The following is a 144179-nucleotide window of genomic DNA, read 5'->3' as shown; positions in this document are numbered from 1 at the left end:
CTTTGAAGTCCCTTGGCAGAAAGTCTAACAACTGTTGTGCTAAGCACAGGGAACAAGCCAAAGGCAATGTTTGTTATAACTGTCAAAGCTGAGATTATAACAAATTATGAGTCACAGAGCTAGTAACGGTTAGTCAATTGATAAATATTTGTTTAAGCATTGAGGCAGTTGTTGAGGAAGGAAGGAAGGAAGGAAGGAAGGAAGGAAGGAAGGAAGGAAGGAAGGAAGGAAGGAAGGAAGGAAGGAAGGAAGGAAGGAAGGAAGGAAGGAAGGAAAATACTATATGCTAAGCCCTTTACAAACAGTATCTCATTTTATTGTTACAACAACCCTGGGAAGTAGTTGCTATAATTTTACAGTTGAGGAAAACTGAGGCAGACATAGGTTAAGTGACTTGCCCAGGGTCACACAGCTAGTGTCTGAAACCAGATCCTGACTCAAAACCCAGCATCTTCTTCACCATACCACTTAGAAATCAGTGCTGGAGCACAATTTGGGGGCTACTAAGTATTAGACTACTTTTCCTTCTGGGGTTACTTGTGCTGGTCGACTGAGTTAACAAGGCCAAAGTCGTTGGTTCTCAGCCTACATGAGTCAGCTGGTTTTGTCCTATCCCAAAGCTACAGCACATATGGTTAACTCTGGTCACATCCTCTGCTTAGAAGAGCCAGTCAGCAAAAATGGACATCACACTTGGAGAAGAAAACCCAGAATCAGGATGACAAGTCAGTATGAGACTTCTGGATGGCTTCTTATATAAATCTGCTCTGTCTCTCATAATTTGTTATAATCTCAACTTCGACAGTTATAACAAACATTGCCTTTGGCTTGTTCCCTGTGCTTAGAACAACGGTTGTTAGACTTTCTGCCAAGGGACTTCAAAGCATTTCAAAAAGGCTTTTTCAGTCTCATACTTAGGTTTTCCCTGTATCACAGGCTTTGTCATCTAGGAAAGCCATTTGATTATGGATAAGACTAAAAACCCATCTTCCCCACCCCCTCACACTGCACACACATATACTAAAAGAAAATATGATACACTGTCATCAACCACTTGGTGGGTTGGATTCTCTTGAACCAAAGTCTTTTCCCAAGGCAGCTTCAACCACATTGAAGAGTTCAAAAGAGTAAGAAACAAATAAGGTGATGTTTTCTGCCCTTTTCATAGTTCAACTATATGTTAAAGTTCTTTCCAGCTGTAAGTCCCTTAAGGGCATAGGAACATAGAGACATAGATTTAAATTTGCAAATGACCTTACAGGTCATCTAGTCCAACCCCTCATTTTTTAATTGAGGAAACTAAGGCCCAGAGACACGCCATGGCTGGAAAGTGTCAGAGGCAGGATGTGAATACAAGTCTGCCAGGCTCCAAGTCCCTAATCTTTATCCACTAAAATACGTTATCTCTCAAGAGGGATACTGTCTTAGACATTTTTTTGTTTTTGCATCTCTTCCAGTGCTTAGCACAATCTATCAGAGTAGCACGTCTTAAGAAATGGTTGTTGACATGACTAATATGGAAATATTTTGCATGACTGCACATGCATAACCCATATCAAATTGCATGCTTTCTCAATGAGAGGGGAGGAGATGGAAGGTGGGACAGAATTTGGAACTCAACATTTTCAAAAAACAAATGTTAAAAATTGTTTTTACATGTAATTGGGAAAAATAAAAGATTTTTTAAAAAGAAATGGTTGTTGGTTGCCTAACTGAATGAGTGAATGATGCCTGTTGTTACTGTACTGTAGTCTGCTGCTTGCCTTTGAAGTGTTGAGTGAAGTCCATAAGCATTTATTAAGTGTCTATTATGTAGCAAGCACTACACTAAGAATTGGGGACAGAAAGAAAGAGAAGCAAAAAAGGAGACCCTGCTCCCAAGAAGCTCAATCTAGCGTGCAAGCAATTATGGACAAAATTCTTCTCCCTCTCCCTCTCCTTTTTCTCTCCCTCACTTCTCCCAAATAAATAGATATATGGAGATTATATATATAGCTTTATATGTGGTAAATCAGAGATAATCAGCAGAGGGAAAGCACTAGCATTAAGAGGGATCAGGAGAGGCTTCTTATAAACAATAGGGCTTTAGCTGAGACTTGAAGGGGAAGATGAGGTGGGAGAGAGTTCCAGGAATAGGGGAGAGTCAGTGAAAATGCACCATCAGCAGATTCCTTAAGTAAAGAATTGCAAAGAGGTCAGTAGATGTAAGTAATAACTCAAAACCAGTCCTTTAGAAATAGGCTCCTCACCCCAAAGATATTGTCAAACCAAGATTCTAGTTTATCTTAGTCTTGGACCTCCATTCTCATCTAAATTCATCAAGTTAGTACTAAGAGAAGGAAGACCTGAACAATCTAACCCTGGATATGTTCTATGGGTAGAGCAGATTATCAACTGAGATTACAGTTGTGGCTCCATAGGATGAATGATACAAAATTCAAATACTGGACTTTCACTGTAGTAACTGGTTTTGCCATAAGAAATTGAAAACACGACTTTTGATGTCTCTGGAATAAAATCTCTAAAACTTTTCTAGGAGGCAGAATAACACAGTGAAAGGAACATAAGTCTGGGAGTGAGAAAACTTGAGTTCAAGATCTGGCAGTGCCATTTATTTACTCTATGATCTTAGGCAATTCATTCCATCTCCTTAGCTTCAGTTTCCTCATCTGCAAAATGAGAAAAGTAGACTAGAAATTTTCTAAGATGTCTTCTGACTTTAAAGTCTTATCAATATACACAGAGATCAGGCAGGCTGAGCTGAAAGTGGGTGGTGTTAATATCCATATATCATATCTCAAAGACTGTTCAACAATTAAGTGTTGGAACTTCAAAGCAAGCGATTTTTAATAAGCTTCTATTTCACAGTTTCTGTCTACCAAGAACACTTTACCTCTAGGATTAAATAAATGTCACAGAAATAAAACAAACCTTTGAAAAAGCACATATTTAGAAGAGAGAAAGTCTTTTGATAAAGCATTAACAATAATCACCATAATTACATAACAAGTAATGTTTTGAACTGGAAGATTACTTTGTGAGAAACTCATTATATCATTTGATCCTCAATATGACTCTTTTGTGCAGATAGAATTAGTATCCCCATTTTATGGATGAAGAAACTTAAGCTTTGGAAAGGTTGTAATTTGCCCAAAGTTATAAGGCTATTCAAAGGTGGAACTGGGCTCAAACTCAGGTCTTTTGAATTATTTCAGAGTTCTTTCCACTGTACCAGGCTGCCTCTCATAAATTTTGTTTCTGCTCATATTTCATACCCATACCCATATTCTGAAAACACTTTTTCTGTCTTTAACCACACCATTGAGCCATATCATACTCTTCTCTTTTCTGAATCTGGTAGGATATTTATTCTTTACTCACTTGGTTGGGTGGTAGGCTAGGAGGGAAAAGTGCTATATGTGGACATATAGCATGAAAATGGCTGGAGAACATCAGGCTACAAATTGTAAAGACTCACCCATCCAAAGCCAAAAGATAAAGAGCTGTTCAATGAAGGGCCTGTCTAAAGGTAGAACCTAGAAGTACAAAATCATGATTTAAAGATGACCAGAGGACAGTAACGAGGGAGCGAGGGTTCAGGTTAGAAATAGTGAGGGCTCACCAAAGAGTTAGAGGAGCTCAAAATAGTGAGTTGATGCATTGGCCAAAGGAGAGGCTCACATCTACTCTTTACCCACCCTTCTAATTCCCCCATAAGGCAAAGAAAATCTCAGGGACTTTATGAAGCAAGTTACCCTATTTGTAGCAGAGAAAGGAGCAATTTTGATCCCAGCTAAAATGAAGAAGAGAAATCACAGATCCTTCCTTCTCCTAAGAACCTTACTAAATGAAGTCTCAGAGTAAATTTCCTGGATCCAATATTAATAACCAAGGGGAATTATAGGAATTGAAAGGAATTTCATCACTGATCAAATAGAAGGAAATGTCAAAGAGAATTGAAGCTCATAGTTCCAAAGACAGACAACCTGGATATTTCTACTGACTGGTTTAGTTGCAGCTGTGAATCTGACTCACAAAAGAGCTCAAATAACCTGGAGGCTATGGACTAGGGGCACAAAAAAAGAGCTATGGCTTCTACCTCACCGGGAAATGACACTAGCATCTATAATTCATTAGAGGAACAAGCAGATTGAAGAACCTTAGTAGAGTACTAATAGAAAAGAGTCAGATAGATGACATGACCAACCAGCTCATAATTTAGAACAGAAAACAGCTCAGAAATTATGTTAATAACTATGTAGGAAAATTACTTTGGATGGAACCAAGATGGTGGAGGAGAGGGAGCATTCTAGCCTAACCCTCCCAATATTCTCCTCTAAACAACTAAAATAATACATCAAATTCTGGAACAGCATTACCAAGAAAACGTCAGAGTAAGGCATTTTTCCATCCCAGGACAACTTAAGAAGTTGGAGGGGGAAGTCTAAAGTGGGTTCTGTCTAGGATTAAAGCAGCAACACCAGCTGTGGACTTTGAAGACAGTGGTGGCAACAGCGATAGTAGCAGTATTGGAAGGTCTTACCACCCAGGGATGGAAAGGAGATTGAACACTTGGTCAGAAAGAAATTATATGAGACCTGGTGCTGGTACTGGGCATAGAATTGAGTTCCATTTGGCAATTCCATTGCCCATCACCCAGTTCTGGGTTGCAACTCTGGGGCAGAGAAAAACACTTGCAGTTACAAGGGATCAAGGGCCCTAGTCACAGTTCCAGGGAGGAGAAAGAACAAGAGCCCTAGTTCCTAGTCACAGTTTCAGAGAGGAGAGGAATTCTAGCATTTGTGGTCCCAAAAGACCAGGGACTCTTCCTGGTTAAGGACCAGAACATAGATCAGGAGAGCAGTTACAACACCTCTCCCCAGATTATATCACCTTGTAAGCACTGAAAACTAACAGACACCCAGAACTAACTATGAAAACAACAGGGCAAAAAAACCTAAAGCTTGGAACAGTGAACCCCTGCCCTATACACACACACATACACACACACACACACACACACACACACACACACACACACACACACACATACACGTGAGCAAAACCTAAATCTAACATAAAGTTCAAAGTCAAGAAATAGGCTGGAAAAAATGAGAGAACAAAAAAAAACCTAACCATAAAAACCATCTATGATGACAGGAAAGCTCAAGACAAAAACTCAGAAAACAACAACATGAAAATATCTGTAAGCAAAATTTCAAAGAAAAATGCAGATTGGACCCAAATCCAACAAGAATTCTGAGGAGAGGTAAGGAGAAAAAAATCTTTAAATCAAATAAGAACAATAGAGGAAAAAATTGGGAAAAGAAATGAAAACAAAGCAAAAAAAATATGAAAAGAGAATTAACAAGTTGGTAATAAGAGGCACAAAAATACTGAAGAAACCTACTCCTTTAAAAGCAAAATTAGTCAAATGATAAAAGACACACAAAACCTCACTGAAGAAAATAATTCTTAGGGGTGGAGCCAAGATGGCGGAGTAGAAAGACACATATGCAGGCTCTCCCCACATAGCCCATAAAATACTTGTAGAGAGGGACTCTCAACAAATTTTGGAGCAGTAGAAGTGGAGGACAACAGAGTGGAGGAGATTTCCAGCCCAGGGCGACCGGAAAGGCCCACGGGAAACATCTGTTACACCGTGGAGCCCAGCCTAGCATGGCTCTGGGAGGAGGACATCTCGGAGGTGGAATCTCCAGTGACAGCAGCAGCGGGTTCCCAGATCCTTCAACCCACAGGTGCTGAAGGTCAGTGACAGGGTTTTTTCAGCTGGCCAGGAAGGGAGAAGGGCCTTCCTGTAGCTCTGGCCTCAGGCAGCAGCCACAGAGGCCACATCAGGCAGGAAGCAGCAGTTCCCACCCCAGCGCCTACAGCAGCCACATCCATTGTTGGATCGTAAAAACCGTGGGGGCACAGAGAAGCTGAATATTGCCTCATCCCTGTATAGAGGCCCTGAGGGAGCTGATCTTTATCTCACACTGAATGGCAGCAGAACTGGAGGCCAGGTGGCTGTGGAGAGGAAACTGCTAAGATTCTGGGCACAAAAGTCTCACCTACTCCCAGACCAGTGTACATGCTTGATTGTGCCACCTTGGAGGAACTGAAATCTTACAGATTGCCAGAGTATACCCTACTCTTGACAAAGAACCCAAAAGTCAAGTAACTGGTTGGGAAAATGCCCAAAAGGGGGGAAAAAATAAGACTATAGAAGGGTACTTTCTTGGTGAACAGATATCTTCTCCCATCCTTTCAGATGAGGAAGAACAATGCTTACCATCAGGGAAAGACATAAAAGTCAAGGCTTCTGTATCCCAAACATCCAAAATAAATATTCAATGGTCTCAGGCCATGGAAGAGCTCAAAAAGGATTTTGAAAATCAAGTAAGAGAGGTGGAAGAAAACGGGGAAGAGAAATGAGAGAGATGCAAGAAAAGCATGAAAAATGGGTCAACACTAAAGAAGACCCAAAAAATGCTGAAGAAAATAATAGCTTTAAAAATAGGCTAACTCAATTGGCAAAAGAGATTCAAAAAGCTAATGAGGAGGAGAATGCTGTAAAAAGCAGAATTAGCCAAATGGAAAAGGAGGTTCAAAAGCTCACTGAAGAAAATAGTTCTTTCAAAATTAGAATGGAACAGATGGAGGCTAATGACTTTATAAGAAACCAAGAAATCACAAAACAAAACCAAAAGAATGAAAAAATGGAAGATAATGTGTTGGAAAAACAACTGACCTGGAAAATAGATCCAGGAGAGACAATTTAAAAATTATGGGACTACCTGAAAGCCATGATCAAAAAAAGAGCCTAGATATCATATTTCATGAAATTGTCAAGGAAAACTGCCCTGATATTCTAAAACCAGGGGGCAAAATAAACATTGAAAGAATCCACTGATCACCTTCTGAAAGAGATCCAAAAAAAGAAACTTCTAGGAACATTGTGGCCAAATTCCAGAGTTCCCAGGTCAAGGAGAAAATATTGCAAGCAGCTAGAAAGAAACAATTCAAGTACTGTGGAAATACAGTCAGGATAACACAAGATCTAGCAGCTTCTACATTAAGGGATCGAAGGGTGTGGAATATGATATTCCAGAAGTCAAAGGAACTAGGACTAAAACCAAGAATCACCTACCCAGCAAAACTGAGTATAATACTTCAGGGGGAAAAATAGTCTTTCAATGAAATAGAAGACTTTCAAGCACTCTTGATGAAAAGACCAGAGCTAAAAAGAAAATTTGACTTTCAAGAATCAAGAGAAGCATGAAAAGGTAAACAGCAAAGAGAAATCCTAAGGGACTTACTAAAGTTGAACTGTTTACATTCCTACATAGAAAGACAATATTTGTAACTCTTGAAACTTTTTTCAGTATCTGGGTAGTTGGTGGGATTACACACACACACACACACACACACACACACACACACACACAGCACAGCACAGCACAGCACAGAGTAAAGTGAATAGGATGGGATCATATCTTTAAAAAAGGAAATTAAGGGATGAGAGAGAAATATATTGGGAGGAGAAAGGGAGAAATGGAATGAGGTAAATTATCTCTCATAAAAGAGGCAAGTAAGAGACTTTTTAGTAGAGGGAAAAAGCAGGGAGGTGAGAGAAAAAACATGAAGCTTACTGTCATCACATTCGACTAAAGGAAGAAATAAAATGCACACTCATTTTGGTATGAAAACCTATCTTACAATACAGGAAAATGGAGGAGAAGAGGATAAGCAGGGTGGGGGGGATGATGGAAAGGAGGGCAATGGGAGGAGGGAGCAATTAGAAGTCAACACTCTTGGGGAGGGACAGGGTCAAAAGAGAGAGGCAGAAAAAACAGGGGGCAGAATAGGATGGAGAGAAATATAGTTAGTCTTACACAACATGACTATTATGGAAGTCATTTGTAAAACTACACAGAAGTTGGAACTCAAAGTTTTAGGAACAACTGTTGAGTATTGCTCTTGCATACAACTAGGAAATGAGAAATACAGGTAATGGGGTATAGAAAGTTATCTGGCCCTTCAGGACAAAAGAGAAGATGGGGATAAGGGAAGGGAGGGATGTTAGAAGGGAGGGTAGATTGGTGATAGGGGTAATTAGAATGCTCGGCGTTTTGGGGTGGGGCGAGGGGAGAAATGGGCAGAAAAATTGGAACCCAAAAATTTTGTGGAAATGAATGTTGAAAACTTAAATAAATTTAATTAAAAAAACAAAAAAAAGAAAATTATTCTTTAAAAATTATAATTGGTCAATTGGAAGCTAATTATTTAATGAGACATCAAGAAACAATAAAACAAAAATGAAAAAATAAAACTATCTCAACAGAAAAACAAGTGACCTTTACCTAGATTAGGGAGGGATAACTTTAGAATTATCTGAGTACCTGAAAACTGTGATAAAAAAAGAGCCTATATATTATATTTCAAGAAATTATAATGCAAAAATGCCCAGGTATCTTAGAACCTGAAAGTAAAATAGAAATTGAAAGAATCCATAGATTGTGTCCTAAAAAAGATCCCAAAATAAAAACTCCTAGACATATTATAGCCAAATTCCAGAGCTTTCAAATCAAGATGAAAATACTGAAAAGAGTCAAAAAGTATTCAAATATCATGGAGCCATAATCAGGATCTCACAAGATTTAACAGCTACCACATTAAAGAAACAGAGGGCTTGGAATAGGATATTCCAGAGGGCAAAGGAGCTTGGATTACAAGCCAAGAATAAACTATGCAGAATAATTGAATATAATCTTAGAGGGGATAAAAATGAATTTTTAATAAAATAGAGAACTTTCAGTGATGAAAAGACCACAGCTGAAGACAAGAGTTGACATTCAAACCCAAAACTTAAGAGGCATAAAAAGATAAACATGCGTGAGAAACTGTTTATATTAAACTGCATATATTCCCAAATGAGAAGATGATACATATAACACCCAAGAACTTGATCATCATTAGGGCAGTTAGAAAGAATCTACTTAGAAGGCATGGGTGTGAATCTGTTACTTGGGGATGATCTCAAAGGAAAAATGGAGGACTGAGAAAGAGGAACATACTGAGAGAGAGGGGAAGGGAAGGGAAGAACAAAAAGTAGACAAATAAGGGAGAGTTTGTATTCTTACATATATTCAAAAGTAATAAACAGTTTTTTCTCCTACATGTCCTATATACTCATCTACCTGCAGTCAGGGGACTGGACCAAATGATAGAGAGATAGTCCTTCCAGGTCTTAATTCTATCACTCCTTTCTTTTGTGTAAACTTCTCTTTGCTCCCTCCTCTCTGTGGTTCTTCATCATCTTGACAATTTAAAACTGTATCCCAATTAGCTAAAACAAAATTTGTCATAGTTTTCCATTAACTTGAGCTCTCTACAGGACAGGGTCAATGTGAATCTGATATAAATATAAATTAGTCGAATAGGCAATTAAAAAGTGCTTGGCACAGTATCAAGATGCATTGTGTCGTACAACCAAAGAAACAGCTAATGCAACATGCCAGGCCTCCACGGATCATCGCAGCTCTTCAACAAGTGCCTGGGATTTAAAATATTTTTATCAAACTCAGAGGCAATATATACATAATGGACAGAATTCTGAACTTAAAGAAAGGAAAACCTGGGTTCAGACACTTACTAGCTGTGTAATTTTGAGTAAATCACTTTACCTGTATGAGGCAAAATGAGGAAAGTAGACCACATGACTTCAAAGGTTGCTTTCAGATCTCAATGTATGATGTAATGATCAGGCAACTGAATCACTCAGATTGACCCAAACAACCATAGGAAATTCTTTCTTCTATTAGACTTGGAATATTCACCTTTGGACTTTGGTGACTTTCTTCCTGTGAGTTTAAAGGACTACTGTATGTATGTTATATTTTTGTACCTTCCCAAAGTCTTCCTCTGATACCTCAACTTGTAAAGGAGATGATGTTGGTTTTGAAAGCTATCCCAGCAGCATGGGAACCCAGCAGGTTTTCTTATGATGGAAAAACACCAGGATCAGTATCCAGCAGCTGATTATATCTGCTTTCTGAGGACCAGTCTAGCTATAAAAGGAGACAGCACCATTGGGCTGGCCACATGGGGTTGAATTCTTTAGCCATCAAAATCTTAAATGGCCTCCAGTCTTTCTTGGCCCTTTCTGCTTCAAAAATGACAGCACAAGGTGATAAACACTGTGTCACAAAATCTGCTGTGCACAGTACAAAGCACAAGATTAAAACTCCACCAAAGTAACTGAGTTGAATGGAGAGGTAACTTGCATGTAGCATAGCCCAGATAGAAACTCAGGACTTCTGAATCAAAATCCAGTGTTTTTCCTTACTATACTTCAGTCCCTTCCTTTCAATCACAAGTTGGACTCCAGTAAGGATTAGAATTAGTCACCTCAACTGTTCTGTCAAACACACAAACAATACTCTCAGACTCTCTGTCCTGGGCATTTAACAGCCCAAACTATTTCTTCAAAGTTGGGGGAAAACATGAAGCTTACAATGGTGGTCAGTATAGTGAGCTGTATTCAAGGTGATATGTTTATATACCTGATACAGCTCCTGTTATTGCCACAATGAGGCATTTATTCAGGCATGGACTTCAGTCATTAACCTTTCATGTCAAGTAAGCAATCCTCAACTTACCTTTTCCTTCTCTGTGTTATTCATGGTCTGTTGAAAGTGAAAGCTTGAGAGGAGTCCTCAAGGACAGAAGTACTCTGTTCGGTCCAGTTACACAACTATAGCAGAGGCATCTATGCATAAAGAAACAGCTTGAAACAAGGTCCTGGGGAATTGAAATATCCCTCGCTTTCAGTTATTTATGACTACTTAAAAATAGTCTTCCTTGGGATTTTTTTTTCTCCATGTCTTCTTCTCATTTTCCATCACCTTTTATGAATTTCAGCTTTTTGACCTAAAGCAGAGATTACAGCTTTTCGGTATTGCTTTGCTAATTTGCTGAGAAGGGGAAGCCACCTCTCTAGTGGTGAGGGACACCCCCAAGTCACCTTGGGGTGGGAAGGTGGGAGGTGGAGCTGAGGATAAAGAGCAGACTCTGTGGGTAGGACAACCCCTGGTCATTATCCTTACCTGCAGAGAACTTCGAATGAAGAAGGGCTTTAAAGTGAGGTTCGGTGTGGTACTATGGAAAGAGTACTACAGTTGTAGTCAAAAGACCTGTGCTTGCTATTTATTAGAAAAGGGCAAATTAAAACAACTCTGAGGTACCACCTCACACCTACGAGAAATGACAAATGCTGGAGGAGGTGAGGGAAAATAGGTGCACCAATGAACTGCTGGTGGAGTAGTGAACTGGTCCAATCATTCTGGAGAATAATCTAGAATTATGTCCAAAGGGCTATAAATCTATATATACCCTTTGACCCACCAATACCACTACTAGTTCTATATCTCAAAGAGATCAAAGGAAAAGGAAAAGGACTGACATGTACAAAAATATCTATAGCAGCTCTATTTGTGATGGCGAAGAATCGGAAATTAAGGGGATGCCCATCAATTGGGGAATGGCCGAACAAGTGTGGCATATGATTGTGATGGAGTACTATTGGTCTATAAGAAATGACCAGGGGGTGGTAGCTTCAGAAAAACATGGCAAGACTTATATGAACTGATGCAAAGTAAAGTGAGAAGAACCAGGAAATCACTGTATACAGTAACAGCAATGTTGTAATGATGATCAGCTGTGAAAGACATAGTTACTCTAATCTATACAATAATCTAAGACAACTATAAAGGGCTCATGAAGGAAAAATGCTCTCCACCTCCAGAGAGAAAACTGATGCTCCCCAAATGCAACTTGAAATATAATTTTCTCACTTTATTTTTCTTGCTTTTTAAAAAAATATATAGCTATATGAAAATATGTTCTGTATGATTTCATATGTATAATTGATATATTGCTTGTCTTCTCAGTGAGTAAAGGTGGGGGTGGAAGGTAGAGAAAGAATTTGGAACTCAGAATTTAAAAAGAAAAGAATGTTAAAATAAATACCCTGAAAGAGAGAGAGAGAGAGAGAGAGAGAGAGAATGTGTGTATGTGCTGTGTTTGAATCTCAGTTCTGCCATGAAGAATAATGGATGCATAGTGATAAAAGCAGTGGTTTTAGGGTGAGCGTTCAAATCCTGCCTCAGACATTTAATTGCTCTAAACTTCAGGTTCCTCATCCATAAAATACGATCTTATCTGGCTTGTTTAACAGAGCTTTTTGAGTATTGATTGAGATAATATATGTGTGTTTATAAACTTTAAACTACTCTATTAACATAAGCTTATTATTATAATTACTTATTAGCTGTCACCTTGGGCAATTCATTTAACTTTCCAGGTCTCAACTTTCCTGTCTTTAACTCTGGGCAAGTAATTTCTTGTCTCTGAATCGTACTCAGTTTTCCCATCTATAAAACGGGTGTGATGAACTACAGGACTTCAAGGGACTCTTCAAGTTCTAAATCTTTTGATCCTGTATAAGGCAAAAAGAGACTTTTTCTCTTGTACTGTGAACCATGTCCGGAAAATCTGCAGATGACTTAAAACATAAGATCAGGAAAATCCTGGAATCCCCTCATGTGTATGCTGTGGCACTTTTTCTGCTTATTTTCAAGAAAAACAGCTATACAAAATTGCCAGAGTGAAATAGGTAGCTGCTGAAGCAGATTAGGGCGCCAACATCACCAAGGTGTAAATGTATCTAGAATTATAGAGGTGATTAAAGAGCACCTAATTCAAGTCCCTCTTTTTATACATACGGGGTGAAATGACTTACCCAAAGTCATCACAGTTAAGTGGCAGTGTTCAAAACAGGCATAATATTCCTTAACTCCTGTTCCAGTGCTTTTGGCCATAGCCATAAGGATAATGATATTGTGATAGTGAAGACTTCTCAGGGATATAAGTCTGAAGTAGATCTGACCCTGGGCCTAAGTTTCAATTTCTTGGGAATCAAGTGACAGGGGGGAGCTCGAAACTGTGAAACCACTTTACCATCTCTCTCTCCTTGTTTGCTCAATTTCATTTCCTCATTCCTTGTATCTGGGGCAAATTTCCAAAAATAAGTTGCTTGCTCAGGTTCTTGACCAAAAGGGTAAGGGGAGTGGGTTTGTAGTTTCTGGTTATATAACCATGCTTCTGCTTTTGTACTGTGCCTCCCTTCTCTAAACTGCCTAGTGAAGGTGACACCTGCTTCTTGCCAGAACCGAATAAAGGACTTTCTGTTTGTACTTTGAGACACCTCTGAGTAGTCAATTTGAGTAGGGGTCTCACCACCCCACACGATGATGATGATGGCAATAATAGTAATAGTAATTTTAAAAGCATTTATATAGCATTTTAAGGCTTATAAAAACTTATCAAATATTTTTTAATTCTCACAACACATGAGGTAGAATACTATCATTATTTTGCAGATGAGGAAACCTATGAAGACAAAGGTTAAGTATGAAAACAGAGGTTAAGCGACTTGTGTGGGATCTAAAATTGCCCAACTTGCAATAAAAGAAACTGAGGTCTCAGAGCTCTGAGCCAAGGGCACTTTACTAAAGGGTCCACGGCCCCCTCTAATAAAATGGACCTCAGATCTTCCTCACAATCTGAGATACCCCCTTCCTCCATAACCTGAGTTTTATAGTGCTTGATACCAAGATAATACAGATGAAGCAAAATGAAAATATAGACTCTCATTGGTTGATAGAACTAGCCCTTCACCCTCCACAAAATACACTCTACACAAAATACAGAATCCCATTGGTTGACAAACAGATTAATGAACAGACCTTGACAGACCTATCGACCTTTCAGGAGGTCCTACCAAACCAATGAGCAGCCCCATGGGCTGGGCAGATGTCAAAACATCTATAACAGGCTGATGGACTGATAGCCAGGCCACAGGCCAGCAAATAGGGCCACTTGTTGGTCAAGTGCTCATGGCCATCTCCCCATGTTGGGCAATAGAGGGATGACAAGGGATGGAGGAGGGGCAACACAGATAGCTGGGGGACTTTTTATGTAATTGAGTCTCCTCCACCATGTTGGGCTTGCAGGGTGGAGGTCTTCTAGTGAGCTTTCTGTGATTAAGCAAATGAACTTACAATCTGCAGATCACAGCACTGAGGTCTACTATCAGAACTTATAATCACTGCCCCTATGGAATCATATCAAACTGATTAATATTGATTAGAATAAAATAGGGGTCCAATTAATCATCTATCATACTTGGCCAGGGTTACACAACTAATAGGTGTCTGAGGCTGGATTTGAACTTGGGTATTCCTGACTCCAGGTCCAGTACTCTATTCACTTCACTACTTAGCTGTCTCTGTAGTAAAAAGAGAGAAAAATTAATTAATGCAGATTGCTGAACAGTTGTTAACATTTCATAGTAGATTGAAATTATGACCAATAGGTAGGAAAATCCATTAATAATCCTTAAATCACTTTCAGTACTCAAATTTCCTTGAACCTCACAAAGTGAGAGCATTTTCCATTTCTTTCACATGAGGATAGGAAGCTGAAAAGACAGAAGATGAAAAAATCAAGAGAGGGTCAAGGAAATAGCATCCATAGTTTCAAAACCTAATTGAACAAGCATCTGGTTATGAATTTCCTTCCCAAATGAAAAACAGTAGCCTGCAAGCATCTGAGAAATAACTACATGGAACTGACATTTCCAATGTCTTTGCATCTGTTAACCTTCTGAGCAAACTCACTTGGTCTCATATGACCATGAGGCTACTCAAGAGGTCATCTAGTTCAGCTTCTTGCCTCTGAGCATGATGGTACTTAAATCAAATTCAATAAATAGCGAGGTGATGATCCTATTAAAGTACATTTCCAAAGAAGGATCACAGAACCCCTCACAAATGTCTCTCTCCTTCCTTTTCTTGCTTTCTTTCCATCCACAACTAGGTATTTAGTATCTAGCATGTGCAAGGCGCTGCTCTGGTGTTGAGGGACATACACAGGGTTGGAGTCAGTTCTCAAGCCAATTGTTAAATGTTCAGTATGAGAATTTACAACTTAGAAATTAACAGTCACTACAAATCAGGGCTTGATCTATTGCTTTATGGATTGACTAAACTTAAGGAAAATGCTAATAATGCAGGTTAAACTTAAAAGCATGTTTGCATTTTTTTTCTGGAGAGCCCAGTTTTGAAAATATTTACCAGTGTTTTGCTCTACGCTCAATGCTCTTAGTAGAAGGATTGTAGTAGAAGGTTCAGGAAATGAAGTCATCAACAGACTGGAAGCGTGGTGACTGGAAGATTAATAGTAATAGCAATATTAATTGGCATTTCTACAGAGCTTTAAGGCTTACAAAGTGCGTTAGGTCCATAATCTCACTTGAGCCTCTCAGCGTCCCATACAAGTTGAATGAGATACGGTTCCTGCCCTCCCAAATCCTATAGTCTAATGGAGGGGTGGGAGGGAGAGCTCAGAAATGTACATAAATAACTATAGTACAAGATAAAACGGGCAGCTGGGTGGCACAGAGCATTAGGCCTGGAGTCAGGAAGATCTAAGTTCAAATCCTGGCCTCAGATACTTAGTTCTATGAACCTGAACAAATCACTTAACCCTGTTTGCCTCAGTTTCTTCATCTGTAAAATGAGCTGGATAAGGAAATGGCAGACTATTCCAGTATTCTTGCCAAGAAAACCCCAAATGGGGTCACAAAGGGAGGCACAACTGAACAACAAAAAGAAAGAAGAGCTACCACCAGCAATGTTTCTTTGTGCAGGTATTTAAACCATTCCCAAACAACCTTTAATAATAAGCAATTTTGCTTCTCATCAAATAGAAATATGGCAGGAGCAATGAACAGAATGTGTTTGGAGAATGATGACTTACCCAGTTTGGCTGGAGTGTGTGTGTGTGTGTGTGTGTGTGTGTGTGTGTGTGTCTGATAGAGAGAGACAGAGAGAAAGAGAGAAACAGAGAGAGAGACAGACAGAGACACAGACAGAGACAGAGAGGCACAGAGAGACAGAGGAAGAGAGAGGAAAGAGAAGTGATCTTTCCAGTATCTCTCTACCTTTGCCACTTGGCACCTGCTCTACAGCTTATAGTCTCAGAGAGTCACCTGGGTGACTTAGAGGTTACATAATATGTCCAGGGTCACAATCAAAATGTGTTAGATGCAGGAATTGGGCCCAGGTCTTCCTGACTCCAGGCTCTATCCTGGCTCTACCCATTATGCCAAGCTGCCTCTCCAAGAAAGGAATACCTGGCGAAGTCAATGAAGTCCCAAAAATCACAGAAACTCAGAGTTGTAAAAAATCTCACCAACCATCATCTAACTTATAACAGAAAGGAATCCTCACCATAACACCTCACAAGTAGTCATACAACTTTAGAGTCAGACGTGGAGTCAGAAAGACATGAGTTCTAATGCAGCCTCGAAAACAACAAATAAGCTAGGTGAATAACCAGAACGCGTGGTGCTCAGTTATATGCCAACAAAACTGAGAACATAAAAATAGAGGATTATCTTCAAAAATACTGAAACTTTCCAAAGACCAATACTGTATTTGCAGAAAAAGAAATAAAACTAGCTGTACAGGAACTGCCAAAGCAAAAACTCCTGGTTGTGATGAACTCACAGGAAAATGTTATCAAATGGTTAAGGAATAATTAGTACCAACTCCCCACAAATTATTCTCCGAAAGTGAGAAAGTGCCCTACCAGAATCCTTTTCTGAAACAAGGATAGGTCTAATACCGAAACCAATGAAAGATAAACCACAGAAGAAAAATTATAAGCCAACGTCATTAGTGAACATTAACTCCAAAATATTAAATAAAATCCTGTCACATTGTAGTGATTTAAGAAATTATCTGCATCTCAAACACCCCAAACAACAGAAATACAAGAGGAGTAAATAAATACAGGCAGCGACAGCAACTGAGTGATGATGGAAAGACCAGAGAGAAATTTCTTTCTTAAACGTGCACAAGGAGATAGAGTGGGAAGGTGGAAATCTGGGAGAGGCAACAGCGAAAATGTGGACAAGGGGTGAACAGAACCTGGTGACACCTCACCTATAGGTGAACGCTTCTTTTGTGGGAGCGTATTACAATATGGGAGGGGACATGAAAGGGGAGGAGGAGAGCAGGAAGATAGAGAGTAGTGAGTGATGCCCTGGGATCAAATCAAAGGCTGGCAAAGAGGAGAATGTGACCTCTCTGGTCTCAGAAACTGAGAAGAGGAAGAAAGTGAGGAAGGGAAAGAGGGAAGAGGAGGGAAAGATTGAAGAGGGGAGGAAAGGAAGGAGCCTTAACTTGAGAGGTGGAAGGCAGTTCCACTAATGAATGCTCCTATGGGTAAAGGGAGATGAAGACTGGGGGTGCTGGTATTTTAAAAATCTACTTGTCCTGGGTTGGGGGAGTTGGAACCCTTGGGGGCAAATGGTACCTGGGGAAGTGGGAGAGCATGGAACCAAGAAGGAGACTTCCAGGCAAATCTAGAAAAACAGGTCAAGAGGGCTTAGTCTGCAATGAGGGAGAAGAGCTCTATCATAGGGTAGTGCCCTCTCTGCCACCTGCGATAACTGGCATTGTTCTGAGAGTGCTCATTGTTGCGTCATTCCTGCTCAAAGAGGAGCAAAATGACGTTGCAACGTTGGGGCCAATGGACAGTGTGTCAGGGTATGGCTGACCAAACCAATATGAGCTCGGAGGGCTCTACCACACATAAAATAGTTGAATGGTAAAATAATAAAATGATAAAATTGTAAAAATTAATCAATAGTAAAATAATGAAATAGTTAAATGGTAAGGGTGATGCTTTTGACTCATAAGCAAATTGGATTTAAGTGAGGTAGAGTTGCACCAAGTCTTCCAGCCCCACTGGAGCCCAATGGCAAGACAAAAGTCAAGATGACTGTTGATGGCTTTGGATGCAATAGATGACCTTAGCATCTTTGTTGTCCGAGCAAGTTCTAAATGCTCCACAGCCCCTGCTTCTGCTGTCTTCGTGGCCCATGGAGACAAAATGTTTGAATCTGCCTGTTCCACTAGAGAAGTCTTCACATGCTTGGGGTAGACACCCCCCCAACTCTCCAATGGGTTTAGAGTTCTTCACCTATCCTTAATCTGGTTTAACCCATATGCCAAATGGGCTGTGGCCATTGGATGTGCTGCAGCTTTCTGGAGCCACAGGTAAGAGCTGATGGCAGGTGAACACCAAAGATGAATGAGCAGCCCTGAAAGGGCTCAGCAACCCTCACACCAGAGGTACTAGCCTTCCCTTAAACATCCCATACACCTTTAGGGTAATTTTCCAGGAACAGCAGGTTGTCTAGAATCAAAATGGCCCAAGTCAGAAATGAAGTATGTCAAAGTTTCTCTGCCAATAAGAAGAGTGAGTGACCACTGAAGTTTGAACCTGGGTGAGAAGGGCAGACCTGATCTATTTTGACTGATACCATTCTGATTCTGGGATTTTTAAGACTGAACCTATAAACAACTTCCCTCTTGGTAATTAAAAATATTTTTGCAATATTTTTTTTATTTCCCATTTTCTTCCATCTGGCCCCTCCGCCAGTCTTCGATGAAACACTATTCTCCAGGATTTAAGTGAGAATCTAACCTATTGATATTTTGTTTAGATGTTAAAGACCTTGTAGATTTTTTAATAGCCACCAATAAGGTTGAAGCTACAAAACTTTTTAAAGAACAGAGGTATTATATATTCTGTAGCTCCCTACAGGAAGATCAGCTCTGAATACTTGAAAATATAAACTAACACAAGCATACCTACTAATCATGGGTGGAATCATTGACTTGAAATTTGTCAAAGTGAAATTTCTACTTAAAGAACCTTAAAGGGTTCTAATTCTGATCCTACATCCCACCAACTCATCATAGAAGTATTCATGAAAGAGCACTATCCCCATCCTTCTTGAACATTGCCAATGACTTACTACCTAATGAAGCAGACCAGGCTGTAGTTATTTATATATCAACTAGGTAGTTTACAATATAGTATATATAATATAGTATTAAACAATATAGCATATATAATAATTTTTTTATTTTTTTAAGTTTTAATGAAAAAAATTCAATATTCAAGAATAAAAATATTGATGTTCAATAGGAAACTGTATGTGGTTGTTAGAATTTTTTTTAATATGAAAATGAAGAGAGTCTTCATTTCTTGATCCTGGTTCTTCCCTCTGGAGCAATAAGAGAGAATTCTAGTTCTTCTACATGAGAGCCCTTCAAATATTTGAATATAGTTTAAGGATGGGAAGATGTTTAAGGATCTCCCTGTGTATCTGATCTTTGAAGTTCCTTGATTTCTGATGAACTGTGAGTATTTGTGATGTCCATCAGATATCAAGTATGATCTGCTATCTATCATATGGCAGTAGAGAGCTATAGGTATAATGCTTAACGAGTATAATATATAATGACTGTGGAATGGAGAGCTGGCATGAATGTTCATCACTCTGTGACAAACTGGTAGGGCATGACAAAATGTGAAGCAAGTTCTTGCTAGTGCGGATTGAGATGAACTCCATAGGCACCATGCCACATTCATTTCACTCACTCTTTATTAAAACACAAGGCTGGACAATCTGCAGCACTGTAAAACTGTGGGGAACACAATCACTACCACTCACGAGATGAAGTTTAAGGATACCTGAAGGTTACATGATAGATATGTTGACAGAAAGCAACAATTTCTTTCTTAGAAGCTTAATTTCCATTCCTAGGAAGGAAATCTCAAGTTATATGGTAAGTAAATTATAAAGCATGATTTAATTTACAGAAATCTGTTTCACAAACAAATTTCAAGGATGTAACTTTTTCTTCCAAATTTATTTATTTGTTTTTAATTTTCAACAATCACTTCTATAAGTTTTAAATTTTCTCCCTTTACCTCCTTCTTCCCTTTCCAAGATGACATGCAGTCTTATATGGGCTCTACACATATATTCTTATTAAACACATTTTCACATAAGTTATGTTGCATAGAAGAACTTAAACTAATAGGAGAAAGCACAAGTAAAACTAAACAAAACCAAACATAACAAAAAAGGAAACGGTCTGCTTCATTCTGCATTCCAACTCCATAATTCTTTCTCTGGATGTGGATGGCATTTTGCATCATGAACCCTTGGGAAATGTTTTAGGTCCTTGCCTTGCTGTGGAGGACTAAGTCTATCAAAAACAGTCCTCACACACTGTGGCTGTTACTGTGTACAATGTTCTCCTGATTCTGCTCACTTCACTCTGCATCAGTTCATATAAGTCTATCCAGGAATTTCTGAAGTCCGACTGTTCATCATTTCTTATAGCACAATAGTATTCCATTACATTCATATACCACAACTTGCTCAGCCATTCCCCAATTGATGGGCATTCTCTCAATTTCCAGTTCTGGGCCACCACAAAAAAAGCTCCTATAAATATTTTTGTACATGTGGGAAGGATATAACTTTTATTAAGCATTATACTTATACATTTTCTTCAGCCTTATCTTAACTATCAAATGGAAATGCTTATAAAGTGTTTTTAAACTATAAATCCTGAACAAAAATGTGAATTCTTCCTACCACAAAGCTATATAGAGAGATCTTATATTCTTTTCTAGCCTATGTTCTACCCATAATGTTCTTTTCCTTAAAGTTTCATCATTGAGGCTCTTAGCTTCCAAGGGTAAAGTTTTCTCCAGCATTGATCAGGGGTTTGCGGGGTGGAGGTGCTACAAATTTTAATGCCTGGAGTTGACCTAAACCCACTCTTTAAGAATATTTGTTCAATTCCTAGGGTTGTTTTCTACTCTCAAGTGCTCAATGAATTGTCTTTTGGTTTTTCACATTTTTTTTTGCCCAAGGAATATAATTCACTATAATGTATTTCTGAGTCCTATATCCTTTTCACATTTAAATAATCTCAGTTCTCAGATTCCCTTCAAATTCCCTTGGGGGTTTCTTTAAAAGGATGGCCCCTTTTAAATCGTCCCTACTACAATATGAAATAGGGACCTTTTTTAAATGAGTCACAGATAGAGTCAGAAGGGCGGAGCCACTCTGTTGAATCCTTTGGTCACGTAGCTGGAGAAGTGACAAGAGATTTTTACCTAAGCATTTTCATGGCAACAAATGAAAGAGGGAATGGGGTAGGGGGAGGGGGCAGTGTGGAGAGAGATACAGAATTAGAAATATCCAATCCTAGGTGTAGATATTCACTATCTACCACTCATTGAATGTATTTTCTGATAGACTACATTTTCTTTGTTCAGTTTCATCTCACTATTTCTATTTATTCTGTCACATTGGAAAATGGGAATCCATAGGATAAGGCACAAGAGGACAGAGCCTAGGACGGATACCTTGTAAGCATTAAGAATATGAAGAATAATGAGAGAGAAGAAAGACACTAGATTATTGTAGAAGTCCTGAATTAGAGAATTAAGATCAAGAATAAAGAGAGAAAAGATAATGAAGAGTAAAAGAAATTCTTTTTTGAAATGTGTACAAAAATGAAATTTAAAAAAACTAATGAATAAGTCTATTTGAAGAAGAGAGGAAGGAGGGATCTACCTGACTTAACTGAGAAAAAATAAGAAGTAGAAACATATAACCAGATAAAAGGAGAAGAAAGGAGTTAACAAATAAAATCCTAAAGAGAAAAAGATAAATGAGAAGAGAACATCAGGGCTAAGGAGGAAGAAAGTCAATTAGCAATGTCACCTTTAAAAAAATAATAAAGTAACAGAGGAAACATGCTGCCTTGTTTACAGCAGAAAAGAAGCAAACACAATTTTAGAGCTAGATGGAGAAAAATATAAATCTCATTTAGCTTTAAATGTGAATGGATTAAACACTACAATAAAATGGAAAAGAATGACAGATTAGATTTTTTTTCAAAACTCTTCAAGCTCTTGCTAATACAAGAAATACATCTTAAAAAAAGAAATGAAAACACAAAATAAAACTAAAGGGATTGGGATAAATTTACTAGGTATCAAGTTAATCTATAAAGGCTAGTTGCCATCATGTTGTCAGATAAAACAAATAACAACAAATAAAAAAGGCTAAACAAGGAAAATATATTATGCTGAAAGGAACCATAAATAACAAACTGATATCAGTAACAAACTTAAATGCTCCAAATGTTGTAGCTTCCAAATTCATGAAGAAAACATTATCTCCCATAGAGACACAATAGTGACTGGAGATTTCGGTATCCTTCCAGCAATTTTGGACAAATATAACAGAGAGCTAAAGGAGAGAGAAAATATGGAGCGGAATAAATTTCTGAAGGAAAAAAACTAGAATTAAAAAACATATTGTATCTTCTAAGTGAAACAGCAAAGAAATATACATATTTCTCAGTTCCACATGGAACTTTTACAAAAACGGACCATGAACTAGGGTACAAATTATAGAAACAATTAATAGCTATGTGTAAGGAATGAATAATAGTGAAACAATATACCAAAATTTCTAGAATGCACCTTAATCAGTCCTCGGGGGGAAATCGTCTTTATATATAAACAAAATAGAAAGAGAGAAGATTAATGAACTATGCATTGTTTAAAATTAGAGAATCAACAAATAAACACAAAATAAACAAAATAAGAGGAAAGAGTAAAAATTAGAGGGGAAGTAGATAAACTGGAAACAAAAAACTATAGATATGATAAAACTAAAAGCTGTTTCTTTAAAAAAAAAAAACAAATAAGATTGCTAAATCCTTAGCCAATCTGATTAAAAAGAAGAGAACAAAAAATCAAATCAATAAATTAGCAAATTAGCAAGGCAAAATCAAAGCAAAACCAGAAGAAATAAAAAGAATAATCAGAACATATGATACAGTTATATGCTAGTAACACTGAAAACACAAAAGAAATAGAATATCTTCAAAAATAGAAAATATCCAAACTACCAGAGAGATTTTAAATAATCCAATCTCAGAAAAAAGAAACAGATCTAGCAGTAAAGAACTACCGAAAGGTTAAAAAAAAAACAAAAACCTCTGGACCTGATGAATTCACAGGAGGATTCTATCAAATGTTTAAAGAACAGTTATTACCCATTCTCAAATTAATCTCAAAAATTGAAAAAAAATTCTACCAGAATTCTTTGGTGAGATAAATATAGTTAATACTTAAACCAAAGAGAGCTAAAACATGGAAAGAAAACTATAGGCCAATATCATTAATGAGTATTGACTTAAGTTTTTTTAAAAAAATCTTATCAAACAGATTACAGTGATTGATCCAAGAAATCATTCATTATGATCAGATGGGATTTATACCAGAGATGTGAGAATGGCGCAACATTAGGAAAACAATCGATATGATTTAATCATATTGAAAACCAAATTATCCAAAACCACATGATCATCGCAATAGATGAAGAAAAAAAGCTTTGAGAAAGTAGATGACTCTCTTATGCTAAAAACCCCACCAAGTATAAGCATAGAGGGACCTTTTTAATATCATAAAAAGAATCTATCTAAAACCAAAAGCAAAGACAATATGCAATGGAGATACGTTAAAACTTTTTTCCAATAAATGTAAGAGTGAAGCAAGGATGCCCGCTCTGCCCATTATTATTGTTTATAGTTCTGGATATGCTAGCAATAGCAATAAGATGAGAAAGGAATTAAAGAAATAAAGATAAGTAAGGAGAAAATAAAACTAATACTGTTTGTTGATGACAAGATAGTTTACTTGGAAAACTCCAGGAATCAGCCAAGAAACTAACTGAGACAATGAATAGCGTCTGCAAGTTACAAAAGAAATCCTCAAAAGTCAATGACATTTCTATATAACAGAACACAAGAAGCAATAATAAAAAGGGAAATACCATTCAAAATAACTACAAAATGCATAAACTAACTGGGGACCAGCTTCCCAAAGTATGCAAAAAAAACTTGTATAGATTCAATTATAAAGCACTCCTTAAAGAATTAAAGAATGAGCTACATGACCAAAGGAATATCCAGGGCTCATGGCTAGGCTATGCCAATAAGATAAAAATAATAATGCTGCCAAATTAATTTACACTTTTAAAACTACACCAATCAAATTACCAAAAGAATACTTCACAGAGCATGATAAAATAGCAACAAAATTCTTTTGGACAAACAAAAGATCCAGAATATCCAGGGAAATTATAAAAAGAATTAAGAATGAAAGGGCAACAACACTTCCAGACCTCAAACTATATTAGAAAGCAGCAGTCACCAAAATCATCTGGTTATTGATTAAAAACGGAGAGATAGATCAACAGAAAAGACTAGACAAGGGAGACTCAGAAACAATAGATCTCAATAACCCAGTGTCTGATTAAGTGGAAAACAGACTATGTAGGGGAAAATTTCCCAACTGATAAAAATTACTGGGAAAACTGGAAAGCAGTCTGGCAGAAATTAAGCTTATACCACCATCTTACACCACACTTTAAAATATATTTAAATGGATTGTGTTAAAGATCATTTTTAAGAAATTAGAAAAGAAACAGACCATATACCTCTTATAACTATGAATGAGATGTATTCCTTTTTTTAATGAATGAAAAAACAATTATTAAGTGCTTACTATATTCAAAGTACTGTACTAAGTGTTGGGAACACAATTAGAAAAACAGAAGAGTCCTTGGTCTTAAGAGATCACATTCTAACGGGGTAGACAACAGATATTCAAAGTTTTAGTCAAAAGTCAAATGGAAAGGTTAAGCTTTGTGGTTCTTAAGGTACAGTGGCAAAACTTCTGGCAATGCATCTCCTTCAATGTCATCCTTTTCCTCCCCTTACCCCCCATACCTTGCATCTCCCTGTTTTATGTCCTATCTTCCTCCATTAGAATGTAATCTCCTTTAGGGTTGGGACTTTGTTTATTATTTTTAAAATTTATTATTTTTAATTTATGGAATAAAACAAATATTTACATAACATAGCATAATTTTAAAAAAAAGATGATTGTATGTGAAACAGTAATCCATTATGTACAACTTGCTATTCCTTATAAATATACAACAAAGTTATCGTGCAAAATTTTTTTTCCTTTTTTTCTTCCCTTCCCCACCACACCCAAGAAATGGCTACCATTAGACACAAATAGGTATAGGGGTGTGTGTGTGTGTGTGTGTGTGTGTGTGTGTGTGTGTGTGTGTGTGTAAAATTATTCTACACATACTTCTAGTTATCAGTTCTTTCTCTGGATGCAGGTAGTATCTTTCTTCACATGCCCTTTAAAGTCAATTGGGTATCTGTAATAGTCAAAATGACTTAAAAGTCATTTTTAATACAATATTGCTGTTACTGTATACAATGTTCTCTTGATTTTGCTTTTCATAATTTTGTGCAAGTCTTTCCATGTTTTTCTAAGATTATCAAACTCATCATTTCTTCTAGCACAGTAGTATTCCATCACAATCACATACTACAACTTGTTCAGTCATTCCCTAATTGATGAACATCCCTGCAATTTTTAGTTCTTTGCTACTACAAGGAGAGTTTAAAAAAAAAAAAGTTTTAAACATGCAGATTCTTTGCCTTTTTCCCTAATCATCTTTGAAAATAGACCTAGTAGTGGTATTGTTAGGTCAAAGGGTATAGGCAGTTTAACTCTTTTAACATAATTCCAGATTGCTCTCCAAAATGGTTGGATCAGTTCACAATTCCACCAACAATGAATTAGTGTCTCAATTTTTATGGATCCCCTCCAATATTTGTCACTTTCCCCTTCAATCATTTTAGTCAATCTGATAGGTATAAAATGATATCTCAAGGTTGTTTTAATTTGCATTTCTGTAATCAATAATGATTTAGATCATTTTATATGACTACAAATTGTTTTGATTTCTTCACTGGAAAACTGCCAGTTCATGTCCTTTGACCGTTTATTAATTGGAGAATGACTTGCATTCTTATAGATTTAACAAAATTCTTAATATATTTTAAATATGAGACCTTTATCTGAGAAACTATCTATAAACATTTTCCCCAGTTTTCTGCTTTCCTTCTGATCTTGGCTACATTTATTTGTACAAAAACTTTTTTTAATTTAATGTAATCAAAATTATCTATTTTATACCTAATTTTCCTCTCTATCTCTTGTTTATTCATACAGTGCTCACTTATTCATAAGTCTGATAAGTAATATGTTCCATGTTCTTCAAATTTTCTTGTAATATCTTTCTTTATATCTAGGCCAAGAGATGTATTCTTTACCAAACGAGAGAGAAGTAATTACAAAAGATAAAATAGCTAACTTTGATTACTTGAAACTGAAAAGGTTCTCCCTAGACAACATCAATGCATCTAGGATAAGAAGGGAAGTGGTCAAATGGTGAAAAAAAATCTTTGTATGAAATTTCTCTGGGTTTGGTATCCAGGATATGTTAACAATTAAAAAATATATATGAGATTACTATCCATTCCCCAACCGATCAATTATCAAAGGAGGTGAACAAACAGTTCTTAAAAGAACTGCTAAGTATTGACAGCCACATGAAAAAACACTCCAAATCACTGATAATAAGAGAAATGAACAACAAAATAACTGAGATTTCATCTCACATTCTGCAAATAAAGTACCTACAATATCCATATCCATGGAACCAGACTCCATTGCTATCTTATACCCCAAGAAAGCCATTGACAAGAAAAAAGTCCATACATTCTCCAAAATATTTGTAGCAGTACTTTTTTTGTGGTAGCTAAGAATTGGAAACAAAGTAGATGTCCAACGACTGGGAAATAACAACAAATTGTGGTACATGAATGTGTTAGTTTTTTTCCGTGTTCAGTTTCATTTAATAACTGGCATCTCCCTGCAGAGGAGGAAGCAGGCAGCTAGGTGGTATATTCACTTGAAAATTTTGCCCTGATTGAAAGCTCTGCCCACATACTAGAAGGCCCCTACCAGGAAAAGTACCCTGGACCATCATCTGCGCCTCCTCACTGCCAGCATCAAGCTTACACTACCTTTAGTACTCATAATCTACCTTCCAATAGGAAATTAGTAGGAAGGCAAGTTCCTGACTCCAAAAAACCCAGACTCCAGAAATGATGCTGCTATTGTTGGTGCCAAAAACGATGATGCTGGCAAAGACATTCTTCCTCAGCTTGTCCAGGCACTGGAACATTCCAACGATGAGGTTGTAGCTCATGAAGATCTGGTTGAGTTCCTGGGGGAAGCAATTCTCGGCATACCATAGGGACCAGCCATCAAGGTTGAAGTGTCCTCAGAAATATGACAGGGTCACTGTGAGGGTGTTCTTGTTGAAATATTTTCCCTTAACCTCATCCAACACAAACATACTTTTGGGTGGGTGGGCAAAGGGATCCTTGGCCTTGGGCTCTGCAGCCAGAGCCTGGTCACACTCATCCATTTCCACCTCTGGGCTGGGAGCTGCGGCCACCTTCTTCTCCTTCTGCTCAGCCCGGGTCTTCTGTTTCTCTTCTCACTGTCCTTTCTCTTTTCTTGGGGTCTCTACTTAGGCTGATTCTTGGCAAACTTTTTAGTGTCAAATGGTGCCATCTTCTCACAGAGTTTCACCTCTCCCAATACCACCAGAACTGGGGCAGGTGAGGAATCAGAGGTTGATTTTGGGAAAGGTCTGCCAGAAACAGGGCTCTAGGACCTGCTTATAGAGCCCCAAGAGGGTACACAGAATTGTGATGTCGGCCAGGGGCACTCATTTGCCCACTTGAAAAGTTCAAGTATTCAGGTGGGTGTCCAAGAGCCCCAGAACTTGCCTCACTGTCTCTTTTGCATTCTCTGTGGTCCATTTGTTGTGGTACTTGATGCCAAGGGTGACTGGTACTGGTTGGAGGAACAACGTCACATTGTCAGCAAAGCTCACCCATTGGATCACCTGGGCAACTGCCTCTGGAGTAGAACCTCAAAGCTATTCATTGCTCACATAGTATACAATGGCATTGCTTTCAAACACACAGAACCCACCATCACCCTCAAATACTGGAACCTTGCCAGCAGGAATATTTCAGAGGAATTTGGGAGTATGGCTTGTCTGAACAAAGTGGAAACATGGAGATACAGACAGCATGTGGCTCTAGGCTGCATGGTACTGTGCAGCAAGGAGGACCTTGAAGGCCTGACAGTTTTCAGGGTCAGTATACCAGACAGTACAGGGTCCCAGCTGCCATGGTGATTCCACTGAGAAAGGGTGGGGACCTTGGTGCTGCAATAAAGTAAGTGAAGGGGTCAGGGTGGGAGGGTGAGGAGAGGAGGAGAACTATTGTAAGAAATGATAGGTGTGAGGATCTATACAAACTGATGCAGAGTGAAGAAGGTAGAGCCAAGAAAGCAGTAGACAGTAACAATGTCCGTGGGAAGGACACACCAAAATCTTAAAAGTAAGTGTAACAAAATTATACAGATCAAGTGGGGCTTGAATGAAGAAATATAAGAAGACGCCCTCCGTCTGCACCTTCATGTAGGTGAGAAGTCCACAGGTGTTACATGTTCCACATGTTTTCAGACTTTCTCAATGGATCAATCAGTTTGTGCTGACTTTTTTTTTCTCTCTAAAAAACGGTATTCTTTGTCATAATATTGCTCTTGGGGAAGGGGCAAGGAAAAGATACACAAGATATGGAAAAGTAAAAAACTAGAAAACATTCAATTAAAAATTATTTTTAAAAAAGAAATGCATTATGGCCAACTGGGATTTATACCTGAGATGCAAGAATGGTTCAACATTAAGAAAACAACATAATTAAGCCAATTAAAAACCAAAATATTCAAAACCCTAGGATCCTCTCAATAGATTCAGAAAAAAAAACCTTTGATAAAGTGCAGCATTCTTTTACCCTAAAAAACCCTAAATGTAGGCATAGATACCAACAGCACATATCATACACAATGGGGTTTTACTGGAACCTTTCCCAATACATACAGGAGTGAAGCAAGGATGTCCACTTTCCCCACTAATATTTGGTTGTGAGAAAGAATTCATTTGAACCCTAATCTATTCCAATCGGTATTAATCAGTTTGCCATAATTCCATAGAGGCAGTGATTATAAGTTCTGTATATTAGGTCCCAGGGCTGTGATCTGCAGATGGTAAATTCACTTGCTTTATAACAGGAAGCTCACTAGCGGCCCTCCACCCTTGCTGTTTCTTGGTATGATGATAGAGGTGACTCACTTACATGGAAATCCCACCAACTTATATTTTGTACCTCGGGTCCACTCTCTTAGCCAATATGAGCAAGTGACCACCTTGTGGCCACCTAGTCAGTGGAGATTTCTTCATGCTTCACCCAACCCGAGGCCCCAAATTTCCCACCCCTCCGCTGCTGACAAACCATTTCTAGCTGATGTGTCATTTTTAGCCCCTTTTGAGTGGTCAGAGATCAAATCTGATATCAAGCCTTATAAAAATGAAGCCCTGAAAGAAGAGGGCATTTCCGATCATGAGGAAGATCTGTAGTCTATTTTGTCAGAGACCATGAACCCCTTAATAAAGTGCCACTGGCTCAGAGCCCTGCCTCAACCTTTAATTGCAGGTTGGACAGTTTTAATCCCTGCAGGTCTGGAAATGCCAGCACTAAAATGAGAAAGAAACTAAAGACATAAAGATAGATTACAAAGACGATGGCACTATCCCTATTTGCTGATGGTATGATGGTATAGCTGGAAAATCGGACAATCAGCAAAGATACCAAATGAGACAACAGCTTCAGCAAAATTGCAGGCTACAAAATAAATCCTCAGGAATCAAAAGCATTTCTATATAATAATAATAAAACCCAAGAAGGAAAAATAGAAATGAAAATCCTATTCCAACTAATTACAAAATTCATAAAATATATGGGGACCAAATTAACCCAATCTCAAGTTCTTGGTAACTAGGTCTTAGAGAGTTATGATTGCTATTTCCTTGAACAAGTATGATTCTCAAAATCTGAAGGAACTTCAGAAGTTATCTAGTTGAAGCCAGATCATTACAATACATTCAACAAGTGATCACTTAGCCTTCACTTAAACACTTTCAGTGACAGGAACTAGTTCTCCCCTCCCCAAATAACTCATTCCATTTTTTTTGACAGTTCTAATTGTTAATTTTTTTCAGTCAGAAAAATCTGCCCCTCTCACCTTGAGAGTAAAAGAAAAATAAAATTCATGTTATAAGCACATATAGTCAAACAGAATTGATCTCGGCATTGGTACGTCCAATGTGCATCTGAATCTGCCATCCATCAGAAAGTGAGAAGCATGTTTCAGTATGAGTCTTCTGGATTGTGGTTGACCATTGTGTTGATCAGAATCCCTAAGCCATTTAAATTGCTTCTCTTTACAATATTGTTGTCATTTTATAAATTGTTCTGGTTTTGCTCGTTTTACTCAGTATCAGTTCATTCCCAGTTCTTCTAAAATCATCCTCTTACAGTACAGTAGTATTCAATCACGCCCTGCCTTAGCGTGTTCACTCATTCTTCAGATTCCAATGGTCTCCTCAAAGTTATTTTTGTACATCTTAGTGTTGGTTTTGCCTAGGATTAATGCCTCTCTTAAGTTACCCTTCCTGTAATTCCCCCTTTCCCCTGTCCCTCATATTTCCCAGAATGAAATATGTATGCACTCAACTCCATGTGTATTCTTCTATCCTTTGACCAGTTAAGAGATTCACATCGCTTGGTTCCCTTATTCCCTTCCTCCTTATTTGTATAGACTTCTACTTTCATACTCCTAATTATTATAAATTTTCCCTAACTTTCCTTTCCCTTTCTTTCCTTAGTTATTTCTCTTCCCCTTCATTTTCACTCATTTTCAAATCATTAGTACAGAAAGAAGTACTCCCAGCTCTTCTAATTCAACTCATTCAATGGTTTCTAATGACACAGTTCAGAGGGAGCATATTTCCTCATATTAGAATGTAAGCAGATTATCCTTGTTCAGTTGCTTATGATTGATCCTGTATGTTTGTTTTGTTTCTCTGCACTTCGAAGTTTACACGCAGCTCTGTTGTTTTCATCATGAATGTTTGGAAGTCCTCTATTTCATTAAAAAATTCATTTTTCCCCTATAAGATTGTACTGTTTTGCTGGATAAGTTATTTTTGGTTGCAAGCCTTTGCCTTTTGAAATAAAGTATTCCAATCTCTCCACTCTTTTATAGTGGTAGCTACTAAAACATATGTGATTCTAACTGGCTCTTCAGTACTTAAATTCATGCTTTCTGTCTGCTTGCAGCACTTTTTCTTTGACCTGTATTTGGACCCTTGGAGTTTTCATTTCAGGGTTTCTTTCAGGAGAATAGTGTATTCTATTTCTACTTTGGCCTCTGGTTCTAAGAGATTTGGGTTGTCTTTGATAATTTCTTGAAAACTTTTTTTGGGGGGAGAGGGCATGAAGGGGGGAGAAAATGGCTTTCAATTATTCCAGTGACTTTTACAGTTTCTATCCTTGACCTGTTTCCCAGGTCAGTTGGTTTTGCAATGAGATAGCTCACATTTTCTTCTATGTTCTAAGTCTTTTGACTTTTTAAAAATTATTTCTTATAGACCATTCTAATTGCTAAAAAGTTTTTCCATGAAAATGTGAGCTCCTTGAGAGCCAGTAAAACGGTTTTGCCCTTTTTTGTAACCCATCATTAACACAGCATCTGGAACACAGTAAACAATTAAATTCTTGTCAACTTATACTGCCAAAATCTGCCTCCCCATCACTTCCACTCATCATACAGCTAGGAGGTGTAGGGCATAGTGCTAGACTTGAGTAAGACCCAAGTTCAAAACCTACCTTAGACACTAGCTCTGTGGCCGAGGGCATTTAACCTCTCAACCTGTTTTCATCTGTAAAAATGAAGACTAAAATAGTACCTATCTTACAAGGCTGTGATGACAATTAATTGAAATAATATTTGTGAAGTATTTTGCAACCCTCAAAGTGCATTAGAAAAGCTAGATATTATCAGTTCTTGTTCTGCCTTCTTGGGCAAAGCAGAATAAAATTAATCTCTTTCACATAACTTTATAGTTGAAGATTTCTATCGTGTCCTTACTGTCTTCTTTTCTCCAAGCTAAACAGTTCCTTCAATCAATTCTAATATGGCAAGTTTCAAGAGCCCTTCATTTTCCAGGGTCATACAGCCCAAGACCTGGTCCAGCTTGTCAACATCCCTTCCTGAATAAGCCAGACATAGTCTGACCAAGGCTAAAAACACATCATGACTTATGTCTCCCTCTTCTAGACACTTAGCTTCTATTAACAAATGCTGACAACTGAACTAGCTCTTGGCTGACTGTTTTACAAACTCATCAACAGCTTCATGAATAGTTTGCACTTGAAGTTCTGAACCCAAGTATTGTCTCTATTAAATTTCATTGTTTGCTTCGGCCTGTTTCTCCGGATCTGTTTAGCTTCCAATTATGTTATCCCATGGATTACATTCATTCCTTCTGTCTGTTATGCACAGATTAGGTAAGCAAGCCTGTTCCATATCTTTATCCAAGTCAGTAATTAAGACATTGACCAAGACAGTGCCAAAGGCAGAACCTTATGGCATCCCATTAGAGACTTCCTTCTAGGTTGTCGTAATAACCATTCTTTAGATGAGGTCATTCAATCATTTCTCTGAATCCAACGAGTCCACAATTTCTATGTTGGGCACAAGAATATTAAAGGCTGAACTACTAGATACACTTTGATACAGTGTCTGATCAAGAAATATTTGTTGAAAAAATGAGCAAAGTTATCATCTCGTTTTTAATGTTCAACAACTTCCACGGATGTAGAGAATTTTCTTCTTTTGGATAAACGAATTCTAAGTTGAGAAACAAGGGAATTAGAGAAAAATAATCTTGCTTTCTTTTCTAATCAAAAGTAAACAGTATGGTGCAAATTAGCTTCATAACCTAGTATTTCAAGTTTTATATACTGTCTGAAGTAGTGTGTACACGTTTTTCAAAATTCACATTTATAAAAAAAGGAGTAAAAAACTCATTTTTGCTTAGAGTATTAAATATATTTATTGACAAAAGAAAATATTCAGAATATATCTTTATGCTTTGGACAATGAAACAATATATGTATCGGGTGATGGGTGGTAAATACATGGCAAAGGTATCACTCAAATCATCCACTGTCTTTAAGAAAAAGCAGTATGCACATGTTTTGTTAAATAAAAGAACCAAGTCATACTTCATTTTCTGATGCAGCTACAAAATTGATCATATATTCTCTTGTACACACACACACACACGGTAGCCACGAAGACCTAGGTTTAAGGTCTACCTCTTGCACATGCTGGATGTGATCCCCTCAGAACCTCTCTAAGGCAACTCTCTAAGATTAGAGGTTACAGAGAAGGTGTTCGCCTACATTGGTAGAGGAGTATTTCCTCATTTATTTTAGTTCCCCATGTCAGTAAAATCACAAGTTCTATCCACATCCTGATTATTTTGGAAAGACAGATTAGATTAGTGTTTTCAACATAAAGGGAACTAAGAAAACAGTCTCTGTCAATGCAGATGGGCAGCTTCTCTGCAAACTACAGTCTCAGACCATCACCTAGGGGGCAACTTGCCCAAGATCACACAGCCAACAGAGATCAGTCAGACTGGAGTCCAGGTCTTCCTGGTTTTGGGGCCACTTCTCCATCTACTTTGCAATAACAATAACAACAACCTTTAGTGTTTTTAAGATTTAGAGAGCTTCACATACACTATCTCATTTGAATCTAACAATAATCCTGTGAGGTGTTACTAATATCCTCATCTTACACACGAAAACTGAGTACAGACATATTTTTTAAAATATATTGTTGCTTTAAAATTTACACCAACTTCTAAAAATGAAAACTCTGAATTGCAAAGAGGTATTACAGTATATTCAGCAATAATTATATACTTTTGTAGGGAAAAAACTGACTTAAATTTGAATGTAACAAATCAGATCCATCCAAATTTGACACGTGCCACATACCAATATTCTGATGTCATTAATTTTATTAGGTAAAAGTTTTTAGGTTCTATTTTTAAAAATCAATTAAATTTAAAGTTACAGTAACTAAATCCCACAGCATATAGTTTTTCATTATTAGTTTTAAAACATCATCATATGAAACTGAGAAGCTGTTTATTTCTGTGAAAATAAAGGCTTAAGTAACATTCTCCAGAATGTCTGGTTTACATAGAGGATTCTTTCTTACAGAATTCAAAACATGTAATTTCTAAATCATTGATTTATTCCTGGATGGTCACTTGCTCCAACCCTTCTTGAGGAAACTGAGGTCGAGAGAAATCAAGTGGCTTGCCCAGAGTTAGAGTTTGCATGTGGCAGATGAATGATTTATCAAACAACATGAAATACATGACTCCATTTATCCTCACAACACACCTATGAGAGAAGTAGGTTTCACACATTGTCATCTGTTTTAAATGATGTACCTGAGGCCTGGAGAGGTCACTCAAGAAAAGCTCAAAATGCACTTAGATTCACCGAATAAGGATATTCACTAATATATTTTTAAGAGTCTGGTTGACAATAAAACCCAGTGTATTTTTTAATAAATCAAAGGTATTGAATTTTTATTGCACCATTATATCAAAACTGTATGAACTTTTAGGGTCCCTAATTTGTATTCTTCAGTTAAAATCCATAGGAAAACTCTATAATTCTATTACATCCTGAAAAGTCCAAAGTTGGTGTTCTCAGTTGGAGCATTGAGGGCTGCACTAATGCTGAGACCAAGGACTAGTCTGGTATCGGCTGGGTCAATAATCGCATCATCCCACAGCCTGAAAGAGAAGAAAACAGACATCACCAATAAGAACACCACCAAAGCTATTACTGGTACATAAAGGTAAAGTGCCCTCGCTTCCCAACATCACCTCACGGGCATGGTGTACTCCCCTCTCTATATAATCAGTTCTAATTAAAACATCAAAAATTTGAACCATATTTCTAAGAGAACATTTCCTTTTTTTAGGAATTAAATGTTCTATTAATACAAACCAACTAGACTTGCTTAATAACAACTTAACATTAAATTCATTTCAATGCATAAAGTATCATAATACCCCCTATATCTGCATGAGGATTCTCTATCCATTCATTCTCTTTTGTCTTTACTCATATAAATGTAGCTAAGTATATTCTGTGTTCTGTGATTTTTTAAAATCTGCATAATTTCATAAAGATTCTTCCAGAGTTCTATGCAATCTGTATACTTGGCCACTTTAATTACTTTACAGAATTCCATTACATTAACGTACCACAGTTTTCTTAACCACTCCCTAATGTTCAGTGGAAGTTATAAAATTAGTCTTATGCTTTGAAACATAATTCCTGTTAGGAATTTTTTCAGCCTTCTGTTCAAAATTCATCATAGCAGCATTATATGAAATTGAGGGAAAAAAGAAGGAAGCTACCAATTTCTGGAATCTTCTACAGATAGATAAAGAAAGAAATACATGTTAAGTATCTCATCCCAAACCACCAAAGAAGTTAATACCAAGAATGAGGCACAGAAACTATTCACTACAACAGTTCTCACAATCTTTGGCCAAAGCCTTCGTTTCCCAAAAGGGAGCTAACTGCGGGTAATATAGGTGGCTGCATTCGTGCTCGTCTGAGCTTGCTGAGGCCACAGAGAAACAAGACTGGCAAACACGTTTAGGCAAACACTACTCTGAGAAGCTGTCTATCATCAGGCACTATGCTGCTACTGTTTGGAGTAGAGGTTCTTAGCAGATCCATGCTAGGGGAGAAAAAAAAACACTTTATATTTAAGTGACAACTCATAGGAATAACTGGAGTTTGAATAGATCAGCAGAATTTTTTCCCTCAAAATGAAAACCTTCCTCTTTTAAAAGCTTATTATTCTCACAAGTTTTAGGGGCCTTAGCTTATCAATTCCACAAGAGAAATGCTTCTAGACAAAAATATTTTAAAACAAACATTTTTATGGGTTGCTTACGAAAAACTCATACTAAATGAATAGTTGACTACAGGTCAACAAGGCTAAATCTAAAGGCCAAAGATCAGGTTATGGAATTGGTACCTAAAAGCAGCAGTTCAAGAAGATACAAGGGGGAATCTCTGAGGATTTACTGTAATCTATCCATATTTTTGCTCACTTGGTATTGCTGTTATACTCTATAACTTTTAAGCACACACACAAATTTTGTTTTTTAAATCTACTTGGGGTAGAGTGGGCTTTCATTCTCCACCTCTCTCCCTTTTCCTAACTGATGGGACATGCTTACTTATCACTACTAAGGGGCAGTGAACCAAATATAACATAAGAAAAGTAAGAATAAATAAAAGAATGACAAAAGGAAAGCAATAATGCATTGTTTCACCTCAGACTTCAGCCAGTAAAAGAACATTAAAAAGTGATGGAAAACGAAGCTTAGAGCAAAACTTCTTATTTCATGCAGTTAAAGATAATGATTGAAATTCTAGAAAGTGAAACTTTTATTTAAAAAGGAAATACATTCAACATTAAACAGTTCAATCTACCAGGGAAGGGAAAAGAAAAAAGACATCAAGATTAGATTTTTAGACAAATGCGTAAGTACATATAATAGATATGAATATTTACCATTTAACAAACATTTATTAAACACTTACCATGTGAGACGAGAGCATGTGCATATATAGACATATGTTTCATACATAGTATGTATCTAAAAAATATCTGTTGAATGAATAATTGAATAGAATGCTTTTCCAGTTGTGCTGGATGTATTCTTTAGGTGTATGCAATATATTTTTTATGTGCATGTATATGTACATATGCATATATGAATGATGTACAGAACCTAAGACAATGCCCTTTATATAGCTGTTCATTTCTCAGCTGTGTCCAACTCTTCCTGATCCCATTTGGGATTCTTGGCGAACATACTAGAGAGGTTTGCCATTTCCTTCTCCACATCATTTTAAAGATGAGGAATTGAGGTAAAAAGGGTTAAGTGACTTGCCCAAGGTCACACAACTAGTAAGTGTCAGAGGTCAGATTTGAACTCAGGGATTCCAAACCTGGCAGTGTATTCAGCTGCCCTGCCCTTCACATAACAGACAATAAATATTTCCAGATAATGCTGCATACCAAACACTTGAAAAGAGAAACTACAGGGACTGGGAGAGAAGGTCTGACGGAGATTTGTGTTGATGAACAAAATAACCAATGAACATCAAACTTAGTGCCACAGCAATCTACAGCTACTGATTAAAGATGGATCGTAACTGTGACTCTGATGCTAGTGCTAGGTCCTAATGTTAACGCCTTTACTGAGGCTACCTCCAATTTATGCTACATACACCTTGCATGTACATAGCTGTTTACATACTGTCTCTCCCATTAGACTGTGAGATCCTTGAGGGCAGAGGCCGTTTTTGCCTCTCTTTGTAGTTTCATGTTTCCAGTACAATGCTGAGTACTTAATAAGTGCCTGTTGACTATTAATTGACACTGGCTAAAGTGAAAATCTGCCAGAATAGTAACCACTATTGGAAGATGATCTCTGTTTTGTTTATTGAAGGCCTTAGGACTAGACTCATACTTCAATTCTTATCAAAGTAATCTTTAGATTCTATGCCAGAGCATAATCTTAGCCTTTTAGGTTCTATTCCCTTAATTGGGTTTGTTTAAATTAAATAATACAGGCAGTTTGTACAGAAAAATACTCATCCGTTCATACATGCATTCCATAGAACTGCACCTCACATATATGTACAGTGTGAGGTACCATGAAAATGATTAAATAGGTTCATATGCCCTTTAATTACAAGATAATTTAAACAGTTGGTCCTTCACAAAATTCTTAATACTATAGAGAAAGCTTTACATAATTTTTGACACTATTTTTAAAGGACTTTTTTTAAAAATGCAATTTGCTTTTCCTTACCAACCTCTAAGGTCTCTAGCACCAAGAAGGGAAAATATTGCTTTTTAAAGGTTATTAGCTGGTGACAGTTTTCCTCTTGTTTAAACAAACTTCCTTCAGTATCAGACCACAGCATCAATTATTAATCCACCTATTACAGTTCTATTGACAGAAGATAAATCAAATCTAGGCTCATAAAACATTCACACGTGGGAGTTCTGAAGTAACAACAGCAAAGAGAAGGAAACGTCCTATGTAATTGGTTAGAATGGAATTGATCAACCTCCCCCTTTGAAACAAGTAAATTAAAATGGCACAAAGAGAACAGAGCTGGTTAATGGTGTACATTAATAAACGCTGCTCCAGGTAAGAATTCCTAATAAGATACTTGTTTGATTAGAAAAACAGTGAAGGAGAAGACAACTGGCATCCCACTTGAATAGCCCAATGGAATTGAGAACTAAGCACGTTATGACAATAGGTTAGCAAAGTTTTCAGAAAGATCAGGACCAACCCATCAGGACCACATCCCTGGTCAAACCGACGTCTAAACAGGACAGGGAAATAATAAGCTCAGGCCTCAGAAGCCTTGACGTAGAAAAACTTTTTAATCTTAGAAAGCCTATCCAAGCACTCTTCCCTCTCACATCCTAATTCACCAGGTCATGAGCACCTAGTGATGCCTGACACAATCACAGATTGACTCATCTTTTGGGTGTCCATTTCTCTGGAAATCTGGAAAAAAGATCCTTTTTGTGGCAAGAAGGGTTAAGTGACTTAAGTGATTTTTTTTTTAATTCCCCTCTTCTGGATGAAAGCCATTTAAAAAAAATAAAGATTCATCTATCTTTAAGAATTATAGTCAGCAATTCCAAAGAACTTATGATGAAAAATACTATCCATCTCCAGAGAAAGAACTAATGGAGTCTGAATGCAGATCTATCTAAGCAAAATTTTTTTACTTTATCATTCCTGGCTTTTTGGTCTGTGTTTTCTTTTGCAACATGGCTAATATGGAAATGTTCTGCATGGCTGCACATGTATAATCTATATCAAAATTGCTTGCCTTCTCAAGGAGAGGACAGAAAGAGAGGGAGGGAGAGAATATAAAACTCAAAATTTTTTTAAATGAATGTTAAAAAATTTTTGTTTACATCTAATTGAGAAAAATAAAATTAAATATAAAAAGAAAAAGAATTAGAATCATGCTTAGATTCTTTTGAAGTAATCTTTATGTTCTGTTCTAAAAAACTCCTAATTTCAAAGGGGACTACTCCAAGAGAGGGGACAAGTAAGAGAAATGCAAATTAGGCAATGTTTCCTCACAGAAACACATCTCAACTGTACCCATCAATCCACCCACAATCATCTGTCTAAATTACTTGTAGGTGGCTATACAATATGCATTTTATCTTAAGTCAGGGTCCCATGTTCCTTCTCTGCTGCAGTGACCAGTACAAGGGAGAATAAAAAGGCTTATTCATGTAGGACGAAGAAAGAGTAATATGTGATTTCTTAAATTCCAGATAATATTCTTTCCTAAAAGGGATTTTCAATCTATGCTTGTTGTTTACTGGTGATAAATCAAGAAGAAAAACAAGCTTTTTCACCAAAATCATCTAATTTCTACATTACATTTATTTTCCTTTTACCCTATCAAAAAAACTTTGTAAGTCTCTACAAGTACCTAGCTTAAAGAATAATCTAATTTTAAAAGATGCAAAAAGTTGTTTTCATTTTCCATCTGCCCAAGGGATAAATACAAGACACTGAGCTTAGGGCATTCTTCATAATATTTGGAATCAGACTTTCCGAGAGCTATTCAGCAAAGAGGAGGCCTAACATAATAAGATCCTTGATTTTAGACTGGAAGAGACAAGGATAATTTATTGCCTCATTAAAAGATGTAAGAAACAAATAGAAAACACTGCTGCAATTCAGGAGGTAATTAAATGACAAATAGACATTGACTGCAACCAATAACCTCCTGAATTTACCTGCACAGTTGTTAACAAATTTCAATAAAGCACTCGACCAAGCTTTTTGTGCAAAGTGTGACCAAACAAAACTGAAGTCAATAAGGTATATAAAAAGAATTCAAAGTTTTATTTAATATTTTACTTTTCTCAATTACATGTAAAAAGAGTTTTTAGCATTTTAAAAAATTCTGAATTCCAAATTCTTCCTTCCTTCTCCCTTCCCCCTTCTGAGAAGGCAAGCAATTTGATATAGCTTATACATATGCAGTCATGCAAAATGAATTTCCTTATTAGTTATGTTGTGAAAGAAAACACAGATTAAAAAGAAAAGAAAAAGAAAGTTTAAAAAAAGTATGATTTGATCTGCACTCAGACTCCATCAGAATTTTTCATCATAAGTCCTTCAGAATTGTCTTGGATCATTGTTTTACTGAGAATAGCTTATTCAGAGTTGATCACTGTACAACATTTCTGTTCCTGTGTACAATGTTCTCCTGGTTCCACTCACTTCACTCTGTATCAGTTCATGTTAAGTCTTTCCAGATTTTTCCAAGAACATCCTGTTCATCATTTCTTATAGCACAACAGTATTCCATTAAAATCATATATCACGAGTTTTTCAACCATTACCCAATTGATGGGCATCCCTTCAATTTCCAATTCTTTGCCACCGCTAAAAAACCTGCTATGAGTATCTTTGTACATACAAGTCCTTTTCCTTTTCGGTTTTTTATTGCTTTGGGATACAGACCTAGTAGTGGTGTTGGTGGGTCAAAAGATATGCACAGTTTTATAACCCTTTGAATATAGACCCAAATTATTCTCCAGAATGACTGAATCAGTTCACAACTGCACCAATAATGCATTAGCATCTCAATTTTTCCATATCCTCTCCAACATTTGTCATTTTCCTTTTCTGTTATATTATACAATCTAGTGTGGAGTGGTACCTCAGAGTTGTTTTAATCTGCATTTCTCTAATCAATAGTGATTTAGAGCATTTTTCACATAACTATAGACAGCTGTGAATACTTCATCTGAAAAGTGCCTGTTTATATTCTTTGACCATTTATCAACTGGGGAATGATATATTCTTAAAATTTGACTCAGTTCTCTATATTTGAGAAATAAGACCTTTATAAGAGAAAATTGTGGTAAACATTTTTTCAGTTATGATTACTGTGCATTTACCTCCATCTATTTTCCCCGTTTATCCTACTTTCTCCTTTCACTATGTCCATCTTTAAGTGTTTTCCTTCTGACACCACCTCCCCAAATCCACCCTCCCTTTTACTAGTCATATTCCCCTTCCCCTCCTATTTTCCTGTAGGGTAAGAAAGATTTCTAGAAGATGGCAGAGTAGAAAGACACACATATGCTAGCTCTGAACCCACAGCCCATAAAATATCTGTAAAGAAGAACTCCCAACAAATTCTGGAGCAGCAGAAGCCACAGAACAACGGAGCAGATGAGATTTCTGTTCCAGAGAGACCTGAAAGCAGACACCAAAGGTCCCTTGTGCACCGGACCCAGAGCAGAGCCCAGTCCTGACTTGGCAGCACGGCACCGAGAGGAGCCGGTCCGAACAGGCTTCAGGGACAGAATCTCCAGCGGCCACACGGGTCCCTCCACCCGTAGGTAACAAGGGTTGGTGAGAGTCTTTTTGGCTGGTAAGAGGGGAGTGGGGTGTCCCCGTGGCTCGGCCCCCTCGGGAGGCAGCGGCGAGGTGGCAGCGGACAGGGTCTCCCCAAGCAGGCAGGAGCCCAGATCCATTGTTGAAGGTCTCTGCATAAACCCCCTGAGGGAACTGAGTCCCGAGAGGCTGACCTGCCCCCTGCACCTGAACTTAATCTCACACTGAATAGCAGCCCTGCCCCCGCTGAAAGCCCTGAGGCTGGGAAGCAGCATTTGAATCTCAGACCCCAAGCTCTGGCTGGGAGGATCTGGAGGCAAGGTGGGGGTGGAAAAAAAATTCAGAAGGCAAATGACTGGCTGGGAAAATCCCCAGAAAAGGGAAAAAAAATAACACCATAGAAGGTTACTTTCTTGGTGAACAGATATTTCCTCCCTTCTTTTCTGATGAGGAAGAACAATGCTTACCATCAGGCAAAGACACAGAAGTCAAGGCTCCTGTATCCCATACATCCAAAATAAATATACCATGGGCTCAGGCCATGGAAGAACTCAAAAAGGATTTTGAAAATCAAGTTAGAGAGGTGGAGGAAAAACTGAGAAGAGAAATGAGAGAGATGAAAGAAAAGCATGAAAAGCAGGTCAATACCTTGTTAAAGGAGACCCAAAAAAATGCTGAAGAAAATAACACCTTGAAAAATAGGCAAACTCAATTGGCAAAAGAGGTTCAAAAAGCCAATGAGAAGAATGCTTTAAAAAGCAGAATTAGCCAAATGGAAAAGGAAGTTCAAAAACTCACTGAAGAAAATAGTTCTTTCAAAATTAGAATGGAACAGATAGAGGCTAATGACTTTATGAGAAACCAAGAAATCATAAAACAAAACCAAAAGAATGAAAAAATGGAAGATAATGTGAAATATCTCATTGGAAAAACAACTGACCTGGAAAATAGATCCAGGAGAGACAATTTAAAAATTATGGGACTACCTGAAAGCCATGATCAAAAAAAGAGCCTACACATCATCTTTCATGAAATTATCAAGGAAAACTGCCCTGAGATTCTAGAACCAGAGGGCAAAATAAGTATTCAAGGAATCCACCGATCACCACCTGAAAGAGATCCAAAAAGAGAAACTCCTAGGAACATTGTGGCCAAATTCCAGAGTTCTCTGGTCAAGAAGAAAATATTGCAAGCAGCTAGAAAGAAACAATTCAAGTATTGTGGAAATGCAATCAGGATAACACAAGATCTAGCAGCTTCTACATTAAGGGATCTAAGGGCATGAAATATGATATTCCAAAAGTCAAAGGAACTAGGACTAAAACCAAGAATCATCTACCCAGCAAAACTGAGTATAATACTTCAGGGGAAAAAATGGTCTTTCAATGAAATTGGGGACTTTCAAGCATTCTTGATGAAAAGACCAGAGCTGAAAAGGAAATTTGACTTTCAAACACAAGAATGAAGAGAAGCATGAAAAGGTAAACAGCAAAGAGAAGTCATAAGGGACTTTACTAAAGCTGAACTGTTTACATTCCTACATGGAAAGACAATATTTGTAACTCTTGAAACTTTTCAGTATCTGGGTAGCTGGTGGGATTACATACACATACACACACACACACACACACACACACACACACACACACGCACACACACACACAGAGACAGAAAGCACAGAGCGAATGAAATATGATGGGATCATATCTTAAAAAAAAATGAAATTAAGTGGTGAGAGAGAAATATATTGGGAGGAGAAAGGGAGAAATGGAATGGGGCAAATTATCTCTCATAAAAGAGGCAAGCAAAAGACTTTTTAGTGGAGGGGAAAAGAGGGGAGGTGAGAGAAAAACATGAAGTTTACTCTCATCACATTCCACTAAAGGAAGGAATAAAATGCACACTCATTTTGGTATGAAAACCTATCTTACAATACAGGAAAGTGGGGGAGAAGGGGATAAGCAGGCTGGGGGGGATGATGGAAGGGAGGGCAATGGGAGGAGGGAGCAATTTGAAGTCAGAGGGACAGGATCAAAAGAGAGAATAGAAGCAATGGGGGGCAGGATAGGATGGAGGGAAATATAGTTAGTCTTACACAACACAACTATTACGGAAGTCATTTGCAAAACTACACAGATATGCCTTCCAAAGGGAATGGGTGGGGAGGGAGGGATGAAGAGAAGTTGGAACTCAAAGTATTCATTAGGAACAACTGTCGAGTACCGTTCTTGCTACTAGGAAATAAGAAATACAGGTAAAGGGGTATAGAAGTTTATCTGGCCCTATAGAACAAAAGAGAAGATGGGGACAAGGGAAGAGAGGGATGACAGAAGAGAGGGCAGATTGGTGATAGGGGCAATTAGAATGCTCGGTGTTTTGGGGTGGGGGGAGGGGACAAATGGGGAGAAAATTTGGAACCCAAAATTTTGTGAAAATGAATGTTAAAAGTTAAATAAATTAATAAAAAAAACCAATTAAATATATTTACCAATAAAAAAAAAGATTTCTATACTCAAATGAATGTGTATGTTATTCCCTCTTTCAGCCAATTTCAAGGAAATTAAGGTTCAAGCCTCCTCCCACCTCCCTCTCCACTGTAAAAGCTCTTTCATAGCTTTTATGTGAGATAATTTACCCCATTCTGCCTCCTCCTTCCCCCTTCTTCTATTGCATTCCTCTTTCTCATCCCTTAATTTTACTTTTTATAGATATCATCCCATCATATTCAACTCACACTTGTGATCTTTTATATATATGTATATATATATATATATATATGTACGTATGTATGTATGTATATTACAAATATGTATGTATTTGCTTTCTAATTGCCCTAATAATGATAAAATTCTTAAGGGTTACAAGTATTATCTTTCCATGAAGGAATATAAACAGTTTAATCTTATGGGATCCCTCATGATTTCTCTTTCATTTTACTTTTTTATGCATCTCTTGAGTCTTATAGTTAAGTCAAATGTTCTAGTCCACTCTGGTCTTTTTATCAGGAATGCTTGAAAGTTCTTTATTTCATTGAATATCCATTTTTCCCCTGAAGGATTATACTCAGTTTCGCTGGATAGATGATTCTTAGTTGTAAGAATCTAATTCCTTTGACCTAACCTAGGAGTTTTCATTTTTAGGATTTCTTTCAGGAAGTGATTTTTGGATTTTTTCAATTTCTATTGTATCTTCTGGTTCTAGGATATCAGGGCAGTTTTCCTCAATAATTTCTTGAAAGATGATATCTAGGTTCTTTTTTTTTTAATCACAGCTTTCAGATAGTCCAGTAATTTTTAAATTATCTCTCTTTGATTTATTTTCCATGTCAGTTGTTTTTTCCAATGAGATAGTTCACATTTTCTTCTATTTTTTATTCTTTTGATTTTGTTTATTGTTTCTTGATGTCTCACAGAGTCATTAACTTCCACTTGCCCCATTCTAATTTTTAAGGAATTATATTCTTCACAAGCTTTTGTACTTCCTTTTACATCTGGTCAAATTTGCTTTTTAAGGAGTTCTTTCTTCAGTGAATTTCTATATATTTTTTCCATTTGGTCAATTCTGCTTTGTAAAGAGTTCTCTTCAGTGTATTTTTGTGCCTCTTTTACCATTTGGTCAATTCTGTTTTTTAAGGTGTTACTTTCTTCAGTATTTTTTAATGCCTCCTTTACCAAGTTGTTGATTTGTTTCCTGACTTTCTTGTATCACTCTCATTTCTTTTCCCAGTATTTCCTTTACTTTTCTTATTTGATTTTTGAAATAATTTCTGAGTTCTTCCAGGAATTCTTTTGGGGCCTGAGACCAATTCACTTTTTTTTCAGGCTTTGAATATAGCAGTTTTGACTTTGCTGTGTTCTTCTAAGTTTGTTTTCTGATCTTCCCAGTCATCATAGTAACTTTCAATAGGGGTTTTTTATTGTTTTTTTTGTTTGTTTTTGCTCAATTTTCCAAACTATTTCTTGACTTTTAACTTGACGTTACAGTTGAGCTTTGCAAACCAGGAGAACACTGCACACAGTAACAGCAATAGAGACCAACTCTGGTACAATTCTAATCCAATTCCAAAGAACTCATGATGGAAAATACTGTTCACATCCAGAGAAAGAACTATGTGGTCTGAATGTAGATCACAGCAAACTATTTTCACCTTTTTGTTGCTTTTTTTTTCTTTCTCATGGTTTTCCCTTTTGTTCTGATTCTTCTTTCACAAAACGACTAAGGTGAAAATATGTTTATTATGATTGTACATGTAAAACCTACATCAGTTTGCTTGCCTCATGGGGAGAGGGGGAAAAAGGAGGGAGAAAAAAGTAGTTTGGAAATCAAAATCTTAAAAGTGAATAGTGTTAACTTTCTTTACATGCAATTGGAAAAAAATAAAAACTTTTTTAAAAAATTTTAAACCAAGTTGGGTTCTGCTCCCAGGGTAAGGGGGGACTGTCCCAAGTTTCAGGGGTTTTTTGTTACTGTTTTCCAAGCTAGCTCTTGGGGTATGTAAGATTTCAGTTCTTCCAAGGTGGTATGATCTAAGAAGAGTGTGTGTACCACTCTGTTGGCCTATGCTCTGGTCTGTGAGCAACCAGAAGTACTCTTTTTCTACCTTGGAATTGTGATCAAGGACCCTGCTCCCCTGCAGCTACAAGTTCTAGTGTGCCAGTATGCCTCCTCACCTTGGGACTGAGACCCAGGACTGCAACGCAGATCTGTGCATAGGCAATGCAACAGAGTCCTACAACTAGTGCCAACAAAGGAACCTCTGTAATCTCCTTCTAACCTTTTGTTTAACTCCCTTAATATCTGTGGGCTGAGAGCTCCAGAAGCCACTGCTGCCAATCCCCCAAGAACTGCTGCTATTTTGCCAGAGCACTGCCTGCACTGGACTGTGTCCCACTCTCACCATGGTGAGAGAGAACTTTCCTGCCAACCCTCTACATTCTCTTGGGCTGGAAAGTCTTTCACCTCATCCTTTTGTAGGTTCTGCTGCTCCAGAATTCATTTTGAGACCTTATTTTAAGACTGTTTGGAGGAGAATCTGGGAAAGTTTGGGCAAGTCCTTGCCTTTTCTCAGCTACCCTGGCTCTGCCCAACCAAGAACTCCAAATTTTAAGAAAGAAAAAAATTCAAATAATATGCTCCCTCGTTCTTTATACAAAGAGCAAGAGTCAAGGACTAGAATCACATACTTCCTGATTCTCAGCAGAGCCCAGTAACTAAAGGCTAGTCTTCTTTGCTGCTGGCCATGATCCAGTTGCTAACTCAGCTATGGCAAAGGAGGGCGATGTGTGCTAAGCAACCCAGAGATATCTGGGAAGGAAAGGGAGGCTTTGAAAACTAAGAGAGATATTTCCATCATAATTCATTCACATTATACAGAAGATCAAGGTTTGAGAGCTGGAGAGGAATTCAGGGCAGAGAAGTAAACTCAGATCCAAAGACATTATTAAGTAACCAGGCCAGGGTCATATAAATAGCAAGTAGTGGAGCAAGCAGTAGAATGCAGGTACCCTGACTTCAAAAGGTCAGCATTCTCCCCACCACACTATCCTCAGACTGAAAGAATACACATTCCATATTACAGGTGAGGTCTGAAAAAGGAGCTAGGAGATTGGAGGCGGGGGGTAGTTGTCCTCAGACAGGTTTTAGATATCATGGTCAAGTTATATTTTCCATGATTGCTAAGATCTATGAAGCTGCTACAATAGCCAGTTATGAGCAAATACCTTGCACTGGAGTAGTAAGGACTTCCTTCTTTTTCAAACCTCTTCAAGATAGGCTCCTTTAAAGCAGCTTCTTCTTCACTGGAGAGCTGAAAGAAAAAGGAACTCAGGTCCAATCGATCAATTACAGTACAGGGTAAGAGGTCTCTGTTGAAAAACTCTCAAGAACAAAAGGGCTGCACATGACAAGGAAAGCAAGTTACTGCGCATTAACCCCTCTTATCATCGAACTTCTCAATACTCTAATGAAATCACACATCTAATTATAAAAAAAAAAATCAACTATCTGACAACTTCATCTGTCATAATATGGCCAAGGGCTAGGAAGTGCCTCACAGTGTAACAAAAACTTAGATTTACATAACACGACAGAGCTTTTTTAAAATGAATTAAATATAATCTCGTGTGAACCTGCAAGTACACAGGATCACTAAAGTTCCATGATAAGAATGATAAAAATTGACCCTTTTCACTCATTACTTTGATAAATGATTTCACTATGTTTACCAAAGGAATGACTATATCTTTGTACACTACAATTACTATAATAATTAAAAGAACTACATGACTTCCTAAAAATTAACAGTTTTCCCAGTCTCTTAGGAACCGAATGCAAACAGACACAACCATGACCTCTTTCCACCCAAGGGCTTGTTCACCATAATTTTCCACCCAAGAAATTAATCCTTGAAGTGCCCACTATGTATAAACCAGCTTGCAGGCACAAGGGATGAAAGGCTGAAACTGGAGAAGAAAACTTGAGCTCGAATCTGGCTTCCTATGTTTACTAGCTGTGTAATCCTGGCTAACTCACTTAACCTCTATTTGTCCCACTTTCCTCAACACTAAATGGAATAATAACAGTACCTCATTCCCAGGGTTGCACCCATCAAATCTTAAAGCATTCTTTAAGCGCTACCTGTTACCATTGTGAAACATGGACAGTCTACACTCAGCATGGCATGCCCACATAAGAAAAGGTGCTGTGCTCTTTGAGCCAAGCAGAATTGAGACAGCACAAAGTAAAGGCAGGATGCACAAATTAGGGATATCCATCCCAAATGTTCATAGGGACTATCCGTGCCCAACCTGTGGTAGAGCATTCCAAGCTCATGTTGGTCTGATTAGCCACAGTCGGATACACTGAAATTTCACTTTACAATGGTGATGTCATTGTGGTCCTCTTCGAAGACGAAGGACAACCACCAACCAAACAACCTGTTACCATTATAAGGAATTGTGGTTGAGGCTGGGGATAGAAAAACAAAAGAGGCCCTGTCCTCAAGGAGCTTACATGCTACCAGGGCACACAGCAAACTAATAATAGATAAGAAAAATATAATTTTAAGCCAAAAATCGCTAATGGGGGAAGGGCCTCAAAAGATCCAAGTGAAGTGGGAGTGCATTCCAGACATGAGGAATAGTCTGTGCAAAAGGAAGAGAGCAGGCCATGGGAAGCCAGGCTGGGGGTGGAGAAGGGGCTAGTCTGGTGGGACAAAGGCATGAGCAGAGAAAAATAACATGGAATAAGTCTGGAAAAGTAGACTAGAGCCAGATGGTAAAAGGCTTTAAAAGCCAAGTTGCAGTATTTGTATTTTATACTAGAAGAAGAGGTATACTGATAAATGTTTAGTTAACTCCAAAAATAATTGTGTATGTCTGCATACGCACGTGTGCACACACACACACACTCATGCATGCACGCATGCACATACAGGTGCACAAGTTTACTATAAATTTTACTGGTACAAAAGATGTCTATCACACAATTTACAAATAATAGTAAAATACAGAATACTCTTCATTGCAAGCTCCAACTAGCTAAATAATTCTCACAGAATGTTTTTTTTGGTTTTCACCAAATTCTTGTACCCCATACCCAGCCTGTGGTTGCAAATCAACCACAATTTGACCAAAGGAGTTACATCATAATCTGCTGACTCTTTTTCCAATAAATTTATTATCATTAAATCTGATAGATGATTTACTGTTAAACTATTTCTCACCCTCATACAAATTACATTTATTAAACTAAAGCCTCTTCAGTATTCCTGAATGCAATAATGCTAATTACTCTTTCAGCTTTTTGTACAACTGCAGATATTAGAATATTGTTTGATTCTATATTATGTACAGAAACCTGAAAACTGTCCAAATCAAGTCTGTTTTAAAATTTCACTTCAACAATACAATTTTTTTTCACCAACTATTCACGGTGAAGTTAGTTCTTCATAAGTCAAAGTAGGTGGTTCTAACAAATCAAAATAATTTTAAATGCTTTTATGATTTTTGTCTGATAAAAGACATAAGTTCAATGTGATAAATTATGTTTCCAGTAACATATTCCTAGAAGGAACATTAAATATATTATTTTCACTAAATGGAATGTCTTTAAACTTATCTGATTTAATCAAATATTCAAATTCAGATGCATGTTCTCTAGTACAAGTTTTTAAATTTCCCAGAGTTCTTATGGAACGTTTCAGTAGTTTCTGAATATTAGTTGATCTTAATTGCAACACTGTTGAAAGTAATGAAAATTCTTCAAGAATGTCAATCACTAAAGCAAGGTCTTGCAAAATATTAACGTTAGCTAATCTCTTCAAAACCAGAAAAATCAGAAGAACAAGAAAAATGCCGAAATAATGAAGCACATGCGTGCCATACAGCAGGAGCCACTCCTAAACTGCATGAAATCCATCTTGGTCCCAGGAGTCTATCCTTTCTATTAACTCCAATTTCAAGCTCTTTAGCTAAAGTTTTGAGCTCAGTTTGATTTCTGCATCAGATTAGTAACAAGCAGAATAAATTTTATTCAGAAAAATTGTTACAAATATTAATATTTGAGATACTGGAACACCAAGGGATATTTGTAATCAATGATTTAAATAGCGCCCAATGATTCCATTAGGAAAATTTCCTAAGAACTACATAGCTATTCCAGATTTTCTTCACTCCCACTGCATTAGCACCATCAGGAGAAAATACAAGTAAGTTCATTATCAAAAAGTGAAAAAGCTACAGTCATTTAAAGTAGACAATAATGTACTGAAAATATACTCTCTGCTGGGGGTATCATAAATTCTTTGAAAACAAATAACATTACCATTGTAGAGCTGCCTGCACTGCACACTGGCCACATTTAACAATTGGCTCCCTAAATCCCTGAAAAATTAACGACTGTCTTTCAAGCCAGCTCTAGCACGAGCCCCTGAAGATCAGTGTGCACAAGGGAGGACCATGAGCAGACCTCAGCTCTGGAAAACTGTTTGAAAGACACATTAGAGAAGGAAATAGTAGAAGAGAAGATTCCAATAGACGACTGCAGAAGTCCAGGCAAGAGAGAACAGAGGCCTAACTAGAGGCACAGCCCGCGTAAACCAAAAGAAGGAGACAGACAGATTGCAGAAACGTCAGAGGTTCAGTCCAGTCATTTTCAGTCCTGTCTCACTCACTGTGACCCCATGCGGGGTTTTCTTGACAAAGATCCTGGAGTGGTTTGTCATTTCCTTCTCCAGTTCATTTCATAGGTGAAAAAACTAAGACAAACAAGGGTTACACCACTAGTAGGTATCTGGGGTCACATCTGAACTCAAGAAAATGAGTGTTCCTGACTCCAGGCCCAGCTGCCCTTGTCATACCGGTAACTATCATGTAATAAATTCCTGTAACAGCTGCCAAATATTTATTTTCAGATAAGAAGAAACATTCAACTTGAGCATACTGAATTAGGATATAGTTCACCTACAATAAAAGCAGACTCCTCTTACTTGTCATGTCCCAGAAAATGTTTTAAATAGGAACATAAATCCAGAAATGAAAAGGACCGCAGAGGTCATCCAAGCTAATTCCTCTCCTCTTACAGATGAGGAAACTGAGGCCCAAGGTCAAACAGGTCATCAATTCATTCCTGATGATGAAACGTACTATCCGCCTCCTGACAGAGAAGGAATGGGATCAGGGTGCAGAATGAAAAATGCACTTTTTGACACAGCAAATGCGTGGACTTATTTGCTTGACTGTGCATTTTTGTTACAAATATTAAGTGTTTCCTTTTATTTTTTAATAGGGGTGGAATTAGGAGGAGAAAGAGCAACTAATGATAGTGTTTCTTCCCCCACAAAAAAAAATGAGGAAGAAAAAGTCATTGAACCATTTTTAAGTGTACAAAATAGGGCAGAGGGAAGTTCAAAGAAAAATGAGATCATTCGTTCTTCAATTTACTTCTTCAGAAGTTGTATGTAAACGCTTTCTATTCTACTTTGTATATGAAAATGTTTTTTAAAAGAGTGTTTTTCTGTTCTTCTGGTTTTTTATTGCTTTTAATTTACACATAAAGGACTTTGGTACTAAAACATTTGAGGATGGATAGAAGTTTGCCACAGACTACAAGTTAGAAAAAATAGTCTCCAGCAAATGAGCTCTTGGATCATTCTTCAAAAACAATCTTTTCTCTAATATTACTGAACCATGGATTCACTATTTGGATGAATCGGAAACCACAGAAACTTGGACTTGAGCCTCCTTAGGGGTTTCTGGCTCTTGGATAAAGTGATCATAAAAGTGACTGATGGATGTGTTCGTGGAGGGGAGGGGAAAGGGGAAAGGGGAATGGATTAGGGGGAGGAGGACTGGGAAGAGGAAGAGATACAAGAGCTAAATCAATTCATATGGAGGGAAACAACTTTCTGACAGAGAAGTTCCAGAAACATCCATCAGTCACCCATGTTACATTTTATTACAAAACTCAATGCTTTAAACGTCGTAAGTAATAAAATTTACTAAAAAAACAAAAAACCTCCAGTAGACCCTAATAGAGAAATAAAAATAAGAAGCAATTCCAAAACCTTTCCTTTCACTCGCTGTCAGTAAGCTTCCATCGCTGTTTCCAGCCACCTTTACGTAGGCTTTCAAACTTAATAAAATCTTCAGTGTTCACCATGAACTACAGAACCCGCCTACTCTTCACATCCTTGAAAATATTTTAAAGCAAAATGAAACAATGCCAATTAAATTCATTTAAATCTCACGAAATGCAAATTACTAAAATAAAATTAAAACTCCATTTTGCTTCATGCCCTAATTTTCTGAAGTCTTCTTAGAAAGTCTAAAAATCTGGCACCTCAACATTGCCACTGGATGTGGCCTAGAGCAAGTGAAAAATAAAAAGCATATTTACCTCCTTCCCTTCTCTCGCTTTTCCGTCTCTTGCTACCGTGGCTAAAACATTTGCAGCCTGTTCTCCTCCCATCACTGAGATGCGAGCATTTGGCCACATGTACAGAAACCTTGGGCTGAAAGGAAAAAAGTAGTTAAACATAAACAATGTAGAACAAAAAGATCTCCTGTTTCCTAAAAATGGTAGCTTAATTTATTCTTTTCCATCAAATATAATGAAAGTCTTAGTTGACTTTTTTGTTACTTACCAACCCCATAAATTATATTTATACATGTTATCAGCTAGAAATCTTTAAATTCTTCCTCTTTTATTTCCTTCCCAATAATCTAGTAAATACTTCTACTTTCAAGTAAAAGGCAAGAGACATTACATTTGGATTCACAAATCAAACTTTACAATTTGAATTTCATTACATCAGAACCAAAGGTCTGAAAAGAACAAAAATTACTCTTAGAAACATTCTCTAAGAAGCATGAAAACAATTAATTAAAAAGGAACCCTACGGTACATGCCTCAGGAAACTCCCACATAATATTCAGCTTCACTCCTAACATAAGACGACACAGACTGCAGGCTTGGCTTTGTGTTAAAAACCGATCTGAACAAAAGGGCACACGGCAGACAAATGGGAAGAAGTCGTCTGTTTCTCTATTTGCCCACTTACGAATATGATCTGCCACACATTGCAAAATTTCCAGCTCCATGAGATCCTCCAATGATGACAGTAATTTTGGGTACACTGGCACAGGCTACAGCAGTCACCATCTTGGCTCCATCTTTTGCGATTCCTCCAGCTTCATATTCTTTGCCAACCATAAATCCTTAAGGAAAAGAACAGAAACAGAACCTGGGGATGATGGAATTAATGAACAAAGTAAGACCACATAATTCAATAAGCATTAATTAAGCACCTACAACATGACAGGCACTGAGCTAAGAACTGTGAGTACAGAGAGGTGGGGAAAGGGAAGTAACAGGAGATAAACTATGTACCCAGGTCAGTAAACGGTGCTTTCCAGGAATGAGAGACAGCTGTGCAAAAGCATGGAGAGGAGAGATGGATACTGAGTATAGGAAGCAGAGAGCAGGGTATTTTGGCTGGCACATATATTACACAAAGGGCAGTAATATGCGTTAAATTTAGAGAGGTAGGCTGGAGCCAGATTGTGGAGGGTTTTAAAAATAAGGCTCAACAAATCTATATTTTATCTCACAGGATAAAGTGAAGATGTTTGAGCCTGGTAGTGGCGTGGTCCCACTTGAACCCAAGGCAAATTATTTTGGCAGTATGGATGGAGGAATGACTTCTTGCTCCTGAACCGCCATAACAAAGGTAACGACAACAAGGAAGAAGAACCAAAAGACCATTCGCTTCACAGCGAACAACAAATCTGAACAACTACAGATTCCATCTGGTTGACAACATACTTTCAGGACAATATATCTGATTCATCATTCATAAAACCTAAATCCTGTCTAATCTCCTTAACTGAGCTGGAGAGGCTAGCTTGGAAAGTCTCATTCATTGCCTAATTCTCCCGGAGGGAAAAAAGAGAGATGGAAAAAGAGGCCAAATTCTCAGCATGCTCCTCTTTCTCTCCCATAGTTCATAGACCCTCAGGGCCATCACTCCTACTGGAGCATCTCCATGATCATCCATGTTTTCTAGAAGGCTTTTCTCTCCAGTGAGAGAATTTATTACTCTGTTAGGATACTACAGGATTCCCCTTCATAAGCAGAATCCACACCACCTGATTCTGAGCAGCTTTCTGATGGCAATGAAGCAGTTCAGGTTTCTCCTTTCTTACCCTCAATATTCTGAACATATAAATCTAATCATTATCTCTAAATCTATACAAAATCTTCTTGGTTCCACATTAGTCTGAATTTCCACCTGGAATTCACCCATATGTGAGGGAAGGAAAAAAACTGAGAATCAATCTCAACATCCTCACACGGTTTCCTACAGCCAAATTGTTCAAATACAAATACATCAAAAACACAAATACATCAACACCTTAATTTACTGGCACTCAAACAATTAGCACCCTTGTATGAGAGAATATCTAATGACAGAAGATTTAGGCTGAAAGAATAGATATTAAGGAATGGGTGTCAACCTTGGGGGCTCACGTGTCCCTGGGGATCCATGTAACCTATGTTTTCCAACATTTTTGGTACTGACTTGGATTAAGTCAGAGATAACTGAATGACAATCAAATCTGCAGATAACCAAAGTTGTGAGGGACTGCTAATATGATGGACGAAACAGGAGGGATCCAAAATTAGATTTAGAATGTTTATAAATATGAGATTAATCTAACATGACTAAATTTAACAGGGACAAATACAGAGTCCCAAATTTTGGTTAAAGAAAACCAACTCAAGATGCATAAAAGAGTCAAGAGTTCTAGTGGACCGTAAGCTCAATGATGTAATATGTCAGTCATAAAAGCAAATGTTTCTTTGGACTTCCTAACAGAGGCACCATGCCTGGAATAAAGCAAGAAGAGCCCTACTGAACTTTGTCTTGAACAGAAGACACTTGGAGCACTCTTCTTTGCGTAGGGCACCATACTTCAAGAAGAGAATCAGAAAAGAGGGTAATCACGATAGTGAGAGGCCTGATGTCCAAGTATATAAGAACCATTTTAAAAGAATATGAATGTCTGGCCCCATTTATTAAAGATTTAATAAAAGAGCTAAATTTTCTAGTTTCAAACACCAAATGGGATATCATTATATTATTCCATGCCAACATAACATTACTGAACTTCATATTCAAAAATTATGGTCCTCTTGGAAGAGTAAAATGGATTTCTAATTTTTTTTGTAATAAACTTAAAGCAATTCATTCATGTGACATATAAAGTGATATTCAAATAACCTAGGAAAGTACTTTCCTTTAAAAAAAATTGTCAGGACAATCACGTTTTCATCTTGATGACGACAGCACAATATAGTTGTTTGAGCAAAAATATTATGCCAGGTCAGTCTAGGGTTTCTAGCATTCACTAATAGAATTTTAAAATGCAGGCTGTACTTTCAAATATGCCCTCTTAAAACTTTGATGAAATAAAAATGAATGTTTTATAGAGACATACAAAGTCAACATTTTCAGTGAGTGACTCAAAGTGAAACTGAAAATAGTATGCCACTTTTTATTCCTATATAAAACTCAAGGAAAAATATGGTGACATCAGAGACACCCTCATTGTTTTATTATTAGCATTTAAGGAATATCAAGACCACTCAAGTATTATTCACTACAACACAATAGATATGTAGATATCTATAGATAGATAGGTCAGGAAAGAATAATTATTTTCCTCACAGTATTTAAACAGTTTCCACTAGACAAAAATGTTGTATTCTAAAAGCTCATAAGTTGTTACCTGTTCAAAACATGGAATTTCCTTTCCAATGGAAATAAGGTTAAATAGTTCCTAGATAAAAAGCCTCTTTAAGAAATAATGTCTTTTTTACTAAGGTGAAAATATATTTAATAGGAATATATGTGTAGAACCTATATAAAATTGTATGCTGTCTCAGAGAGAGAGTGAAGAGGTAGGGGGGAAGGAGGGAGAGGGAGGGGAAAAAAATTTGAGATATATGGAAGTGATTGTAGAATACTGAAAACAAATAAAATTATTTTAAAATTTTTTTTAAATAATGTATTTTCCCAAAGAGATAAAAAAAGAAAAAGGGTTCATATGTGCAAAAATATTTATAAACAGATCTTTTTGTGGTGGCAAAAAATTGGAAACTGAGAGGATGAAAACTGGGGAATGGCTGAACAAATAAGTTGAGGTATATGATTGTGATGGAATATTATTGTACTTTAAGAATGATAAATGGGATGGTTTCAGAAAATCCTGGGAAAAATTACATGAACTGATGCAAAAAGAAATGAGCAGAACCAAGAAAACACTGTACACAGGAAAGCAACACTGTAATGACAATCAACTGTGAAAGTAAAGTACTCTGATCAATACAATGATTCAAGACAATTCCAAAAGACTCATGAGGAAAAAAAGCTATGAACTCTGAGTGCAAATTAAAGCAATTTTCCTATTATCTTTATCTTTCTTGCTTTTTTGAGAACATAGTTAATAAAGAAGTGTATTTTGCACGACTTCACACATATAATGGGTATCATACTGCTTGCCTTCTCAATGGGTAAGGAGGGGCTAAAGAGAAGGACAGAATTTGGAACTCAAAATTTTAAAATGAATGTTTAAAAAGCTAAATGAAGACAAAAAATTTAAAAAAAATAACAGTGTAGCTGAACAACAGCATATGTCCAATGAAAAATGATAATCTTACAATAATGTTTTTGTTTAATAACAAAAATAGTAAAGATAAAAACCAAATTAAATAATGAAATTTACCTGGAATACTGATACTTGAGGAAAATCAGGTTTAATTAGAAGATGACAGAAGAGAAGGAAACTTTCACAGATATTCTTAAGGGAACTTTTAGGCCACTTTTAAGAACTACCAAAAGGTTGATATTGATCATTCTTTAATTATGACTCATGGAATTAAAAACTGACAGCATCCCTTTTCCTCGCCATACCTCTCTTCTTCCTCCCCACAGCCCTACTTAAGCTTATCAGTCATGATTAGGATCACTTTATAGCTCACAGATGGAATAAAGTTTGTAAGTTATTCCTAGAGAAAGAAGGAAGGAAACAACCACTTAAATGCCCGTATGCGCCAGGAACTATGCTGATCACTTTACAATTATTAACTCATCTGATCCTCACAGCAGCCCTGGGAGTCACAGCGCCTGCCCCCACACAAAGCACCGACAGGGACTGCCAGATCAAGGAAGCTGTTTGTTCTTTAGAAAATGTAGGAACTGGAAAAGCAGCTTCGGTGGGAATGGAGAGATGGGGGCGCTGTCACTGGCTACTCATTCGTGACCCATGCTCGTCTCCTCAGCTGACTGTGCCCTCCTTCCTGCCCTCTACTCCACAAATTCACCTAGATCACACAAAGATACCACATACACATACATATGCATATGCATACCTAATACACAATTCTATACTAAAAGTACACACACTAAAGTATGCATACGCATTTATATCATGTACTACATATCATGTATATACACGTTTACATTTTTTGCATATACTTATTTATGTAAATGCTGTCTCCTACAATAGAAGTAAGCTCTTGGAGGGCAGGGACTGCTTTATTTTTGCCTTGGTGTCACAGGATGTAGCACGATTCCAGGCACACAGTAGAAGGTTACTAAGTGCTTGTTGAATGATTTGCAATTCAGGCATTCCCAAGGGACAGGCGAAACCACACAGATTGATTCCTTAAAGTAGTTAAGATTCAGGTAGGAAGTGTTATTCCTTGAATAAAGACAAATCATCAAAACTAATCAACATATTTTCTCACCAGTAATATTCTGAAGAAACACAAGAGGAACCTTTCTTTGGCAGCATATTTGAATAAAGTGAGCTGCCTGTAAGAAGAGGAAAAAAAGATTTTAAGAAATATAATTATGATACATTTAATTGTGATTACAATGAATTACAATTAAGTCATTATTGTAAATATATTACTATGTTTCCTTCAAAACAAAACAGGAAAACCTAGGGAAAAAGACAAAAAATAACTCCACCTTGCTTATCAAGTTTAACAGCATATCAATAACAATATGGTTATATCTAAAGCTACTGATTGATTCATTAGCAGTAGGATATACAGTCTGTGATCTTTTTCTGATGGGTTGTGTGTTTGTCCTTCATTGCCGAACAAGACCACACACCATCAGAGAAATGATGACATGACTTGCACTTGACTTTGTTTTGAGTGAGGGAGGCTGTGCAGGTCACCAGCCTCACTTCTCCTCCAGAGTCATCTGAATCTGGTGACCAGATATTCATCAGGATAACTGGAGATGACCCAGGATGAGGCAACTGGGATTAAGTGACTTGCCCAAGGTCACACAGCTAGTGAGTGTCAAGTGTCTGAGGTGAGATTTGAAGTCAGGTCCTCCTGACTCCTGCACTGGCACTTTATCCACTGCACCACCTAGCTGCCCCACTCTTTTTCTGATACTGCTAATGAAACCAGCCTGAGTCCACTATATACCCTCTTACAGTCACCTTTTTGCCATCTGCAAGATGTCTGGCCTACTGGAGATAATAAAGTCCATGGCTACAGAAGATTTTTTTCATCTTTTTGTTGAGAACTAGATGAGTGTTTTTGTGTAAAAATAAGTAAACTGACCACAAGCTAAAAATGCTTTTTTTTACATTTTTAAATACAATAAAACTTTAGTTAAAAATATAGAAACCCTTCTTGGATGTGGGCTGTACAAAAACAGGGGACAGAAGTTTCCCAACCCTTGGAACCAACTGATCAAGTTAACTGAGCTGGACAAAACCAACTCTCACCATCTTCTTCATCTGTACGATGCTTTCTTGGTCTCCGGAACATTTCTACATACAGTGCCTACCATCACAGGTAACATATGTCTCAATGAATGATATATGAAGACTTCCCTCATCAAACTGTAAATCATGATGCCCAAAGCTTGATAACTTTAATGGAGTACTCCATATTTTAAAGTGATATGGAAAAATAAGCAACATGTCCAAAATCACACCTGCCTCACCCGCCTCCCAAATTTGTTTCTCATTCTGACTTCAACATTTCTGTTAATGGTGCCAGTATTCTCCTAGTTAACACAGGTATGAAACCTCAGTCATCTCTGATTCCTCCCTCTCCCTCACCTCCCAAATCCAGTCACTTGTCAGGTCACTCACTGATTCTACTCCAGCAACATCTCTTACAACCCCTCGCTCTCCACTCACACTGTCACCATCTTAGTTGGGGACATCACCTCAGCCCTGTGCTATTTGCAATGACCCCCTAACTGGGTTTCCTGCCTCCAATCTTTCTTCCGACTAATCCACATTCTACGTATCAATGCTACATATCAATCTTTCTTCCTTGTGTTTATTTTCTTTGTGATATTTTTTTAAAACACCAATGTCACTTCCGAATGATTTCTCCCCGACTCTATAACACATTGGTAATATCTGACAACACATATCCCATTTCATATCCATGGTTCACCACATTGCTTATGAGAAGTGAGAGGTATGCTTTACCATCAGTCCTCAGAAATCATGGTGGCTCACGAATCAGAGTCCTGAATGACCTTCTGAGAGTTATGTGATGAGTTCATCACAAAACTCCTCAGCTCAAAAGTTTCCAAGAGTTTTAAGTTACCTACTAAATAAAATCCAAAAGCTTTAGCCTAGCATTCAAAGCCTCACAATCTGTTTCCAGCCTCATCTCACATTATTCTCTTATGCCCTAAATATTCCAGCCAATCTGGACTTCTCAGTGACCTGTAACGTGATCTTAGACCTCCCAAAGTCCATGAAATGTTTTCTTCCACCAATTTCTACCAGTTGAAATCCAACATATCATTCAAGACCTAACTCAAAGTCCAGATGCTCTATGGTACTTCTCCTGATTTAAGTAACCGAAAGAGATCTCTCTCCCTTCTAAATTCATATATTTTGTTTATACCTCTCTTATGTACTTAACAAACAAATTATTCTTTAGATTAAAAGTAGACTTTGGAATCAAAAAACCTAGATTTGAATTCTGCCTCTGACTTTAGCTGTGGCTGTTGAGTAAGTCTCCTCATGTGGGGGCTTCATTTCCTCATCTGTAAAACGGGCACGAGAACAGTACTACCACTGAACTCAGAGTTGTTGCTGTGAGGAAAATCCCTTTTGGAAACGTGAGTTATCATTATTCAAGTGACCCACGACCTCTCATCATTCATTCTTCTTTGACTCTAAGCTTTTGAAAGCAAGAGCCTTGTTTTGTCTTCCTAACCCCCACCGGAGAAAAAGGTAACTCTATGACATTGGAGGTGTTAGAGAGGACACAACCAGCACTGCCAAGCATAAAAGATGGCACAGATGGTTCCTTGGAAACTTCCAAGCAAACTGCTCCCTAATTCCTTTCCAAATTCATCCCCTAATGCCTTCTCCAATCTGTTTACTTTACCGATTACCTTGCTTTGTTCAAAGGATGGTTACTCTCTGCTATGTCATTCTGGCACTTGTTACCTAGTAATCAGCTAATGGAGGGTAGGGGACTCCTCATGCTTTACTACAATGATAGGTTACCTATGAGAGTTATTTATATCAGTTAACCAACATCCTATCTTTGTACTGCTCGCTCATCCATTTGTGGATGGGGAAAAAAAAATGACAAAAAATTGGGGACATGTGGATTCTTTTTGCGCATATTTAGGGGAGAAAGAGACAATGAAGTCAGAAGTCAAATCCAAGGTTAGAAGGGATAGAGATGATGCACATACTAGGTTGATTTTCCTTTTAAAAATTATTCTGGTCATGACATTCTGGCCATCTACCACTAGGAGAGACCTTAGAAGTCACCAAATCTAAGTAACTCACTCATTTTACAGAGGAGAAAACTGAGTGAGGCCCAGAGAGATTTAGCTACTTGCCCAACTTCACACGGTGGTAGGTGTCAAAAGCCAAATACAAACCAGGTCCTCTGACTTCAAACCCTAGTACTCTTTTCACTATACTACATCATTTTCCACTTTTTAAAACCACAGACTCAATACCTTCCCCATTTTTCCCCCACTTTCCCAAAATATAAAATTGGATTCTAGTCCACAAATTCACAGAAGGTCAGAAAAATAATTGAGCACAGAAATCTGTATCAGCAACAACAACCTGGATATGAATTGATCTGCACTTAACACTAGAGAGTGAGGCTGTGATGCAAGACAAGTTGTTTGTACGCAGCAGAAAAGAGTGCTGGGTCTTTAGTCAGGAAGACCTGAATTCAAATCCAGTCTCAGACACTTACAAGCTGTGTAACCCTGGGCAAGTCACTTAACCCTATTTGTCTCAGTTTCCTCATCTGTCAAAGGAGTTGGAGGAGATGGCAAACCACTCCAGGATCTTTGCCAAGAATACCCCAAATGGGGTGATGAAGAGTGGGATGCAGCAACAACAGCACTGACAGACTGCACATACGTAAACCTCTATCAAACTGACTGCCCTCTTGGGGAGGGGGGAGGGGAGAGACGAGAAACCTTGGAACTCAGAGTTTTTTAAAAAAGAATGTTAAAAAATTGCTTTCACATGTAATTGGAAAAAAAAAACTATTAATCAAAGAAAACGCAGCCATCTTCAATAGCAGTTATACTCTTAAGTGTTCTGTGAGGACTTCCTAAGAACTAGCAGTTAGACTGATTTATTTTCTTTCAGAAAGCATTCCAGGCAGGTTTGACTACTTCATCTAGTGGCATATTTACCATCAATTATGTTAAAAAGTGACCCTAAAATATATACGCACAACCAAATAATCCTGCTTGCCAATGCACCTGCTGAGTTCTTTCATGGGTGCAATAGACACCAAACCAGATCAGAATGCTGAATGTTTTAAAGTTTTTTTTCTTTCAATTTGTTTTGCTTCCATGTTTGACTTTCAAAGTAAGTGATAAAGATAAAAGTTTTGAAAGTTATCTGTGGAATTTATTAAGTAATTTAAAAAATAAACTGGACATAAAATATTTGCAGTTTTACGTATAATTCTTTTTCCTACGTGTAAAAAAAGAGGTGCTCATTTTTAGCGTGTTAAGTTCAAGATAAAAAAGCAATTTAAAAAAAACAAAGTTAGCAATACTAAAGTAAAACTGAAAGAAAATCTTGATACTCTTTTATATATTACGTACCTTCTTTGCAGATTCTGAGAAAAGAACCCCGTTGTTTCCAATAATTCCGACTGGGTAGCCAAATATTCTAGCAAATCCTTAAACAAATTAAGTGACAGTTATTTTTGATAACAAACTGATACATCTTCTCAGAGGTTCAATTAATGTGAAAGAGGTGGCATGGAATAGTTGCTGTGGTTCAGTCATTCAGTTGTGTCCAACTCTTTGTGACTCCATGGACCGTAGGCTTTTTTTAGTAAGGATACTGGAGTGGTTTGCCATTTCCTTCACCAGTGACTTGCCAAGGATCACACAGCTAGTAAGTGTCAGAGGCAAGGAGTCTTCATACTCTAGCCACCTAGCTAATCACTGAGCCACCTAGCTGTCTCCTAGGCAAACAGAGGCTAAGTGATTTGCCCAAGGTCACACAGCTCGAAAGTGTCCAAGGCACAGTAGAAAGAGACTGAGCCTCCAAGTGAAAAGACCAGGTTTAAGCCTTATCTCTGCCACATACTTCCTATGTTACCCTGGGCTCACCACTTAATCTCTCAATGTAATTGTCTCAGGTAATTCTCCACAACTAGAAACTGCAGAGAAGGTGAAAATCTGGGGTCCTACAAGTTCCTCACCAGGAACTCCCTGTACCAATGCAAGCACAGGTCTAGTCCCCAGAAAAAGTCAAGGTCACATTTTTATTGCCCAGATTTAAACTTTTTTTTCTGTTTTATTTTTATGTGACAACTCCTAAATGGCTGATTTAGATAAACCATGTTGGTTTGGTATTAAAATAAGCCTAGCTCTTTAAAAGCCAATCTACAATCACCCTCTTCATTGAAGTACCTGCCTAGAAAGCAGCTTAATCAATTAGAAGATCACAGTTCTTTTCCTATTCAAATGGCCTGCTCAAAAGAGGTTACTTTGAAAAAGCTGGTGGAAAGCCAAGCTGGGTAAGAAGCAAATGTACCCAAAGAAAAGGAACTTAGCAGAGAAGAGATTAGCCACAGCAAAATCTTGCTCAAAGGTGGCTACAAAGAATTGCGTGCACGCACACACGCACACACACTTCTCATCAGAGCAAGAAGCCTTACACTATTCTACAGAAAAAGGCTAGCTGTTTTGGAAACCTAAAGAAGCAAAGGTCCTGCAAGTACTAGAGCTTTCAGAACCATGAATAAAAATGTCAAAATGAATATGGAACTTCTGCTGTATAAAACCCAGATGGGAAGAGATCCTAAGGAACACTGAGTATCAAATTAAACTGGTTATGAAATAAAGAGGCAAAACAGGATACTGCTTACTTAGACTGCTTTGGTTTGGGGAGATGGCTCATGATTTAACATTATTAGAATTGAGATGTTGGTTTGTTTTTAATAGGCATTTATTTCACTTTGGAAAAAAAATAAAAAACTAATACAATAGTTACTTACATCTAGCTAAGTAGCACAGTAGAGAGAATGCTGGATCTGGAGCCAAGAACCTGAGTTCAAATCTGGCCTCAGACACTTATTAGCCATGAGATTCTAGGCAAGTCATTTAACCCCGCTTGCCTTAGTGTCCTCTTCTGTAAAATGGGCATATGTAATATCTACCTCACAGGGTTGTTGTGGGGATAAAATGAGATAATATTTACAAAGCACCTTGCAAATCTTAAAGTATAATTTAAACATTCTAGATGTTCTATCCCCAACACCTCAGCCTAAGCCATAACATTCTCTGTGCTGTCTATTCTACTATAACCAGCAGGACAAATTCATCAAAGAAAGCAAGGAAACAGGGAAAAAGAATAAATGGTCCAAAGAGTATTGTAGAAATCCCTTTTGAACAGGTTCCAACCCACAAAAATTGATAAAAACATGTGCAATTGCTTATGGCCTACAATAAAGAAGAGAGAGCTCTGAATGTTATTTTGGCTGCTCAGCAATCAGGGCACATACTGTCTAAAAATTAGTTTAAGCCAATGCAGTGGTAAAAACCCGTTTGTTCAAAAATTAATAGAGATTAGTCATTTAAGTACAAAAGTTCAAATCCTACTTTTGGAGTAAATTTCCTTTTCTACCTTAAAGTAGGCAAGTATTAGGATTTAACCTGGACTATAACCCTCAGTATTTCTTCATCTAGATTTGTGGCGTGATATTAATCTAGTTTTTAAAGGGAAATGCAATTTTCTTATTACTAACTTCAGATTCAAACTTTATAAATTACATACAAAGTTTTGTTTTCTGTCATTTTGAGTCTAGCATTCAGTTTAAACAGTATTCTACATTAGAAATCAGATTCACTACTTTATACTTGGAAAACAACTTTCAGAAATATCTTATTTGCTTTTCAGACTACGTTCACCGCCCAGGGCATAACAGCACCCCTGAGAACTAGCTAACGAGTTATGAATTCCACATGCTGATGGTGAACAGGCAGCCACGACCTCCTTCTTCCTCTCCTTCCTTACTCTTGACCCAGAAAGCATCCAATCAGAGATGGTTCCTGCATCCATTGACTCCATGGACTCCAGTAGTTCAATAAGGGGACAAAAACACTCAGGATGCTATCAGAGTGACTTTGGAGTATACTTCACAATCCAGACACTTGAAAATCTAAAGGTTTAGTTTTACTTCTAATCTCCAAAACAGGGAAATTTCTATACATTCAACCCTTATGAATGAATACCTGTGACTAAGGTATCTCCATAGAGGGCTTTAAATTCATCAAATCTGCTTCCATCCACAATCCTAGCAATGACCTAGAAGAAGAAAAGATAAAAGCTTTATGACAGAGAAATTTTTAAAAATTGTATTCAGGTTATTTTTAAGTGAGAAGGAAAAGAAAATTCACAATGAAGTTGTCATTTTCCCAGATTCACTGCACCCTCTATAGAGGCACCTAATCACCAAAGTTCCATCTTGCCCACTCAGGGTGCTCCAGCCACTCTTATTTTCCTTTGTCATAAATTAGAATAACTAAATCGGAACTTCTCTGTTTGTAATTATATGTCAGAGAAAGTCAGTGCTCAAACATTTATCTGGAGATCTTCAGGCAATCTCAGCTCCCAGATGCACTAAACTCAACTAACATTTCCAGCCTTAATTCACATTCCAACCCTGTTACATAATATGCACTCTAATAAACGAGGATTACCTATACCCTAGAACTTTTGCCACTCCCATGCCCTCACACTGCTCTCTATGGTTGGAATACTCTCCATTCAGAGCAATCCAGCCCATGCTTCATGGCCTCGAACAAAATACATATTACAGTGGCTGCAATCATTTTCATCTTAGTGACATGGTCCTTTAATCAGTTAATAGTGTGAAAGATGCTAGGGAAGACAGAAAGATAAAAGAAAGACAACCGACCCTGCTCTTGAGGAACATATCATCTGGTAAATATACACAAAAAACCATGGTGCAGAATTGAATATGAGTTCACAAACAATGTGAGACAGGAGAGAAAGATTACTTTTGGTTGACAACAATTAGGAGGCAGCATTTTTGGACTAGACCATGAAGCATGGACAGGATTATACCAGCTGGAGATTGGACACAGAGAGGGCATTCCAGCCCTGGAGAACAGTGTCAACAAGGACACAGGAGTAGGAAAATCCAGGGTTTAATCTAAATGGTAACTAGCCATTTAGGGGCACAGGGAAAAGTACTCCAAGCAGGTTGGGTCAGAAGACAAAATGCTCCCTCAAACTGACTTTTTAAGACAAACTGAGGAGAAAGGGGGAGACACCTTGGAACACAAGGTCCTCAGGAGCAAGTCGAGACCATAGGACAGTGGTCCCTGGCAGCAGTGATGAGAAGGGATACACAAAGCAGAGAAGGGCTTTCCTGGGGTTCCTCAGTCAAGGAAAGGAAACCAGTAGGTTCCTATTTTAACTAATATACTTTTTGTGGTTGTTTTTCTTGTTGTTGTTGAACTAGAACTAAGCTACAGGATGCAAGTGCTAAGTTCACAACTTAAATTTAAATAACCTTGATTCACACCCATGGTTCTCATTTAAAGTCTGTAAAGATCCCTAGGACAGTTATTCTATTTCTATTTATTTTTAAGGCAAATTTATCTGCAGTCTTGGGAATAAAGTTGTTATGGAAGAAATTATACCAGTTATAAAAACGATATGCACATGTTGGAAAAGTCGCCAATCTACATTACAGAAGATTTTGATCCTGTAGTTTAAACCTATAGTTTTGACATCTGAAATGCAAAGCAGTTTAAAATATAACATCTTCTAATGGCACATTGACTATTTACCAAAACAGCAACACAAGGGGGGGAAAAATACCTTGGAAAACTGGAAAGTTGCTCTTAACCTGTCTCTGACGTTGACAGAAAACAGAAAGCCTGCTTAGGAACAAATCAAGCTATTCCTGTCCCCAACCAAGCCCAGATGTACAATAACCATGATTCTTCTTTGTGGTTTCTGTGGATATTTAAAATTTAACAATGATAAATGAACTATAAAACTGCCCTTACCTGGAGTTCCTTCCTGACACACCTGCCTACCAATGGCCACAAAGTTTAAATATATTTTAATTCTTCCCTGTCTTTATATGTGTAATTGTACTTTAAAATACTTTTGTTTCTCTTATAAAAATTTACTTTCTCATTCATTTTGACATGTTATATATCATAGTTCTGCTTAAATCTATAGCCATATCTAGGCCAGCCACGCTTGTGCCTGATATCCCTGCTGTGGGAGGTTAAGGGGGGAAGCTGAGGTTAGTGGAACAGGAGTGCGTCCAAGAGCTCTGAGTCACAATAGGGCTCAAGTCTACCGGGTGTCCCCACTGTGTCTGGTAGCAAGACAATGAGCTCTTGGGAGGGAAAAGGGGAAGAGACAGACACCTGACCACTAAAGAGAGGAGAATCAGGGCCCAGATTATACATGAAGATCATTCCATGACAATCATTTGTGAGACTGGATCTATGAGTGACTGCTGTATTTCTAGCCTGGGCAAGACAAGGTGAACAAAGCCAAAAAGCCAAACCTCTCGGATGTCAAAGGTCCTCTTGAGGTTATCTCCAACTATTCCATACACCTCATCTAGAGGAAATAAAGGCTCTTCAGAAGGTTCTATCGTCACCTACAATAATTTAGTAGAGTATATTAACCAAAGTGTAATTTAATTAAATTCAACAAATACTTATTAGGTACCAACATAACATAACAAGGCCATCATACTATACCATACCATACTAACAATACAAGGAACTATCCTAGGTTCTGGAGTTACAAAGACAAAAATAAAAACCATCCCTGCTTTCAAAAAATTTATATTTGACTGGCAGAATACAATATGTACATAAATAATGAAACACGAAAATTATTTTAAGAAGAGCTAATAGCTGGGGGAATGAGGAGAGATTCCCTAGAGAAAGAACCTAAAGAAAACAGATGCTACTTTATGCTGTCATCAATCTGACAACCTAAAGAAGACAATAAAATATTTTCTTGCTAAAAAGCCAGCTTGTATTCAAAAAGTTTAAGGAAGCACTACCTGATAATAACATGCTACAGCAATGCAAATGAAAGGAATCACAAAAGAAAACCAAGCTTTGAATAAATGGAATAATCAAATCTCCTCTCGGGAGAGAAGGGGACTATGACGGCAAAATGTTACATACGCTTTCAGATATAGCTACTGTGTCGGCTGGGCTTTCTACCTTTTGTTACAAGGGAAAGCTCATAGTGTTTGTTTCAGGGTAAACGGGGGAAGGGTAATATCTAGAAATGACTACTGTAGACACAGACGACATCAATAAAACTTACTTTTAAGAAAAAACCATATACTCACTTCTAATTTCTTACTATAGTTTAGATTTCTCACAACTTTCCTTGCCAAGTGAAGTGCATGACTGTCGTCCACAGCATAGTGATCAGTTACTCCAGACTTTCTACAGAATAAAAGAAAATCAAAATGGCAACAGAAAAGAAAGAAGGAATTAAATATTTTGCCACCATACAGCCTTCTCCATCTAACATGAAGTGCCAAAATTAAGGCGAGATCATCTGAATACTTGCATTGGAATAAATGAAATCAGAATTATGTTAGAGGAGTTTTTTGCACGACTAATTTTATAATATGTTTAGAGTTCTTAGAGGAACTGGAATACATAGATGGTGTGGTGCGTTTGTCCTTTGCTGCCGAAGAAGACCGTGCCACCAGAGGAATGATGACATGACTGGCACTTGACTTTGTTTTGAGTGAGGGAGGGCTGTGCAGCTCACCAGCCTCACTTCTCCTCCAGAGCCATCTGTATCCAGTGACCAGATATTCATCAGGATGACTGAAGATGACTCAAGATGAGGCAATTGGGATTAAGTGACTTGCCTAAGGTCACACAGCTAGTGAGTGTAATGTGTATGAGGTGAGATTTGAACTCAGGTCCTCCAGACTCCTGCAATGGTGCTCTATCCACTGCACCACCCAGATGCCCTAAAAGAAATGGAGTATTTGAAAGGAGAAAGGTAAAGAAAGATGACAGACATCTGAAATGCAGATCTGGCTCTGAGCAGCTATACTCCAGGCAGTATAATCAGAATCAAAGCCGGCCAATTTGATCATGATTGCCAATCCTGGATCTTTAAGGGACCCTGGTCTATTGCACTTGTCCAGACTTGTTGAGGTCCTATTACACCTAACCCAAAGACCAAAAGCGAACTGTTATGGACTGATACCGAAACACACAATAGAAAAGGAAATAAATAACTATTACGGGTTAGGGTTATTTCAGATACTTTGGGCAGAGAATGGGTAGTGAGAAGGGCAGCATTAATTGGAATAAAAGTCCATGGAATAAAAAGTCCAGGTTGTGTTGGTGAGACAGCCTTGATTCCTGCAGCTGGGGTGCCCATGTGGGCAATAAATACTGCAATGACAAACTTGAGCATCTATACATATGTCCTCAACATCTGTGCATTCAACACTTCCACACTGGTAACTGTACACATTTATGTTTATGTACAGTAGAGATAAAATGCATGCCAGTTGGGCAGCAGCTGGCATTCACTCGGTGCTTCTCTGGTTTTGTTCACCCTTCCACTACAAAAAGCTCTCTGTGCATTCGTTGCATGTTTTCATTGTTTGACTTTAAAACTCATGTTTTGTGTTGCCCCCAAAGCATGGTGCAAGTCCTTTGGACTCTAAGGTAATGTCAAGACCTCACTGGTCTAAATGTGTTCTGACAAGTCTGAGTAAAGTCCCGGCAACCTCTCCCTTGGTTTTCAGGGGCAGCCAACACAGTCAAAGTTTACAGCAGGACAGTATATAATACAATGACCTCACACTGCTATCTGACATAGCAGAAGGCTACATTTGGGTTAAAAAATATTTTAGTATTAAGAAATGTATTTGCTGTACAGTATTTATGATACTGTACATTTCATACGTTATGAAAAGTGAGTATTGTCTGAAATCAATTTTTAATTGAGATTTTAGCACAAAAGGTCACAGAATTCTAGAGAATTACTAGTGAGGAAAAATGTTTTGCATGTTACCATTTTTATTTCGTGTACTGCCTTTTATGGGTTATTTCAGTTACCGTGTTAGGAAAAGTACGCACCAAAATTAACATTCTGTTACAAAGAATTGTATGCAGAAAAGTGCATTCTCAGAAATTAGCAAAAGATGACAGTTTCTGCTGGTGGCAGGAACACAACTCTCTATTTCCCATAAGTTCAATTTATTAACATTCACATTTTTTACTTTTGTGCTATTTCCTAGGAACGTTACCCCAGGAAAACTGAGGACTGACTGTAGTACCTTCCCCAGGACTCAAATCATCCAAGGGACAGAATGTCAAGTTACTAGGGGAGAGGAATTGTTTCATTTTGGTCTGTTATCTGGCTCCTGGCACAATGCATAGCATTTTTAAGTGTTTAATAAATGCTTGTTGATTATTTGGTTAACGTGACATAGATTGCTGGAACATTGGTTGGAGAGCTATAAATACCCTAACTTGAAAAACTACCTTTCATTAATTTATACAAAATAATGTACATGAAAGTAAAAATGTTATGTAATTACTTTAAAATTAGTAGCTACGCACAGTAGTAGTAGCATCCCCACTTAATCAGTGAGAAAATTAAGACAAAGAAGTAACTTACTCTAAGATCACAAAGGAAATGACAGATTAAGGACTTGTATCCCAGTTCTCCCTGTAGGTCCTTCTGTACTACAATACAGCTTTGTTTCTAGGGGCTTTTAAAAACCGATGACCCCATGGTTTGCTTTATAGGGAAGGGAAAGAAGAATATATTCAAAAACAAATGTGATATAACAACAAAAGGTATCAACAAGTTTTATTTACTTTTTAAAAAATCTAATTATTCCAGGCACCTCAAACATAAATCTTGATAAACATTACTTGAGTTAAATGATTTTTTAAATTCTAATTAGAGAAGACACATCTCTATTATCTATTACCTAGGAAGCAATAGTAAAATATGCTTGGGACTAAAAAATTCTAGTAAAAAATACCAGTAGAAATTTCAGCATTCCAAGAGACTACAAGAACCCTTCCAAAGATGCTCTGCTGAAATTAAGATATCCTTTTTTCTGTCTTAACAGAATGGCTTAGAGAGTCTATGTCAGTGTGGTAACTATGGTATTCTCAGACCATTCATTCAAGTTCCAGTTTTTGCAGTTTGTCATTTCAGACACATCAGTATCTCATCCAAACTCATGCTTGGAGTAGCAACCCTGCCTCCCCCAAAAACCCATCTGTACAGCTGAAAAGAAGTATATCAGAAAGGGATGCTTCATTCTATTTTGCTTACTATGAGCACCATCCTATCATCAGTATTCTACATCCTGACGACTACTGATCTGTAAGAAATGACCAAACCTAGCAGGATATTTTTGAAAGCTGGGCTGCTCTAACATGCTGTTTTACAATATGTGCCGACAATATTGCCACATAAATAGCCCATAATTATTGAATCACTACAACTATACAAAGAAATTTTTTTCAAATCCAAGTGTCAAATACATATGTGCAAAGATTCCCTACTATTTATCAGTGCTATCATGAGGAGGAAAGACTTGGAAAGACTGAAATATTTTATTCTGAATTTTCATCCAAGCCTCTCTGTCACCTTCTTTGTGGATGGTGACTGATAGACAAGGCAGAAACATGCAGCTTAAAAAGAAGAAACAGAAACATCACATGGCTCAAAGTGTTGGAGTCTGACAGTGTCAGTTTGTCATCCAGAAGCTTCTCATTCAAATGTACCAACATGCCTTCCTCCCCTGGATTTGGAACCATTTCAACAAGAAGAGAGGTCATCACAGCAGCAGTGGTGATAGTGGAGGTAGTAGTCACAGTTACGTTAAACTGTGTTTTATGTTTAAAATAATGTTTTTTATGTTATATTAAAAATGTGGTTTCATTATGTTAAAAATAATATTTATACAGAGCTTTCCCCAGTTCACATACATTATCTGAAATAACCAACAAAGCAGGCAAGTATCATCACATTATACAGATGAGAAAAACAGACTCACATATTTGCTAAAGACCACACAGCCAGCAAGTGCTTGTCTGTGCCCTGCTCAATAATAACTTCCTATTACCTCTCAGATCAAACATAAACATATTTATTCCATAAGCATTTATTAAGCACCTACTATTGTGGTAGGCAAAGAGAATATAAAAGCAAAATTGAAAACAATCCCTGCTGTGAAGGAGTACTGGGGGAAAACAGTATGAACAAAGGTAAGTGAGAACAAACGGCCATGCAAAGCAAAGGCAAACTATGTTGTTGGAGAGAAAATGAGTATCACAGAAGCTGACACAAGTGACGCAAGCCAAGCTTAAAGTAGTCAGGGATTCTAGAAATCACAGGTAAAGGAGGAATACATTCTGGGTAAGGAGACAGCCTATACAAAGGTGCGGAAAGAGGAGATGAATTTTCCAGTACGGGGAACAGAAAGTAGGCTTGTTCGGTTAGAATATACTGTGGGGAAAAGAAAGAAATATACAGTAAGGCTGGAAAGATGGGTGGGGCCAAGTTGCAAATGGCCTATCCAAATGCCAAACAAATGCCAAGTTGGTATTTTTCCTGGAGCCAACTGGGAGCCACTGGAACTTCTTGAGCCTGAGGATGACATGGGAATACCTGAACCTGAGGACTATCACTTTGGCAGCTGTGTAACGGATGGCCTGAAGCCCCCACACCTAAACTAGCTACCATATCTAACCTATGGCATCCTTCAAAAGATTTTAAAAAAACAAAGTAACAAGGGAAATTGCTATTTAGTACCTGACTGACTCCCCAACAAAGAACTCAGCTGAAGTAGAAATCATAGGAACCTTGGAGGGGAAACACTTACCTCATTTCAGATATTTGTTAAAGGAGAAAAAGGTGGGACATAGTCTGAAAAACATCCTGTGCTTTTGGACAACAGGTGTCAAGGAATTAGAGACAAGGTAAGTTAAGATTCTATGGCCCAAAATTCCACAGAGAAAGTTACTCCACGAGAACTGGGAAGTTCTCAGAAATGAGGCAGGAGGGAAGGGAGAGAATGGGTTTCTATACCTGACCCAAGCTGAAAGTACAGCAGCTACTCATGGACCTCATCTCATTGGTGATCAACATGGAAGCGTTACCTTGACCCATTTTTTCAATATGCACTGTTTTGGTTCTCCTTCGGGAACCTAGTGGCGCTCCACCCAGAAGGTTCAACATTGGTGCTAGATTTAGTGTAGACACCTGACTGGCTTTAGCTTTGCTGCAGGGAACTCCCAAGGGACTGGCCTCCCCAGCAGCAAAGACCACCATACCCAAACTCAAGAATGAAATTCTAAAGATAAAAACTACTTTGATGAGAAGGAAAAGAAGAGTTGTTTAAAGAGATCAAAGTGGATACACAAGGAACTCACTGATCAATTTAGATTTTTAGAAGATACATAAAGAAAATGGAATCAAGAGAAAACAACTAAGGATGGCAGGGTCCTATAAGAACAGTGCGAGGATCACTAAAGCTCCAAATGAGCTGAGGCTGCTGAGAAATGTTAAAGAACTATACTTACCTATTTCTATCAAAATCAACTTCCAGTAACCTAGGTTCACAGCACTGGTGGCATCCTTGACTCCTCGCTCTCTCTCTCTCATATCCAGTAGGTTGCCAAATACTGTCATTTCTGCTTAGAAAATATCTCTCACCAACATTCTCTTCTCTCCAATTAAACAGGTTCTCACAACCTCCACTCCTGCAACAGCCTCCTAACTGGTTTCTCTACCTCATCTCTCCCAGCTCTAACCCAAACTCCACATTGATGCCAAAATGATTTTTCTTACCAGCTGAGCTGGCTAAATTACCTGTCTATCCTCAATAAATACCAGTAGTTTCCTATTGCCTCTAGGATCAAATATAACCTGCTGTGTTTAGCTTTCACCACTCTTCATTAGCTGCCCTCCCCTACCTTTCCAAACTTATTACACATTACTCCCTTTCTACACACTATGGTTCAGCCAAACTGGCCTTCTTACTGCTGCTCTGAAGGATTAATAAAGCATAAATTTATAGGCCTATGTGACTATATATGGTCCCTTTTCTCCTTGGAACAGGGGGCACATTCCCAGGAATAAAGTTAAAGAGCTGATTCCCCTTTCCTTGAAGTGTTAACCACTCTTCTAGCAATAGACTTGATCCTGTGTCATTTAGAACACATTTTTGTCTTATCAATCATGGATGTCTTACTCCTTTGAACTCTAGCCCAGTTCACAGTTGTTAACACATTCTGTGCTAAGTCACATAGAGCCCTAGCACAGAGCCAATCAGGTGCTGAGTCACGTAGGTTTTGGTACTCTCTGGGTCTGAGTCAATTAGATGCCAAGTCACGTGGGTTATGGCACCTTCTGGCTCTGAGAAATTGTACGTATTCTGGGAAATTGGTATTTTGCCTTGGGGCTCACTCAAGCGAAGAAAGCTTCACCTAAGGCCTTTCTGATTTCCCAGACGGGATCCTGGGTAGCCGTTATCAAGGGGCCCTCTCAGCTGTGAACGTGAAGTCAATGTTGGCACTGTCCTGGTCTGGTGATATATGGAAATACTTCTATTGCTCTGTTAAGTTTTATTTTTCCACATTTCTATTATACTGTTTTATATCTTCCTTGTGTGCAGAACAAATGCTACGCTAATTTAATTTTGAGTAAGTGCTTATTATGCTATGCGATTCGATCCTTAATATATATATATATTATAATTATATATGTTAAAATATATATGAAATATATGACATGGCATGACTTACACTTGACTTTGTTTTGAATGAGGGAGGGCTGTGCAGCTCACCAGCCTCACTTCTCCTCCAGGGCCATTTGATTCCAGTGACTGATATTCATCAGGATGACTGGAGATGACCAGGATGAAGCAGTTGGGGTTAAGTGACTTGCCCAAGGTCACACAGCTAGTGAGTGTCATGTGTCTGAGGTGAGATTTGAACTCAGGTCCTCCTGACTCCTGCACTGGTGCTCTATCCACTGCACCACCTAGCTGCCCAATGAAATATATATTTAAATATTGAAATATGTATTCACGGCAGTTGTTCATATCATAAACACCATGCATGCTCGTACACAGCACTTCATCTCCTACTTTCATGGCTTGCATTAGCTGTTCCCCAATGCCTGGAATGAACTTCCTTCCTCACCTCTGCCTCTCGGAGGCTCTAGTTTCCTTCAAGTTTTGGTTCAAACACTACATGAAACTACTCCTAATTCTCCAGATGCTAGGGCCTTCCTCCCCATAAATCATCTTGGTTCTATTTTGAATACCTATGCGTATACATCTTCCCTGGGTAAACTATAAGCTCCATGAGCAGACTGTTTCACTTGTGTCTCTATCCCCAGCACATGGCACGGAGTAAGTGAGCTAATCTTTGCTGACTGACTGATTCTTTAAAGACACAATGCTACTTCAACTATACTTGGGGGAAAAAAACATTAAAAAAAGACAAAAACACTGCTCAAAGTAGATAGGATGATCATAACAAACAAGAGGGAGAAGTTGGGTAAAACTATTCAAATGTTATTTTGGTTCCATTTTATCTGTAAATAAAAATAAATAAAAATTTTATCCATAAATAAAAAGAAATCTTCAGATTAGAAAGACAAAAACAGCAAATATGGAACTGAAATCCAAAACATGATGAGAAAATGAAACCTAGCTGCTCTTGATGAATTCAAGTAATCAGATTCAAACAAATCACATCCCAGACTACTAGCAAAAAGAACTGAGAGATGAAATTGCTGAGGCACTATCAATTATCTCTTGAAGATTCTGGGGAATAGAAGAGGTACTACAGAACTAGAGAGAACAAACTCCATATTCCATTGAGCTCTGATGCGGCTGACCTGGATGATGACTGCAGAATGAATAACTTAACCAAATGCATCCCTTTTATTTGAATGATCCATACATGCCCTATGGCTCCCCAGGTAGCACTCTCCCATCTCTTGATCATGGAATGGTCATTAAATTAACAATATTATTGCCACTGCAAAGGATGTCACAATGTACTGTCCTACACTACTCAAAATTCCTATGACTCAAAAAACTGACCCTGTCTAAGGAAGCTGGGTGATGAGTGGAATATTCTTCCCCCTTACCTTTCCCCTACCCCTCTCCCAAACCCAAAGCAGCACAAACTCTATGGGGCAGCTAGGCAGGAAGAGCAACTGCTCACATCATTGGATAAGCTTGGTAGCCACCAACTCTAGTTCTTACAACGAGATGGAGAACCACCAGCAACGACTACCTGTCCTGCCACTGCAATCTAATGATTACCATGCTCACCTCCCTCAATGTCCTCCAAACACTGAGGAATTTACCCTTCAGATTCCTGGACCTTTCCATTCACCTCAGAGCTTGGCTCTCTTTTATGTGCTGAATCCCCCAATCAGACTGCAAGTTCTCTGAGATTGAGGACTGTCTTGTACCCAATGGCCTTCTCTCTGTCCTTACCCTTCTTGATCACGTGCAGCATGTGACACGGCTGACCATTCCACTCTGCTGGACACTCTCTGGCCTGAGCTCTGTGATGCTGCTCTCTCATGCTTCTCCTTCTCCCTGTCTGGCCACTATGTCTCAGTGTTTTAGTGGAACAAATACTAGATCTGTAGTCAAAGAACCTAGATGCAAGTCCCAACTCTGCCAAGTGACATAACTTCTCTGAATCTCAATTTCCTCATCTACAAAATGAGAAGGTTGGACTAGATGGCCTCTCAGGTCCCCTGTAGCTCTCCAATCATCCCCCAGTGGGCAAGTGTAGCCAAGGGACCTGTCTAACCTTCTTTTTATACTTTTTGTCTCAACTGATCTCTTCATCTCCCAAGGGTTCAATTACCACTGCTAAGCAGATCTATTGTATTCAGCCCTGGTCTGTCTCCTATGCAACACCAGGTGCATATCACCAAATGCCTACTAGATATCCCAAAGGCATTATATCTATCCCCCCAAACTTTCCCCCCACTTCCTAACCTCTATATTTCTGCGGAGTACACCACCATCCTTCTTGACATTCATATTCACAAACTCAGAGTCATCCCCAACTCTTCCTTCTTTCTCATCTGTCATACCTAATCAGTAACCAAATCTTACTTACTCTTCCTCTATGACTGGAAGTTACAGAGGGAGATCTGTGAACTCAGATGGGAAAAAAGTACCTCTAAATGAAATATAGTATTTCTGTCACTTATGAATATAGGAACAAAAATTATTCCCAGACCGAATCCATAAGTTGTACCACACTGTCAAAGGGGTCCATAAGAAAAAATAAAAAGGTTAAGAACACCTACTCTGTAATATATCTTGCATCCAATCCCATCTCTTCATTCACAGAGCCACCATCATAGTTCAAACTCTCCTCACCTCACTTGGACTACTCTAAGAGCCTAATTGTTCTTCCAATTTTCCCATCTTTCCCCTCCCCAGTCTATATATCACTCATCCTAGAATGACATTCCTAAAGCACAGGTCTGCCCAAATCCCTCTCCCAGTCAATAAATTCAAGCAGCTCAATCTTGCCTCTAGGACAAACTACAAGGAAAAACAGCTTAACAATTAGAATTAGCAAGAGGGAGCAAAGTACAAGGAGTCACCAAGAAGTGATGATGATACAGAAAAGAAAAAAGAGAACAGAACATCAACAAAGCAATTTAGAAGGAAAACAATTAAAGCCGCCCAAAAGGAGTCCACTTCCCCAGGACACAGGGTCTTCCCACTCATCAGAGGTCTTTAAGGAAAGGCCAGATGAACACTTATTGAATATGCTGCAGAGGCCATTCTGGTTTAGGCTGGACTACATGGCCTCTGAGGTCCTTTTTAACTCCTAACTTTTCTGATTCAAAGTTATCTCTCAGGGACACAGCTTGGCATGTGGAGAGAGCACTAGATTTGGAATAGGAGAGATGGATTCAAATTTAGCCTCTGATGCATCCTAACCCAGAAAAGTCATTCAACCTCTCCATTCCTCATTTGTAAAACTGGGAAAAAAATCACCCGGGAGAAAAATTGCCCCAAAAAGATAATGGTTATTATTCACTTAGTAAATCCGACAGTGCTACTTATAGAAGGATCAGTTATGATCAGTTGCTAGCTTTGGCCCTCCCTGACTGCCCACCACACACATTTTTGCCCCTTCCTATCTTAGTGCCTTTGCTCACTTGGCTTTCGCTCACCTGACATGCCATTTTGTTTCCACTCTGCCATAACAAATATAATCGTCCCTTTAAAGTTCAATTCAAGACTTACCTTCTTTCAAGAAACTTTCCCTGACTAACCTAACTCCATTCTGATCATTTCCTCTCATTTGGTAACATACTACAAACTGACACATTAGAGCTGAAATGGGCCATATATTATCTAGCCCAGCCTAGTCACTTTAGGTATGAGGAGAGTGAGGCCCAGACACTTAGGTGGCTTTTCAGGTCGCTTTGTAACTTTTCTTTCATTGTTTCAGAAATTTATATACATATTATCTACTTAATTCATTCATAAATTCTTTCCAGTAGAGACAACTTTCTCAGTTTTTCCTGAAGCTCCTACAGTACCTAACAAAGTGTTAAACATGTAACAAGGGTTCAATAAATGATAAATCTGAAGTAGTCTCCCTTAAAAGTCAGAAGTCCAAAAAGTTCTCTTTGGTAGTAAAACTCTACACACATGAAATTACTATATCTCAAAGGTTTTTTACCTCACCAATTAAAAATTGTCCCTTGCTTATCTTCCCATTTTCAGTCCCTCACCTCCTAAAGGAGCAGCACACTCTACAAAGGAAGTGCATGAGGGGGAGGAGAGGGTTTCCTGCACCTGTCAGAGACTGAAGTTATGGTCTTCAATAGTAAGAGAATTCTGCCTCTTTTCGTTCCCCTCTGGCTCATTTTCTTAGGAATGCAAGTCTAACAGCGTCAGGAATTGGCTTTAGACACAGATAATCAGAGACAAGATGAGAAGCCATCTTTTGGCAGGGATGACTAAGTTGGGATGATTTTTAATGGGTTCTCACTTTCACCTGCAATGCAAGTCAGCACCGCCAAGGTTCTCAGGCGACACTTCTTCACCAGTTGCTGCTTTAACCTACAAGAGCAAAAGATTAGTGTGAGGATATAGGATTTCATCCTTAGTGAAAGATTTTGTCCACAAATGAAGACACACAATGTTCCCCCAAGATGACTATGTTCTACAACCCAACGACAGCTTTTATCCTCCTTCCCACAAGGCTGAAGAATCCCAAAGTATATACATCAATCCTGAAAAAAGATAAGTCTTTGAAAAATGAAAAAGGTTATCAGGCAGAGGTTGCAAATCTTCTCCTTTAAAGAAATGCCAGCATAGAATAAACATCCATCTAATCAGAGATGTTTAAAGGCAATTCCACCTGGAAGAACATAGGAGGTCTCTCCCAATATGAATCAGGTTCATAAATACACATAATCATTTTCAAATGTTTATGCCTGAAAGGAGTTATAACTTAAAATATTGGTCCTACCACATTTCTGTGTGGTTTCTTCACATTTAACAACTTGTCCTTTAAGGAAAATGAAATATAATGAAGAGGCATGTCAAGTTCTCTGAACTAAAAATTCCCCACAACTAACAAGTTGGCTACTTTTTTTGACCCAAAACTCATACTTACACAACCCTAAAGCTATTCACCAATGTGAAGTATTTCATTTGATCTAAGATTTACCTAAAAACAACCTGAAATCAATCCCCAAATGTCCAAAACCATCATCTCCATTCCTTTTGACTAAAAATTTTTCTGCAAAAGGAAACATATGAATTAAACAAATTTAGTTTAACCCCACTAATTTTCTACACAGAACCATAATGTTGACTGCTTTTCATCTCCCCAGTAAACTAACTTCCTCCCCCCAAAAAATAATCAAACAAAAAAAAATAAAACAAACAAAAAACACTACCCTCCTGTGATTATAACACATTTACATTTTCAAAGAGAAGCATTCTGCGCAATACTTAAAGCCTGACAAAATGCCCAAGTTTACATAGAAATCAATGAACTTTCACCAATACAACTCCTCTCCATTACCCTGATAACTGGAACTAGGCATAAAAAGCAAGGCTGGGTAACAAATTTAAAGTGACTTCATTAGTGTCTGAGAAATCCTAACAGGAATGAGGCAGAAAAGTCACTGAGTTCCATCACTGGACCACTGGTGTTGATTAGTCCTTCCGGCTGATTACTATGTTCTCCTCAAACAGAAGCTTTTATTACAATGTAGCATAAGCTAAAATGCTGGCACAGAAATGATGCTTTAATAATCCCTGCATCAAAAGCTTTTTAAATGAAGCATTAATCCAGTTGGAAGGATGTCATTATGTACCTCTAGAAATGTGCTCTTAGTCACCTCCCCAAGGAATTTGGAAACAATATTTACCCGGTTAAGCAACATTCGGTCTACACGGTAACAAATTTAAACCGTTGTGTGGCTATTTAAAGCTGCAAAAACAAATACACACAATCAGCTACATTATAATAGAGGGTTATTGGGATGGTTTTTTATTTGGGGGGAATCTGATTAAAGTGAATTTTAAAAGGCTTTAAAGCCACAGGATTTCATCATTCATTAGTATTAATTGAGCATGCTCTAGTGCTAAGTGATAGAAAGCTAAAATTGAAAAAAAACCAAATCAAACAACTCATCTTACTAAATGAAAAGTCCAAGGTAGTGACAGATATAAAAACAAATTCAATGCACATCAGAAAGAACAAAAGGGGACATGAGTTGAACTATTTTGTGACTATCTTATTAAGCTTAATGTACATCTTTAAAAAAAATAACAACTATGAGACAGAAGCTCAGTTTCTTATACCATCTTCCTCGCTACTCTTGCAATGCTCATTTATAAATGACTGTTAAACTGACCAAAAAAAAATTCATGAAAAGTTCATGTTAAATTAGCATTTTTTTAAAAAGGTAGCAAAACAAACAGTTGATGATTCCTGTAGAATCTCACACTGTTGACTTCTGCAACTTTTCAGTGGTGGTAAGTTATGGAAAGTTACAACAAGTGAACTCTGATACAACTGCAGAGACAGACTAGGTTTATTCCCCACAAACCTCAGGAAACTCAAAGTAAACAGACAAAGGCAGGGATGGGGAACCTGCAGCCTCGAGGCCACGTATGGCCTTCTAGGTCTTTAGGTTGCAGCCTTTTGACTGAAGTTTACAGAACAAATTCTTTTAGTAAGGGGATTTGTTCTGTGAAGCTTGGATTCAGTCAAAGGGCTGCACTTGAGGACCTAGAGGGCCACGTGTGAACTCAAAGCCGAAGGTTCCCATCTCTGGACAAAGATTTTTCCTAAAATTGTCTCCTACAGTTTTAAATGACTGAAGCAGGGCTCTCTCTCTGATAGATCTTAAAAATCAAAGTTTTCCTCTAATACACTGCTAAAGACAAATCCATTAAGATGGACATCAGATAAAACCTATCAGTAGGAACGTTTTAGTCTATTAAAATGTTGTCTACTTTTTATTCTAGATGAGAGAGATGATCTCTCACAAGTGAAGCCTCCTCAAAGAGTTAACTGTTTTCTTGTATTATTAAAACACACTCCCTTGAACATCTGCAGCTAGCTAACCTTGCAGAGAAGCACACTTTGTAACATATCTTGTACTTGCCCGACTCCCCCTTCATCCCAATCTTGTCTATGTCCTACATCCCTCTCTTCTTTTTTCTGTTTTGCGCCTTTTAGTCCTTTGTTCTTGGGGAGAAGCTTCCAAGCTTAGACTGTGAGTTCCAAGGCCCAGTCAATGGGAGAAAGAGCCAGTAGATGGGTTAGGGTCTACATAAACTTGCTTTGAGCTGTGTGCCCTTGTACTCCCTGGCCCACGCTATTAGTGTGACAAAGGGGGTGTACCCTTTCTCATGAGAAAGCAATAAACTCCTTTCTGCCTTTCCTAAGACAAGTCTCTGATGGATTTATTTTCAGGGGTCTCAAGACCCATACCACACAGTTTTGGGGGCTTATCGAAGATTCCCCCTTATTTGCGGAAGGATCTCCCAGTCAGCCCTAGGACAGGCAACCGCTGGCCATTTGCCAGCAGTCCTGGAACGGTCTGGGGATTTCCTTTCACTTGTAAGGCATGGACCCGCAATAAGATGATCTCAGAAGGCAAAAATGAAAGCAGAACAATCGCAGAGGAGGAGAGACTGAATCAAGAAGGTCATGTAAGTTTCTGCGCACAGATTCAGGTAAGCAAGACCCACAAGTCCTTTTAAGAGGGTAAGATCAGGGAGTTCCCTGGGTGACCATAGAACTAGGGTTGAGGCGAGACCACTGAGTCTTTTACGAAGGACAAAAATTTGTGAGCCTCTTCCTGTTCCCCTGGGGCAAGATCATTGAGCTTCTCTCTTAAAGAGAAGTAAGAGCTTGTGAGCCATGGGGAAAGCTCAAAAAAAAAAAGTCTCCCTCCAAAACTCGGGACAATAGTCTTCCGAAGGTCCCGGAAGACAAAAGTATCAAGGAAAAGATAAGAAGAAAATGATTAAGTATTGTTGTTTAGTTTGGGCAGGCACTCAGCTCAGAGAAAATGTCTTCCTGCCAAAGTACAGATCCTCCAAGGACTGGGTTTGCCAAAAATTTAAACCTATATGTGCACTCTTTAATGTTTTGTCAAATGTCTTGTCTGTATATGTTGTGCTGATATTTCTGTGTGAATGAAAGTCTGTCTCTGTTTTATCTGACAGTAAGATTGCAAATTTAGCTAGCCAGCCAGCAAGAGCAGAAAGGCTGAGCTGGACTATCCTGAAAAGGCAGGCTCTTTAATCTGATTCAAAACATTTTTTTGAAGAAACTGGAAGGTCTTTCTGCCTCAGATAGGGGAGTAGCAGACCATTCCCAACCTCATTTAAAGGAGGATCTCTTTTGTAATGGAAATTAGCGGAGTAAAAGACAGGCAGTCTGGAGTGAAAAGTTGAGTTTTGATTTCATGAGATCTCAAAGCTAAAATCTGTACTTTATGTTTAAATTAAGTAAATATATCCAATACCAGACAAAGTGTTTAAAATTGCAAATTCACTTTAGAATTTCAGTGATTTCTTTCAGAAGCATTAACTCTGTCCATGTGCTCAGAACACATGCACAAGGGGAAGGTTACCCCCCCCCCCCCATCTAATTTAAAAGCTGGAAGGAGACTGGGAGAGCTTGTCTGGTGGGTCTCAGAGGCAGGAAGGAGCTTGAAGATGGCATTTCAGCTCTTTAAGGACGCAGAGTAAAAAGAGATTATGGGAAGTTATAAATAAAGTTTTCTTTTAGGTAGCAAGAGTATTTGATTTTTTAAAAAGAAGGCTAACACGTTTATCATTAGTGATTATAAATCCAGATTTGATAAGATTAAAGTCAAAATCTGTCCTGGAGGAATACAGAACAGCATCTGAGAATGCTCTTCCTATCAGAATTAAGTAAAAAAGATATTATTTGGCATTTATGATTGTAAAGTGCTGAACACAAGGATGGGTATATGTTAGGTGAAACATTAATGTAACTTACACAGTTTTCAAATTTGGATTTTGTTATATAGAGAGAGAGATTGGGATTTTAAAGGGATGTGACAGAAATTTGATAATTTGAAACATATTTGGTTATAAATAAGAAGACAGAAAAATCATGTAACTTGATTTGATAATTAATAGCTCAATCAAATTTGAGATGACTCTATCTGAAAGGATATCAGGTGACAGAGTGTGCCCACATGGTGGTAAGGAGATGAATTACTGTGCAAGGTGATGTGGAAAAGTATGCAGTTGAATGAGTTAATGGTTTATCTTAAGTTTTAAGGAAACTTTAATAGTTTAAATTTTTAAGCAAATCTAAATGTTGTTATATTAGGAATTGCACTGTTAAATCAATAACAAATTGGTTAAAAAGGCTGTTATGAATTCTGTGTAAGAGTTTCTGTGTTGTAAAATTCCTACTGAGAAAATGAAAATCCTTAAAAAAAAATACATACATATTTTTGTATATGGGTGTTATTTTCAAGCCTGTTCCATCTAAGGATGTATTAAGTATATTAGAAAGTTTATTTCTGCTGTTTAGGAAGTTTTAACTAAACTTGTTTTTGCTATGAATCAAGCATTTACAAAAGTATGTTTGTAAAAGGAAGGTTATAGGTAAATGTGCAAAGGCACATTTTTTAGATCTTGTAATTTCTGCCAGTTAGGTTCATGAGGGTTTTGTGATAAACTGTAAACTGTTCTTAAAAGAGGAAGATAATTGTTGTATGAACAAATGTTTTGTAAAATCTTTTGTATGATTTTTGAAAGACCTACCTGACAAATTTATATTGTAAGCTAATTTGTTATAATAACTAAAGATTTTATGGGGTTTGGAAGATAAGGGGCAAGATAAGGGAGACAAAGAATTTTATGGCTCCAGGAAGCTCTGTGATAATTTTAAGACAAAAAGCCTCCTGGCCAAATCCCCCTTTCCTTTTGAAGTCCAGTCATTACAGAAGGACTTTTTAAAATCTAATCTGAACTGGAGATGCTCAGAGAAGAGATGCTAACTCTTTCCTATTGTCAAAGGAAAGCAGGGACACCAGCCCCATCTTGGGGCCTCTAAGACTTACAGAGTCTAAAATGGTGGCCCCTCGCTTTTTTAAAAGTTGTAATCTTTTAAGTAAAGTGAAAACTGTTTGTATATGGAGTTCCTAAACAAGGAATCCGTTTGGTGATAAATAATCTCTAGTGATTGGTTTTTAGGACAAATTTAAGATTTAAGATGTGAGTCCTGGTAAAATTTTGATTAGTGAAATCTGCCATCTAATATGTATAAGCTGCTGGGACTGTACTCAGAGAGGAATGTGACTGTTACACGCAAAAATTTGCCTCAGGAGACAATCCTGTCCTCAACCTTGGATGGGATCCTTCTGGCTCAGTTTCCCTATTATGTTCCTTCGAAAAGGAGTGTGTTCTCACTTGACTATTTCTGAGTCTGGCTATAAAGTGAAGATGATATCCAATTAGGTTCTTGCTTTTCATCTTCATGGCATATTTCTATAATCAAAGCAGATGGTTTAAGATGTAAGCACAATTCAAGTAGGGGAATCTTGCTGTTCTCAATTAATTGGGTAAATGGGTACTCTGGTATGGTCTTGTGAAAGATAAAATCCCTGGGAATGATCAGGTAAAGAAAAGGAAACTAAAGTACAAATATGATGTTGTATCATTGTTCCACAGAACAAGATATGGACTTGAAGTGAACTGTAATTGTATGGAATTGTTGAGGTTAGGGGTGTTTGGGACCCAAAAACAGTGACATGTTGGGACTTGTTCAAATGAATTCAACCCAAGCCTCCTTTCTGCTAAAGAAGGTCAAAGTTTGTCATCTTATTTCAGAGGGACTGAGGAAGGAGTCTAGGGGTGGCTCCAGGTGGTCTGGGGGTTCCAAGGATGGTCTTGATGGGAGTGGCCAGTAACCTGGAGATTTGGGCATAATGATAAGGAAAAGCTTCTGGGCCTCAGGAGAGCCAGTTCACGTGGGGAAAGGAGTTTTCAAGGTGAGGTTTTTCCAGGGCCCTTTTAGACAAATAGGAATAAAACTCCTTTGGAGTAAGGGACAAAGGTCCCAACTTGGAATAAGGTCTTTACTTATTACAAAATAATGTAAAAGCAATTAGTATTAAAACAATTGACTGAATTAATTACTGAGACTAAATCAGAAATATCTTCAATTTGGGGAAAAGAATTCATGTAGTTTCTCAGAGGCAGGTAACCTCTGGTGATATTTTGTATTGATGGAAAAGTTCAATGTTTCTGTTTTGATTTTATTTCGTTTCATGAACTTAAGTTGAAGTTAGTGCTTGAACTTATCGTATGTGGAGCTCATTCTTTTAGACTGAGCATGGTTAGAAAGGGATAGAGAAGCCTGGGAAACAGATGTAAATCTATTAGAGCAATGACTTATGGTTTTAATAGCAAATTTGATCTTATGATTGTTATTCAGTCAGGAACTAGAACATGTACAGAGAGGCATGGAAGCCACTTAAGACTTGTCTCAAAAGATGTTCCTTAGCTGGAGTGAAATTCTAGTCTTATCTGAAACTGATTGGAGCTTGTTATTCTAAGATTTTACGGGACTATTAACTGACTGTTCTTTTAAGTCTAACTCCAGGTGTGGATAGCAAGAAAGACTGTCTGAACCACTGATCCATGATGCCAGCGAGCCTGTGAGATGCTGGTATGAACTGCAAAGGGCTGACCTCATGGGAAGGGTGGGAGAGCAGCTGTTCAGCCTGGGCTGAGGTAGGATTCTGATGACTCAGTTTCCCCACTGACACCTGGCAGACTTTAAGCCCGGCTGGATGCCAGTTGACAATCTACTCCTGCCTGGGACTGACATGAAGTTAGGGAGATGTTCCCCTGAAATGTCCCTACTCTAAATGGCAATTTCCTATAATGAAAAGTTTTGTAAACATCATACCAGATCTATTAAATAACATATTGTTGGTAGGGGAACATCTGATGTTAAGTCCAAGAATTAAGCTATTAGGCTTAGGATTTTAGACCAACAACAATAAGTTCGGGTCCTTTAATTCTTAGTAATAGTATGGAGACCATCAGGCCAAGGGCCTGAGAGGCTAGCACACATAGTCATTATTATTTTTGTATCAGTTGGTTAATGTTAAAAGAAGAATGGTTTGTGGTCTATGCTGTAAATGCTTTAAGGAAGCATCACACGACCAGAGGTTGGAATTTTTTCATGATGTGATATGTGCTGTGTTAAAAATGATTATTTATTGTAAGCACTGGAGCCTGTTATTGACTCCTTAGTGAAATCTCATGAAGGGGAGTGCCCCCCTTGTCATTTGTCAATGCATCAATCAGCCTCATACCCAACTGAAGGGACGGTGACAGCTATGACCCAATGAACTGTGGCGTCACAAGAACCTGGAACCTTAAAGTTCACTTTTAAGAAGGGACCGATCCATTCGTGATTGAAAAGACTGTTGTAGGTTTATTGTTCTTGTTAGTTGCTATGCCTTTTCTTTGTTTTGCTGCAGGTATTTTCCTTTGCCTCTGACCTCTAGGCCTTAGCCAATTCTGTGGCTATGCACCAGGTTGTAGTGGAAGAAGTATTCCAACAATGTTGTGGGGAGTCTTCAAATTGTAAGAAATAAGAGGGGGGAATGTGAGAGATGATCTCTCACAAGTGAAGCCTCCTCAAAGAGTTAATTGTTTCTTGTATTATTAAAACACACTCCCTTGAACATCTGCAGTAGGCTAATCTTGTAGAGAAGCACGCTTTGTAACATATCTTGTCCTTGCCGGACTCCCGCTTCTTCCTGACCTTATCTATGACCTACACTGCCCCACTTCTTTTTTTTTGCTGAGCAAACAGTTCCCTGTTTTGCACCTTTTTGTCCTTTGTTCTTGGGGAGAAGCTTCCGAGCTTAGACTGTGAGCTCCAAAGCCCAGCCAATGGGAGGAGAAGCCAGTGAATGGCTTCCACATTAGGGTCTATATAAACTTGCTTTGAGCTGTGCCCCCTTGTGCTCCCTGGCTGGCACTATTAGTGTGATGAAGGGGGGGAGTAGTACCCTTTCTCACGAGAAAGCAATAAACTCCTTTTTGCCTTTCCTAAGACAAGCCTCTGATTGATTATCTTCGGGGGTCTCAAGACCCATGCCACACATAGATATTTCCTAATTCTAACTCACATCATTCCCTTTTGTAAACAGAGATCAATTAAACATACTAAAAATTATCAAACGTGTTTAAAGATACATTTGTCTCAATTTTGCGCACCTTCTTGAATGGCTCGACTCGGGTTTTTTGGTCAGAACTGTGATTTCATCAGGGTAGGGATGCCCCACAATATTATGAAAACAAGAACAGCTTCTGAGTCTTTTAAACAGTTTCTCCACCCCCCCATCCTTCCCCCGCAAAGTCCTCAGGTGATACTTCACCAGTGGCAGTTTTAGCCTAACCTTACTTTCAGTGAGGAAATTTCTCCTCCCAAACTTCTCCTGGCAAATATTCTGTAGTGTGTAAACCCCAAGGGCTGCCTGGGGTACTAGCTAAGCATGCCAGAACTTGAAATTGGGTCTTCTTCAACTTCAAGGCTGACTCTATATCCACTGTTTTTTGCTTCCTCTTACTCCACACTGTAAAAACAGAGCCCAAACTCCCTTAATCATCAAGAGCCCTCAATCTTCAAGTTTTCTACTTTAAAAGACCAAACCACTTTACTATAAAATACATGAAAACAAGAACAATCTAATATGACAACAAGAAAATATGTCAGCGAGCACCCCCAGCACCTGTGTCACACCAAACAAACTATCTTGCAGCCTCCTGCCAACCTGGCAGTGATAAGAGAAGGTAGAAAGTACAGAACAGGCCTAGCCTAGGTTCTCAGGTCTAGCTGTAAAACCTGAAGCAACTGAGACAACAACTAATCCATCATCACAGGAACAGTGCCATCAGAATCTAGAAGTCACTACATCTTGCTGAGGAATGCTACTTCTATCACAGAAGTAGTTAAAGTCGTCCTAGGTGAAAAAAAGCACAGACCACACCAATAGCAGGACTGGCAGTGTGCCATTCCTGTTACAGCAGTAACCAAAATCTGACCTCAGCAGAAGGTAAGAAGAAATCTCCAAATCTTCCCAAACCCAGCAGGCCAGAGCATTTTCTTCCCCTTTCTTCCTACCTCTCTGTCTCTTTTCCCAGGACATTTGAGCTAGGAGCCTATACACACTTACTGCCAAAGGAGAGTCTCTGATTATACTGAAAAGGGGGTTTCAAAGAACCTGCTTCACGAGGGGAGCTACAATAGAAGTTCCCCCTGGAACTGTGGCAGCAGCTCTGCCCCTTACAAAGCGAACTTAGAATAAGGAATAGAGAGTGTTCTCGCAGTGATGACTTCATAGTGCTCCATCCCCTCTTTACAAGTACTTTGTCTTTACTTTGCATGTATTTAAATATGCATTTGTAGTTTCCCCAGAGAGAATGGAAACTCTTCAAGGGCAGGAATTATTTCACTTTTGGTTTTGTATCCCCAGGCCCAAGCACAATGCTTGACACACAGTAAGCATTCAACAAATGCTTGTTAACTGAAAGCATCAGAGCATGTCACCTCTTAAAGAAACCTTGCAATCCAAGTCCAGTCATTTTAGAGATTAGAAAATAGGGACCTGGAATGATCAGAGCCTTCCACACAAGGTCACTCAGCTAGTTGGTGGTGAGCACAGACCAGAACTATAGGACTCTTGCCACCTGTCCTCAGCATCCAAATTTGTATGCCCTATCCCCGATTTTAAGAAAATCACCAAAAATTAAGAAACTTATTTTGTTTCTAAGAATAAGCCCTTGTATGTATACCTTCTTGTGTGAAATATACTTTGTAAAGGATCACTACCTATTCATTTTCTGGAAGCAAAATAATTTGGCTGATACTCCCCAACTATCCTACAATATATCCAGTATGTGATCAGCAAGTATACGTATAGCCCCTTCATCTTTAAGTTCTAGTAACTTCTTCCAAATTGCCACTCTATGGCCTTTTATTGGGCTGCTCTTTGGTCTGGCACAAGGCAGCCAATAACCAGAGTATGTTCATCACTTTTCCACACCTAATGTCATAAAAGGCCCCCACACTTTACAAAAATAAATGTGAGCACGATGACAATCAATTTTAATCAACTCCATTTCGAATTAAAATAAACCATCACACTGGTAAGATTCTGGAATGCCTTATAAACAAAAAGAAGCAAACCAACTGATTCAAAAGACAAATGAGACCATTGCCAAATTTCATACTAAGTCTTAAAATTTAAGTCAGAAATGTCTGTTCTGGAGCATTTAGGCTGTATTTACTTTCACAGCATCAAGTAACATGATCTCAAACTTTTACCTTAAGAAAAATTCACCATTATTCCAGGTCTATGTCCAATGAGGTGAACTGGTTATCAGATTTCAATTAAAACTAAGAGTTTTGGACAATAAATCTCTATTTCATATAAAAGCCAAGAATTAATGAACTCCTTTTCCTTAACATTTTATAGTTTACATATGGAGAGATAAGAGATAACTGACGAAATGTAAGCTTCCAAATGTATGTCTGCCACCAACTCTTCTAAAAACCAGGGATCCTATTATCTTTAAACAAAATGTTACTAACAAATTTGTTCAAAATGAACATGAAACTTCCAAGTCTTCATTTCAATTCAAAAACATTTAAGGGCCTAATGTGTACAGAGAATTGTGCTAAGGCATGAGGGAAATACTGAAGAGAATTTCCAATCTAGTAGACTTGGTGGTTTTTCCCTCTGGCATAAAAATGTGAGATGCTATAAATCAAATGATTACAAATAAGTGCTTACTTACCAAGGGGGGTCCTCCCAGGAAAATGGTGCCCTGTTTGCCAACAATGATACTCTCATCAGCCATTGCAGGAATGTAAGCTCCTCCTGCTGTACAGGATCCCATTACCACGGCTATCTGGAATCCAAACACACACAAAATACAAGCTGCAGAATCATAACGTATGGGCCTGAGAGGTAAAGCAAAAGGCAGAATGGAGTCGCCAGGGCTAATGATCCAAAGGCCTCAATTCTATCCCCACTTTTGTTGACAAAACAAGCTACTGATCAGTCTCTCTACCTCAATTTTAAAGCCCAAGTGAGATATCCTAGTGAGTGTATATGACAGGCTACAGGAGGGGAATATTTAAGTTAAACTATGAATTCGAGGTTCTTTGGAACAAAATACTTTGACTAGTTAAAAGATGAGTGTAAAGATTTCAGAGAAATATGGAAAGACTTCAGTGAATTAATGCAGAGGTAAAAAAGCAGAAAACAGAGTCAAAATAAAAGTGAGGTCAACACAGAAAGGCAGCAAACCTTTGATCAACAATAGTTGCTTGTATCATGTCGTCAAAATTAAAAGATACAGTCCTGATTCCTGTCAAAGACAGGTGTAACAATCTAGCTGTTTTTTAGGGAATGTATTCTGAAAAGGGTCTGGTTTGAGTGTTTGGTGGGAAATGTCAGTTGTCATTTTTTTAAAGAATGGTTTGGCTAAAGGGTCCATTTTGCCGATGAGAAATTTCCATCATGCAAATAAAGAGCCTTCAAAGCTGTATCTCAAACAGTCTGGTTATCTTAAAAGCAAACTAGAACTAGTAGCAGAAGTTTTAAGGTGGTAATGCAGCCTTACTGGGAAGACTACCAAAATGAGATTTGTAAATGTTTTGTGTCCCTTTGAATGGTAAATACAAAACTGTTATTACATAAAACTTCTCGTTTCATTTAGTACAGCACAAAAAATAGATGAATGGCTGACTAACTAATAAGCACAAGGTAGAAATTAATAATACGATGAATCACCTAACCACAGTAGGCGAAATATATCACAGCTATCAAAAAAAAAGTAGGAAGGACATTTTTTTGTTATTATGTCCATTATTTTCCCTTAGGGGCATGTAAATATCTGCTGAAAAGAGATTACAAAAGGAAACCACAATGATAATATTATTCCAAATATGAAAAGCAAAAAAAAATAGCATTATTTGTTTTAAGTGGGAGATGTCAACTGGAAGTTTTTTCCCCCAGATAAGAAAAGTTATCATAAATGAGAGTAAAAGTGCCTCTCCAATTTATTTTAACGTGTACCCCAAAAAATTGTGTGTTGAAATGTACCTTGGTACCTGTCAAGACAATTCAGTTACGGGAAAAAATAAAGGTCAGTAGAATTAAGGTACAAAATTTCATGATGTCTATCTGTTCTCCATACAACTAAAACACTAGGTTCAGCTCAAAAGATTCCACCACCCAAAGGAAGGAAAATTTGGGAAATCTGGACAAGAACTATCCTAACGATATAAGATGCTAAAAGGGAATGATTTATGGGGGGCAGGGGAGAGATGAAAAGAGCTAAGTACACACACAGCACAACCAAGAGACAAATGAAAGAACAGGAAAAGAAGGAAGAGAAAAAATTGTCAGTAGATTTTCAAAACTGAGGGAAAAACAAGAGTGGAATAATCTGGCAAAGAGAAACAAGACTCAAAAGGAAAAAAGGAAGCTAAGTGCTTTCTCAGGGAAAAACCTGCCAGATCTGCCACACGGCAGAAAAGTCACATAGATGAAAAACAGAAAAATGACTAGAATATGCTTCAGGATATAGATTAAACCACCTCGCTAAGGCTACATCAAACTTCCTGCAAGACACATTTTCTTCTCCAATCCCCATAATCCTAAAGTGTTTATGTCTATGTAGCCAAAGTAATCTCTTCTGCTCTGACACCAGACAAAATAAAAATACCCCATCCCTCAGATAGAAACAAAAGAACAAAAATGTCCCTCCACAGCTGATGAAAACTAGGCAACTTAATAAAAATGTATGCCTAAACCCCCAGAGAGGAGTGGGAACAAGGTCTGTTCACAAGCACTTCAAGGAAAAATTCTGAGTATATTTGTATAGTAGAAACTATTTACACATTCAAAAGAAGAAAGTTAAGCTACATATTTACCTATAAGTCAATCATATATTTACCTAAATCACAAATGGAGAAAAAAATACTACACTGATTTATTCAATTCAATAAATGGTTTTTCAGTGCCTATTACATCCAAAGCACTTCTGTCGCAAATTTATTCCCTCCCCACTCCCCAAAACACTAGAAATGAAGCAACAGGTCTAAGTCAGAATTCCCTAATGTTTTCATAAATAAAGCAAGAGATCCCATTCTCAGCCACTACCCAATCATCGAGACATCAGCATATGTCCTAACATGACGACACATTGTACTGGGGGCAAAACTACAGCTCAAATGAGGGACTACTGAGTGAAACGTTAATTCTGAACATAAAGAAATGTACGCATGTATGTGTGTGTGTGTGTGTGTGTGTGTGTGTATACACGCATATAATAATGATCTGTATATTATATATTTTATGTATACGTACGTAACTATGACAGCACACTGCTGAACAGGAACTTTCAAACAAAAGCAGAGACGTCTGTATTAGATAGCATATACACACATATAGATATATCCATATTATTTTCGATCCCTTTAAAAATGATTTACTTTGCTAGTAAAAATGCATTTTTATATACATGTATATGAATAAGTATATGTGTTTGTGTGACAGAAAGAAAGGGAGAAGGGGGGAAATGGGAGGAAGAAAGAGAGAAGAAGGAGTGTTTTGAATTAGCTGTTATATTCCTGAAATTTATCATGATCTCATTTCATGGGCCTCCCACCCTAAGGTAAAAGTCCTTTGCAAGGTTAGTAAATAAGGCTCCATCTCTATGCAGTTTATGACAAGTTTGCAAAGTCACTCATAGGCTGGTCCAGCTTCCTTTTTCAATTCTCTAACTGTAGGGCCCAAAGAATTTGAAGTGTACATTTTAAAATGGAGGTGAAAGTCAGCCTCCTCACCAATTAAAACACTTGAAAGCCCAAAACAGACACTGAGAAGTAGAGAACGGAAAACAACACTATGGCATGAATGTGGGAGGTGGAACATGGGAGAGGTTATGTCTAGAGAAGTGGTAATAGTCCAGTGTGACTAGAATGGAAAGTGCATAAGGAGGATAATATGAAAATACTCTCATGTTTCAATGGGGCAAAGGGTTAGGAGGGAGAGAAAACAGATTTCTGTTAATATTTTTAAAATTAAAAAGGTGGCGGAAGGATGCTAGGGATGTGAAATATTTCATCCTTTTTCAAACAAGGCCACTATATTCTTAGTTTTGCTTAATTGTTGTACTTTGTTACAACAGGTCTTACAGAGTGGCAGTAATTTGCAAATGTTTGTAAAAACAAAACACAGCAATAAATTTTTTTAAGAAATAAGCCTAGAAAGGTGGGCAGGAGTCAGATGGTGGCAGGTTTTTAACGAACAGTTTGTACTTTATCCTAGAAGCAACAGGAAGTCACTAAAGATTCCTGAGTAGGAGACTGACATGGTCAGAACTGTATTTTAGTAATATCAATATAGCAGCTATCCAGATGATGGCTATGAATGGAGAGATGATACTCCAATTAGGAGGCTATTATAATAATCCAAATCAGAGGTAATGAGGGCTTAGAATAGAGACTATATAAGTAGAAAGAAGGGGGCAGATGGGCAAAGCGACATAAAAGTAGAATTGACAAGACTTGGCAAATGATTAAATATGGGGACGGTGAGGAAAAGGAAAACACCAAGGCTGCAAATGTAAGTGATTAAAAGAATGATGAGACTCTCATCAGAGACAAGGACACTTGGCAGAAGGATGTTTTTTTCAGGAAATATAATGAGTTCTATTTTGGATATGCTGAGTTTGAGACGTCTAAGGGGCATCCAGGCGGAAAAGTCTCACATTCAATTGTTAAAATGGGACTGGCATTCAGGAGAGAGAATAGGGCTAGAGATTTGGGAGCATCTGCATAGAGATGATAATTGAATCTGTTGAAGCTGATAAAATTACCAAGGGAGAGATTACAGAGAGAAGAAAAGACACGGGTCCGTTTAGAAATGCCTTAATAAGCCAGAAGGGAAAGAGGGATGATCCAACAATGGAGGCTAAGAGGGAAACATCAGACTGGTGGGAGGAGAACCAAGAGAGAGCAGCAGTATCACGGAAGCCAAGAAGTCTAGGAAGAAGAGATGATCAGTGTCAGAAGCTAAAGAGTGGTCACACAGAATAAGAACTGAAAAAACACCACTGGATTTAGCAGATAAGAGATAGTTGGTAACTTTGAATAGGGCACTTTTAGTTAAACAATGGAGTCACCAAGTCAGAGTGCAAGGTACCAGGAACCAAGTGGGAAATGAGAAAACATAATAAGGATAGAGTCTCCTAAGAGAAGCTGTGAAGCAGAAAAAAGATATAGAACAAGATGACAGCTTGACAAAAGTATAAACATACATAAACAAGCCAAAGAAGAGTAACTCCACCTGTATATCTGGTTTATTTGTATGGCATAATTTAAATAACCACCTCATTGTAGAAATAATTGGGTGAAACTAGTAAATTTCTTGATTTTATTACCATCTCTTTTAGCCTCTGACAAAGGTAAAATGCTTCTTTAAATGAGTAGCAACAAATATTTAGAACCAAAAGGACTGTATAAATAGGCCCTGAGAAAACAACAGTGGACCACAAGAAGTATAATATGAAACAGTTTTGAAAAGGATGAAGTTAAAATGGCACAAATATTTCAGTCATAACAACCTGATGTGCTCTGTTCTACAAGAGGCTCTAAGAGAGTAAAATGCTGATATCAAACTGCCACTTGTTTCTTTTTTTTTAAAAGACAGAACACTTGGTATAAACAAGGAGCTAATCTCATATTACTACTTGGTTCTGGTTACACTGAGAATAGTTGGTTTAATCTTCTAAGAAAAAATAAAACCCTAAGAGTAAAAAAAAAAAAAACCAAACCTGTTTGTAGAGGTCACAATTAGGCAGCTAGGTGGCTCAGGGAATCCAGAGCGCGAGGCCTGGAGTAAGGAAGACCTGCGTTCAAATCTAGCCTCATATAATTGCTAGCTATGTGACCCTGAGCAAGTCTGATGGGCAAACTTCTGCTTGCCTCAATCCACTGGAGAAGGAAAGTGCAAACTAGTATCATTGCCAAGAAAACCCCATGGACATTACAGGGACACAGGGTCACAAAGAGTAAGATATGACTAAATGACTGAACAACAACAAAATGTCACAGCTCACACATAAGTAACTAACTATATAAGGGTAAGATATAAAATAATTTTAATTTGGGGCTCTTGTTTATTGGGATATATAATTAAACATAAACATAATCATCCACTGGCAGTAAAAGGTTAAGAAAATTATGTTGGGGGGGGAGCCAAGATGGCGGAGTAGAAAGATACACATACACAGGCTCTCCCCACATAGTCCATAAAATACCTGTAAAGAGGGACTCTCAACAAATTTTGGAGAGGCGGAGGTGGAGAACAACAGAGTGGAGGAGATTTCCAGCCCAGGGTGACCTGAGGGGCCCATGGGAAATGTCGATTGTACCAGACGCAGAACAGAGCACAGCCCAGCCTTGGCCATGTGGCATGACTCTGAACAGCCCTGGGGGAGGGAGGGGGGGGGGCGCAGAATCTCTAGTCATGGAATCCCCAGTCATGGAATCCCCAGTCACAGCAGCAGCAGTGGTGGGCATATCCCTTAACCCACAGGCCCCAAAAGTCAGTGACAGGGTTTTTTCAGCTGGCCAGGAAGGGAGAAGGGCCTTTCCATCAGCAGCAGGCAGGTAGCAGCAGTTCCCACACCAGCCAGTACAGCCACCTGCGTCCACTGTTGGATCGTGAAAACCCCTGGGGGCACTGAGGAGCTGAATATTACCTCAGACCTGTGTAGAGGCCCTAAGGGAACTGATCTTTATCTCACACTGAAGGGCAGCCATGCCCATTCATCTTATCTGAAAATCAGCCCCCAGTGCTGACTTGGTAGAACTGGAAGTCAGGTGGCTGTGGAGAGGAAACTGCTAAGATTCTGGGCACAAAAATCTCTCCTGCTTCCAGACCACCGTACACACTTGATTGTGCCACCTTGGAGGAACTGAGATCTTACAGATCTTACTCTTGACAAAAGACCCAGAAGTCAAGTAACTGGTTGGGAAAATGCCCAAAAAAGGGAAAAAAATAAGACTATAGAAGATTACTTTCTTGGTGAATAGATATCTTCTCCCATCCTTTCAGATGAGGAAGAACAAGGCTTACCATCAGGGAAAGACATAAAAGTCAAGGCTTCTGCATCCCAAACATCCAAAATAAATATTCAATGGGCTCAGGACATGGAAGAGCTCAAAAAGGATTTTGAAAATCAAGTAAGAGAGGTGGAAGAAAAATTGGGAAGAGAAATGAGATGCAAGAAAAGCATGAAAAGCAGGTCAACACCTTGCTAAAGGAGACCCAAAAAAATACTGAATAACACCTTTAAAAATAGGCTAATTCAATTTGCAAAAGAGGTTCAAAAAGCCAATGAGGAGAAGAATGCTTTCAAAAGCAGAATTAGCCAAATGGAAAAGGAGGTTCAAAAGCTCACTGAAGAAAATAGTTCTTTAAAAATTAGAATGGAACAGATGGAGGCTAATGACTTTATGAGAAATCACAAAACAAAACCAAAGAATGAAAAAATGGAAGATGATGTGAAATATCTCATTGGAAAAACAACTGACCTGGAAAACAGATCCAGGAGAGACAATTTAAAAATTATGAGACTACCTGAAAGTCAGGATCAAAAAAAGAGCCTAGACATCATCTTTCATGAAATTATTAAGGAAAACTGCCCTGATATTCTAGAACCAGGGGGCAAAATAAATACTGAAAGAATCCACTGATCACCTCCTGAAAGAGAGCCAAAAAGAGAAACTCCTAGGAACATTGTGGCCAAATTCCAGAGTTCCCAGGTCAAGGAGAAAATATTGCAAGCAGCTAGAAAGAAACAATTCCAGTATTGTGGAAATACAATCAGGATAACACAAGATCTAGCATCTTCTACATTAAGGGATCGAAGGGTGTGGAATAGGATATTCCAGAAGTCAAAGGAACTAGGACTAAAACCAAGAATCACCCATCCAGCAAAACTGAGTATAATACTTCAGGGGAAAAAAATGGTCTTTCAATGAAATAGAGGACTTTCAAGCATTCTTGATGAAAAGACCAGAGCTAAAAAGAAAATGTGACTTTCAAACACAAGAATCAAGAGAAGCATGAAAAGGTCAACAGCAAAGAGAAGTCATGAGGGACTTACTAAAGTTGAACTATTTAAATTCCTACATGGAAAGACAATATTAGTAACTCTTCAAACTTTTTTCAGTATCTGGGTAGTTGGTGGGATCACTCTCACACACACACACACACACACACACACACACACACACACAGAGCACAGGGTGAACTGAATAGGATGGGATCATATCTTTAAAAAAATGAAATTAAGCAGTGAGAGAGAAATATATTGGGAGGAAAAAGGGAGAAATGGAATGGGGCAAATTATCTCTCATAAAAGAGGCAAGCAAAAGACTCTTTAGTGGAGGGAAAAAGAGGGGAGGTGAGAGAAAAACATGAAGCTTACTCTCATCACATTCCACTAAAGGAAGGAATAAAATGAATATTCATTTTGGTATGAAAACCTATCTTACAATACAGGAAAGTGGGGGAGAAGGGGATAAGCAGGATGGGGGGGATGATGGAAGGGAGGGCAATGGGAGGAGGGAGCAATTAGAAGTCAACACTCTGGGAGAGGGACAGGGTCAAAAGAAAGAAGAAATGGGGGGCAGGATAGGATGGAGGGAAATATAGTTAGTCTTACACAACATGACTATTATGGAAGTCATTTGCAAAACTTCACAGATATGGCCTATATTGAATTGCTTGCCTTCCCAAAGGGAATGGGTGGGGAGGGAGAGAGGAAGAGAAGTTGAAACTCAAAGTTTTAGGAACAACTGTTGAGTATTGTTCTTGCAATTAAGAAATAAGAAATACGGGTAATGGGGTATAGAAAGTTATCTTGCCCTACAGGACAAAAGAGAAGATGGGGATAAGGGAAGGGAGGGATGTTAGATGGGAGGGCTGATTGGTGATAGGGGTAATTAGAATGCTTGGCATTTTGGGGTGGGGGGAGGGGAGAAATGGGGAGAAAATTTGGAACCCAAAATTAAATGTTGAAAACTTAAATAAATAAATTTATAAAAAAAAAAAGAGAGAGAGAAAATTATGTAGAACAACAGGAAATGGATTTTGGAGCCACTTTTCAAATTACAGAAATAGCAGGCTCCTTATGAATAGTTTAACAAGGTTTAGGAAATATATATTTTCCTGGAGTTTTGCAAATCTACTCAAGAGCCTTAAAACTAAAAAGTGACAAGGAAAAAGAAAACTGTCTCGCTACATCCCAACCTTGCTACTGACCACCTATGTGTTCTTGGGCAAGCCATTTAAACTTTCTGGGCCTCAATTCTGTCATTTATAAAATAAGGGGGAACGTACCTCAAAATATATGAATCTATGACCCACCAAGCTAGATTCTATAGATGACAGCAACTATGAGAGGAAAAATAGTAACTGGGAGACAAAATCAAAGGAAGGAACCAGCAATAAACATATGTCTACAAAATAACAGGACAGGAACACAAAACTGTAAATGTTTTAGGTACTTTCCTCACAACAACTCTGTAACATAGAGATTACAACAGTGGTGTCCCCATTTTACAGATGAAAAAAACAGAGGCTCTGTCCCAAGTCACAGAGTTAGTACACATGAGTTGTATCTCAAGCAGGAATTGAACCCAAGACTGACTTCAAGAAAACCACACTCCAAACTGAGGCCTAGAAGAACTACTTCTGCCACTGAGAGACAAAAGCTCATCTGTGGACAAAAAAAAGTTCTTAGTGACATTCCAAAAGACTACGGTTTTAAATTCTACCTTCAACCCTGAGGTAGATTAATTAATTAATTAGTTAGTTAGACAACAATCAATAAGCATTTGATAAGTGCCAAGTTGTGTACAAAGTTTTGGACATGTTGATTTTAATATGTCTATGAGACATTTCACTATGAGCTATCCAATAAGCAGCTGGAATGTAGGACTGGAAGTCAAGAAAGAAGTCAGGGCTAGACAAAGAGATGCATGAGTCATCAGTGGAGAGAGGATCCCTGACTCCATGGGAACTGAAAGAGTAACATGACCCAGACTAGGCCTTGGCAAACACCCATGGTTAGAGGGCTCAACTGAAATGAAGATCCAGAAACGGAGACAGAGAAGGTCACAAAGGTAGGAGGAGAAGCAGGAGAGAGCGGCATCCTGAAAAACCCGAAGAAAAGAGAACATCAAAGAGAAGAAGGTGATTGAGAGTGTCAGAGGCTGAAGAGTGGTCAAGGAGAACTGAAAAAAGATCATTGGACTGGACAAGAAACCACTGGTAACTCTGGAGAGGACAATTTCAATTTAAGTGCCAGAAGGGACTTCAGAAGCCATCTAATTCAACTCCTTCATTTTACAGATAAAGCCTAAGAAGTTTAAGTGATCTGCCCATGGTCACATGGGGCACAAATATCAGAGGTGTGGTTTGAACCTAACTCCTGAGACCCCCAGAGCCAAGCTCTTTCCACTGTACCACATTTTTGATCTATACTTGCAAGGGGAAACATGGTTGGGAGTTTTCTACAGATTACATTGAATTTCTTGACAACAAACAGTGAGGGAGTAAAAATAAATATGAAATATAATATAGAGTCTCCATAAGCTCAATTCTCACATTAGCAAAGTTAGATAAAACACAAAAATGTTAATTTTGAAGAAGCAGTAGGGAGAGTTGAAACTCAGCACCTTTAGATTTTTGGTTTTGTTTGTTAACTTCTTGGTTTAACTCACAGTCATTTGTTTCCCTGAACTCAATTCTCTCTTTCAACGAAGTATTTTGTTTGGTGAACTTTTGAACCTTCTCCTCCATTTGGCTAATTCTGCTTTTTAAAACCTCCTTCTCCTCGTTGGCTTTTTGGACCTCTTTTTCCAACTGAGTTAGCCTCTTTTTAAAGCTGTTATTTTCCTCAGCATTTTTCTGGTTCTCCTTTAGTATGCTGCTAATTTGTTTTTTAAGGTCTTCTATTGCCTGAGCCTAATTTAAGTTCCCTTTGGAGGCCCTGGAGGAAGGGGCCTTGACTTCCTCTGACAGTGTGCCTTGTTCTTCCTCATCCAAAAGGATGGGGGGAGACACCTGTTCCCCAAGAAAGTAACCTTCTATGGTCTTATTTTTTTCCCTTTTTTGGGCATTTTCCCAACCAGTTACTTGACTTCTGAGTTTCCTCTCCACAACCACCTCCCCTCCAGTTCCACCCAGCCAGCACTTGGGGGCTGATATTCAAATGAGCCACTCCCCAGCCTCAGGGCTTTGGGCAGGGGCAAGGCTGCTATTCAGTGTGAGATTAACATCAGCTGCTCAGGTGAAGGCAGGGTTGCCACATAGGGCTCAGTTCCCTCAGGGGGTTTCTGATGAGACCTTCAACAATGGATGCAGGCTACTGCCTGCTTTGGGAGCCCAGTCTGCTGCTGCCTCTACTGCTGCCACCTGAGGAGGCCTGAGTTTTGGGGACACCCTGCTCCCCTCTCAGCCAGCTGAAAAGACCCTCTCACTGACCTTTGGCGCCTGTGGGTTGAGGGATCTGCGCTGCTGCTGGAGATTCTGTCCCTGAAGCCTGCTAGGATCTGCTCCTCTTGGTGCCACGTGGCCAAGGCAGGGCTGGGCTGTGCTGTGTCCAGTGCATGACAGACCTTACCCATTGGTCTTTCAGATCTCTCTGGGATAGAAAAGTCTTCCACTCCGTTGCTCTGTGGCTTCTGCCTCTAGAATTTGTTGAGAGTTCTTCTTTACAGGTATTTTATGAGCTGCAGGGTAAGAACTAAGCATATGTGCTTCTTTCTACTCCACCATCTTGGCTCCTCCTCCCACCTTTAGATTTTTAAATTTTTAATTGTTCTTCTTTTTGACCCACTTTCAGTTCTAAATATATTCTTTCCCCCTCCTCTACTAAGGGAACCATCCCCTTTGGGTAAGGAATTTTTAAAAAAGGGAAAAAGTAGTTCAGCACAATTAACCAACATTAGTATCTGAAAAGGTTGCATTTTTTTAATGAAACTATACCACCAGATAGCATCTGATCTGTCCCATGCCCATCCACAGTCTTCTCCAAGTTGTAACAAAAAAAAAAAAAAAAAGAGAGAGGTTTGACATTATCCTTTGGGACAAAAGTGCAATGTGTCAAACAGGTTAAAGATGGAGTGAAGGAATCCATAGAGAATAAAATACTTATAGCAGCACTTTTTGTTAGAGCAAAGAACTGAAATTTACAGGGGTATATGTACTTCAGTTGTGGAAGAGTTGAACAAACTGTGGTATATAAATGTAATGGAACATTATTAAGAAATAAGAAATGACAAAAATTAGGGAATCAAAGAAACTTGGAAAGATCTGAGAGAAATGATTCAGAATGAATGAGCAAAACCCAGGGGAACAATTTACAGAATGACCACAATTATGTAAAAGAAAACAAGTCTGAAGGATTTTAGTGGATGACAAAGCATGCCTCCCACTTCTCATCAGAGACATGATAGAGAATGAATGGAGAATGAGATGACATTCATTTTCTGACATGTAGAGGATACCAATTTTTTTTTTTTTTTGCTTGACTATATTTATTACAATGGATAGTTTCTACTGTAGAGAGACAGGAAGGAATAATTAGTGAGTGGCAGAGACACAAAAAAAAAATCAGTAAAATTTTTTTAAATGTACAGAAGAAACCAAGTTTCAGAAGGGTAGACATACAAAACAATTCTGTTATTACCCTGTTAAATGAATACACACTTTTAAAAAACATACTCTATATAACAGTTCACAGTTTCACATACAATTCTTTTGTTCTTTGCATATGGAAAAGTTTATTTTATGATCATTAATTCATAATAAAAGTAAGAAAATTACCTGTGAAATATTTCTAGAAGACATAATTGCTTGATTATAGAATATGCGACCAAAGTGATCTCGATCCGGAAACACTTCTGCTTGTCGAGGTAAGTTTGCACCTCCTGAATCAACTAAAGATAGTAAGAGCATTACAACAATGTATTACAAAGATTATACATTATGACCAAGGGGGATTTATACCAGGAATGTAGGTATGTTTAACATAAGGAAAACTATTAAAACATAGCTGATTATATAAATAATGCAAGCTTTTTTAAAAAAATCATTGTGATTATATCAATAGATGGAGAAAAAGTTTTTGGTCAAGTATAACACTCATTTTTATTAAAAACACTTGAAGGTATTAGTATGAATGGATTTTTCCTTAAATTGATTAAAAGAATATTTATCTAAAACCATCAGCAAGCATTGTTTAATGGGAATAAGCTGGAAGCATTCCCAGTAAGATCAGATGTGAAAGAAGGCTCCTGTCACCCTTATTACTCCATCTTGTACTGGAAATTATACTAATAGAAATAAGAGAAGAAAAAGAAATAGAAAGAATCAAAATAGGAAATGAGGAAATAAAACTCTTTTTGCAGACACTATGATTATACACTTGGACAACGCTAAGGACCCACTAAAAAGTTAGCTGAAACAATAATTTTAGCAAAGCAGCAGGATACAAAGTAAATCCACAGAAATCATCAGCATTCACAAACAAAACCCTACAAGAAGAGACAGTAAAAGATATCCCATTTAAAATAACCTAGACAGTATAAAATACTTGAGAATACACCTGCCAAAACAAACCCAGGGGTTATATAAGCTCTAAAATCTATGGTTCAATGACTCTATTGTACTTTTATTGCCAAACTTTCTACTTTCCTCTCACAGGTGTGAGAAACTTCAAGGTATTGAAGTATGAAAATAACGAGACAACGTATTTTACCTGATTAAATCAGCCTCCTAGAAGATAACTCTGATGCTGAAGCACAGTTATCTGAGACATTTTGTGGAGGTGTTTATTTTTTATCATACACATACACAGGAACTAACCACAGGCTTCTCAAAAGGGATATTTAAATGTCATTCCCTCCAAGCTTTGTAATATTAATCATCAGACTTTAAGGTAGTGAGCAAAAGTCTGTCTGGGAGTTAATGCATGCATTCTACAGGCAAATGAATTCTTTTCAAGAAATAAGATGCCACAGTGATTCAGAACTTGAAAAAAAGTGTATTCAAGAAGGTATCAAGCCTGTGTTTACTGTCATGGAATGTGAGGCAGAAGGATGGTCCCTTAACTGAGTTACCAAAATTTATCAAAACTACAATAACTGCAATCATTTTAAAAAGCTCCTTGCATCTACAAAAGTAATAGATGAGTTCCTCATTTAAGAATTAAGTTTAATACGTAATAATCACCACAATGCAAACAGACTGATCACTAAAGGGTAGACCAACTCTGAGTAACTGGTAAACCAAAGAAGTTGTCTGAAAACAGGTAATGTAATATATACCTTTCTCCTAATGGCAGAAAAGTGAGGGACTTCTAAAACAGAATAGTGTATACAATGTTAGATGTGGTTACTGTAGAAGGTTTTTGCTTAATTTTTTTTTCTTCTCACAAGGAAGAGTTCACCCTTAGAGAGGGGAAGAATTTTTTCCCAGAGAAATGGCTGTCACATAAAGATAAAAGTTTTCAATAAAATATATTTTTAAGAAAGAAAGTTATTTGTAAAAAGTTTACAAGACAGGGAATGAACATTGAGAGATTTAGTACATACAGAATGATTTTTGACACACAAATCGATTTAATACATACTTATTGACTTATTCTAACATGCAGATTTTAAAATATAAGAAACTAGACCATTTACAAAAATAATGAGTTAAAATTTATGTGGAAACAAATAAAATCTGTAGCAGGGAAGGTCTGGAATTTCACGTTTGTTTTTTGACTGGAGACAATGTTTAATAAATGGCTCATTTTGCCATTTCCACTGAGTTAGCTAGGAGGCACGGTTTTTGGCTTTAAATAAGAAAAACCTGAGTTCAAATCTGACCTCAGACACTTATTTGCTGTACGGACACTGGGCAAGTCACTTAACCTTTGCCTCAGTATTCTCAAATGCAAACTGGAGATAAAAGCACTTATCTGCAAGGACTATTGTGACAATCAAATGAGATAATATTTGTAAAGGAATTGGCACATAGCAGGCACGTAATAAATAAATGCAGGTTCTCTTCTCTCTTCCCTTCAACAAATGTTCTAGATCTAGTTTCCTTAAAAAATTTATTACCTGGGGACACAGCCAAGATGGTGGAGAGAAAGACTCACATACACTAGCTCTTCCTCCACAGCCCATAAAATACCTGTTAAGAAAGACTCTCAACAAATTCTAGAGCAGGAGAAGCCTGTGGAGTGGATTTCCAGCCCAAGGTGACCTGGAATTCTGACAGGAAAAAATCTGTCACATGGGACATAGACCAGCCTTGGCAGCAGGGCACCGAGAGGAGGACCAAAAGCAGGCCTCAGGGGCAGAATCCCGGGGGGCAACAGCTGCAGTTCACAGATCCCTCAACCCACAGAAGCAAAAGGAAGCTTCAAAGGTCAGTGAGAGAGCTTTCTCACCTCTGTGACAAGGGAGCAGGGTCCTCCCCAGCCCTGCCCCAGGCAGCAGCAGCAGCTGCAGTGGGCAGAGACAGCTACAGTGGCCAGCCAGGCAGCAGTCAGCATCCATTGTTGGATAAAGCCCTTGTGGAAACTGAGCAGCGGATCTGAATCTCAGCCTCAAGCCTGACCAGAGAGCAAACTCCTCTCCCTTCATTGTTCCATCATGGAGGAACTGAGATCTTACAGGTCCCCAGAATATAACCTACTCTTGACAAAGGACCCAAAAGTCAAGTAACTAGTTGGGAAAATGCTGAGAAAAAGGAAAAAAATAAGACTACGGAAGGTTACTTTCTTGGTGAACAGATATTCTCGTCCATCCTTTTGGATGAGAAACAACAATGTTTACCATGAAGAGAAGACATAAAAGTCAAGGCTTCTGCATTCAAAACCTCCAAAACAAATATGCAATGGTTGCAGGCCATGGAAGAGCTCAAAAAGGATTTTGAAAATCAAGTAAGAGAGGTGGAGGAAAAATTGGGAAGAAAGGAGAGCGATGCAAGAAAATCATGAAAAGTGAGTCAACACCCTGCTAAAGGAGACCCAAAATAATGTTGAAGAAAATAACACTTTTAAAAATAAGCTAACTCAATTGGCAAAAGAGGTCCAGAAAAGCCAATGAGGAGAAGAATGCTTTAAAAAGCAGAATTAGCCAAATGGAAAAGGAGGTTCAAAAGCTCACTGAAGAAAAGAGTTCTTTAAAAATTAGAATGGAACAGATGGAAGCTTTATGAAAAACCAAGAAATTACAAAGCAAAACCAAAAGAATAAAAAAATGGAAGATAATGTGAAATATCTCATTGGAAAAGCAACTGACCTGGAAAATAGATCCAGGAGAGACAATTTAAAAATTATGAGACTACCTGAAAGCCATGATAAAAAAAAAGAAGAGCCTAGACATCATCTTTCATGAAATTATTAAGGAAAACTGCCCTGAGATTCTAGAATCAGAGGGTAAAGTAAATATTGAAAAAAATCTACCAATCACCTCCTGAAAGAAATCCAAAAAGAGAAACTCCTAGGAATACTGTAGTCAAATTCCACAGTTCCCAAGTCAAGGAGAAAATATTGCAAGCAGCCAGAAAAAAATAATTTGAGTATTGTGGAAATACAATCAGGATAACATAAGATCTAGCAGCTTCTTTCTACATTAAGGTATCAACAGGCTTGGAATAGGATATTCCAGAAGTCAAAGAACTAGGATTAAAACCAAGAACCACCTACCCAGCAAAACTGAGTATAATACTTCAGGGGGGGAGAAATGGTCATTCAATGAAATAGAGGACTTTCAAGTATTCTTCATTAAAAGACCAGAGGTGAAAAGAAAATTTGACTTTCAAACACAAGAATCAAGAGAAGCATGAAAAGGTAAACAGGAAAGAGAAATCACAAGGGACTTCCTAAGATTGAATTGTTTAGATTCCTACATGAAAGGATAATATTTGTAACTCCTGAAACTTTTCTCAGTATCTGGGTAGTTGGAGGGATTATACACACATACACAGAGAGACAGAGAGAGACACAGAGAGAGAGAGACAGAGACAGAGACACAGAGCACAGGGTGAGTTGAATAGGAAGGGATCATATCTAAAAAAATAAAATTAAGGGGTGAGAGAGGAATATATTGAGAGAAGAAAGGGAGAAATGGAATGGGGCAAATTTTCTCTTATAGAAGAGGTAAGAAAAAGCTTTTCCAAAGGAGGGGAAAAGGGGAGAGGTGAGAGGAAAAGTGAAGCTTACTCTCATCACATTTGGCTCAAGGAAGGAATAACATGCACACTCAATTTGGTATGAAAATCTATCTTACACTACAAGAAAGTAGGGAGAAGGGGATAAGCAGGGTGGGGGGAATGATGGAAGGGAGGGCAAATGGGAAGAGGGAGCAATTAGAAGTCAACACTCTTGGGGAGGGACAAGGTCAAAAGAGAGAATAGAAGAAATGGGGGGCAGGATAGGATGGAGGGAAATATAGTTAGTCTTACATACCATGACTTATTATGGAAATCATTTGCAAAACTGCACATATATAGCCTATATTGAATTGCTTGCCTTCTCAGAGGGGATGGGTGGGGAGGGAGGAAGGAAGACAAGTTGGAACTCCAAGTTTTAGGAACAAATGTTGAGAATTGTTTTTGCATACTACTGGGAAATAAGAAATACAAGTAATGAGGTATAAAAATTTATCTTGCCCTACAAGACAAAAGAGAAGATGGGGTTAAGGGAAGGGAGAGGTGTTAGAAGGGAGGGCACATTGGTGGAAGGAGCAATCAGAACGCATGGTGTTATGGTGGAGGAGGGGAGAGATGGGGAAAAATTTGGAACTCAAAATTTTGTGGAAATGAATGTTGAAAACTTAAAATAAATTAATTAATAAAAAAAGAGAGAGAGAAACCTGAAGTAGGCAGACCAACCAGCAGGCTACTGCAATAGTCAGAATACACATATTGTTTCAGCCCCTTAAGGGCAAGGAATATTCAGTTCTTATCTTTCTATCCTATGTACCTAGTACAATGCTTTGTTCATAGTGGACTCTTTAAAAAATGTTGAATTAGAGCATTATTGGTGAAAAAAGGGAACCTGAGTCATCCACTGTCAATTATGATTTAGAAAGTTTTTTTATTAGGTGGTTCTGGGAATAAAGCACTGGGCTTAGAATCAGGAAGACTCATCTTCCTAAATTTAAAATCATCTTCAGATGCTTACTAGTTGTGTGACCCTGGGCAAGTCACTTAACCTTGTCTGCCTCAATTTCCTCACCTGGAAAATGAGTTGAAGAAGAAAATGGGACGAGGGCGGAGCCAAGATGGTGGAGTGAGAGCAACGACTCACCTTAGCTCTTAGACAAACTCCTTCAGACACCTCCAAAAAGAGAATCTGACCCAATTTTGGAGGTGCAGAATCCAATAGGAGACAGACTGTGGCAGATTCATAGACCAGAACAGACTGGAAGGTCGATGGGAAGGATCTGTTCCACGCGTATGGAAGAAGCCACATCATACGGCACAGTGCATCCCATTGTGGCCCGAGCAGGAAAGCCCCAGGGCAGCCAGAGGCACCAGCAAGGCAACACTGTCAAAAGGCGGAGTGGCAGCCCAGGGTGGGAGACCAGCAGAGCCAAGTGAGTGACAACTGCTAAGCCCCAGGTATCAACCTGCAGCCATTCCTGAGACTGTCAACCCACAAATTGTGTGTCTGTAAGTCATCTACTTGAACTTCCAGGAGCCAAAATAGCAGAGTGATTGGTAAATGCTCTCTCCCCCTCCCCTTGCTGACCTTGAAAGAACCATAAAATATTTCCCCAGAAAAATCCTGGATCAGTGAGATCAGCAGAGGGGCAAACAGTCTTGTAGCACCTGAGGTTAGGAATATCCCTCTTACTGTAGTGACAGCCCCACCTCAGCAAACCAACTGAGAGGAGATCCAGAGCCCAGGGTGGTGGAACCTCACACCAGGACCCAGGTGTGCCTCAGCGCTCCAGGGGAAACGGGAAGGCAACCAGGATCACTAAGTGCTGAGCTTTCCTTTGCTCTAGCTCAACTGAGGAGAGCTCCGGTGACCAAACTACCCCTCCCCCACACTTAACAAGCTAGCCCCAGGGCTAATCCAGGGAAACAGAATACAAAAAGAAAAAAAGACACCTGCTCTTTGCTTTCTTACACCAGTGAGCTCAGTACCAGGTTCTCCAGCTTCTAACTGAAAGAACCAGAGGCCACAATACACAAAGAGTTATCATCATGAGTAAGAAGAAGCAAAGCAAGAATGAAAAGACCACAGAATCTTTCTATGGGGACAAGGGCCAAAACATGAATACCAAAGAGGTCAGTATTGAGACTGTACTCTCATCTGAATCTTCAGAAGGGACCATGAACTGCTCACAGGAACAAAGAGCTTTCCTGGAACAGCTGAAGAAGGAAATAGAAGAAAAACTAGCCAATGATTCTGAAAGTATGAGAAAAGAATTCTATGAAGAGAACAGTTCTTTAAAAAGGAAAATTGAACAAATGGAAAAGGAAGCACAAAACCTAACTGGGAAAATTGGACAAATGGAAAAAAAGTACAAAAACTAACTGGAGAAAATAATTTCTTAAAAGGAATAACTGGACAGATGAAAAAGAAGATGCAAAAGTTGAATAAAGAAAACAATTTGATAAAAATTATAATTGGACAAGGAGAAACTAATGACTCTATGAGGCATCAAGAATCAGTCAAACAAAATCTAAAGAATGAAAAGATAGTACAAAATGTAAAATATCTAACTGGAAAAACAACTGACCTGGAAAATAGATCCCGGAGAGAAAATTTAAGAATTATTGGCCTACCAGAAAGTCATGATGAAGAAAAGAGTCTGGACAATATCTTCGAAGAAATCATCAAGGAAAACTGCCCAGAAGTGCTATATATAGAGGGCAAAATAGTCATCAAAAGAATCCACCATTCACCTCCCAAAAGGGAGCCCAAACTGAAAACACGAAGAAATATTGTTGTCAAATTCCAGAACTATCAAGTGAAGGAGAAAATACTATAGGCAGCCAGAAAGTAACCATTCAAATATCGAGGAGCTACAGTCAGGATCACACAGGACCTTGCAGTTTCTACATTAAAAGACCAAAGGAAATGGAATATGATATTCCATAAAGCAAAGGAGCTGGGACTACAACCAAGGATCAATTACCCAGCAAAGTTCAGCATAACATTTCAGACAAGGAGATGGACCTTATTCAGTGAAATACGGAATTTCCAGACCTTCCTGACAAAAAGGCCAGAACTCAATAGAAAATTCGATCTTCAAACACAGGTCTCAAGCGAGGCATAAAAAGATAAACAGGGAAAAAGAAAAACTTGTTACTCAATTTGGCCAAACTGTTTACCTCCCTATAATGGAAGATGATATTTGTTAATCTTGAGAATTGTACATCTATTATGAAATATAAAAGGGATATACATAGATAGAGGGAACAGGTATAAAGTAAATGATGTGATGATAAAAATGTGATTCAAGAATGTGAAGGGACTGTAACAGGAGATGTGAAAAGGGGGAAGCAGAAAATGGTAAATTACATCACAGGAAGAAGTACAAAATTGTATTACAGTAGAGGGAAAGAGAGGAGGGAGATGAGCATTGTGTGACAGGTACTCTCGTCTGATTTGGTTTAAGGAGGGAACAATAAACTTAAGTATATAAATCTAACTAGCTCTATAGACAATAAGAGGGGAAGGGGAAAGAAAGGGGAGGGAAGAAGTAGTAAGGGTAAAGGGGAATTTGGGGGGGTGAAAGAAGGTAGGGAAGACTGCAGGAGGTGGTGGTCAAAAGTGAAAACTCTATTGAGGAGGGGAAGGGAGACAGAAGAATTAAAAGCACAAACGATGGGAAAGAGAATGGAGGGAAAGACAGATTGTAATCATAACTGTGAATGTGAACGGAATGAATTCTTCCATAAAACGAAGATGGATAGAAGAATGGATTAAAAGCCATAATCCAACAATATGTTGTTTACAAGGAACATATTTGAAATGGGGATACACATAGGGTAAAGGTAAAAGGTTGGAGCAGAATATATTGTGCTTCAGCTGATGTAAGAAAAGCAGGGGTAGCAATCTTAATCTCAAACAAAGCAAAAGGTGAAACATTTAATCAAAAGAGATAAGTAAGGAAACTATATCCAGCTAAAAGGCACCACAAACAATTAAGCAAGATCATTATTAAACATGTATGTTCCAAGTGGTACAAAGCATCCAAATTCTTAGAGAAGAGGTTGGGGGAGTTGCAGGAAGAAATAGACAGCAAAACTATACTAGTGGGGGACCACAACCTCCCCCTCTCTGAACTTGATAAGTCTAACCTTAAAATAAACAAGAAAGAAGTTAAGGAGGTGAATAAAACTCTGGATAAGGTATATATGATAGCTCTCTGGAGAAAACTGAATGGGGACAGAAAGGAATATACCTTTTTCTCAGCAGTACATTGCACATATAGAAAAATTGACCATGTTCTAGGACATAAAAACCTCACAATCCAGTGCCAAAAGAAAGGGATAGTTAATGCATCCTTCTCAGATCATAATGCAAGAAAAATTATATGTAATAAAAGGCCATGGAAAGATAAACCAAAAATTAACTGGAAACTAAATAATCTAATCCTAATCCTAATTCATAGAAACAATCAACAACTTCATTCAAGAGAATGACAATAATGAGACAACCTACCAAATCTTATGGGATACTTCAAAAGCAGTTCTTAGGGGAAGTTTTATATCTTTGAATGTCTACATAAATAAAATAGAGAAAGAAGAGAACAATGACTTGGGCATAGAGCTGAAAAAGCTAGAAAAAGAACAAATTGAAAATCCCCAAGTAAATACCAAATTAGAAATACTGAAAAGCAAAGGAGAGATTAATAAAATTGAAATTAAGAAAACTATTGAATTAATGAATCAAGAGTTGGTTTTATGAAAAAACTAATAAAATTGATAAACCTTTGGTCAATTTGATTTTTAAAAAGAAAGAAGAAAATCAAATTACCAATATTAAAAATGAAAGGGGTGAACTCACCTCCAATGAGGAGGAAATTAAAATAATAATTAGAAATTACTTTGCCCAACTTTATGTTCATAAATTCGACAATCTAAATGAGATGGATAAGTATTTTAAAAAATATAAATTGCCCAGATTAACAGAACAGGAAGTTGAATACTTAAACAGCCGCATCTCAGAAAAAGAAACTGAACAAGCCATCAGTGAAATCCCTAGGAAAAAATCTCCAGGGCCAGATGGATTTACAAGTGAATTCTATCAAACATTTAAAGAACGGTTAATTCCAATATTATATAGACTATTTGGGAAAATTGGGGAAGGAGTCCTCCCAAATTCTTTTTCTGATACAAATATGGTTTTGATATCCAAACCAGGAAGAGACAAAACAGAGAAAGAAAATTATAGACCAATTTCTCTAATGAATATAGATGCAAAAATTTTAAATAAGATTTTAGCAAAAAGAATACAGCAGCTTATCATGAGAATAATACATTATGATGAGGTAGGATTCATACCAGAAATGCAGGGCTGGTTCAATATTAGGAAAACTATTAGCATTATCAATCATATCAATAACAAAACTAACAAACCACATTATTATCTCAATAGATGCAGAAAAAGCTTTTGACAAAATGCAACATCCACTCCTATTAAAAACACTGGAGAACATAGGAATGAAGGGAACTTTCCATAAAATAATAAGCAGTATCTACCTAAATCCTTCAGCAAGCATTATATGTAACGGAAATAAGTTAGATGTATTTCCAATAAGATCAGAGGTGAAACAAGGATGTCCATTACCAGCACTGTCATTCAATATGGTACTAGAAATGTTAGCTATAGCAATTAGAGAAGATAAAGAAATTGAAAGAATTAGAACAGGCAAAGAAAAAGCTAAGTTATCACTCTTTGCAGATGATATGATGATACACTTAGAGAATCCCAGAGATTCAAGTAAAAAACTACTTGAAATAATAAACAACTTTGATAAAGTTGCAGGATACAAAATAAACCCACACAAATCTTCTGCATTCCTATATATTAGTAATAAAGCCCAACACCAAGAGATAGAAAGAGAAATCTCATTTAAAGCTAGGGTAGACACTATAAAATATTTGGGAGTTTACCTGCCAAAACAAATCCAGGGACTATATGAACACAATTACAAGACATTTTTCACACAAATAAAGTCAGATCAAGTAAGTGGAAAAACATTAGTTGCTCATGGGTAGGCTGAGCCAATATAATAAAAATGACAATTCTACCTAAATTAATTTACTTATTTAGTGCTGCCATACTATACACATACATACATACATAATCAAAACTATCAGATAATTATTTTCTAGAACTGGAAAAAATAATATCAAAATTCATCTGGAATAACAAAAAGTCCAGAATATCAGGGGACTAATGAAAAGAAATGCTAGGGAAGGTGGCCTAGCGCTACCAGATTTCAAACTGTATTATAAAGCAGCAATTATCAAAATCACTTGGTACTAGCTAAGAAACAGAAGGGTAGACAAGTAGAATATGCTAGGTACTCAAGACACAGTAGGCAATGAATATAGCAATCTACTGTTTGATAAACCCAAGGACCCCAGCTTCTGGGAATTTTTGTTCGACAAAAATTGCTGGGAAAATTGGATAACAGTGTGGCAGAAACGAGGCACAGACCAATGCCTGACACAATATACAAGAATGAAATCCAAATGGGTACATGATCTAAGTATAAAGATTGATACCATGGACAAACTGGTGGAGCAAGAAATAGTGCATTTATCAGATTTATGGAGAAGGGAAGAATTTTTGACTAAAGAAGAGATAGAGCATTATGAAGTGCAAGATGGATAATTTTGATTACATTAAACTGAAAAGTTTTTGCACAACCAAACCCAATGCAACCAAAATTTAGAGGAATGCAAAAAACTGGGAAAGAATTTTTGCAGCTAGTGTCTGTGATAAAGGCCTCATTTCTAAAATATATAGAAAACTGAGTCAAATGTACAAAAATCCAAGTCATTCCCCAATTGATAAATGAGGATATGAACAGGTAGTTTTCGGAGGAAGAAATTAAAGATATCTACAGTCATATGAAAAAATGCTCTAAATCAATATTGATTAAAGAGATGCAAATCAAAACAACGGAGGTACCACATCATACCTATCAGATTGGCAAACATGACAGAACAGGAAGACGATAAATGTTGGAGAGGATGTGGAAGAGCTGGAATACCAATTCATTGTTGGTGGAGCTGTGAGCTGATTCAACCATTCTGGAGGGCAATTTGGAACTATGCCCAAAGGGCTACAAAAATATGTATACCCTTTGACCCAGGAATATTGCTTCTAGGACTGTATCTCCAAGAGATCATAAAAATGGGAAAAGGTCCCACATATACAAAAATATTTATAGCAGAATTCTTTGTGGTGGCCAAAAACTGGAAATCAAAGGGATGCCCATTAATTGGGGAAGGGCTGAATAACTTATGGTATATGAATGTAATGGAGTACTATTGTGCTGTAAGAAATGATAAACAAGAAGACTTCAGAAAGGCCTGGAAAGACTGATATGATCTGATGCTGAGTGAAAGGAGCAGAACCAGGAGAACTTTGTGCACAGCAATGACCACAGTGTGCGAGGGTTTTTTCTGGTAGACCTGGAACTTCGTTGTAACGCAAGGACTTAAAAAAATCCCCATTGGTCTTTTAAGGCAAAATGCCTTCTACATCCAGAGAAAGACCTTTGGAATTCAATCAAAGAATGTAAGAGATCATTTTCTTTTGTATTACATTTTGGTTTGTTATATGATTTCTCCCATTCATTTTAATTCTTCTATACAGCATGACCATAGTGAAAATGTATTTAATAGGAATGTATGTGTAGAACCTATATAAAATTGCATGCTGTCTCAGGGAGGGAGTGGGAAGGAGTGGGGAGGGAGAGAGAAAAAAATCGAAATTATATGGTAGTGATTGTAGAACACTGAAAATACATAAAATCAATTTTAAAAAAAAAGGAAATGGCAAGCCACTCCAGTATCTTTACCAAGAAAACCCCAAATGGGGTCATCAAGAGTTGGACACAACCCAAAAGACTGAACAATTCCAATGAAGGTCTGCAGTTTAGAAGCCAGTTAATATGGGCATGAGTCTTCCTGAGAGATGCACCTTTCAACTGCCTGGTCACAAGAAGATAGTGTTAGGCAAGCGGGGATCGATGCTTTGGGATTCTATTTATGAATGACATGACTCAACAACTACTATGTTATTGGATACAAGGTTTTAAATAAGGCACAAATAGTGGATGAGTAAAAATTATAGTAGTAACCAGTTCTCTGCCACAGTCACCACACTCTGCAAGAATTCTAATTGCCTATTTTGTTTTAAGACCAGCAGGTGTGAGTGTGTCCCAGAAAACCAGCGATTTCCCAGGATCCAACAAGAACACTCCTTCAGGCTCATCAATCTTTTCTTATTAGATTAAAAGATCCTTGAGGGCAGGGGACATGTTTTACTTTTCTTGAATTCTACCTCCTCCCAGTATTGTGATGGACAGCCAGCAGATGTTTAATGAGGTAATGATTTTTTTTAAACTAAATTTACCAAAACTTCTTGATATTTACCCCATTACAATCCTGGATAACGGAGATGAGGAAGGAGGCATTTTTGTTGTTCTTGTGCTTAGCTGTGATAACTCAATGCAAAGCCCTTATGGTGTGCTGGCTACATAGCTGTGAACTGCAGGCTAGGATGGACTAGCCACCATCTCTTCTAGCCATCTATGTTTATGAGAAATGTTTTCATAATAAACTTTTTTCATTATCAAGGACAGCAAAGCCCCCACAATCAGACTGTAATACAGTATACTTAAAATGGAGATGAAAAGAGAACTAAAATGGAAAAAGCAGCCAGGACGGTTCAAGTCCATAATGGGAGTAACAAAATTTTGAGGGTGTGAAAGTAACATCAGTTTCCAAAGAATCTGAGGGAGATGAAAATATCAAAAATGTGAAAACCCAAGAAAACTACTGTTCCATATGTCAATTTTGACATGTTTATACAATTTTCATAAGATTAAACTACATGCTTCAAGGCTATCTTTGATGAGAATATTAGAAGGGAAAAATTAGTATACTTTCACAAATAATATTCCACAGCAGACTACATCTTTTTACTATCGAACGATGTCTGAAAGATGTAGAGACAAAATCCTACTATGTTTACTGTTTGTTGCCTATTAAAGAGCATTCAGTTTAGCAGAAAAAACAATTTATTACCCTCAGCTGAAGTTTTTACTTCCAAAGTTCTTTCTAGCATCTTATTGAAAATCAGGATTCAGAAATGGGATCATCATAGAGAAGTGATAGACACAGAATGCAGATTGAGGCACATTTTTCTAGGACGTGGCCAGTTCAGAAATTTGTTTTGTTTGATATATGTTTGTAACTGAGATATCAGTCTTTCTCACTTTCTCAGTGGGGTGGGATGAAGCGGAGTGGGAAGAAAAGCAAAGGAGGTGAGAGGAAGACAGAGCAGATCTTTGGGAAGGAAAAATATAATTTAAGGTTTAAGAAAAAGAATGGGATCATTATGCAAATACCTTCTGATAATGAAATAAATGATGTGATCAAACTAAACATATTATTCAGTCAAGTTTTAGTATTAAAATCTTAGGATGGTCAAGCATTTAGATCAAGGTTTCTTAACCTGGGGTCCATGGCTTGTTTTTTTTTTTAATATTCTGGTAATCATATTTCAATACAATTGGTTTCCTTTGTAAACCTATGTATTTTAAAACAATTTTCTGAGAAGGGATCCAGACAACCCCTGATCTGGATCTTAACATTTTCAATAATCTTAGTAGACTATCAGCAAAAGTCTCATTAGGCCTTTAAGAGCATTAGCAATTAGAGGGTCAATGCCTTCATTCATTCATTCAACAATCACTAAATGACCACCTACTATGTGCAAGGCATCATGCTAGATTTTGCTGGGAATATAAAGAAAAATATGACCCAACTCCCTGCCTTCATGAAGCTTAAAGTCTCAGCGGGGAGATAAGAAATGTACACAAATAACTATAAAATAATATGGAAGTGGAATAAAGGGAGTTATTACTTTTAGTTGAGTGTAGGGGAAGGAAGAAATCAGAGCAGTCTTTGTGGAGGAACAGATTCAGCAAGGCCCGGACTGCCAAGGGCCACGGCTTCAGAAATCCCCACTGATTATCATCTAGGTATGTGGGCTCTTTCATCAGAACCTTTTTTTCATTTACATTTCTGAGTGTTATTTAAAAGCTTTCACTTTCACCGACTTACCTAAATACACACAGGGGAGCCTGTTTTGCAAGGCAATCTCCTGGGCCCGTAAGTGTTTTTTCACTGTCACTGGGTAATAGGACCCACCTTTGACAGTTGCATCATTGGCAGCAATCACACATTCCACTCTGAAAGACATAATAACAACAGAACGTGAAAGCTTCTGCAAAATTACGGGCCAATTTCATTTCATCATTACAAGTCATCCTGCCACAGCTGTCTATTTCAATTCAATAATTACATATGAAATGCCTCTGCACAGCTCCCTCCCTCCCCAGACCTGCCATGGCATACTTATTCTACTTATAGTTATAGAGGTTCGCATCTCCTCCAGCACAACAGAAGCTCCTTCAGTGTTTCTGGGTATTTAATCAATTATTAATTAGGCTACCCAGCAATCAATACACTGATGGTCAGTGGTTTCTCTCAGTAACCAAAGATGACCCATGGAGATCCTGAAAGCCATAAATACCTTTTGAAAGGGAACGTCCCTGTCAAGTGGAAATCAGTCCTGATGGGCAGGTGGACATTTAATGGAGAGATGAGTTAGAAGTTTTCAAGCTCCTCCAGCTGAGACCATTGCTTGATTATGAGACTTAGACGCCTCAACAATCTGGGCAGGGGAAGCCATTTTCATCCAGACCTCTCTGGCTGGTTTTTTCCTTCATGAGCTGGGTCACCCAAAACTCAAATGGAGTGGTACAAGGACAGGGGGTCCCTTCCCGTCTAAGACTATTTACATTCCAAATGTAAATAAAAGTTAAGTCTCCTAATTGGTTGGGGTCCCACCAAAGACTGAAGAGCATGTTTCCTTGAGGGCTAAGGATAATCTCACCAATCAGTCATGTCCTTCAGAGATTTGCTTTTTACTTTGGGCCTTAATGAGGAAATAAAGGAGAAAAGCCTGGATCCCAATTTAATAAATGGTTATTAATATAATAGTAAAATAATAATTTCTCTCATTTGTTATATAAGACTAGAGCTGATTAGAAACTAATGCTGAATTATATATAGATCTTGGAGTTATCTACACAAATAATAATGAAATCCACAGGAACTGACAAGGTTACCGAGTAAAAAAGAATAAAGAAAAAAGAGGGTCCAGAAGAGAGAGCCTTGAGGTACACCTACAGCTGGGGGAACGGGGTGGAAATTACATGAATTATGAAATAGTAAACAAGACCGAGAAAGAACCCACAGACAGTTAAGTAGAGAACCAAGAAAGAACAGTACTACAGAAAATTTAAAGAGGAATATTCAGAAAGAGAGGTTACTGCAAAGTACCAAATGCTTCAGTGACATAGAAAAGGACTGGAATCTGATCAGCCATCAGATGTGTCAATTAAGAGATCACTGGTGACTTTGGAGTGATGAAGTCGGAAGCCAGATTGAGAAGGGGGTAAGAGAAGAGAAAGTGGAAACAATGAAGGTAAATAGTCTTTCCCTCAAGTTGGCTATGAAAGGGAGGAGAGATCTAGGAGTTTAGCTCTAATGAGGATGGGGAACATTTCAGATATGATGACAGGCCCCAGGGAAGAAGCCAACAGAGAGGGAAAGATTGAAGATTACAGACAGAAAGAAAGAAGTGATACCTGGAGTGGCCATCTCTAAGAGAGGCCAGCAGGGACATGATGAAGCATTTATTAACCAGCTTCTCTGTGCCAGGACACCATGCCAAGTACTTGGGATGCCAAAGTAAGACTGTTAATGCCCTCAAAAAGCTTACATTCCAACTGGGAGATAAAATGTATTTTACAGCTATGTAAACAAAATATCTATATAAAACAAGCAGTGATTATGTCATGGTAGAGACCAACAACTAGGGGGGAACTCAGCAGCGCTGTCTTTAATAAGGGGGCACATGACCAGAGCCCTGAAGGGAGGCAGGGGTTCCAAATGGTAATGGTAAGAAAAGGAGAGCATTCTAGGCATGGGAGAAGCAGAAGACAGGATGTCATATATGGGGAACAGGAAACAGGCCAGTTTACCTCAAGCGTGGAAGTGTGAACAGAAATAATGTGTAATCATCCTATAACCAAAAAATGGAAGCAGATGGTATAGGGGTTTGCATTTTATCCTAAAGGTGACAAGAAGCCACTGAAGATTCCCAAGCAGCAGAGTGACCTGATCAGTCCTCTATTTCAGGAGCAGTAATTTGGCAGTTGTGCAGGATAGACTGGAGAGGTAAGAGACCGAATGCAGAAGTGCAGGGGATATGTATCTGTTCTACCACTGCTAATTCAGACTATGGAAACAGGAATTTGGAGATGGAGACTACCTTGAAAAAATTTAGAAGGATTACATTTAAACCTTCCCTACAAAGAATCTCTAATCAACAAAAATTCTGCAAATCTAACATGGAGAGCAAAGTCCTAGACGTCTTCACCACATGAAAAGTCTTTCTTCCACGATGAGTTGCACAACAGAAGACACGTAAGGTCCTTACCCAGACACTCGGCCAATGCCTGTAATAATTCCACCTGCTGGGACCTCTTCATTAGCATATAACTGGTAACCTGCAAACTGGGAAAACTCCAGGAACGGAGATCTGCAGGGGGGAGGACATTATGTAAATTACTATCATCAGACAAAGCTAACACAGGTTTTAAAAAATGTTTTTAACATAAAAGGTATTTTTCTTTATTGCTAATCATCAAGTGTATGCCTTTAGTCCATTATAAAGATATTACCAAATGAAGAAGAAGAATTGCAATGTTGTTGGTTAAAATGATAATTATAAGAAATGAAATTTCATTATCATTAGTCAGATAATATAAACATTTATTAAGTATTAATTATGTGCTAGGAAATGCACTAAGTGCTGGGGATACAGAGAATGACAAAAGACAGTCCTTGTTTTCAATTACTCCACAAGGCTACTCATTCTAACAACTATATGAATTAGGAGAGGTGTTCTGCATTAGCTTAAAAATATACCAACCCTGGATCTAGGAGTCTGTCAATTCTTTCTCTAGGGAGCAGTTTTCCTCTGGCCTTGTGAAGTTCCCGAGCTTTCTTACTACCTCCTATGACAATGAAATGATTCGTTAGCATTACAATAAATACTGTCATTTCTATAGGCCTTTAAAGTATGTCAAACATTCAATGTATATTTTCATTTGACCCATAACTCTTCTATGAAATAGGTAGTAAAGGTAATACCCTCTTTTTACAAATGAGAAAAATGAGATGAGGTTTAAAGATTTTAAGTGATTTGCCCATGGTAACAGCCAGCGTCCGATGGAAATGGAACCTGAATCATCCCGATGCCAAGTCCAACCTCCTGCTTCTACGCTGCCTATTCCTACCACAAAGCAGATACTACAGGCTATTATCTATCTTTAACATACTAGGAAATAAGCAAGCTAGCACTTTAAACAAAGGCCTAAAGGCTCTTTTTAAAAGTTTAAGATATCACTTAAGGAGACAGTTGATTCTTGCAACTATTTCTTTTGCTTATAAGCTACTGACTTCTGACAACTGCAGTATCACTGCTGCATGGAAAACGATGTTTCCCAACACACGTTTCACCTTCTTCTCCTGTGACACCTTTGTACTGAAATCAGAGAGTAATTTATACATGTGAGTGTGTGTGCGTGTGTATATATGGTGTGGGTGTGTGTATACATATGCATATATATACATATGTGTATGTTTATACACATACAATTCCTTGCACACAGTAGGCATTTTTACTAAATGCTTATTAAATGAACAAATTTTCTTTGTGATCAAAGAATTTACCACCAAGGGCACTATCATCCCTACAAGCACCAAGCTCCACAACCTCAGATGCTCTCACCTCCCATATCCAATCACTGGTTAAATCTTGTTGAGTCTAGCACCATAACATCTCTGGTATCCATCCCCTTTTCTCTACTTCAGACTCTCATCACATCTCACCTGGACTATCATAAAAAAAGTTTCCCTGCCTCAAGTCTCTTCCCCTCTCTATTCTACTACCAAAGTTCCTAAAGCAGATCAATGTCACTCTAAATTCAAGAAGTTCCAGCAGTTCTCACACCTGTAAGATCCAATGCCAACTCCTCCATGTGTCATGAAAGCCTTTGATAAAAGGCTCCCAGCCTCTCTTTTTTAGGCTTATTGCACATTATTCCACACACTGTATACTGTCCCGTTCAGCAGGCCCACATGCTACTGGCAGAACCTGACATTCCATCCCTCACGTCTGTGCCACTGGAATACCAGACTGTTCACCATTCCGAGAAGTCTTCTCTCCTCAGCCCAGCCTCCAAGAATCCTTAAGCTCCTCTGAAGCTCAGTTCAAGTACCATTTCCTATACAAATGCCTTTCTTGCTCTCTTCACATTTTCAGGTTGTAAACAAGGTTTCTCTCCAAAAGAATGTAAACTCCTTGAGAGAGCACAATACCTCACACATAGTAGCATTTTTGCTAAATGATTATTAAATAAACAAATTTTCTTTGAGATCAAAGAATTCAAGGTTAAAGAGCCAACCTACAAGTGATAAGACTCTATATTTAAACTGCTCCTCAGAAAGCAGACAGTCTGTTATTAGGGCCATACTCAAAATTTTGGTAGCATGGTAAAAAAAAAAAAAAAAGCCAGAATCTGCACTCTGCTGGCATAGTCTTTGAGAATCCTAGCTCACCTCTATCCCATGGTAAGGTATTATGATGGGACTCTGAAGGCAATTGTAGGTGATGCTTAATAAATGTTTGCTGACCAAATGACTGGGCAAAAGTACCCCCTTTAACCCTAAACTTTCTTCAATAGAATTAGGAAGGAGATGTAAAAAATCACTGGCTTTCTGAAAGTTTATGGTATGGCTAGAGTCCACTAAAAAAAGTCCTCTCTCAGAAGATAACCCAAATTTTTTTGGTCTCCCTACAACTGTACTCCTAACAAATAAAATGGCAATTCAGCATTCAACAAGCACTAAAATATGTGTAGCACTTTAGTAAATGAAATTAAGTAAGCTACTTAGTTCCAGTACTTAAGGCTTTGTTAATAATAAAGCTACAAATAGTTCCTTACTCTTCCCAAACAAATGACTAAGTCTCCAAAAAGCAATATTAAAGGCTGAAATGTAAGAGAACTTGAAGACTGTAAAGTTCAAAGGAAATCTGAAAGAAAGGCAAAAATGACAAAATTGAGGGAGGAAAAGTGAAGGAGAGGAAGGAAACAATAGGTGACACAAAGCTAGCTATTCTACGCAATCCTTTCCATTTAACAAGGCTTCCTATCAAGAAAAACATTTTAGTTCATTACTCTAAGGTGGCACCTTGAAATTCTGATTTTTCTAATTCCTCTTTATTTTCTCAAGAAAAAAATTAACACGGAAAGTATTTTATTTTGAAATTAGAAAACTCATGCCCTGCAGTAATAGAAAAAGGAGGAGGAAGGCCAAAACAAATTATATTCTCATCTCTTGTTCTACATGTATATACAGTGAAAAATACAAAGTAAAATACAAAACGCTTAGGAACACAGTAGGAACCCCACTACCCTACCAACGCTCTCCCCAAATCTGACAAATCAGAACTGTTCTAAGGCCATTAGCCAAAGGAGGTAAAGCATATCTCTGTTCCCTCTTTTGATGTCCACCTGGTAAGCAACCAATGCCATTCTCATCTAGTATTGCGGAATTCCTCACCCATCTGTGTCATTCCTAGGTCTCTTCTCCACACAAATGCTCCATGTTCCTGCCCAAAAGACCAAATAATAAGGCAAAACTAGGGATAGATTAATGGGCGAGTGACCCATCCTACGTAATTAGCAAGGTTTCTTTGGAGACGATGACTTATTCCAAAGGATAGATTATAGAAGCACAGCATTTGAGCTAGAAGTTCCCTTAGAGGTTATCTAGTCTAACATTTCATTTTATACATGAGAGAATAGAGACCTGTAGAAGAATGATTTGCCCAAAGTAACACAAGTAACTGAACTCAGATCCTCTAACTTCACTAGCATTCTTTCCAGTGCAACACAATGCTTACAAGGACTTTTATAGTGCGAGTTGAAGAGCCTAACAAACCAAAGAGGCAGATAGACACCTCTTCAAATTATATCATGAAATACACCTCTTACTCTGCCTAGGAACAGTCCAGACTTTAAAAAACATTAAATTTCTTTTCTGACCCATGAAATAATCAAGCATTTATCAAGTACCCATTAGAAAATAAATTCCTTTGGAACTAAGATTGTTTCATTAATTTTATTTGTATCCCCAGCATGTAGCACTTAAATGCTTATTGATTAACTGACCGATTGATACGGTGTGCAAAGCACTATTCTAGGCACTGGGGATACAAAAAAAATTAAAAATAGTTCCTGCCCACAAAGAGGTAACATTCTACTGACAGAAATAACATGTAACTATATGAATAATTACAAAACATATAAAAGTGCAAGTTGCTGGGGTGGAAGCTCAATTCCATGTGGACAGTCTCGGGCGGGTAAAGGCGGGAACTTCTAAATCTTAGAGTTCTCACGAGGCCCCCCAGGAAAACGACTGGGAATCGAGGTGAACCGAGCTATTTCGTGTATTTCCGCCTCTTCCCGTGAGAGACGTGATGGGAGAGAGCTCTCCCCACCCTCAAGATTGTCCCGGATCTGGGCACACTATTGTTATCTAACAGCACGGTATTCAGATGCAAACTATACGGCTGGAGGGTTTAAGTAGGATCAGGAAAGCCTGAAAGCGCTCTTGGGCGGAGGGGCCACGGGTGTGGACAGAAGGCTCCGCATTTCCTCTTTCTTCTCTCCCCTCCCCCTCTCTCCCCACTTACACTTCTACTTCCAATCTCTTATTGTCTGGAACGTCCTTTCTCTCATACGAGCATCCGGTTTGGCCAGCCGAAGACCTCCGATAGAGGTAAGGTAAGACTCGGGTAGCCCTCAGGCCTCTAGGCCTGGCAGCAAGTTATTTTGGGGGAGGAGAAAAATATTAGCAACTGAGGGAAATCAAGAATGGCCTTATATAGTAAGTAGATCTTTATCTCATTAAGAGGCAAAGGTTAGGAGGAAACACACCGAGGCCAGATCAACAGCATAGAAAAAAAGTATGACCTGTGTGGAAGAACAAGGAGGCCAGCTAGGTTAAGACTGAGATTGTAAAGGGGGATATGGCATAATAAACTGAGAAAGAAAATTGAGGCAGAAATTGTAAAAGGCTTTAAATGCCAAACAAAGGAATTTCATCCTAGGGACATCAGGAAGTCACCACAACTTCGGGGCAGGAGAGAACCATGGTCAGACTTATTCTTTGGGAATATCACTTTGACAAATCTTCTCAGGATAAAATAAAGGCATAAAATTAAATTTTAAAATAAATGTCACTATATTTACCTAGCCTGATATGCTCTGCTCGCTCATGAAGTTCAGTTACTAGAGCTTTCATTCGTTCATAGTTTTCCTAGAACAGATTTAAAAAAAAGAATTTAAAAGTTATGTGGAAATAGATAAATGGTCAAAGGATATGAGAGTAGTAATAGCAGTAGTGGTAGCAGCAGCAGCAGCAGTAAACGTCATCATCTTCACCATAGGTATGCAAAGGTCTTTACATGTTAATTCATCTGATCTCAGAACAACCTTCCAAGGTAGGCACTCTTATTCTGCCCATCTTACAGATGAGGAAACTGAAGCTGAAAAAGTTTAAATGATTTGACTAACGTCATACAACCAAGAAGTATCTGAGACAGGATTTGAACTCAGGTCTGACTCGATATCTGGTGCTATCTCCACTCCATCTACCTAAAGAAACACTAATTAAAAGAACCACAGTCCACTACAATAACAACCATATGAAAAATGCTCCAAATCATTAACAAGTAAAGTGCAAATCAAAAAAGTCATGTTACTTCTTTCTCCCTGAAACATCATTTTCTTTCCTTCTATTAATATTATACTAAGATAAATTACTATTCAGTTATATGGATGAAGGGCTTTCTTAAATATGCTGTAGTTTATAAGTTGCTTTAAGGTTAACAAAACACTTTCCTCACACATACACTGGGAGGTAGCGAGTGTTACTCTCACTTTCCAAATCCATTTCTCTATCCAAATAAGAATAAGTCCACAAGAATATAAAGTGCTAAGGGATTAAACGAGGGAGAAATTGCTTTCAGGCTGAATGGATCAGGGAAGACTTCATGGAGGAGAAGGTATTTGAATTGAACCTTAAAGGATGGGGAGGATGTCATCAGACTGAGTATCCTAGGTATAGTATTGACCATTTCATCTTAAAACTTGTGCTAGAGAAGGAAATAAAAGGCTGACATCATCTGATAAGCACCCTCATTTCGGAGAGCCCATATTTCCAAGAGTTCAAAGAAAGGGTGGGTGAGATTCCATGGGCTAAAAATCTATAAGAGAAGTCAACCCAGGAGCAATGTAAAGGTCTCAAATAAAATTCTGAATGCAAAGAGAAGGTAAAAAAAACAGGTTAGAAAATTAAAACAATTTTGTCAGGGTCATCCAATTAGTCACAACCAACAAGTACCAGACACAAAATTTAAACTTAAGTCTTCTGACCATCACTCTTGACATCAAACCACAGCGCCTCCAGGAAGGCACCAGAAGGACAAGGCAAGAGGTGGGGAAGGTGGGAGAAAAAGTCAGAAACATTTTTCCAAGGGCACAGAGAAGCATAGATCAGTCCACAAGGGTTGAGAGAGTCAGAAAAAAAAAATAGGTACATAACAATCAGGAAACTAGAAAACAATCCAAATAGAACAAGAGGCCAGAAGGTTACTGGGAAGTATGTTCCAATTACACATTAAATAAACCTGTGCTGGAGTGAGTACAAGCCCAGACAGTCAAAAGCATGAATCAAGGGCAATGGTAATTGCATGTTTCCATCATCAGTTTAATAGCCCCACAAAAGACCCAAACAAAAACATTTGCCCTTCTACTAAGACAAGAGTGATTATGCAGGGAGAAAGTTGGGGAAAGCATCCTATTTGTTATATATGCTCATTTCACCCTTTTCCAGAAAGAAAAGGGGGAAAAACAGCTTCTTTCACTCAAGGACATACTTTTTTAAGAAACCTGACCTTGGGCAAATCACTTAACTTCTATGAGACAGCCATAAAATGACAGGATTGCAAGTAAATAACTTCTTAGGTTCATTCCAGTTCTAAAACTCTTACTATTATGATCTCTGAAATAATCAGCCATTTGTCCAAATAATATTTTTTAAACTAACGAACTAATCTTTAGTTTTTGTAAAGTAATAGAACGTACCATCAAGAGAGTTCATCTAGAATGTTTTAAGACTGATATTTTAAGTTATATTTTTAAGACAGTTATATTTTGTAAATAATTTGAAGCTACCTCAAAAACAAGGCCACAAAACCTGTCAAGAGCTAACATAATTTTGTGATTCTATGAGTAGTGCTTCAGTCTGTCACAGCTACTCTTTCACTTTTTCTAGCACCAAAAAGACCCTGTCACCAACCTCATTCCATCTTAAAGCTTATGAAGTAAAATAAATAGGTTGTGGAATCAAGATTAAAAGCAAATTTGCCCTAATACATGAGTCTCATCAAAACAACTCTGAAGTTTCACCTTATACTCAGTCAATTTGCATGTGTGTGTATGTGTGTGTGTGTGTGTGTTTGTCCTTCACTGATGAAGAAGACTATGCCATCAAAGAAATAATGACATGACTTGCACTTGTCTTTGTTTTGAGGGAGGGAGGGCTGTGCAGGTCACCAGCCTCACTTCTCCTCCAGAGCCATCTGAATCCAGTGACCAGATATTCATCAGGATGACTGGAGATGACCCAGGATGAGGCAGTTGGGGTTAAGTGACTTGCCCAAGGTCACACAGCTAGTGAGAGTCAAGTGTCTGAGGTGAGATCTGAACTCAGGTCCTCCTGACTCCTGCACTGGTGCTCTATCCATTGCACCACCTAGCTGCCTATAGATAGATAGATAGATAGATAGATAGATAGATAGATAGATAGATAGATAGATAGATAGATAGATAGATAGATAGATAGATATCATATATGTATAGAAATACATTATATAACAAAACTCAGTACGTTAATTCAAAGGGGAATGAAGGTAAAAGAAATCTTTGGAAAGTGAAAGAAATTTATTTTCTAAATTTCCCATACAGAAAAACAATGCATAGTCACTGTTATTTTCCTAGTTTTTCTATCCATAATCCCCACATGTTCCCATCCATTTTGACATTAGGAAAAGAGTAGAGCTTGGATAAGCTGTCTGATGGCAAGAACTGCAATTTGTCCTCTGTTCCCTTTCCATTTTCCCAGTCCATAGTGCACTGGCATCAATCAACTTGAACTTGGCAAGTCACTATACCAAGAAGATGGATTTATCTCCTCTATCATACCACTTTAAAAGTCTGGCTCATGATGTACTAACCTACCCTTCTTATAACCCCAGCAGCCAAACAATGAGGAAAAAAATACTTCCACTAAACCTCTCTAAAATCTCAGTTATTCACTCACTCAACTACCTTTACTAAATTCTCCAAAGATGATTGGTACCATACTATCCCATGCGTTTTTCCTTAGACACTTGACACTCACTAGCTGTGTGACCTTGGGCAAGTCACTTAGCCCCAACTGCCTCATCCTGTGTCATCTCCAGTCATCCTGATGAATATCTGGTCACTGGATTCAGATGCCTCTGGAGGAGAAGTGAGGCTGGTGACCTGTACAGCCCTCCCTCACTCAAAACAAAGTCAAGTGAAAGTCATGTCATCATTTCTCTGATGGCATGGTCTCCTTCAGCAACGAAGGATGAACATACTAAATGTGGTCTAAGTTTCTATACAAATACATTTTATCATAGCTCTCTCTCTTCTGGTACATATGATTTAATGACATACCAGCTATAGTTATGAAGAGACTCCTATAATTCAATCTCAAGTAATTTCTCTGACAATAATACTTCCACTTACTAGCTGGAGGGCAAGATAAAAGTGGAGTAAAAGGAAAGGAAGAAAAAAGGAAGAATGTCGGAAAAGGCAGGAAAGGGAACAAACAGATTTGGGAGGAAGAAAAGATGTTAGAATATCTGAATCTGATGTCTAAAACTTCCAAATGCACAGGAAAGAAAAAGTAAAGTGTTAGAAATTTATAAGGCAGATCTGGGCACTCTGAGGGCCTCTTGTGCTACTGGCAATAAATAACAAATCATTACTGTAACAATTAAAATGACAAATAATTCATTATTGTTTGTGATATAGGTTGTAATCTATATCTGACATGGAGAATAAATGAAAACAATCTTTGTAGTCCCTTTTATAGCTCCTTTAATACTATTGACAACTTTAGTTTTCCTTTTCTGTGATCTTATCAATTCTGTCGAAAAAAACAAACACCATTTCACTGTGATGCCATAAAAGCTCTGACAGTAAATGTAATTAAGGACAAGATAATTCATGTTTGTGAAGGACACTATTTTTGAGGTTAATTACTGACCTAATAATACATAATGCCATACTATCCCTTGGTAACTATTATCCTTCTTTTAAATAAGGCCCCGGTTACAGGGGTCATTGCTTATGCTGAAGGAAAAAAGCTCTCTCTTCATTCTGGACCTAGATGCTAACCTATGATGAATCTACTGCTGTCAATCTGCAGTAGATCTTGATGCACTAGAATGAATAAATTACTCTGTAATCTCCTTTGTTATGGAATACTGACAACAATTCTGAGAAGTAGGTGCTATTCCCTCTTTGCAGTTGAGGAACTGAAACAGTTAGGGCTTAAGTGACTTGTCTGGGTTCTTACAGCTAGACCTATAGCTGGATTGGAATTCAGGTCCTCCTGACTCTGGGCCCAGCACTCAATCCACTGTGTGACCTACCTGCATGTAATAATGGAATTAAAATCTGAAATGTTTTTTCATTCAGGGCAAATGCTTTGAGTGCAAATGACTCTTTAGATTTCATATGCCATATCCTAATGTATAACCTCCCATCCTTGTGAATCTTTTTTGAAGTGTACATATTCAGTGAGTTTTGTGATCTCATGCACTTCTTTGAATGCTTAGAATACTGCATGATGACAGCAAATGTCATCAAAAGCTCATTCACACAACATTCTTGAAAAAGGTAGAAATTTTTTGGGGGGGTCCATTTTACACATAATAAAATTTAATGAAATGACTACCTTGTGTAGGGTCCCACACTGACTCACTAGCAACTTTGCTATGTAAGGTCAGGTGCATCTGTGTATACTATATAGCCTGGAAAATACTAACATTCCATATTCTGATTTGAAGATTAAAGAGAACAAGAAATAAACCTACTTTTAGAGGAAGTGATGCAACCTTTTGGCCCCTCCAGGGTCCATAAGCCATGATGTTTTTCCATCTCTTATATTTAGCAAAAATTTGAAGATTCTGATTGGAGACTTTGCAAAATGCAACCTTGTGATTGAGTAATGAAACTGGTGAATTTGGTTTTTTTAAATAATTAATTTATTTTTGGTTTTTTAACATTCACTTCCATAAGATTTTGAATTTTCTCCTCCACCCTTTTCTATACCCTCCCCAAGACAGCATGCAGTCTAATATAGGCTCTACCCTTATACATTCATATTAAATATATTTTTACATTAGTCATGATATAAAGAAGAGTTAGAACTAATGGGGAGAATCACAAGAAAGAAGAAAAAAAGCAAAGCAACAAAAGAAAAGGAGAGCAAATAGTCTGTTTCCCTCTGCATTCAGACCCCAAAGTTCTTTCTCTGGACATAGATGGTATTTGTCATCGTTAGACTTTTGGAGTTGTCTTAGATCCTTGCATCGCTGAAAAGAGCTAAGTCTATCAAAGTCAGTCATCACATAGTGTGGCTGTTACTGTTTACAGTGTTCTCCTGGTTCTGCTCACTTCACTCTGCATCAGTTCATATAAGTCTTTCCAGGTTTTTCTGAAGTCCTCCTGCTCATCATTTCACATAGGGCAGTAGCATTCCATTATATTCATGTACCACAACTTGTTCAGCCATGCCCCAATCGATGAAGATTCACTTTCCTATTCTTTGCCACCACAAAAAGAGCTGCTGTAAATATTTTTATACGTGAGTCCTTTTCCCATTTGTATGATCTCTTTGGGATACAGACCTAGAAGTGGTATTGAAGGTTCAGAGACTACACACAATTTTACAGCCCTTTGAGCATAGTTCCAAATTACTCTCCAGAATGGTTGGATCAATTCACAACTCCACCAGCAATGCATTAATGTTCCAATTTTCCCACATCTTCTCCAACATTTACCATTTTCTTATCAAACTGGATAATTTGTAAAATAGATTTTTACAATTTAAAAACATCACTGTAAAGTTAATCCCAAAACTTTCTCATGTTTCTTTTTTGGGAAGGAAGAGATCAAGGAAAATAAAAAGAGTGTAATTTTGCATAACTGTCAATTTGCATAGATAATAAAGGAGGGATTAGTAGCTAATAAGGAAGTCAAAATGTCCTTCAAGCCATTTTATCCAGATTCCACTGTTAGTCACATAACCCAAGAAAGTCAAACACATAAAGGAAAAGTTCCATACAAAACATTTATAACATTATAAATACTTGTTTTGTGGTATCAAAGAACTGGAAACAAAGTAGATACTCATCAAGTAAAAAAGAATGGCTAAATAAATTGTTGTACATGAATGTAATTAAATATTACGCAGTGCTAAGAAACAAAGAATATGAAGAATTCAAAAAGCATAGGAAGTTACATGCCTAACAGAGTGAAGAAAATATGAAGACCTGGAAGAACAATGTATATGATGCTACAATGATGTAAATGTCAAAACAAAGAAAAAAGAAACTGAATACTGTGTAATTACAATGACCCAGTATGGCCCTGTAAGAACTGAAAAGATCAACTCCCCTCTTTAAGGAGGTAGGGACTCTGGCTACAGAATATTGCAAATATTGTCAGACATGGCTGATGCATTGATTTTGCTTAACTGCTTTTTATTCCTCTTTTTTAATCATTGTCACAATGGATGACTGACTAGGAAAGGAAGGAGGTCCTTTGTAGGTAATTGTAGGTGACATAACAACAAAAGAGAGCAATTAAAATGATATTTTTAAAAGAACACATCATTCCAAACTAAATTTATTTCCTTTTTTTGAAGGATTTCTAACCTGATAGATCACGAAAATGCTAAAGACTCTATCCAGTTTAACATTTAATAAAATAGAGCTCATACTATTTTTGTGAAAAAGAGAGATATGGGCAAGACAGTGAATTCTCAAACCAATATTCCACTTTCTCACTCCAAGATGCTATAAGCAAGAACCTCTATAAAATCAGCAAACAGCAGGAGAGGTTAACATGTATTATTATTAGTATTGCATTAAGAATAACCTTTCTTTCCTGTGTTTTAAACAAGAGTAAGATTGGGGTGGGAGGGGAATTTTTCAACAATCCCATGTACAGGGAAAGTTCTCAAACCAGCAGGTCTAGCCACAAGGGACACAAAACATCTTCCACCCACTCTTGCCTGGCTCACTAATACTGCAAAAGGAGCAGGAGAGAGATTGCTTAACATCTCCCCAAAGTCCTGGAATCCTTTCCATACTTTCAACCAATCTTCAATTTGCATTTTTAATTTAAAAAACAAATAAAAGTCTGTATAGCTTTTTATTTTTTATTATCCCACCTCCACCCTCAATATTAAATAAATTCCAATCACAGGGAAAAGCATCAAATATAGAGAAAAATAAACAACTATTAAAGAACACCAAAACGCTTGAAATGCTATATTCTACAGAAATGTAAACTCTTTGAGGGCAGAGGTTCTAGTTCACTCAGTTTCTGGCACATAATTAAAATGTAGAGCTTCTGCACTGTAGGCATAATGGGAATTTAAGAAGTGTTAATATGCAGCTAACTTTAACACCTACCTTATAAAAGGTTCAAAAACAGAATATAAATATATTTATTTCCAGGGATTTTCACGTGTTTTGGTGTATGTGATCCATCCTCTTTCCAAGGGGAAAGAGGAAGGAAGAAGAATTTCCAGCAGGAAAAATGTGAGAAATTTCAAAACCAAAGAACGAGAAGGTAGAGACTGTCAATATTTCAAACAGGATTTGAGTCCTTTTATTCTGCATATAAATTCAATGCTCTTTCTGCTACACCTTCCTTGGAGAAAATTTTCAAAAACCATCTCTGTTGGTTACCACTGTGTCTACAGAGCCAATGGATTCTTTTTTGTGTGAAAATCTCAGAGAGTCCAACAATTATATGGAACCCTAACTACATGCTTTGCATATAAACACTTAATAAATGCTCATTCATTCATTTCTATTTTCCACAGTAAGAACAGAAAGAACAAATCACATATGCTTACATCTCTGTTGCATCATTCTTTTTACTCTGTTACAAATCTGTATGAATCAATGTCATTTGTTTTAAATTATAAGGTCCTAGAAGATAATAACTGGGTAAGCATTCAATGTGCCTTAGTAAGATCAATAGTCATAGTTAAGGGACTACTCATTCTCTCAGGTCCACAAATGATCTAAGCTTGATTAACTTACAAGATGAAGGAGAAATCTTGTATCTGCCACAATGTCGCTGTACTCAGGACCAGACTACCTTGAATTTATTATCTTAATCCCAAAGTAATAAATCTGCTAATGAGGATTGTGACTATTTCAATTAGCAAGGAACAGAAGCTTGGGGGTAAAGGGAGCATCAGTATTCATCCAATACTCAAAACCATTCTTTCCCTTAATATTAAGTACCTGAGAAACCGGTAATCAGCTTACCTCATAGTATTCACAATACAGGATAGAATAGACCTTTCTGTAGCCCCACTGTCCAGAATTCCTTGTCAAGTGGATTGCTAGCCCCATAAAATAAGTCCAAGAAGTCTTATTCTTTTTTTTGCCAGTGTTCTAATTCTGGCTGAAAGTTACTAAAAAATGAGCCAAACATAACTGGGGCAAGGGTCCATTATAAGAGAATGGGTTATTTTCACAGGGCTAGGAATACTCTTGATACTCTTGGCTAAGAAATCTGGACAGTAGGTTACAAAAAGATCTATAAACCATATAATGGGCAAATACACTGTGGGGGTAAGCTGAGGTATTCCAAAGATTTTTCTTATTTGACCATGCCACATTCTTCTATTCATCTTGTTAAGTGCCCTTGCTTCCATCTTTTGTACATATCTTTATAAAAATGTAAGTTTATCATTGAGCTATCTGGACATTCACAAGATAACTCCCATTTTTTTCCTCACCTGAATTGCTTCTCTTTGCATTCAGAATTTTATTTGAGACCTTTCCATTGCTCCTGGGTTGACCTCTCTTATAGACTTTTAGCCTATGGAATCCCACCCATCCTTTCTTTGAACTCTTGGAAATATGGTCTCTCCGAAATTAGGGTGCTTATCAGATGATGTCAGCCTTTCATTTCCTTCTCTAGCAAGAGTATTTGATTTTTAAAAAAGAGGGCTAACTCTAGCACAAGTTTTAAGATGAAGTGGTTACTTCACCCCAAGGCTGAAATAGTCACTACTATACCTAGGATGCTCAGTCTGATGACATCCTCCCCATCCTTTAAGGTTCAGTTCAAATACCTTCTCCTCCATGAAGTCTTCCCTGATCCATTCTGCCTGAAAGCAATTTCTCCCTTCTTTAATCCCATAGCACTTTATATTCTTGTGTACTTATTCTTATTTGGATGGAGAAATGGATTTGGAATCAGAAGACCTAGGTTTCTATCCTGGTTCTCAGGTTACTTACTTCCTTTGTGATCTTGAGCAACACAGTTCACTTCTTTCATTTACTCATTCCTACTGTGTCATTAGACAAGTATTTAAGTATCTACCACATGCAAGGTACTATTCACGAGATACATGTGTGTCTTACATCATGAACACTGTGTCACAGAAGAAAGACAAGCCCATCTCAAAAAATATACAAATAACTATGATACAAGGACAAAGTCCAAGGAAGGTGCCAAAAGACACTTTGAACACGGAAAGATAACTTCACTTGATGGGAAGGGTCTGGGTCTTGGAGCATTAGTTTCCTCAACCATAAAATGAGGCTGATACTAGGAAAAAAAAGAGGCTAAAAGACTTCTAAAGGATTCCCATTTCCAGTTCTAAAACCCTAGGACCAAGTTGTATTTATCTGTGCATGTGTCCTATCAACCAACAATTAGACTCTAAACTCCACATTAGTGACTGGCTAATAAGTGGCAGAGATTTATGCCCAGGTTTTCCAAACCCTGGACTCTTTCCATTACATCAGTTTCCTTTCAGGTACAGAATTCACAGTGCTGTCTCTGATTCATATCATCCTTATATACTAAGTAAACTAGCAGTGATTTGCATCGCAATAGTTCATGTTCACACTGGATTTAAGTTACAATGGTTTTACAAATATTCTAATCTGATCCTCAGAACAACCCTATGAGGTAATACAAATGGTCTTTAGTATTCTAATTTTATGGATGAGGAAATCAGGGTAAGGAGAATGTAAACCCCTTAATAATAGGGACTATTTTTTGTCTTTGTACCTCCAGTCTTTAGACATTGCTATGTCATTCTTGTTGTCCACATGTGTGATTTCATTGGTGTGGAGAATTCCTAGGGCACAAAACTCACTCTATCAATGCAGACAGATAACCAACTGCTCTGCAACTTAGTCTCAGAGAGTTGCCAAAGAAGACATGCCATCAGAGAAATGATGACATGACTTGCACTTGACTTTGTTTCGAATGAGGGAGGCCTGTGCAGGTCACCAGCCTCACTTCTCCTCCACAGCCATCTGAATCCAGTGACCAGATCAGGATGACTGGAGATGACCCAGAATGCACTGGGAGATCTTGGGCTCTTTAGGCCAAAGTCTATGCAGGTACTTACTCAGGGTGAGATAGCGCCCATTCATTGAATAGACCTGTTTAAGAAGTAGCCCTTTTAAAGAGGCCAAGAAAAGAAAGACATCAGGCTGGGAGGCAAACAGCAACAGTTACTATTGATAATCACTCTAAAGCTAGGAGGGTCGAGAAGAGCCCTTAGGCAGGGCCTCAATGGCGTCAAGCTTCAGAGTGCAGTAGGTTTAAGGTTTCTGGACAGGAAAGGAAAGGAAAATAGTAATATCCAAGTCAACTGGGCATCTTTTGGCTATCCAAATTTATCTTCCTTTGGAGAGGAGAAGGAAGGGGAGGTGGAGGTAGACAGGAGAGGAGGAGCTGAGTTACCCAGCCAGCTGGGTCCCCATTCTGCCAGTTGCATCTACACAAAATCCTTTTGATGGGGTTCAGACTCTGGGAACTTCCTTGAGCTCCCCTGGAATCTCCTCACTTAACCTGGCTTTTCATATTCAAATTGAGCTCTCCTGGTATCTCCCCACAGAATCTGATCTTTCATACTCAAATTGAGCTCTCCTAGTATCTCCTCACAGAATCTGGCCTTTCATACTCAAATTGAGCTCTCCTGGTATCTCCTCACAGAATCTGATCTTTCATACTCAAATTGAGCTCTCCTAGTATCTCCTCACAGAATCTGGCCTTTCATACTCAAATTGAGCTCTCCTGGTATCTTCTCACAGAATCTGATCTTTCATACTCAAATCAGTGACCATTGTCTGTTGCCCTACCTGCTTCCCACCTAGGCGCCCCCTAGTCTGATGTTTGTTGATTACCTCCAGTTGTTTCCAGCCTTTGATCCTCCTAGGAGTCCCTTCCTGAAATTCTTCTCCCGTCACTCTAGACTACCAGACCTCCCCACCCCCTACCCCCCAGATCCCTCCTATAGTCTTTTCTGTATTTAGTTCCATCTTGCCTCCATGAAGGCGCTCAGATGCAATCCAGCTCAGACTCTGTCTAGCTGGGATTCTATCTGGCCCGCTGGTGAATACAAGCGTTACAAGTGCTTAGGCTCCTTAAGAGGCAGCCCAATTTGGCAAATCTTTAATAAACTTTGTTTTCTTTGGCTTTAAGAAGGCTTGAGTCCAATTCACTCGAGCATGACCCGGACTGTCGGTATCTTGGGGTCCAGAGCACCCCTCAACCTCATCACTTTCACCCACTTACTGGAGGAATGAAATGAAAATCTTCTAAGTACTAGAGTCTTTCTTTCCCTTAAACTAACGCAAGCCTTTTTTTCACAGAGAAAGTCCTTAACTTTTAATTCTATGTTGTATTATGAAGTTTCTTAATATTAGCAGTAATCACTTTACAACAGAATTTGGCTTTATTTATTTTTTGTAATTTTAAAATCTCTTAAAGAGCTACCGCTTTTCAAATAGTTTCTGATTCAGCCCTCCTTGTGAGAGGCTATTTTTTCATCTTTAGGATTACAGAAAGTGTCAGAGGGAGCTCAGAATTTCTAAGAGGTCCTGCAAATACTGCATCGAAAAGGCTTTCCTTCCAGCACTTGGTTTCTTCAAACAGTTCATTTCCCTTTGGGAACACCCTAATTGTTAGAAAGTTTTTCTTTACATCAAATCTAAATTTGTGTCTGCAACTTCCATTGATGAGCAAAACAAATCTGATATTTCTCCCACCTGACAAAGTTTTTAAATCCTTGATAAGTGCTTTTAACACAATATATTTAGATACATTCTATTTGATATTAATTCTACAATGGCAGAAGAGGAAAAATTTCTAACATACAAACGTAGATAGAAAGTGACCGGCACCTAGAATATTTATGGAGATCTAAAGTCCCCAAGCTTGTCTACTGAGTTCCTAAGAGTAGCAAGAAGTATGTGACTAGGACTTAAATAGAAAATATTGCTTTCCAGTTATGGGGAAGACGTAAATCTCAAAAGGTCAAGTGATTTTTGTAGTGTCACAAAGTCTGTGTGTGTGTGAGAAAGAGGGAGAGAGGGAGAGAGAAAGAAAGAGGGAGGGAGGGAGAGAGGGAGAGAGAAAGAGAGAGGGAGGGGGAGGGGGAGGGGGAGGGAGAGAGAAAGAGGGAGAAAGAGGGAGAGAGAGAGAGAGAGAGAGAGAGAGAGAGAGAGAGAGGCGAGACTTGAACCTGGTTTTTTCTGACCCAAAGGCATGCTTTTTATCCTTCATGCCACAGTGTCTCCCACCTTGCTATATGGTAGGCATTTAATAATAAATATTTGTTGAACAGGATTTGTAACTACAGAGTGCTAAGTGAGAGGTCGTGTGCAATAATGAATAGAGAGCTAGCCTGACTCAAGATCATGATTCAAGTGCCACTTATGACATATCCTGGCTAAAAGATTGTGGGCAAGTCCCTTAACTGCTCAGTGTCAATGCTCTAAGGCTGTATGCTGCACATGATTAATATGGAAATGTTTTCCATGACTTCACATGCATAATCAATATCATATTGTTTGCCCTCTGAATGGGTAGGGGAGGGACTGGAGGAAAGAAGAATTTGGAACTCAAAATTTTTTTTAAAAAAGTTAAAAATAAATGAAAATTGTGAAAACATGAAGAAAAAAGAATATGGGTACTTAATAATAATAATAAAAGTTATAGATACTTACAGATATAATAGATAAAAATAAAAGGTATAGATAATAGCACCTACCTCTCAGGGCTTTATGATAAAATGAGGTATCTGTAAAGTGCTTTACAAACTTAAAAATGCTATATAAATGCTGTTAACATTATCATCATACCTCCATGGATGCTGAAATCACAGATTCTATGAAAAAGGGACCTTATAAGCAAAAGGTGGTATTTATTACCTATGTAAATCAGTGGGGTAAGTATTAAAGAGGATATACTGATGAATATAGGATACAATCATAGGATCTGAAATTAATCCACGTTATAATGGATGTATCCTAGATTTGGGGTCTGAATCCTGCTGTTGTATGTAATAGCTATGTGGCTATAAGCAATTCACTTCAGGGTGTGGAGAGAGAGAGTGTGTAGAGAGAGGGAGAGGGAGAGGGAGAGAGTGGGGGGAGGGAGAGAGTGGGGGGAGGGGGGGAGGGAGAGAGAAAGGAAATATATAAAAGAAGAGAGGGAGAAAAAGATAGAAAAAGCTAAAGAGAGAAAATAAGAGATTAGGAGAGCAAGAGGGAGGGGGAAAAGAAAGATAAAGAAGGCTAGAGACTAAGAAAGAAAAAGAGAAAAAGCGAGATACAAAAAGAGACAAGAGAAAGGCAGACAGAGCGCCCTGGGCCCCCCACCTGGCACACTAGGGTTTCTGCCCAGAAATCTAGCGCTTTAGGTTGCAGATCAGGAAGGGGTAGGGAGAGGCAGAGGGGCTGATGGGCGCACTGCCACCCTGGCACACACACGGCGGCAGACCTGAGAAGAGGGGGGCTGACTTTTTATTGTTCGTGCCTTGCTTTAGGGCTCACTGGGAGTGAGTCTCATACGGACCCACGCGGGACCGCGGACGTGCGCGCCTGCGCCGAGTCGGGGACTCCCGCACAGTGAAGCAGGCCCCGCTCGCCTCTGCCCCACTGCGGGCTCCCCAGCAGGCCCGAGACGGGAGGGAAGGAGAGGCCGCCGGGGCCCCAGGGCGCAGCGACACGGCCCGGGCCGGCCTTCGCCCCGCCCGGCCTACCTGGTAGAGCGCCGAGCCCGTGTCGACTTGGGAGCCCAGCGCGACCACCGCGTCCCCATGGTAGGAGCGCAGCCTCGGGGCCGCCGCGCGGCCTGGGAGCAGCGCCCGGACACCGGACCTCAGGGCGGACAGCATGGCGGGGAGACAGCGGGCGAGGGGAAACTGGAACGGAGGCACCGCGGGCGCGGCACCGCCCCACTCCGAGCCCAGCGTAGGGACGTGGCCACAGGCGCAGTCACCGATTGGTCAGCGTGGCCACGCCCCCACCTCGCCACAGCCAATAGAGGTTGGCTAATTTTACCTCCCGCTTAGGGTTTGCTCGCCCAAAACACACCCTGGCTCCCGGGCCGGGCTGCAGGCGCCGGAAGCATTCAGCTGGCCAGGGTTAGTGCGTCCTTGCTTAGCGGCCAACGTGTGGTTGTCCTACCTTTGCCCAAACGTTGTGCCTCCCACTTGTGGGCTTTGACTTTGGCAGGAAGGCATGAAAGTGGCAGCAAAATTACAAATTCTGAGGGATCCTCCCCCCAAAACAGGGAAGAGGGTTACTAAGTAATAAAGAATACGTGCGCAAAAAGTGGAGTGACCTGCAGGTCTGCCTGTAGAAGGTGGAAGGTACAGAGAGCCTGTGACTAGATGTGGAGACCACCTAAAGAGATGCCCCTCTGCACCAAAAAAGGGGGCGGGGTGGGTGAGTTACTAAGAAACAAAACGTATGCGCACTGGTAAACGTCCGGGAGCCACTGGCAGGGTCTGTCCCTGGAATGTGGAGTTTACCAAGCACTTTGCTAGATCTGGAGATGATGTACAGGAGAATGAGACCCTACGTGCCCTCACGGAGTTTAAGTGAGCGGGAAAAGATTCATACGCAAAGAACACAAGATCAAGCGAACAGGAGCTTTGATAAGCCAAGTTGGGGAGGGCTTCAAGCTTCAGGCTATTAAGGCATGGAAAATTTCAAGTAGTGCAGACCCCTAATTTTATAAATGAGGAAACTGAGGGTGAAAGTGGAGAAGAAAGTGATTTGAAAAGATCGTGCATGCAGCTAATAAATGTCAAAACTGGGATTTAGCTAGGTCTTCTCAAACTTTTAACTCCAAATCAAGTGCATCTTCATGAGGATAAATTAAAAATGGAGATTCAAAAGTCCCTCGAGTCTTAGAAAGTCCACTAAATACTGCTCAGATTATAAAGCAAATCAAAGTAATTTTAAGAAGGAAAGAATACTAATAACTAGATCAGGAAAGACTTCATGTTGGAATTGATAACTGATCTATCAGTTTAAAAGGAAGCTAGGAATTCTACAAGGCTGAGGTGAGAAAGGAACATGCTCAAGAAATGGGGGATAACTTGTGGAGAGGCATCTCTTTTGTGGAGGTATAGTAGACAAGAATTGACCACTAATTGGATGTGGGATTTGAAGAAAAGGGAAAAGCAGAAATGACTCAAAGGTTATGAACACAGATGACTGTTGTTGGTTGGGCTACCAAAAAAATGGGAAGTTTGGAGGAGGGATGGATTTGGGGAAAATATTGGTGGAATATGTTCTTGGACTTAAGTGTCAATTAGTGCTAGCTTAGTAAGTTTTTGTTTTAAGTATAATTTGTGCAATTTTTGTTCTTTGAAAACTATTAATTAGCATGTGCATGATATGGGCTGGGTTTGCCACACTTAGAAATATCTACCTCAGCTTTAGTTCCATAAGAGATAGAGGAGTTGATGTTCAGGGAGAGGAGGAGTCAAGATGGCAGATCAAAGGCAGGGACTCACCTGAGGTCTCCCCTAAACCTCTCCAAATACCTTTTTAAAATAACTCTAAACAAATTCTAAAGCAGTAGAATCCATAAAAGACAGAGTGAAACAAATTTCCAGTACAAGACAACTTGAAAAGTCAGCAGAAAAGGTCTGTTGCACCAGGGTGAGAAAGGAGGCAGTCCTGTGCAAGCTGCATCGGTGCAGACCTGTTGAGGGCCAGGGTGGAGTGCAGTTGACAAGATCAGGATAGACCTTCGGGGAAACTGTTCTTTGAGCCTGTGCTCATTATCATCCCATATGGCTCTCCATGCCCTCCAGATGTTGCTGTCTCCTTGAGACAAACAAGAGAATTACAGAAAACAAGGGATATGTAAAATAGATGCCCTTTAGGCTAACAGTCTTTAAAGACCATAAGACTGGCCAAATCACTGGGACCTGAGACAAGCAGAATTTCACATAGATTTGCAGATCTGCAGTATATATACCCTAACCCTGGGGTCCATAAATGGAATTGGTCTATCTTTTCCTACCTCCTGTGTCTTTCTTCTTCACCATGTCACCGAGCCGTGTGGGGATGCAGGCTGTCTGCTACACAGACCCAGACCCAGGAAATCCAGAGCAGGCCTTGGGGTGATTTAATCAGTGGCAACAGTAATGGTTTTCAGACCTCTCAGCCCCACAGATGCCAAAGACAACTTAGAAGGCCAGCAAGAAAGGTTTTTTTCACCAGGGTAAGAGACAAACACAGTTCGTTGCAAGCTATGCCAGCACAGACCTAGCCCCAGCAAACCTGGAGCAGGCCCTTAGGTGACTGAATCAGCAGTGGCAGTGGGCAGCAGCTGCTTCTGGAGCTCTCAGCCCACAGATAGTAAGGGAGTCGAACAACTGGTCAGAAGGAGATTACAGGGGCCATTTTGCTAGCACTTAGGCAAGCCTCTGTTGCTTTGCTCTTATTTGGATCTGGCTCACAGTTCTGGCTGGCAGTCCCAGGTAGAAGAGGTGCACTAGCACAACAAAACTTGTGGTCACAGTGAAAGGGGGACCCTTCTCACAGTTCCAGGATAGAAAAAAGTTCTTGTGATCACTCACAGACCAGAGCACAGACCAGGAGAGAAGTAAACACCTCTCCTTAAATCATACTACTGTGTGGGATGGCTCAGGTCCCTACATAAATCAATTACTCAGAGGCCTCTCAAAGTGATGACAGAAAAGTGATTTATTCGATTCTCGAGAAGCGGGGCTTACCTGTAGGAGTAGGAAAGCCGAAGACAAAGAAAAGGCAGTGATTTATATAGACTCTAACGCAAGTCCCTCCCCCCCCACTGACCATTATTCTCATTAGCTGAGAATATGATCTTACATTCTAGACACAAAATCTAACCAATCCCTTTTGAAATGAAGACATTGAAGAATTAGGTAAACTTTATCCAATCATTGAGACCCTAATGTACTACACAGTTTTATATCCTTATATGGAATTATTCTGTTCTAAAAATATAGTCACCTTGAGCCTCTCAGTCTTACCTCACCCCTGGGAGAAGAACTACAATCTGAGAAGTCTTCACTAAACCTATCCCACTCACTACCTTGGAAGAACTGAAAACTTATAGATCCCTAGAAGTATCTCTGAAAGGAGATGCACACAACCCCTGAAGCTTCATGCAGTGCACCCTCCACCCTGGAAGCAGAGCCCTACATTAAAAAAGAGTGAAAAGTCAAGTAATAGACTGGGAAAATGAACAAACAACAGGGGGAAAAAACTGACTACAGAAAGTTACTATGTTGACAAAGAAGATCAAAACATACACTTAGAAGAAGACAACAAAGTCAAAGCTCCTCCATCCAAAGAAAATATGAATTGGTCTCAGATCATGGAAGAGCTCAGAAAGGATTTTGAAAACCAAGGGAGATAGAGCAAAAATTGGGAAGAGAAATGAGAGTAATGCAAGAAAATCATGGAAAAAGAATCAGCAGCTTGGTAAAGGAAACACACAAAAAAATACTGAAGAAAATAATACCTTAAAAAACAGACTAGGCCAAATAGAAAAGAAGGACCAAAAAAGCTCACTGAAGAAAATGATTCCTTAAAAATTAGAATGGAGAAAAAGGAAGCTAATAACTTGATGACAAATCAAGAAACAATAAAACAAAACTAATAAAATAAAACAATAAAATGAGACAAAAGAATTTAAAAAATAAAAGAAAATGTGAAATAGTTGGAAAAACAACTAACCTAGAGAATAGATCCAGGAGAGATAAATTTAAAAATTGTTGGACTACCTGAATACTTCTTGCATACTTCAATCAAAGGAAAAGTTAATTAGCAGCTTTGATATTCTAGATATTGCCCTGATATTCTAGAACCAGATGGTAAAATAGAAATTGAAAAAAATCCACCAATCATCTCCTGAAAGAGATCCCAAAATGAAAACTGCCAGGAATATTACAGCCAAATTCCAGAGTTCCCAGGTCAAGGACAAAATATTGCAAACAGTAGAAAGAAACAATTCAAGTATCAAGGAGCCAAAGTCAGAATAACACAAGATTTAGCAGTTTCTACATCAAAGGATTAGAGGACTTGAAATATGATATTCCAGAGGGCAAAAGAGCTAGGATTAAAACCAAGAATTACCTGCCCAGCAAAACTGAGAATAATCCTTGAGAAAGAAAAACTGAACATTCAATGAGATTGGGGACTTTCAAGTGTTCTTGATGAAAAGACCAGAGCTGAATAGAAAATTTAACTTTCAAATACAAGACTCAAAAGAAGTATAAAAAAGTAAACAAAAAAGGGAAATCAGAGGGGACTTAATAAGGCTAAACCATTTACATTCCTACAAGAAGATGATATTTGTAACTCATAATACCTTTCTCATTATTAGAATATTTAGATGGAATATATAGATGGAGGGCACAGGTGTGAGTTGAATATGAAGGGATAATATCTAAAAAAATAAAATTAAGGGGTGAAAAAAGAATGTACTGGGAAAAAGGAGTTGATGTTCATTGGCATGAGAATGGATTCCTGGGAGGCCTTCTCCCCTAGACTTGGATAGTACATTAGATAGTTCAGATGTGTAGAATGGAGTTGGATTTGAACACTTCATAGCACCTTGTTAAAAGGCATGCATGACCAGAGCCTCCTTGTTGGTCCCCTAGTCCCTATAATGGAAGAAGACTACATCAAAGACAATTACTTCCTGAGCCAGGAAGAAGATCTCTTCAATAAACTATTTAAGGAAATAAAAAGAAATCCTCCTCTTTTTTTTTGAACTGGCCTCTTTGTTGGGACACAGCCAATATCTGCTTTCTCTCAGACTTCCATTCAGGTGAATATGTGAAGAGGAGAAGTTTCTCTCTCCTGCCTATCCTGAGAGCAGCAGTGGTGGCTATACTCAAATGACAAGGAAAATAAGTGCTTGTCTAGGTGAGCTTGAAACTTGACTTCAAGTCCCTGTCTACCTTTACTGCTTTATATTTCTTTTCCTGAACACAGATGACAACATAGTAATCTTAAGATGTGTGTGTTTCTGACCATGGTCGGACCTTATGACTTTAAAAGTCCTAAAATTACTGTTTCCTTCTTGGAGGAGATGATTGCTATCAGAAATATGAGCTATACATGCCATGTTGGCTAGAAGATATGTGTGTTGAGTTGCTGCTCAGATAGTAAATACTGCTCTAACATAAGTATATATATATATATATATATATATATATATATATATATATCTTACATATATATCTTATAAATACAATATCTCATATGAAGGAAGATGCTATCTGGATCCATAGAAAGAACTGATAAATAGAATTATGTATAGAATGACTTTACATACACACACACATTATATATACACATATGTATGTATGTATGTAGACACATTTTATCTAATGGTAGCCATCTCTAGGAAAGGGGTGGAGAGAAAAAAGAAAAAAAAGAAATTTCCATGATACTTTTATTATATAGTTAAAAGGAATAGTAAATTGTAGATAACAGATTTACAATTTCAAATATAATCATCTTTTTTTATTATATTATGTTATGGAAATATTTGTTTTATTCCATAAATTAAAAAATAAATAAAAATTTAAAAATATATCTGATCAGTATTCCCATAAGTTTCCTGGAAATCTTAACTTGTGTGTATGTGTGTGTGCACATGTGTGTTTGTGGTAGAGGATACCCGATATCTACCAAGTTACCTAATAAGTCACTTTTCTAAAAGAAACCCTGTTAATTCCTTTTAGAGAGACCCCAAACATGAGGCAAACTAAGCTTAGTTTAAGAGATTTTATCTCAGGGTAGAAACATAATGATC

At 38.3% G+C, this 144179-nt stretch overlaps 1 protein-coding gene and 1 pseudogene across 1 annotated transcript; both read right to left on the bottom strand.

Moving 5' to 3' along the window:
• Positions 1-26320: 26320 nt before the first annotated feature.
• Positions 26321-28563, bottom strand: LOC140498668 (elongation factor 1-gamma-like; annotated as a pseudogene).
• Positions 28564-32972: 4409 nt separating this feature from the next.
• MCCC2 (methylcrotonyl-CoA carboxylase subunit 2) lies at positions 32973-138313 on the bottom strand. Its single transcript, XM_072606302.1, has 17 exons — positions 138106-138313; positions 123936-124002; positions 119546-119630; positions 119051-119152; positions 116605-116732; positions 102097-102209; positions 89975-90088; positions 78633-78697; positions 67910-68009; positions 67103-67198; positions 64779-64851; positions 62136-62212; positions 57788-57854; positions 53037-53193; positions 52373-52487; positions 47197-47282; positions 32973-34768 (listed from the first exon to the last, which is right to left on the bottom strand). Exons 1-17 carry the CDS (start codon positions 138238-138240, stop codon positions 34651-34653), a joined length of 1698 nt encoding a protein of 565 aa, XP_072462403.1. The 5' UTR covers positions 138241-138313; the 3' UTR covers positions 32973-34650.
• Positions 138314-144179: the final 5866 nt, after the last annotated feature.

The sequence above is a fragment of the Notamacropus eugenii genome, chromosome 4 (genome assembly GCF_028372415.1).
Source record: "Notamacropus eugenii isolate mMacEug1 chromosome 4, mMacEug1.pri_v2, whole genome shotgun sequence".
Lineage (NCBI taxonomy): Eukaryota > Metazoa > Chordata > Mammalia > Diprotodontia > Macropodidae > Notamacropus > Notamacropus eugenii.
Note: the sequence above shows the minus strand (reverse complement) of the source record. Positions and strands in the feature narration are given on the sequence as shown.

Coding starts and splice junctions, on each gene's coding strand:
- MCCC2 (XM_072606302.1), bottom strand. CDS start 138,240: ATGCTGTCCGCCCTGAGGTCCGGTGTCCGGGCGCTGCTCCCAGGCCGC. Junction 78,698..89,974: donor TCCTGGGAGGACCCCCCTTG/GTAAGTAAGCAC, acceptor TTGCTCTTGTAG/GTTAAAGCAGCAACTGGTGA. Junction 53,194..57,787: donor GTTTCTTCAGAATATTACTG/GTGAGAAAATAT, acceptor CTTTTCCTTAAG/GATTTATGGTTGGCAAAGAA.